Source organism: Nicotiana sylvestris, chromosome 6, assembly GCF_000393655.2.
Source record: "Nicotiana sylvestris chromosome 6, ASM39365v2, whole genome shotgun sequence".
Taxonomy (NCBI): Eukaryota; Viridiplantae; Streptophyta; class Magnoliopsida; order Solanales; family Solanaceae; genus Nicotiana; species Nicotiana sylvestris.
The window spans coordinates 166,718,942-166,863,120 of NC_091062.1; the positions used below are offsets into that span (position 1 = coordinate 166,718,942).

At 39.1% G+C, this 144,179-nt stretch overlaps 5 protein-coding genes across 11 annotated transcripts; 3 read left to right on the forward strand and 2 right to left on the reverse strand.

The window, feature by feature from the left end:
- Positions 1 to 28,488: 28,488 nt before the first annotated feature.
- Positions 28,489 to 31,792, forward strand: LOC138871630 (uncharacterized). Its single transcript, XM_070149522.1, has 5 exons — positions 28,489 to 29,412; positions 29,486 to 29,566; positions 29,975 to 30,187; positions 30,538 to 30,894; positions 31,364 to 31,792. Exons 1-5 carry the CDS (start codon positions 28,489 to 28,491, stop codon positions 31,790 to 31,792), a joined length of 2,004 nt encoding a protein of 667 aa, XP_070005623.1.
- Positions 31,793 to 45,002: 13,210 nt separating this feature from the next.
- LOC104242073 (uncharacterized) lies at positions 45,003 to 51,355 on the forward strand. 6 transcript variants are annotated; one of them, XM_009797047.2, is made up of 10 exons: positions 45,003 to 45,185; positions 45,367 to 45,471; positions 47,349 to 47,409; positions 47,506 to 47,557; positions 48,322 to 48,417; positions 49,437 to 49,490; positions 49,581 to 49,646; positions 50,641 to 50,719; positions 50,799 to 50,945; positions 51,046 to 51,355. In XM_009797047.2, the coding sequence occupies exons 1-9, from the start codon at positions 45,093 to 45,095 to the stop codon at positions 50,874 to 50,876; spliced, it is 684 nt and encodes a 227-aa protein (XP_009795349.1). In that variant the 5' UTR covers positions 45,003 to 45,092; the 3' UTR covers positions 50,877 to 50,945; positions 51,046 to 51,355. The 6 variants fall into 6 exon arrangements, with proteins under 6 accessions (XP_009795349.1, XP_009795350.1, XP_009795351.1 ...); XM_009797048.2 differs by having other exon boundaries at positions 47,515 to 47,557; XM_009797049.2 differs by having other exon boundaries at positions 47,349 to 47,394.
- A 1,997-nt stretch (positions 51,356 to 53,352) lies between these two features.
- Positions 53,353 to 56,521, reverse strand: LOC104242074 (uncharacterized). The gene is made up of 2 exons (XM_009797053.2): positions 55,913 to 56,521; positions 53,353 to 53,932 (listed from the first exon to the last, which is right to left on the reverse strand). Exons 1-2 carry the CDS (start codon positions 56,126 to 56,128, stop codon positions 53,696 to 53,698), a joined length of 453 nt encoding a protein of 150 aa, XP_009795355.1. The 5' UTR covers positions 56,129 to 56,521; the 3' UTR covers positions 53,353 to 53,695.
- Positions 56,522 to 88,832: 32,311 nt separating this feature from the next.
- LOC138871631 (uncharacterized) lies at positions 88,833 to 89,903 on the reverse strand. Its single transcript, XM_070149523.1, has 2 exons — positions 89,608 to 89,903; positions 88,833 to 89,472 (listed from the first exon to the last, which is right to left on the reverse strand). The coding sequence occupies exons 1-2, from the start codon at positions 89,901 to 89,903 to the stop codon at positions 88,833 to 88,835; spliced, it is 936 nt and encodes a 311-aa protein (XP_070005624.1).
- Positions 89,904 to 117,685: 27,782 nt separating this feature from the next.
- On the forward strand, positions 117,686 to 142,742 carry LOC104231043 (AP-2 complex subunit mu). Of its 2 annotated transcripts, none has more exons than XM_009783968.2 (13): positions 117,686 to 117,987; positions 130,730 to 130,907; positions 132,535 to 132,625; positions 135,091 to 135,185; positions 135,401 to 135,493; positions 135,583 to 135,631; positions 135,702 to 135,840; positions 137,668 to 137,784; positions 138,845 to 138,935; positions 139,036 to 139,178; positions 141,083 to 141,197; positions 142,266 to 142,310; positions 142,388 to 142,742. In XM_009783968.2, exons 1-13 carry the CDS (start codon positions 117,905 to 117,907, stop codon positions 142,466 to 142,468), a joined length of 1,320 nt encoding a protein of 439 aa, XP_009782270.1. In that variant the 5' UTR covers positions 117,686 to 117,904; the 3' UTR covers positions 142,469 to 142,742. The 2 variants fall into 2 exon arrangements, with proteins under 2 accessions (XP_009782270.1, XP_009782271.1); XM_009783969.2 differs by having other exon boundaries at positions 117,734 to 117,987; positions 135,404 to 135,493.
- The last annotated feature ends 1,437 nt before the right edge of the window (positions 142,743 to 144,179 follow it).

Sequence of the window (144,179 nt, forward strand, 5' to 3'; positions counted from 1 at the left end):
TAATTTAAGCATAATTAGAGCTCGCTTTGATGTGGTAATTTAAGCATAATTAGAGCTCGCTTTGATCGTTTATACGAACATTTAGCATTAGAACCTTTTTACAGCTGGCTTTGATCGTTTGTATGAAACACATGGATACTCTCTCGTTTGTCTTATCCCTCCAAGTTTTTGATTCAAATCCACTATTCAAAATTGCCTATTGCACTCTCTTTTTCCTTATTTGCAGTCAATTGAGCAGTATTTGATTGGTAGCGGTAATGGCAAATGCTAATTTGCCATTCATTTATTGGCCGGTGCATTCACTTGGTAACTGTTTCCTTGTTCCAATGTTGTTTCGAAAAGATCAAGGTTTTTTCTTCGGATGGCAGAAGATCAAGTTAAGAAAGTGGGGCTAGAGTTTGTGGTCCTTTGGATATAGGAGTTTGAGAATAATTCTTTCAAAAAACGATGGATATAACGACTATGAGTGTCTCTTATTTGATTATGGGATCTGATATAAATTAAGAGTCCACCAACTGTGGTTCTTTATCAGTTCTCGTAGAACACACAATAAAAATTGCACGGGGCGCCCTATTTTGGTCGCTTTCATTTAACATATACCTATTTTTTAATTTTTTTTTAACTTGTACCCATTTTTTAAATAACTTCAGCCCTCTTTCTCTTTCTCCTTCTTCTTCTTCTTCTTCTCCTCCTCCTCCTCATTCTTCTTCTTCTTCTTCTTCTTTCTTCTGCTGTTGTTGGTGTTGCTATGAAACTTCAGTTATGGGATGATTGCCATAAATATGTTTATCAGATTATTTAAAAATAAATTATAAATAATTACAAATGAACTAAATAACTAGCTGTAACTATATTAGATGAGTAGATTCTTGGTGTATATGTTTGTTTGGGATCTTGGTCATTTGTATTTTGACCCTTGTATTATCATTCCCTTTTTTCTTCTTTCAAAGCTATGTAATAGTAAATTTAGACTACGTTACTTGTTGATGTAACCAATTAGTTCAGAGGCACGTTAGTTTCAGTTGCAAGATTTTTGTTGAAATTGGTGACTTTACTGATCAGTGAATGATGATGAGTTATTAGACTTGTGCATACTCTCGTTTTCTTTTCTTGTTGCATAATTACAAACAAAATACAGATGACCAAGATCCCAAACAAACATAAATAGTGCTGAAGTTCTTACAAATGAACTAAATAACTTCAGCTCTAGAGCTGAAGTTCGACAGTTACAAAACAAAAACTCGCTAGTTACAAAACAAAAACTTCAGCTCTAGAGCTGAAGTTTGCCAGTTACAAAAACAAAAACATCAGCTCTAGAGCTGAAGTTCGCCAGTTACAAAACAAAAACTTCAGCACACTTGCTACTTCAGGCCCGTCTACTAGAATGCTGAAGTTTTGCGTGATTGCCTTTGCTACTTCAGCCCCGTATGCTGAAGTTATGCGAAAAAGCGTGTACGCGTGCAATTTTTTTTTGCAAAGCTGGCACAAGTTAAAATGTGACACAAAAAGCGGGTATAGATGCAAATGCCCCGAACACACAACAATATTTACGTGGAAAACTCCCAGCTTACGGGATTAAAAATCACGACTTACACTAGTAGGATTTCAACTTCACTAACTGAGCAACTTTAGATTACAACCTATTGTATTCTAGGAATTAAACTCTTAATCTCTCACCTACTTGCAATAACTATATTGCAAGCCTCTTTGTAATAACTATATCACAAAGCTAATCACTTAACTAACTCTAGTCAACACAATCACAGGTTTATAGTTTAAAAGGTGTCCTACGAGATGCTTCTAAATAAGCTGAGTAGGAGTTACAAGTGAATAACATAAACAAAGACACAACAATACTAAGGACACACGATGTATTAAATGTTGGAATATGGTCCTTTGTTATGTTGTTGTTTTGTTCTTCAATGCCTTTGAGAGAATGAAGGCGGCTGCATACTGGAGAGTAAAATATGTTTTAGGGTTTGTAAGTATTTGTAATCTCTTGCCTCATGTTGGTAATGTATAAGTGAGGTCATCAAAGATGATACATGAGAGTGTCCGGTACACAACATGCTTCAATAGTGTTGCTGCACTATTGCATGTGCAGTGCAACAACTTTAACAACTGTAAGAGTTGACTGTACTGTGACCGGAGGAACTGATATCTATATGTTCCCTCTGCTGTTCCTTTAACTAATTTCATTGGAACTTGTGCCAGTCATTTGACTTGTTGTTCTGAGCACGGAGAGGCTAGTTGTATCATGTTCCCTATCTGGTTTTCATGTGAAGTTTGTTAAATCATCAAAACACAAAGACACATAACTTATCAATTTCTCTTTTTTGATAATGACAAACTTAGAATTGATATTCCTCCTGAGAACCGGATCTCCATATTGCTCCCCCTGCAAAATAGCCATATAGCCATATTCCCCCTGAAAACCTGTTTTCCCCTTTCAATTTTCTTCCCTCTTTTGGCATCATAAAAAGAATTATACAAGTAAACGCAAAAAGAAGTCCAGCAAAGTTAACTCATGCCACTTGTGTGCACACAACATAGCTAAAAACAGGACACAAGAGTATAACATGCATTAGAAAAAGGACTAAGATACTTATTAATTTAAGAAGAAGAAAAATAAGTAGAAGTACCATCATTACAAAACGTTCACAAAATAAACATTACTAGAGTACAGCAACTATAGGAACAAAGAACAAAAAAGGACATTGTAGACTTGGCAGGGAATGACAAACGAGACACTGACAAGGGGACAATTTAGGGGGCACCAGAAGGGGAAGGGAAGGATGAAGGATCAAGAGCCTTGAGAAGACCATCCAAACGAGCATTAGCAGCCCTCTACTCATTGATTAGCTGCTCTTTCAGGTTTTCTACCCGTTTCCTCAGGTCTACATTATCAGCCGTCAAGCGGGAAACTTCTACACCCTGAGCACTATTAGAACTAGGTTCAGTGCTGGCTTGATTGAGCTTACTTTCAAGAATGGCATTTTGGGCCTTCAGCCTCCTGATCTCCTCATTAGCAGCACTCTGAGCATCGATAAGTTGAGAGATTGTAGAGCAGTTGCCAACTTCCCCTTTTTATCAATGCACTCGCATTCCTCCAAGGTATTCATTGAGAATATTTGCTTACGAGTTCCCACAGGTTCTCTCCCCAAGGGGACTTAAAAACGTTCAAAAACATTTGTGAGCAGGAACCCATATGGAAACCCATGGTTTCCATCCTTAAAATCTGTCACCTTCTTCATGTGCTCAATCAGAATCCCAAGCAAATTGATGGCAGTGTATCCGTTCAATGCCTCCAAAAGAACCAGGTCCGCTATAGATACAATGGATCCCCTTTCAGCTCATGGTAGCAAGACCTTGTTCACCAACTCGAACATGAGTTGGTATTCTGGAAGCAGTGCCTTCTTGTGCACTCGTTCCCCTTGCTGAACAGCTTGAGGTTTTAGAATAAGCTTCCTGAAACTTGGGGAACAGATCCCCTCAATTGTGGAGAGCCCTTCAGCAGGCGCTTCAAGAATATCTTCGAGCATAGATTCATCAATCACATAGTCCACCCCCATTGACCTTTAAGCAGATGGTGTCACCTTCTACAATGAACAAATCATCATAGAAACTGCGAACTTCCTCCTCATAAACTTTTGGACTCTGAACAGTAAAGAGATGTGTCCACTTTTGGAATTCGCAGATTTCAACCAACTGCATCATACCTAACTTGTCAAGAATATTAGTATCAAAGACTATGCTCCACATGACTTTTTGCTTCTTTAGCTTTGCTTTCCTTTCAATCTCAGACACGTCAACTCTGGCCTTCTTTGAGGAACCAGGTTCCTCACTATCACTTGGATTCCTCTTGAGAGACATCTTTTTCCTATCACCTTTCTCAACACTTTCTTCACCATTAGTTTCACCAACATTTGTAGATGATACATTCTTCTGTTAGACAGTTAAGTCTTCTTAGAAGATTTACGGACAAGGGAAGCACGTTCCTCAGTCATCTCTTCATCATCAACCTTCATAACGTTTGCTAGAGGTAGATCCTCCTCATCAACTAGTCCACTCTTCACAAGTCTTCTTCTCTTATTTTTCTCCTTATTCTCCTTTAAAGCATTGTCAAGGGCAACCTTTTTCTGCTGCCTAGTGGTGGGTCTTTTAAAAACAAACTTTTAAGTAGTTGTCCCATCACTCCTAGCAGCGATAAACTGGGCTATAGATAAATTGTCATAATCCTCTTTACTTTCATCTCCTTCTTCTTCTGACACAGACTTCATTTCAGGATACATAATGTCTAAAGGGGTTGCATCAAGGTGAGGGGAAGAGGTAGGGATAGGGTAAGTACTGTCTTAGTAGAGCATGGAGTTTCATCCCAAGTAGGAGCACAGAACTCCTCTTGGGAAGAGGGACCAGGTCCTTCTTTTAGCTTTCCTGTAGTACTGACTGTTGCCATGTCACCTTGAGGCACTAGGTCCCTATTCCCTTGTTCTTCCCCCTGAACCCCAACATTCACACAACTAGACACAGAATCCCCAATCAGACTCCCTTCAGTAGCAATAGACAATATATTTTCCATATCTTCTTTCTCGCCCACATTTACCAACAATGCAGAATCAGTAAGAGCAAGTGGAACATTAACTGATGATGTTAGAACATTCAGATCAAACCCTTGAACTGTGGGGGTGTCAGATATACCAGATGCTGACATAGCAGCCACACCATCTCTACACAGACCAGTGATATCCACTTTGTCCACACTTTCTTCCTCAACACGTTGTCTAGAAACCTCTGTGCCTTCTTCTCCTTTCACCAGTCCATCTACTTCCATTTTCTCCATGGTAGCAGAAGGGGAGGTCGAAGTAACAAACTTAGAGTTTGATTTTTTTGGCTACGATGGAAACCGAAACTTGATAGAGTGGGGAGGAGACGGTAGGTGGTGGTTGGTTGGACATGGGGGTTTTAGTAGGTGAAAGTTAGGGCTCCGGTCCTGATAGATGTGCTTCATGAGATGAAGACACAACAAGGATATCAACGGTGTCCTTTGGAGACTCATATTGCTGACATGGTGGATTTTAGAGAGTAAAGACACAGAAGAGAGGGTTTTCATAAAGATGGAGAGTTTGATGTCTTTTGATGTAGATAGTTATGAGGGAGACTTGTCTTTTGGGGGGTATTTAGAGGGAAAAGAGGGACATGTTATAAATAGACGCAATTGAACTAGTAGACGAGTAGGTTTGTAAAAAGGTCTGACGTTTGTGTTTAAGAGTTATGGGAAAGGGCGGAAAAATTAATGATGTGGCACAGTAGCAGTTCAAAATACATATGAGTGTAAGAGGAACTACTAGCCTCAGTCATGGGAACCAGGTTCCTTGACTAATTTTGCAAATATGAGCATCATCTTTCTAACAAATTGCAATGTCATGCTGCTTGTTTGTCTTATAGTTTCCATGCATATTTACCTATAATGGGATAGAATTGAGTTAGAAATTGCCAGAAAACACTTTTTAGCAATTCACCTTACCATTCTTTCATAGCCAGTTATTGAGGGATCAGGTTCTCAGTTCAATTTGATCAAACCCAACTCCAGTCGATTCTTTTCAAAATGTTCTATGCTCGGTACTTTGGTGAAGATATCAGCTACCTAGGCCTATGTCTTGTAGAACTTCATATAGATGAGTCCTTTTTCAACATTGTCCCTCAAGAAAATGAGTCGCACATCAATGTGCTTTGTCCTTTTATGCTGAACCGGGTTCTTTGCCATATTGAGAGAACTTGTGTTGTCATACAACAGTGGCACACAGTCAGAAACTACACTAAAATCTTCTAATTCTTGCTTGATCCATAGTAGTTAAGCGCAACATAAGGCAACTGCAACATATTCAGCTTCTACAGTAGATAGAGCCATAGAATTTTGTTTCTTTCTACCCCATGAAATCAAGCATTATCCCAAAAAATGATCCCTGCCCGATGTGCTCTTCCTATCCACCAGATAACTAACATAACCAGCATCAACATACCTAATTAAGTCGAAATTATCTCCTAAGGGATAATAGAGGACCAGATCCTACGTTCGTTTAAGATATCTCAGAATTCTTGTAGCGGTTTTCAAGTGAGATTCTTTAGGACTTGATTGGAATATAGCACACAAACTAACACCAAACACAATTCCAGTCATGCTAACTATAGATACTAGATAGATCCAATGATACCCTGATACATGGTTTCATTTATAGGGGAACCAAGTTTGTCCATACCTAAACTAGTGACAATAGAAATAGGGTATCAATGGTCTTTAATCTTTCCATCTCAAACCTTTTTAGAAGCTCCTTAATGTATTTCTACCGACCTATGATCGTTCCCTTAGAGGTGTGCTTAACTTGTAGTGCTAGGAAAAAATTCAGTTTTTCCATCATACTTATCTCAAACTCTCTTCCCATAAGCTTTGCAAACTCTTTACACAAAGAATCATTTGTTGTACCAAAGATGATGTCATCAACATAGACCTGCACAATTAGCAGGTTCCTCCCTCTTTTCTTTAGAAAAAAGAGTGCTGTCACTTTTTCCTCTAGTAAAGCCATTCTCTAGAAGGAACCTGGACAATCTTTCATACCATACACGAGGGGCCTATTTTAATCCATCTGAGGCCTTGTCAAGCTTGTAGACATGTTCAGGATGCTCATGGCATTCAAAATCATGTGGTTGTTTAAAAAAACTTCTTCCTTCAAATATCCATCCAGAAATGCACTTTAAACATCCATTTGGAACAATTTGAATTCTATATGAGATGCAAAAGCAATAAGAATTCTGATGGCTTTCATTCTTGCAACTGGAGCAAAAGTTTCATCATAATAAATTCCTTCCTCTCTATTATAGCCTTGAACCACCAACATGGTTTTATATTTTGTTGTAGTGCCAAACTCATCAAGCTTGTTTTTGAACACCTACCTAGTTCCAATGACTGTTCTATTTGAAGGTCAAGGAACCAGGTGCCACACACTGTTCCTCTCAAATTGATGGAGCTCTTCTTGCACAGCAACAATCTAGTCAACATCTTTCAATGCTTCCCTAATAATTTTTGGCTCAATTTGAGAGAGAAAAGCCGAGAAAGTAAACATGTTTCTTGTCTTTGATCTGGTCTGAATTGCTGAATCCAAATGAGTGATTACATTTTGGAGAGGATGTAAGCTTGTGTGTTTTCAGTTAGACACCTGAGTCTCAGGGTGTGAGGGACCAGGTTCCTCCATGTGAGACCATCATTGGCATCGATGGAAGTGTGAATACCACTTCTCTGCTCTGTATCAGGGTGCCTAGTACAACATTAACAACTCTATTTTTAGTTTCAGTTGATGTGATGGAGGGACCAGGTTCCTCCGAACCAGCTAGAGGTTCTACTGTATCTTCTTCACTAGACTCCTTAGCCTGAATCATCAGATTTGCCTTCTCTTTTGCCATATCAATGACATCTCCAAGGATCTTTAAATAATCTCCATCTTGATATTCTTATCATGTGAATCCTTCCCAGTTGAGTGGTGTGATTCATCAAAGATTACATGTACGCTTTCCTCTACACATTGAGTCATTTTGTTGTGCACCTTGTATGCTATACTTTGTGAAAAATAGCCAAGAAAAATTCCTTCAACACTTTTAGCATCAAATTTTTCCAATGCTTCCATACCATTATTGAGAACAAAACATTTGCATCTAAATGCTCTCAGGTAAGTCAGCTTTGGTTTTCTCCCATTTAGCATTTCACAAGGGGTCTTGTTGAGGAGGGACCTGATCATGCACCTGTTTATCAGATAACAGGCAATGTTCACTGCTTCAGCCCAAAAGCTCTTTGGTACACTACTGTCAATTAGTATTGTACTTGCCATATCTCCAAGAGTCCTATTTTTTCTCTCCACAACACCATTTTTTAGGGTGTTCTGGGAGCCGAAAAATTATGACTTATACCATTTTTAGCACAAAATTCATCAAATATTACATTTTAAAACTCGGTACCATGATCAGATCTTATGCTCACAACATTATAGCTTATCTTCACTTGAATCTGCTTAACAAAGGCAGCAAAGACTGGAAAGGTCTCATCTTTGGTTCTAAGAAACAAGGTCCATGTGAATCTGGAATAGTCATCAACAATAACGAAGATTTACTTCTTTCCTCATCTACTGGGCATCTTCATAGGTCCACACAGATCTATATGGAGAAGACCAAGCGGCCTTGAGGTGCTCACTTCCTTCTTTGGCTTGAATGAGGACCTGACTTGCTTCCCTTTCACACATGCATCATACACCTTGTAATCTTTGAACTTTAACTTCGGCAACCCACAAACTAGGTCCTTCTTGATTAGCTTGTTCAACATAGTAAAGCTGCAAGTCCTAATCTTCTGGGCCACAATTCAGCATCATCATCAACAACACTCAAACATGTAAGATCACCACTATTCAGAGGCTCAAAGTATGCGACGTAGATGTTTTTAAATCTTTTTGCCACCATAACTACTTCACCAGTCATAAGATTGGTGACAATGCAAGACTTTGATAAGAACTCCACTTTGTTTCCTTTGTCACAGATTTGAGAGACACTCAGCAGGTTGTATTTCAAGCCATTCATATAGTTTTAATTGAGTGAGTGAGTGTCTTCCCAATTTTTTCAACTCCCAGAATGTATCACTTTTTGCCATTTTCAAAGGACACACTCCCACCTTGCAGGGCTTTGAGTGAAAGGAAATCATTAGTACTTCCAATCATGTGTTTAGAACAACCAGTATCCATGTACTATTTTTGGCTGCTTCATTTCACTGTTGCCTGCACAAGGAAGTCAGAGATTAGACTTAGGAACCCAAACAAGTTTGGGTACCTTGTAATGAGGAAAGGGGCGGATTAGACTTCTTTTTTTCCAAGCTAGCATCACACATTTCTTTTTAAGAGAAACAAGTTCCTTAGCAGTAGATACATTTTCAACAAAAACTTTGTTTTTCTGTTGGGACTAAAACCTTGCTTTACAAGAATCTTTGTAATGACCAATATTACCACAGTGAGTGCAAAGCCAGTTATCAGGCACAATAACATACTTGCTATGTGGGGTGTAGTGGGGTGTAGGGAGTTGTTTTCTTTTGGAACTCGATTCCCTGATTGTTCCCCCCATTACTTTTATACATGAAAGTGATTATGTCAGAGAATCAGGTCCACTTCAGAGATTTATCTAGGTCATTTTTAACCTTTCTTAAATTTTCCTGAGGTTGTCTACTTCTTCCAAGCTCAGCACAAAGACTCAATTTTGCCTTTTTGAGTTTATTTTCAAACTTAAGGTGTGCCTCTAGAAGAGGAGGGTTAGGGGGTGGGTCGAGAGGCAAGGGAGGTAAAGGAAACATGGGCGTCTATAGGTTAAGAATCGGGTCATGGAACGTAGGTACATTGACAAGTAAGTCTATAAAGTTGGCGAAGATTCTCTAGAAGAGAAGGGTCAATATAGCGTGTGTCCAGGAGACTAGGTGGGTAGGGTAGAGGGAGAAGGATGCGGACGGGTATAAACTTTGGTAATCAGGAGTCCATAGAGGTAAGAATGGAGTGGGTATCCTGGTGGATAGGGAACTCAGAGAGTCCATAGTTGAGGTTAGACGAGTGAATGATAGATTGATGGTTATTAAGTTGGTGGTTGGAGAGTACACCCTGAATGTCGTTAGCGCCTATGCGCTACATGCGGGCCTAGATGAGGAGGTTAAATGACGCTTCTAGGAGGGGTTACATGAGATTGTGCGCCAGGTTTTGCTTGCTGAGAAGCTATTCATAGGAGGAGATTTCAATGGTCATATTGGGGCGACCGTAGGTGGCTATGGCGAGGTACATGAAGGCTTTGGTTTTGGGGAGAGGAACGGATGAGGTACCTCATTGTTGGACTTCGCTAAGGCTTTTGGGTTGGTGATTGCGAACTCTAACTTTCCGAAGAGGAAAGAGCATTTGGTTACTTTTCAAAATGCGGTAGCGAAGACTCAGATTGACTATCTCCTCCTTAGGAGGTGTGACAACGGGTTGTGCAAGGACTGCAAGGTGATTCCGAGTGAGACACTCGTGACGCAACATAGAATGTTGGTGCTAGATGTTGTTATTAGGTTTAAGAGGAGGAAAAGGTATGCTCAGGGAAAACCAAGAATCAGGTAGGGAGCCTTGACTAAGGATAAAACCCAAGAGTTAGAGTATCAGTTGTCAGCTATGGGAGCTTGGAAGAGTAGTGGGGATGCGAACATTATGTGGTCAGCGATAGCAACAGTATAAGGGAATCTACGAGAGAGGTGTTAGGGGTCCCAACCGGTGTCTCTAGTGGGCACAAAGGAGATTGGTGGTGAAATGAAGTGGTCTAAGGCAAAGTAGAAGCGAAGAAGGCGGCATACCTGAAGTTAGTGGAGAGCATAGGTAAGGAAGAGAGGCAAGCGTGCATGGAGAGATATGAGGTAGCTAGGAAGGAAGCTAAATTGTCAGTCACGGATATGGTCATATGTACGAGGAACTGGGGGAAAAAGGCAGGGAGAAGAAGTTATTCCGGCTAGCCAAGTTGAGAGAGAGGAAGGCTCGAGATTTGGACCAAGTGAGATGCATTAAGGACAAAGATGGTAGAGTATTGGTGGAAGATGCCCAGATTAAGAGGAGATAGCAGATTTACTTTTATAAACTTCTGAATGAAAAAGGGGATCGTGATATTGTGCTAGTCGAATTGGAGCATTCCGAGAGTCACCATGACTTCAGACATTGTAGGCGTATTGAGGTCGAGGAGGTCGTGGGGGATATTCATAAGATGAGTAGGGGCAGAGCAACCGGGCCAGATGAGATTTTGGTAGAATTTTGGAATTGTGTAGAGAGAGCAGGTGTGGAGTGGTTGACTGGGTTGTTTAATGTTATTAAGTCGGAGAGGATACCGGATGAGTGGAGGTGGAGTACGGTGGTTCCATTGTATAGGAACAAAGGTGATATCCAGAGTTGTAACAATTATAGGGGTATCAAATTACTGAGTCATACCATGAAAGTATGGGAGAGGGTGGTTGAAGCGGGGTGAGGATGACAGTTTCTGTATCCGACAACTAGTTCGGGTTCATGCCAAGTCGTTCCACCACAGAAGCTATACACCCATTTAGGAGGTTGGTGGAACTGTACAGAGAGAGAAAGAAGGATCTGCACATGGTGTTTATTGACCTAGATAAAGTGTATGACAAGGTTCCTAGAGAAGTTCTCCGGAGATGCTTAGAGGTAAAAGGTATGTCGGTTCCTTATGTTATGGCAATTAAGGACATGTATTATGGGGCTAAGACTTGGGTTAGGACAGTAGGAGGGGACTCTAAGCCTTTTCCGGTTGAAATGGGGTTACACCAAGGCTTTACGCTTAGCCCGTTCTTATTCACCCTGGTGCTGGATGCGATAACAAACCATATTCAAGGGGAGGTGCCATGGTGCATGCTATTCGCCGATGACATAGTTTTGAGTGATGAGTCACGAGCCGGTGTTAATGAGAGATTGAAAGTTTGGAGATAGACTCTTGAGTATAAGGGTTTCAAGCTAAGCAGAACGAAGACGGAATACCTCGAGTGTAAGTTTAGCGCTAGGCCGGGGGAAGTGGACGTGGATATGAGGCTTGAGTCATAGGTTATCCCAAGTAGAGGCACCTTCAAGAACCTTAGTTCGGTTACCCACGAGGGAGGGAAGATCGACGAGGATGTCATACACCGTATTAGGGTAGGATGGATGAAGTGGAGGTTAGCATCTAGAGTCTTGTGTGACAAGAGAGTGCCAACTATACTCAAAAGTAAGTTCTATAAAGCGGTGGTTAGACCGGCCATGATGTATGAGGCTGAGTGTTGGCCTGTTAAGAACTCACATATCCAAAATATAAAAGTAGCAGAAATGAGGATGTTGAGGTGGATGTGTGGGCACACTAGGATGGATAAGATTAGGAATGATGATATTTGGGAGAAGGTACACGTGGCTCCCATTGATGACAAGATGCGGGAAGCGAGGCTCAGATGGTTCGGGCATGTATAAAGAGAAGCCCAGATGCTCCAGTAAGGAGGTGTGAGCGGCTGGTTGTGGAAGGCATAAGAAGAGGTAGAGGGCGGCCTAAAAAGTATTGGGGAGAGGTGATTAGGCAGGATATGGCGAGGCTTCAGATTTCCGAGGACATGACACTTGATAGGAAGTTGTGGAGGTCGAGTATTACGGTTGTAGGCTAGGAGGTAGTTGAGTCTTGCATTACTTTGTACCTTTGTGAGCCTAGTCCAGTGGGGTTTTGTCTAAGATAGCTAGGGGCAATGTCGTGTCTTACTATTTTCTATTTTCGACGCAGGATCCATTTACTAGCCATCATTTTTGCTTTGCATTTTTCTTCCGCATTTTATGTTCCTTTTTCCCTATGATCTCCGTGGTGAATCTAATATTCTCTCCTTTTGTCTTTTTATTATCTTGAGCTGAGGGTCTTTGGAAACAGTCTTTCTACCCTTCAGGGTATGGGTAAGGTCTGCGTACACACTACCCTCCCCAGACCCCACTTGTGGGATTTTACTGGGTTGTTGTTATTGTTATTGTTGTTGTTGTTAAGGTATGCCTCACTCGCTGCTTCCTTTTCTTTTGAGGAGTTCATGCAATTTTCCATTGAAGTTTTTAAAGAATTATTATCTTTCTTTAACTCCTCTACTGTCTCCTTCAGATCCACAACTACTACCAGCAAATCATCTCTCTCTCATTGTAACGACCCGATCGGTTGCTTTGAGTGTTGTAGCCTCGTCTCCCCATTTACTGCTTATTATATGCTCAATTGTTGTTATATGACTTGCTGGGGTAGTTGGTTTGGTTCCAGGGATGTTTCGGAATGAATCGTGACACTTAGTCCCCGAGTTGGATGCTAAAGTTGAAAGGATTGACCGGATGTTGACTTATATTTAAATGGCTCTCGAATGAAATTTTAATGATTCCAATAGCTCTTTATGGTGATTTTGGACCTAGGAGTGTGTCCGGATATTTATTTGGAAGTCCATATGCGATTTTGGCTTGAAATGGCGAAAGTAAGAAAATTAGAAGTTTGGAAAGTCGAGAAGTTTGACCGAGAGTTGACTTTGTAGTTATCGGGCTCGGATTTTGTTTCCGAAAGTTGGAATAGGTTTGTTTTTTCAATTATGAATTGGGTGCATAATTTGAGGTTAATCGAAGTTGATTTGATAGGTTTCAGCATCAATTGTAAAAGTTGGAATTTATTAGTTTTTATTAGGCTTGAATTAGGGTGCGATTCGTATTTATGATAATGTTTGATGTGATTTGAGGCCTCGACTAAGTTCTTATCGTATTTTAGGACTTGTTGATATATTTGGTTGAGGTCCGGGTGACCTTGAGTAGATTCCAGATGGTTAACGGATCAAAAGTTGGACTTGAAACATTGCTGAGACTTTTGCCTTCTAGTGTGATCGCACCTGTGAGGGGATTAGCCGCAAGTGTGACTGAAGTGGCACAGAAGTGGAGCTAGGTACAACCTAGGGTGTGTCTCAGGTGTGAGGGATCTTACGCATCTCCAAGCTCGCAGATGCACACAAGGCTCCGCAGATGCGGAGAATGGGTAAGTTAAGCTAGCTTCGCAGAAGCGGACGACTGGGCGCAGAAGCACTTCCGTAGGTGCGGATCTTGGAGTGCGGGTGCGAACCTTGTAGACTTAAGTGAATTCCGCAGAAGTAGAGTTTTTATCGCAAAAGCAATTCTGCAGGTGCGGAGTTTGGGGCCGTAGAAGCGAAATGACCTGGGCAATGTAGAAATTCAAGGGTTCTAAGATTTTAATTATCTTTGGACTTTGCAAGCTCGGATTGAGGCAATTTTTGAGAGGGGTTTCGAGTGACTTCTTGAGGTAAGTGATCAGAGCCAACCCTACACCACTACAAAGTGGCGAGAGCGGTCGAAGCAACTTTTACCCGAGATGGTCAGGATCAAATCCACAGGGAGCTAGAAGTGGGAATTGGATTCCTATCTAAACTAGAAATGTGTAGTGCTCTTAATTACTCTTCCAATCATCTTTTGATTGGATATTACTTCTAATATTTATGCTAATGATAAGCTAAATTAAACTAAGAAAGATTACTTGTAGGGTTTTCTAATTAGTTAAAGAGGCACTAGGGAAGTGACTTTCTCCTAGGTGAATACTTGACGGGATCTAAAACCTAAGGCAAAGACGTCATGTTAGGGATTGTGATATAGCCAATGCACGAAATTACTCACTCTATACCTCTCGGTAGCTTGAGTGACTTTATCCTAATTGACTTTTTCAAGACCAATTGGGTGTCAAAATTGTGTAAGTATTATAGGCTCAAGTCGGGTATTACTATCTCTTGGTTTAACCCTTTAACTGGGGCTATCAATCTCTTGATTACACCCCAATTCCTTGTTGGACTTATTTTCCTAGACTCAAGCTCTTTTTCTAAAGAAGAGCCCAAGTCAAATAGGCACAAATTAGTGTTTGTAACCACTAATTCAACATGGAAAATACAAATCAGTCCAAATATCAACTACCAATAAACATCTAAGCCTTAAATCAAAAGACCCATCAAATACCAACACTAGGGTTGAGCCACAACCCTAGCTAATGGGTCTAGCTACTCATAATAATGAAAGAAAACTGATAAATAGATGAAGAATAACCCATAAGATTTAATTACAAGCTAATAATTGAAGATTCAATGATAAACCCACTATAAAATTATTCAAAATAGTCAATAACCACCGTTCACGTGCTCAACCAAAAATTAGATTACAAAAGATGCCCTAAAAATGTGAAAAGAAAGTATTTATACTAGGCCGAATTTTCTGGACAAAAATACCCCTGACGAGGTATTGTGGTTCGCACAAAATGTACCGCGGACCGCGCTAAGGCTTTTTGGCTTGATTCCACATTCTCTGAACCTGTCCAACGCGGGCCGCATAAAATGCACCGCGACTGCGATGGCTCTAATGCGGTCTGCACAAAATGGCTTGCGGACCGCGCTGGCTTCAATCTCTATTTTTCATAACTCTCTGAATCTCATCTCCGCGGACCGCACAAAATGAAGTGCGGCCGCGGTGAGGCTACTGCGGTCCGTACAAAATGGTTTGCGGCCGTAGTGCTTGAGTTACCAAAAACTGCACCTCTCTAAATCTCCTTACTGTGGACCGCACTAAATGGATTGCGGCCGCAGTGGATCTGTTTTAACTGTGCTTGGACTTGTTCTTGGTACTTGTGCATGTTTCACTCCTTTTTGAGTTGGTTTTGACTAATTGTCGCCCTTTTGACCAAATCCTGCAAACAAGTACAACATGTAAGCCTTTGGGACTATTTTGTATTCATTTTTAATCAAAACTCAAGTAAAAAGAAGTGTAAAATGAACTAGAATCCCTAGTTATCAACTCCCCCAAACTTAAGCTTTTGCTTATCCTCAAGCAAACAAAATAAGACCCACCTCCTTAAGAGTAAATCCAAGAAAATTCAGCTGACCTAAAGTGACCTCATCTAGCATCTATTGGGACTAACAATTGCCCTCAATTCAAATGAATCATTAACAACATTCGACCTTCGAAGCACCATGGTTTTAGTGCGACACAAGAGCATCAAGAGTTGACTTAACCTATCAAAGAAATTATTTCTACTACTTTGGTTATTGTGGAACCCAAACTCATACTCCTCAACTCTCCCTAAGCAAACCTCACTTTTAGATTGTAGCACTCAGAACTAGGATTGTGGAAAACACACTCATCTCTCTCAAAGAAAGGTTACAAGTCCAGCTCTAAGTATCATAAGCTTTCCCCTTATGTGAGTCACCACTAATGTAAGCTTCATTCAATTCAAGATCATATAGGGCTTTTGTGGAGATATGGTGAAGGCTTTTGGTTTAGGGTAGGAAATATTTGGTCTAGGTAGGTTCCATCTTCCCTTAAGCACTTCATTTGCTTCATTTTGGCAAACATTCTCTTGACTTTTTGAGTCATTAACTTCTTTTTTAGGGGTTAGAGAGACACACTGTCACTCTTTCTTGTTCAGTTCAAACCTTTTTCTCCTTTCTCAACTTTCCACACCTTTCATCTCTTTACTTTTATTAAATCCCTTCAATTTTTTTTTCTTTCACATTGATCATTCTTTTTGACTTTTTGATTTTCTTTCTTTTTCATTGCCTTTGCTTTTCTTTATTTTGTACCTTTTACCACTTTGTTGCATTCCTCGTCTCTCCCCCCAAACTTATGTTTTTGCCTTGTGCTAAGAAAAGATCGGATGCCAAGAGAGGGTATTTTTAGAATGGGTAAAGGCTTGTATCGTGGTTTTTGAAAGAAAAAGGTCTATGGCTCAAAAGGGTTGACTAGGGATATTAACATTGATAGGCTATGGAAGTTTTCAAGACATCATTTGGATAAAGGAGAGCCTATAATCACATCTCAAGTCAAACTACACTTAGAATTTCACCTAGACAAACATTCAGGGCAAGTTCTAGACTAATGGCTCGGGACTTGGACTTGCAATTCAAATTCTCACCACACAAGCTATAGGATTGTTTAAGAGACAGAGTCGGGGGCCCACAGCAACCTTAGCTAAGATTTGAGCAATACGAATGGTCCCAAAAAACCACTTGATGATTATCGGCCAACACAAGAGTCTCAAGGTCACAACTTTCACCATCCTATACACAACAATTTATTTTTGACCATAGGATCAAAGGCAAATGTGTTAGGCCCAAGTGAAGCTTTGCTTGAGGCACCCTTACTAACTAGCTACTATTTACACAAAAAGCAAACAAAAATAGACTCAAACCCTTAAGAAGGTTGTCATACCATCCATCATCGGGAAGAGCCACCCGGTTCACACAAATTCCACCTTTGGAAAGAATTGTGGCATTAAGAAAACCAAAGGCTTATTGAACGCAAAACTCAAAATAAGAAGCTATCAAAATAAAATAAGAAACTATGAAAGAGAAAATGCAGAAAGTAGAATGAATATGTACAAGAGGGGATTTAGATGAATATACATAAGGGGGAATGAATATATACATCAGAAAGTAACTTTATATATAGATCAAAGTTGCAAAGTACAAAAAATGAACTAGAATGATAAAATTATTTACATATCAAAAGTAAAAAGAAAGCATAATAAAAAGAAAGTAATGTTATATATACAACACAATGTCATCAAAATAGGGCCTACCCCCCTCAAATGAGAGCTAGCATTGTCCTCAATGCTAACTAACCAAAATAAGATCAATAAAAGATAGAGAGTAAAGAGAAACTCTTTATTGGTCCTCCGTCTGCATAGGATCATGAGTCTGGGTCCCTGGGTCCTCGGAATGCTCGGGAACCTGTGTCTCCACTGGGACTTGGGCCTATGCTGGGTTCTGGGCCTACAGTGGGGCCTGAGGCTGGCTAGAGGAACCTCCCTGCGGCTCCTCCAACTCTATCACAACATCATCAGCATGGGGAATCACCCTCTTCCTCTTTGTTGTCCTCTCTGTCTCCTACTCCGGCTCAGACTGGGCTGCTGGAGTCGGGTCATGCAATAAAACGTCCAAAGGCAAGTGATCATCCTTTTATTTCTCTACCTCTACCCTCAACTCCTTCACTGACTCCTTCGATGCCCGAGTCTTTCTCAATTTCTTTGTTTCTTTAGTCAACTCCTTCAATGCTTTTACATGAGAACCCACAACATCCAATATTAATTGCTGGCTCTCCAAGAGCTTCTTCTGGTTGTCTAGAAGCTCCTTGAGAGTGTCCTCCACTAACTGTGGCATGCGGCTGAGGGGGTACTGACTGGGCCGCCACCGAGGTAGAAAGTACAAACAGCTTAGAAGTAGCTGCCTGCATCCAGTTGTTGATACTGGCAAGGGTTTGGCTCAAGTGGTGGACAGTCAAAGGGTATGCTGCGGATGAGGGGTTATTTGGAACTGTAGAAGTGGAGGGTCCTAGGGCTATGTCTGGGGTAGGGCTTGACCCTGTGCCCATTAACTCTAAAAACCTACCTGGCTATCATAAATTTTGCCCAGGTAGTGCTTGACCTTGTGCCCATTAACTCTATAAACCTCCCTATTTTTATTCTTCAAGTCAAGTGCACCAAACGGAGTCCCAAACACCACTTCAAAAGGTCCGCTCCATTTCGACTTAAGCTTTCCCGGAAATAGACGTAACCGAGAATTGAACAAGAGAACTAGATCACCCACTTTGAACTCCTTACCACGAGCATACTTATCATGAAGGTACTTCATTTTGTCCTTATACAAGGACGAACTGGAGTAGGCATGTAATCGGAATTCATCAAGTTCATTAAGCTACTCCACACGAAGATTTGCTGCCATATCCCATTCAAGATTCATCTTCCTTAAAGCCTACATGGCCTTGTGCTCTAACTCAACCGGTAGATGGCAAGCTTTCCCAAACACCAACCGATATTGAGACATACCAATCGGAGTCTTGTAAGAAGTCATGTAAGCCCATAGAGCATTATCCAACTTTTTTGACCAATCGGTTTTATTTGCATTGACCGTCTTTGATAATATACTCTTGATTTCCCTGTTTGAGACTTCAACTTGGCCACTCGCCTAAGGATGATAAGGAGTAGAAACCTTGTGATTGACACCATACTTTGCAAGCAAAGTGTCAAAAGCTTGATTACAAAAATGAGACCCCCCGTCACTTATGATTGCACGAGGAGTGCCAAACCTAGTAAAAATGCTCTTCTTGAGAAACACGACAACACTTCGGACCTCATTGTTGGGTAAAGCCATGGCTTCAACCCACTTTGAAACATAGTCAACCGCCACAAGAATGTATGTGTTCCCATACGAGCTAACAAACGGGCCCATAAAATCAATGCCCCATACATCAAATATATCAACTTCAAGAATGGTATTGAGAGGCATCTCATCTTTCTTCGAAATTCCACTCGCTCTTTGACATTCGTTGCACCTCTTCACAAGTTCACTTGCATCTTTGTACAAAGTTGGCCAATAAAACCCATAACTAAGAATTTTTGAAGCCGTCCTCGCCCTGCCATGATGGCCACCATAAGGAGAGGAATGACAAGCCTCTAAGATACTCAATTGCTCCTCCTCCGGGACACACCTTCGGATCACACCATCTGTGCAGATCTTGAATAAGTTCGGCTCATCCTAATAGAAGTCAAAACTATCCCGTTTGAGCTTCTTCTTTTGGTTAGAAGAGAGCTCACACGGGATTATACCAGTCACTAGGAAATTAGCAACGTCCGCAAACCATGGCATACCATTCACCGACACAGAAAAGAGTTGCTCATCAGGAAATGAATCATTGATCTCTAGTCCATCACGAGGCCTCCCTGCCTCCTCCAAGCGGGACAAGTGGTCCGCCACTTGGTTTTCACTACCCTTCCGGCCCACAATCTCCAAATCAAACTCTTAAAGTAACAAGACCCATCTCATCAGTCTAGCTTTGGAATCCTTCTTCGTCATCAAGTACCGGAGTGCGGAATGATTGGTATGAACTATGACCTTGGCACCCATGAGATACGGCCGTAATTTCTCCATTGTGAACACAATAGCCAAAAGCTCTTTCTCAGTCATCGTGTAGTTCACTTGAGCATCATTCATTGTCTTGCTCGCATAGTACACCGGATGAAACATTTTGTTCACTCTTTGACCCAAGACCGCCCCAACCGTAACATCACTCATTTCACATATGAGCTCAAAAGACAAGCTCCAATTGGGTGCGGTAATAATAGGAGTGGTAGCCAACTTGTGCTTGAGAAGTTCAAAGGTTTGCATACATCTCTCATCGAACATGAACTTGGCATCTTTTTCCAATAACTTGCATAAGGGGTTCACTACCTTCGAATAGTCTTTGATAAATCTCCGGTAGAACCACATGCCCAAGAAAACTTCTAACTCCCTTAACAGAAGTAGGGGGGAGCCTTGAAATCACATCAATTTTTTCTTTGTCCACCTCTATACCATGCTTTGAAATTTTATGCCCAAGAAATATGACCTCCTCAACCATGAAGTGGTATTTCTCCCAACTAAGAACAAAATTGGTTTCTTGACAACGGGTCAACACTCTATCAAGATTTTTCAAACATTCATCAAACGAGTCACCCACAACACTAAAGTCATCCATGAACACCTCCAAAATATCTTCTACCATATCGGTGAAAATGGCTATCATGCACCGCTGAAATGTAGTCGGTGCACTACACAACCCAAAAGGCATCCTAGAAAAGGCAAAGGTGCCATATGGACAAGTGATGGTGGTATTCTCCTGATCTTCCGGAGCAATTAAGATTTGGTTGTACCCAGAATATACATCCAAGAAACAGTAGAAGGCACGCCCAACAAGTCGATCTAACATTTGATCAAAAAAAGGCAATGGAAAGTGATCCTTGCGGGTCACTTTATTCAACCTGCGGTAGTCCATGCATACCCTCTACCCGGTGACAGTCCTTGTTGGAATCAACTCATTCTGCAAATTTGTAACCACGGTCATACCACCCTTCTTCGGCACACATTGCACTGGCGAAGTCCAAGAGCTATCAGAGATGGGGTACACAATCCCAGCATCCAACCACTTGATCACCTCCTTTTTCACAACTTTTTGCATTTCCTCATTCAACCTCCTTTGATGTTCCAAGGAGGGTTTTGCATCATCTTCCAGAATAATCTTGTGCATACAGAATGCAGGGCTTATCCCCCGAATATCAGCTAAGGTCTATCCGATTGCCTTCTTCCGCTTTTGAAGCATCGCCAATGTGGCATCAACCTGCATGTTAGTAAGACAAGAGGAAAGAATAACTGGCAAAGTTGAACTAGGGCCTAAGAATTCATACCTGAGGTGTAGAGGCAAAGACTTCAACTCCAACACCGGAGGTTCCTCGATTGAAGGTTTTGTTGGTGGAGTCTTCCGATTCTCAAGATACAAAGAGAGTTTCCTAGGCTCATAAGAGTAAGAGCCCATTCCATGCAAAGCATTCACACACTCCACTCGGCCTTCATCCTCATTCATATCAAGATTCAACAATACTGCCTCTAGAGAGTCCTCCATATTGATCATTGTACTAGTATCATCAACTATCACTGTCGTGACAAGGTCCACATAAGAGCATAGTTTAGAACTATTGGGCTGCTTCATTGACTTGCACACATGAAAGACCACTTTCTCATTACCTACTCGGAAGGTGAGTTTCCCTGATTCCACATCAACTAAGGTCTTCCCAGTATCAAGGAAAGGTCTTCCCATTATGATTGGAACCTCATAATCTACCTCACAATCCAAGATCACAAAATTAGCGGGCAAGATAAATTTGTCCACCCGGACAAGGACATCATCAATAATACCCAATGGTCTCTTCATAGTTTTATCCGCCATTTGCAATCTCATGGAAGTCGGCCTTGGTTTCCCAATACCCAAAGTCTTAAAAACTAAGTATGGCATCAAGTTGATACTTGCCCCTAAATCACATAGAGCTTTTGCAAAGTCCGCACTCCCAATGGTGAAAGGAATGGTGAAAGCACCGGGATCTTCTAGCTTCGGGGCCATGGAGTGCACTATTGCACTAACTTGGTAGGTCATCTTGATAGTTTCACAATCCATGGATCTTTTCTTTGTCACCAAGTCCTTCATGAATTTAACATAACCCGATATTTGCTCTAGAGCCTCCACTAAAGGCACATTAATGGATAAGCTCTGCATCATGTCAATAAACTTCTTAAACCGATTCTTATTTTTCTGCTTCCCGAGCCTTTGAGGATAAGGTGGAGGTGGCCTTGGCAAAGGAGCCTTGGCTTTAGGCACAACCATTTTCGGTATGTCTATTACGTGTTTCCTAGACGGGTTCACGTCATTCTGAGTCTCCACCTCGGTATCTTGAATATCAATCCTCACTTCCTCATTCACGTTCTCATCAATCATATTTTCAACCACCAAAGGGACCTTATTCTCTTGCAACTCAACTTCATCACTCAAAATTTCTTTTTATTTGGAGGCATTCACATCACCGTCTCGTCCACTTCTTGTAGTTACCACCATAACATGATTGTTCCCACCTTTTGGTTTAACTACCGTATCACTTGGTAGAGCCTCCTTAGGATGAGTATTCAAGGATTGTAAGATTTGACCTATAAACCTTCAAGTTTCTGATTGAAGTATTGTGGGAAGCCAACTGAGCATCAGAGTCCGCATTCTTTTTCATCATTTGTTCAAACATCATTTCAATTCTCCCCATTTCATTGTTGGAAGAATTAGGACCTTGGGATGGAAATGGGGGTGGATTGTTCGGTTGTTGATAAATTGGGGGCCTTTGAAAGCCTTGCCCCCGATTTCCTTGATTGCCATTATTCCAACCACCCTGATTGTTGTTACCACCCCAATTGTTGTTGTTGCCATTCCAATTACCCTGATTGTCCTAATTGCCCCAATTGGAATTTTGGTTGTTGTTCCCCCAATTATTATTCCCTTGTTGTGTTGATTGCCCCAACTGCCTTGGGGTCTCCATTGTTGTTGGTTGGAAGAATTGCCCCTTTGGCCCTGATAATTGTTCACATATTGCACTTCTTCATTCTGCCCATCATAACCATCATCTTGGAATCCACCACAATCATTGTCACATTGATCCGAACTCCCTTGGTTCTGTTGACCTCTTTGTCTTCTTTTGTTCACTAGCATGTTGACACTCTCCATAACATTTACTTGGCGTGGATTTTGAACGTGTTGTAACTGTGCCTTTGCTAGCTGGTTCATTGTTATTGTCAGCTCTGCTATTGCCTGCCCATGATTATGTAGCTCTTTGTGCAAGTGAGTGACCGTGGGGTCACCCTGTGGCACATTGGCTCTACTTTGCCAAGTGGAGGACGTGTCAACCATCTTATCAAGAATGTCATAAGCCTCATCATAAGACAGCTTCATGAAATTACCCCCAGCAAGTTGGTTCACTATGCACTGATTTGTTGTGTTAATGCCCCGACAAAATGTCTGTTGTTTCATTGCCTCAGTCATATCATTGTTGGGACATTCCTTTACCATGGTTCTGTATCTCTCCCATATCTCATGTAATGGTTCGGTGGGCTCTTGCTTGAAAGCTAAGATCTCATATCTCGATGCTTCCATGTGCCCCGATGAGAAAAACTTTGCAATGAATTTATCTGCCAACTCATCCCAAGTAGTGATGGAATGGTTGGGAAGTCATTCAAGCCAATCCAATGCCTTCCCTCTAAGTGAGAAAGGGAATAATCTAAACCGAAGTGCATCCTTTGACACATTAGTTTGCTTGCTCCCCCAACAGGTATCGACGAAACCCTTGAGATGTTTGTAAGCATTCTGATGGAGAGCACCCGTGAAATGCCCTCGCTGCTCCAACAATGTCAGCATCACATTTGTAATTTGAAATTGCCCGCCCGGATCCGGGTGGGACAATTGCACTAGCATATCCTTGGTTGGGAAGCACTCGAGGAGCCTCCAAGGAGGCTCTGGAACATTATCATTGGCCTGACGGCCTCTCCTTTGTCCTTGAGGTACAATAGGAACCTCGTCATCAATATTGTCATCTACCTCCTTCCCCGGCATAAGATCTCCAAGAGGTGCGTTCTTTGCTGCCATTTTGTACCTGAAGTTGCGACCCACACAAATTAGTAACGCAGAAGGAAAGAACAACAATACACAAAACTATTTAGATAGATAGCCAAAACCGTTACCTCCCCGGCAACGACACCAAAAAGTGATCGGAGCCAACCCTACACCACTACGAATTGGCGAGAGCGGTCAAAACAGCTTTTACCCGAGATAGTCAGGATCGAATCCACATGGAGCTATAAGTGGGAATTGGATTTCTATCTAAACTAGAAATGCGCAGTGCTCTTAATTACTCTTCCAATCATCTTTTGGCTGGATATTACTTCTAATATTTATGCTAATGATAAGCTAAGTTAAACTAAGAAAGATTGCTTGTAGGGTTTTCTAATTAGTTAAAGAGGCACTAGGGAAGTGAATTTCTTCTAGCGAATACTTGACGGGATCTAAAACCTAAGGCAAGACGTCATTGGGGATTATGATATAGCCAATGCACGGAAGTACTCACTCTATACATCTCAGTAGCTTGAGTGACTTTGCCCTAATTAACTTTCTCAAGACCAATTGGGTGTCAAAATTGTGCAAGCATTATAGGCTCAAGTCGGGTATTACTATCTCTAGGTTTAACCCTTTAATTGGGGCTATCAATCTCTTGATTACACCCCAATTCCTTGTTGGACTGATTTTCCTAGACTCAAGCTCTCTTTCTCAAGAAGAGCGCAAGTCAAATAGGCACAAATTAGTGTTTGTAACCACTAATTCAACATGGAAAACACAAATCAGTCCAAATGTCAACTACCCATAAACAACTAAGCCTTAAATCAAAAGAACCATCAAATACCTACACTAGGGTTGAGCCACAACCCTAGCTAATGGATCTAGCTACTCATAATAATGAAAGAAAACTGATAAATAGATGAAGAATAACCCATAAGATTTAATTACAAGCTAATAATCTTAGATTCAATGATAAACCCACTATAAAATTACTCAAAATAGTCAATAACCACCGTTCACGTGCTCAACTAAAAGTTATATTACAAAAGATGTCTTAAAAATATGAAAAGAACGTATTTATGCTGGGCTGAATTTTCTGGACAAAAATACCCCTGACGAGGTATTGCGGTTCGCACAAAATGTACCGCGGACCGCGCTAAGGCTTTTTGGCTTGATTCCGCATTCTCGGAACCTGTCCAACGCGGGCCGCATAAAATGCACCGCGACCGCGATGGCTCTAATGCGGTCCGCACAAAATGTCTTGCGGACCGAGCTGGCTTTAATCTCTATTTTTCATAACTCTCTGAATCTCATCTCCGCGGACCGCACAAAATGAATTGCGGCCGCGGTGAGGCTACTGCGGTCCGTACAAAATTGTTTGCGGCCGTAGTGCTTGAGTTACAAAAAATTGCACCTCTCTAAATCTCCTTATTGTGGACCACACTAAATGGATTGCGGCCGCAGTTGATCTGTTTTAACTGTGCTTGGACTTGTTCTTGGTACTTGTGCATGTTTTACTCCTTTTTGAGCTGGTTTTGACTAATTGTCACCTTTTTTACCAAATCCTGCAAACAAGTACAACATGTAAGCCTTTGGGACTATTTTGTATTCATTTTTAATCAAAACTCAAGTAAAAAAGGAGTGTAAAATGAACTAGAATCCCTAGTTATCAGTAAACCACTTTTAATCATGTTTATTCAATAATATTGATTACCCAATGAATTTCCCACCTAGTTTATGTGTTTTAAGGTGGAATTTTGGACTAAGGATTGGAGAGTAAAATATGGGGATTTGAGTGAATATTTGGTGTCGAAATTTGGTAAATTTGATATGGTTGGACTTGTGGTTGAATAGGTGTTAGGATTTTGTAACTTTTATTGGATTCTGAGACGTGGGCCCAGTGTTCACTTTTTGAGTTGACTTTTTGACTTTTGATCAAGAACTTAATATTTTCATATGGAATTGATTCCTATAGCTTGTATTGATTGTATTGAGTTGTTTGTGACCAGATTCGAGGCGTTCGGAGGCAGATTCGCATGGCAGGGACTTATTGGAGTAGTGATTTGCGTGGTTTGAGGTAAGTAGCACTTCTAAACTTGGTCCTGAAGGTATGAATCCATGAATTTTGTGTTATGTTATTGGTGTTGAGTTGACGCACGTGCTAGATGACGGGCGTGTGGGTGTGCACCGTAAAAATTATGATCAGGTTGATTCTGTGGTACTATGTAGTCATCAGACCTTGTGGCCATTTATGTGACCTCTATGTGTTAGAGTAATTAAGTTGCAGATTCATGTTAGAAATCATGTTAGGCTATATGCTAATCCTATTGAGACCCACTGTGGTCATTTATGCTGTTGAATTATTTGCTTAGATGGCAATTTTGTACCCAGTCATATTCATCATTTGCATATCATACCTTAGTCTCTGTTAGTATTATTGTTGTGTTATATATAATTGTTTGGGCTAATTGGCATGAGATTTGTGAGCTGAGAGACTGGAGAGATTGAAGACTAAGATGGGGCCTGAAAGTCGTATTGTGAGTGAGATATATTGATCAGGTTTCACGTCGCAACAGGACTTATGGCCATATGTGGATTGGATTGCATACCGCAATAGGACTTAGGACTATATGTGGGTCGGGTTACATGTCGTTACAGGCCTTATGGCTATATGTGGATTGGGATGCACGCCGCAGCATGCCTTATGGCTATATGTGGATCGGGTTGCATGCCACATCATGCCTTACAGACTATAATATTATTGATGGGATCGAGTTGCATGACACAACAAGCACCGTACAATGCTGGGGTAATTGAGCGTGACGAGCGATAATTGAGACACTCATATTAAGTGCTTTAAGAGTGTGAGTACGTGGGGTTTTCATTGTGTTGCATCGCATACGGTATGCACATTGGCATATATATATAGAGAGAGATGTCATATTCCTCATATTAGTCATACTTAGCATATTTTATTAGTCACACTTGGCGTATTTTATCTGTGTTGAACTTAACTATTAAACCTGGAAGCAAGTCTACATTTCCTATATTGTGTACAAACAAATTGTGTGAAAATCCAAGTATTTCCGGGCGCGATGGTTGCTGATTTTGGAGTTTTTACCTATTCAGAGATTATAGAGGTAGCTGCTTTGGCGTCCACAGACCTTGACTCTCCTTCTCTATCTCTTAGTTTTACTTATAATGTTCTACCTTCCAAGACAGTTCTCTTAGTTTTACTTATAATGTTCTACCTTCCAAGACAGTATTTCAGACTATATTATTGTATAGATGCTCATGTACTCAGTGACACCCAGATTTTAAGAAAGTTTGTATTCGAGTCGCAGTGTTTCAACTCGTCTATTTACGAGAGTTATTACTGTTAAACTTATTTCATCTTATTTTTAATATTAAAATGCCTAGTTTTACTATGATTATCGTCTTGCCTAGTTCTGTGATAGGCACCATCACGACATGTTGAGTTTTGGGTCGTGACAAGTTAGTATAAGAGCCTAGGTTACATAGGTCTCATGAGTCATGAGCAGGTTTAATTGAGTCTTGCAGATCAGTACAAAAGCATTTGTACTTATCTTCGAGAGCCTACCAAACCCTTAGAAAAATTTCACATTCTTGTATTCTTGTCATGCGAATCTGTTGATTTTGTGAACTAAACTTCTGTTATTTTATATCTCACAGATGGCGAAGACACGTGCTACTGGATTGGGCGGACGACCACTAGTACCACTAGCTAGGGCCACGAGAGGCCAATGCAGCAGTATAGGCCGAGGTGCAACTCGTACAGTAGTTAGAGTAGCACTTATGGACCCACCAATTGCTCCAACTCAGGACCAGCTCAGGCACCAGTTGTGCCTCTTGTGATTCCAGAACTTTAGGAGGCTTTGGCCCAAATATTGACTGTTTGCTCTAACCTTTCTCGGGCGGTCTTTGTTCAAGTCGCATCAACCACTTCTCAGGCGGGGGGAGGTACTCAGACTCCCGCCACCCGTACTCCAGAGCAAGTAGTGTAGGGACTCCAAACACCGGGGGTATTACCATCCCAGCCAGTTGCAGTTGCTCATGCCCAGGTTAGTCCCGTTGTGATTGACAAGGAGAGGAAGATACAAGAGAGATTTGAGAGGCTCAAACCTCCATCATTCAGTGGGTAAGTCAGAGGATGACCAGGACATCTTGGATTGGTGCCAGTAGATTCTTTGTACGGTGGGTATTCTGGAGACTAGTGGGGTCTCATTCACTACTTTTAAGCTGACGGGGCAGCCTTTAGATGGTGGGAGGACTATGAGCGGAGAAGTCCAGCCGATGCTACACCAATTTCATGGGTATATTTGTGACTCAATATGAGATGAGTTTTTCATAGTTGGCTTGTCATGCGATGTGGTTGGTTCCCACTGAGAGGGAGAGGATTAGAAGGTCCATTGATGGCCTTAGCTATCAGTTGTATTTTGTTATAACTCGGGATAATACATCAGGTGCTAGGTTCGAAGAGGTGGTTGATATTGTTCGGCGGCTAGAGTTGGTCCGTAGTTAGGAGCATGAGGAGAGGGAGGCCAAGAAGCCTCATAGTTCAGGTGGTTTCACCGGTGTTTCTTTGGAGGGACAGTCCTACCATAGAAGGGGTCATCCTTATAGGCTTGCTTAGATGACTCATCTAGTTCATCATGGTGCATTAGCTAGCCATGGTTCATACATTGCTCTTCCGGGTCAGTCATCTCTCAGTGCTCTCCCAGCTTAGAGTTCATCTTGTTCTCCTTCAGTTCAGGGTTCATCTACACCAGGTTATTCTGGTTCTCAAGGTCCGATTCAGTCCCTACCACCATTGACGGATCATGGTTGCTACGAGTGTGGGGAGCTTGGACATATGAGGAGGTGTTGTCCCCGTCTCTTGGGAGGTCCAATTTAGCAGAGGGGTCAGGATATGACTTTTACACCAGTCACTTCACCACCCATACAGCCAACTCGAGGTGGGGTTCAAGCAGCTAGAGGTCGCCCTAGAGGGGGATGCCGATTAGGTGACGGTCATGCTCGATTCTATGATATTCCTGCCCGGCCAGAGACCGTTGCTTCAGACATAGTGATTACAGGTATTGCCTCAGTATGTCACAGGGACGCTTCTATATTATTTGACCCTGGTTCCATTTATTCGTATGTATTATCATATTTTGCTCGTTATTTGGAGATGATCCGTGAGTCCTTAGTCTCACATGTTCATGTAACTACACGGGTGGGCGATACTATTATTGTGGACCATATGTATCGGTGGTGTGTAGTGACTATTGGGGGACTTGAGACTAGAGTTGATCTCTTATTGCTTAGTATGGTTGATTTTGACATGATTTTGGGTGTGTATTGGTTGTCTCTGTGTCATGATATTATGGATTATCACTCTAAGATCATGACATTGGCGATGTCAGGGTCTCCAAGAATCGAGTGGAGAGGTTCTTTAGATTATGTTCCCAGCAAGGTAATTTCATACCAGAAGGCCCAACGGATGGTTGAGAAGGGGTGTCTGTCATATTTGGATTTTGTGAGAGATGTTAGTGCTAATACTCCTACTATTAATTCTGTCCCGGTGGTGCGAGAATTTCTAGATATGTTTCGTGTAGACCAGTCGGGCATGTCACCCGATAGGGATATTGATTTTGGTATTTACTTGGTGTCGGGCACTCAGTATATTTATATTCCTCAGTATCGTATGGCACCAACAGAGTTGAAGGAATTGAAACAGCAGCTTCAGGAGCTTATTGATAAGGGGTTTATTAGTCCTAGTGCTGCCTTGGGGTGCACCGATTCTGTTTGTGAAGAAGAGGGATGGTACTATGCGGATGTGCATCGACTATTGGTAATTGAACAAAGTTACAATAAAGAACAAGTATCCTTTGCTGCGCATTGATGATTTAATTGACCAACTTCAGGGAGCGAGGGTGTTCTCTAAGATTGATTTGAAGTTTGGGCATCACCAATTGAAGATTCGGGACTCAGATGTTCTAAAGACGGTATTCAGGACCCGCTATAGTCACTATGAGTTCATTGTGATGTCTTTTGGGCTGACCAACGCCCCAGCAGCATTCACACATCTAATAAATAGTGTATTCCAGCCATATCTTGATTCATTTGTCATAGTATTTATTCACGATATCCTGGTGTACTCACATAGCCAAGAGGAGCATGCACAACATTTGAGGATTGTACTACAGAGGTTGAGGGAGGAGAAGCTTTATGCCAAGTTTCCTAGGTATGAGTTTTGGCTCAGTTCGGTGCCATTCTTGGGGCATATGGTTTCCAGTGAGGGAATTAAGGTAGATCCAAAGAAGATAGAGGCAACTTAGAGTTGGCCCAGACCGTCAGCTACTGAGATTCAGAGTTTTCTCAGCTTGGCTAGATATTATCATCGCTTCGTGAAGGGTTTATCGTCCATTACAGTTCCTTTGACCAGGTTGACCCAGAAGAGTTCTCCATTCAGGTGGTCAGATGAGTGTAAAGAGAGCTTTCAGAAGCTCAAGACTGCTTTGACTACAGCTTCAGTTCTAGTTTTGCCTTCAGCATCAGGATCTTATATAGTGTATTGTGATGCTTCTTGGATTGGTATTGGGTATGTCTTGATGCATCAGGGCAGAGTGATTTCTTATACTTCATTCCAGCTGAATCCCCATGAGAAGAACTACCATGTTCATGATTTGGAGTTTGCAACCATCGTTCATGCATTTAAGATTTGGAGGAATTATCTCTACGGTGTGTCTTGTGAGGTATTTATGGATCATCGGAGTCTCCAACACTTGTTCAAACAAAAGGATCTAATTTGAGGCAACGGAGATGGTTGGAGTTCCTAAAGAACTATGATATTACAATTCTGTATCATCCCGGGAAGGCCAATATAGTGGCCGATGCCTTGAGTGGGAAGGCGGTGAGTATGGGTAGCCTTACTTTTATTCCTGTTGTTGAGACACCGCTTTCATAAGATATTCAGGTCCTGGACAATCAGTTCGTAAGATTAGGTGTTTTAGAGACCAGTCGGTTTCTAGCTTATGTTGTTTCTCGGTCTTCCTTATATGATCACATCAAAGAGTGTCAATATGATGATCCCCATTTGCTTGTCCTTAAGGAAACAGTTAAGCATGGTGATGCCAAGGAGGTTACTATTAGGGATGATGTGGTGTTGAGGATGCATGGTCGGATTTGTGTGCCCAATATGGATGAGCTATGTGAGTTGATTCTTGAGAATGACCACCGTTCATGGTATTCCATTCATCTGGGTACCGCAAAGATGTATCAGTACTTGAGGCAGCACTATTGGTGGAGGAGGATGAAGAAAGATATAGTGGGGGTTTGTAGCTCGGTGCCTAAATTGTCAGCAGGTGAAGTACGACCATTAGAAACCGGGCAGATTGCTTCAGAGGCTTGAGATTCCGGAGTGAAAATTGGAGCGTATCACCATGGATTTTGTATTTGGGCTCCAACGGACTTCGTGGAAGTTTGATGCTATTTGGGTGATTGTGGATCGGTTGACCAAGTCTGCATACTTCATTCCAATTAAAACTACTTATTCTACGGAGCGGTTGGCTGAGATCTACATCCGCAAGATTTTTTGCCTTCACAGTGTGCAGGTGTCCATCATTTCAGATGGGGGCAAGCAATTTACATTGCAATTTTGGAGAGCAGTACAACGAGAGTTAGGCACACAGGTTGATTTGAGTACAACATTCCACCCTCAGACGAATGGACAGTCCAAGTGCACTATTCAGATATTCGAGGATATGCTATGCACTTGTGTCATAGATTTTGGGGGTTCTTAGGATCAGTTCTCGCCGTTTGTAGAGTTTGCCTACAACAACAGCTACCAATCGAGCATTCAGATGGATCCATATGAGGCTTTGTATGGGAGACGGTGTCGGTTTCCGATGGGATGGTTTGAGCCTGGTGAGACTAGGCTATTGGGTATTGACTTGGTTCAGGATGCTTTGGACAAGGCTAAGTTGATTCAGGATTGGCTTCGTATGGCGCAGTCTAGACAGACAAGCTACGATGATCGAAAGGTTTGTGATGTTGCCTACATGATGGGAAAGAAGGTATTACTCAGAGTTTCACCCATGAAGGGTGATATGAGGTTCGGGAAGAAGGGCAAGTTGAGCCCTCGGTTCATTGGCCCGTTTGAGGTGCTTGAGAGGATAGAGAGATTGCTTATAGGCTGGCATTTCCGCTTAGTCTATCGAGTGTTCATCTAGGATTTCATGTTTCCATGCTCCAAAAGTATGTCGGCAATCCGTCTCATGTTTTGGACTTCAGCACAGTTTAGTTAGATGGTTATTTGATTTATAATATGAAGCTGGTGGCCATTTTGGATCAGCAGGTTCGAAAATTAAGGTCAAAGGACATAACTTCAGTGAAGGTGAGGTGAAGAGGTCTGCCAGTCGAGGAGGCTACTTGGGAGATCGAGCAGGAGATGCGGAGCAAATATCCACGCCTATTTGAAACTCCGCGTATGATTCTAAGCTCATTCGAGGACAAACATTTGTTTAAGAGGGGGATGATGTAACGACCCGGCCAGTCATTTTGAGTATTGTAGCCTCATTCCTCCATTTACTGCTTATTCTATGCTCAATTGTTTCTATGTGACTTGTCAAGGCAGTTGATTTGGTTCCAGGGATATTTTTGAATGAATCGGGACATTTAGTCCCAAGGTTAGTTGCTTAAGTTGAAAGAGTTAATCGAATATTAACTTGTATGTAAATGGCTCTAGAATGGAATTTTGATGGTTTCGACAGCTCCGTATAGTTTTTGGACTTAGGAGTGTGTCTGGATATTGATTTGGAGGCCCGTAGGTGATTTTGGCTTGAAATGGAGAAAGTTGGAAAATTAGAAGTTTGGAAAGTTGAGAAGTTTGACCGAGAGATGACTTTGAGGTTACCAGACTCAGATTTTGGTTCCAAAAGTTTGAATAGGTTCTTTGTGTCAATTATGACTTGAGTGAAAAATTTGAGGTTAATCGGAGTTGATTTGGTAGGTTTCAGCATCGATTGTAGAAGTTGGAATTCATTAGTTTTTATTAGGCTTGAATTGGAGTGTGATTCATGTTTTTGATGTTGTTTGATGTGATTTGAGGCCTCTACTACGTTCGTATCATGTTTTAGGACTTGTTGATATGTTTGGTTGAGGTCCCAGGGGCCTCGGGTGGATTCTGGATGGTTAACGGATCAAAAGTTGGACTTGAAGCATTGCTGAGATTTTTGCCTTATGGTGTGATCGCACCTGCGAGGGGATTGGTCGCAGGTGCAATGTCGCAGGTGCGGCTGAAGTGGCACAGAAGCGAAGCTGGGTCTGGCTTGGGGTGTGTCACAGGTGCGAGAAATCTTCTGTATCTGCGACCCCGCAGATGCGGAGAATGGGTAAGTGAAGATGGCTTCGCAGAAGCGGACGGCTGGGCATAAAAGAGCTTTTGCAGGTGCGGATCTTGGAGCGCAGGTGCTAACCTTGTGGACTTAACTGAATTCTGCAGAAGCGGAATTTTTATCGCAAAAACAATTCCGAAGGTGCGGAGTTTGGGGCTGCAGAATCTAAAGGACCTGGCCAGTGTTTAAATTCAAGGGTTTCGAGATTTTGATCATTTTTGGACTTTGCAAGCTCGGATTGAGGCGATCTTTGAGAGGGGTTTTGAGTGATTTCTTGAGATAAGCCACTTTTGATTATTTTTATTCATTAATATTGATTACTCATTGAATTTTTCACCTAGTTTATGTGTTTTTAAGGTGGAATTTCGGGAGTTTTGGACTAGGAATTGGAGAGTAAAAATTGGGGGTTTGAGTGATGATTTGGTGTAGGAATTTGGTAAATTTGGTATAGTTGGACTCGTGGTTGAATGAGTATTCGGATTTCATAACTTTTTATTGGATTCCGAGACGTCCGAGATTGACTTTTTGACTTTTGATTAAGAACTTAGTATTTTTATATGGAATTGATTCCTATAGCTTGTGTTGATTGTATCGAGTTGTTTGTGGCTAGATTCGAGATGTTCAGAGGCCGATTCGCAATGCAATGGCTTATTGGAGTAGATATTTGCGCGGTTTGTGGTAAGTAGCACTTCTAAACTTGGTTCTGAGGGTATGAATCCCTAAATTTCATGTTATGTTGTTGGTGTTGAGGTGACGCACGTGCTACGTGACGGGCGTGTGGGTGTGCACCATAGAAATTATGATTCGGTTGATTTTGTGGTACTGTGTAGTCATCAGACCTTGTAGCCATTCATGTGACCTCTATGTGTTAGAGTAATTAAACTGCAGATTCATGTTAGAAATCATGTTAGGCTATATGCTAATCCTATTGAGACCCACTGTGGTCATTTCTGTTAATGAATTATTTGCTTAGAGCAATTTGTACTCAGTCACATCCATCATTTGCATATCATACCTTAGTATCTGTTACTATTATTGTTGTGTTATATATCATTATTTAGGCTAATTTGCATGAGATTTGTGAGCCGAGAGACTGGAGAGATTGATGACTGAGTTGGGGCCCAAATGTCGTGTTGTGAGTGAGATATGTGGATTGGTTGCACGCCGCAATAGGCCTTATGGATATATGTGGATCGGGATGCATGCCGCAACAGGCCTTATGTCTATATGTGGTCAGGTTGCACGACGCAACACGCCTTATGGCTATATGTGGATCGGGCTGCATGACGTAACAAGCCTAATAGATATATGTGGATCGGGATGCTCGCCGCAGTAGGCCTTATAGGCTTTATTATTATTGATGTGATCAGGCTGCACGACGCAGCAGGCACCATACAGTGCTGAGTGACTTAAAGTGACGAGCGAGAATTGAGACAGTCAGATTGAGTGCTCTGGAGTGTGAATACGTGAGGTTTTCATTGTGCTGCATCACATAAGGTATGCATATTGGCATATAGATATAGAGATCTCATATTACTCATATTAGTCACACTTGGCATATTTTATTTGTGTTGACTTAACTATTAAACCTGGAAGCATGTCTACATTTCATGTATTGTGTACGAACAGATTATGAGTTTTCTTGGAGATATTATTGTCCTATTTCCTGTCATTTTTGTATTGTTAAACTCTGTATTTGTACTGTATTGGTTGAGCTCGTCACTGCTTTCAGCCCAAAGGTTAGTCTTGTTACTTATTGAGTTGGTTGTACTCACACTACACTCTGCACTTCGTGTGCAGATCCAGGTATTTCCGGGCACGGTGGTTGCTGATTTTGGAGTTTTACCTGTTCGGAGATTATCGAGGTAGCTGCTTTGGCGTCCGCAGACCTTGACTATCCTCCTATGTCTCTTAGTTTTACTTATATTGATCATCCTTCCTAGACAGTGTTTGAGACTATGTTATTATATAGATGCTCATGTACTCAGTGATACTCGAAATTTGGGAAAGTTTGTATTCGATATCGGCTATTTATGGGAGTTATTACTGTTAAACTTGCTTCATCTTATTTTTAATATAAAAATACCTAGTTTTACTGTGATTGTCGGCTTGCCTAGTTCTATAATAGGCGCCATCATGACATGTTGAGTTTTGGGTCGTGACACTCATGTTCTATCTCACAAATTTCTCAATTAAAACATTTTTTTCTTTCTTTAACTTTTCTATTGTTTCCTTCAAATCAACAACTACGACAAGTAAATCATCTCTCTCATATTTTATCTCTCTTATTTCCTCAGCTAAAGCATTTTTATCATTAATGAGATTGTGGTGAGCATCAATTAAGACATTAGCTAAAGATAACAACTTCTTTTGAGAGTAAGACTTCAAATTTCTTTAAATGTCTAGAAAGTTTACCTCATCGTCATCTTCATCTTCATCCTCATCAGATTTTGCCATCAAGGAAAATATGAAATCATATCCCGCAGCTTCGCTTTCAACGGCCATCATTGAGGTGTCGCCTTGTTCATCATCACCCTCAGATTCACTAGAGGAATCTCCCCATGTAGCAAGAGCTTGTTTTATAACATTATCAGTGACGTCTCTTCTCTTGAATTTCCTGAGGGGGACCGGGTTCCTCTTAGCCGTCTTGTCTGTATTGTGCTTGTAATGGTCCTGATTATGGAGAGGGCAATCTTTGATGAAATGTCCAGGCTTCACGCATTGTGACAGCAATCACAACCTTTTGTGTTTCTGCTAGAGCTGCCTTTCTTAGGAATACATCTATTTCGACGAACCATTTTTCGAAATCTCCATGTGAGATAGGCCATGTCAGCATCATCACCACTTAAGTCATTGCTGTCTGCCTTGAGAACCATGTTCTTAACCTTTTTGGGCTCTCTTCTTTCATGATCCTCATCCTCCTCCTTATTCTTCTTCTTCTTCTTCTTCTTCTTCTTCTTCTTGTAGGTTTTCAGATTTCCAATGAGTTCGTCAATCGTCAGCTTTTGTAGATATTTTGCTTCAATGATAGCATTGACATTGCTCTCCCAGGAACCATGTAACACACTGAGTATTTTTCTGACTAGTTTGTTCATTGGGATAATCTCTCCAAGAAAATGAAGCTCATTGATGATGGAAGTAAAGCGAGTATGCATGTTCTGAATGGACTCATCCTCCTTCATCATGAAGACTTCATACTCAGTAGTGAGTATGTTGATTTATGACTACTTGACATGAGTGGACTTTCATGTGCAGTTTGAAGAGCTTACTAGATCTCCTTGGCAGATTGATAGGCTGAGATTCGGTTGTACTCGTCTGGTCCAATACCAAAGACGAGGATCTTCTTTGCTCGAAAGTTTTTCTCGATGGCTTTATGATCGGCATCATTATACTCCTTCCTTGTCTTTGGAACTGTGAGTCTGTGACTGTTGTCTCACCAATGGTCTTCATAGGGACAAAGTGTCCATCACAGTTCAGCCATGATAAAATCATGCATTCTTATCTTCCACCAGTCATAGTATTGTCAATTGAATCTTGGTGGTCTGTAGGTTGATTGACCTTCTTTAAAATTTGGTGGAGCAACCATGTAGATCATTTCTAGGTGTTAGCCTTATAAAAAGAACCTGCTCTGATACTAATTGATTTAAACTAAGAGTCCACTAAACTTTATAGAGAACCTAGTTATCTATCAATTCTCACAGAACACATAACAGTAAGTAAATAACACAACAATATTTACGTGAAAAACTTCCAAATCACGGGATTAAAAACCACGACCTACACTAGTCGAATTTCAACTTCACTAATTAGGCAACTTTAGATTACAACCTATTGTAACCTAGGAATTAAAATCATTCACCTACTTGCAATAACTATATTTCAAGCCTCTTTGTAATAACTCTATTACAAAGCTAACTACTTGACTAACTCTAGTCAACACAAACACAAGATTTATGATTTACAAAGTGTCCTACAAGATGCTTCTAAATAAGCTGAGTGGGAGTTACAAGGGAATAGCATAAACAAAGACACAACAATATTAAGGACACGCGATGTATTAAATGCTGAAATATAGTCTTTTGTTATGTTATTTTTTTTGTTCTTCAATGCATTTGAGAGAATGAAGGTAGTTGCACAATTAAGAGTAAAATATATTTTAGGTTTTGCAAATGTTTATAATCTCTTGCCTCATGTTGGTAATATATAAGTGAGGTCATCAAAGATGATGCAATGGAGTGTCCGGTACACAGCATGCTTCAACAGTGTTGTTGCACTGTTGCGTGTGCAATGCAACAGCTTTAACAGTTGTAAGAGTTGACTTGTACTGTGATCGAAGGAACTGATATCTATATGTTCCCTCTACTGTTCCCTTAACTGATTACATTGGAACTTGTGCTAGTCATTTGATTTGTTGTTCTAAGAACGGAGAGGCTAGTTGTATTAGGTCTCTATCTGATTCTCATATGAAGTTTATTATATCATCAAACACAAAAACACATAACTTATCAGGATTATTTTAAAATGGAGTTTGACATGATACGACGCTAATAAGTTTTGCTAGTATTAACAAAGTAACCATTTGCATCATTTTCGTTAGGTATGCCTGGTTTTAAATAGTGAACAACATAGTTCCATATCATCCTTTGTAGAGGACCAAGAGAATAGGAACGGAAAATGAGAATTGAATTTACTTCTATTGTATGGAAAATTTCATTAATGTCATTAGGCAATAAGCTTTGTAAGTGTTGGTCTCCATATCTTAGATACGTTGAGAAACTTTTTCTTTTTTTTTCTCTTTCTCGTATATTCATGGCCAAGCCAATTCAAAATTAACAAGAAAAAGAATTAAATAGGTTAAGCGAATTTTATGAACGATCAAAGATTATAGTCAGATGATATTAATGGGAATTTTTCACATAACCAAGTTAGCTCAATTCCCAGAGTCATTCCGTTCTCCCTTTGTCATGAACATTTTTTTTCTTCAAATGTAAGGGAAAGATCCAAATTTACCCCTCTACTTTGTTATATTGTTCATATTTACCCTCCATAATACCATCAACCACATCTACCCAAATACCCTCAACCAAACTTAAAGTCACCAGATTAAAAAAAAGATTTGTTTTTAAGAGAGAGAAAATATTGACAATATTGACCCATAACCCATTAAACCATAAAAATCCTTTTATTTACCGCACTTCTTTTTTCTCAAATTAGTCATCTCCTCTGTGTGTGCTCCATTAGAAAAGAAAAAAATCCACCGCTCATCAAATGGGTTCTTCAAAATAGATTGATAGCTCAATAAATTTGCTCATCATTAAAGCGACAATTCACTTCATCATCAATGCCGCAACGAATCCAACAAAAAGAGCCCATGAAATCAAAAGAAAAATTCTCATTTCCGTCAACTTGTCTTCAAATGTTACAACTTTGTTCATATCCAACATGTTAATAGCTTCCAACGCCGCAACTCTTTCATTCAAATTGTCGCGTTCAATCTTAATGGTATCCAACGACAATTTTAAATTTCTTGTTACAATTAAAACTTTATCGAGGTACATCGTCTTCCCATTTTCAATAGACACATGAAATAAATTACTGAGTACAATCCAAATAACTTACTGCTAGTTATGAGTTGAGGGTCAATAATTTTTTCATAAAAATTGGTCTTTTTTGAATTTGGTGGCTTTTCGTTTGAAAAGGTTTGGTAAGGATGAAGGTGGATGTGACCCATGAGGGTACATATGAACTACATACCAAAATAGTGAGGTAAATTTGGATCTTGTTATAAAATAAAGACTATAAAGTAAAGACAAGTATAGAGAGAAACTGATATATTATTCGAATTCAAACTGATGTACATAATGAATTGAAATCTCTTCTATTTATAGAAGAAAGGAAGCTGCTGTGTAAGCTGCTACGCAAGCTGCTGTGTAAGCTGCTACTGCAAGTTGCTGTGTAAGCTGCTACTGCAAGTTGCTGTGTAAGCTGCTACTGCAAGCTGCTGTGTAAGCTGCTACTATACCAGATATGGATAATCTTCTACTGAGAGCAATGTTTATCCATAACGGAGTACTGAATGGATAAGCTTATTATACCCGGTATGGATAATCTTCTACCTAGGGTAATGTTTATCCATAACCGGGTACCGAAGTGATAAGCTTCTTCAGGAAGCTTATTTCCAATAGAGTACTAAATGGATAAACATATTTACAGTGGAGTCCCATATGGATAAGCTTCTTCAGGAAGATTATTTACAACGGAGTACTAAATGAACATCCATAATATAATATATTTATAACACTCCCCTTGGATGTTCATTAAAAGATAATGTGTCTCATTAAAACCTCACTAGGAAAAACCACGTGGGAAAAAATCCCAGTGAAGGAAAAAGAGTACACATATTTAGTAAGACGCATTGCTAGGTGCCTCATTAAAAACCTTATAAGGAAAACCCCATGGGAAAAAACCTTAGTAAGGGAAAAAGAGTGCATCGCGTATTTTACTCCCCCTGATGAAAACCTTGTTTCAAATATTTGAGTCTCCGCATTCCAATCTTGTATACCATCTTCTCAAAAGTTGAAGTTGGCAAAGATTTAGTGAATAAATCTGCTGGATTATCACTTGAACGGATTTGTTGCACATCAATGTCACCACTTTTCTGAAGATCATGTATGTAGAATAATTCTGGTGAAATGTTCTTCGTTCTATCTCCTTTTATAAATCCTCCCTTTAATAGTGCTATGCATGAAACATTGTCTCCGTATAATATTGTGGGTCTTTTATCACATTCCAACCCACATGTTTCTCGAATGAATCACTGATCTCAATCATATGCACTCCCTGCTTGCCGGTTTGAAATCGAGCTTTATGGGTATCGGATAAATAACCTGCATCTGCATTACCAATACGATCTGCACCACTTTTGTTAGCATTAGCAAGATAAATAAGTGCACCATCTACACCGAGATAGAGTATTTCAGGACCAAGGAGCTCCTCATCCTCTTCTAGAGGTTGGAACGGATCCTTATTCACTTCAAGTGATTGAATATTCATTGGTGTACTTAATGGGTACACTTTGTCCATGTAAAAGTATTTTTAAGACCCTCTTGGAGCTCTTCCGGAGTTCCAATAAGATTTATGTCACCAACATAAACAGCAAGTGTAACAAATTTTGATGACATTTTCTTTATAAAAATACATGGACAAATAACATAATTTATGTAACTTTCTTTCAGCAAATATTTACTGAGGCGATTATACCACACGCGCACAGATTGCTTTAAACCGTACAAAGATCTTTATAATTTGATCGAGTACATTTCTCAAGACTTTGAATTATATGCTTCGGGCATTTTCAATCCTTCAAGGATCTTCATATAGATTTAGCCAAATAAGTCATATAGGTTAAGACTTGTATCTAAATGGTATGACATCTTCAAGTGTCTGGACTGCTAGTCCGATCCTCACAATCTTTTACAATATTGTGCACTATATTGTATTAAATATATCGTCGACGATCATTTTGTGTCAGTTCCGAAGCGACATAACTTGTGGAGATCTCATCACTTTCTTTATTTTCAGGTACCTGAACTTTTTCGGGAGTTTCATGAAATGTTATGTCGTGGGCTCTTCTAGAGCTTATTTCCTCCTCATTTTGATCATTAGCTCCTACTATTTTTCAAGGATTGTTACCTTTGGAACCGATTGGTCTACCACGCTTCATGCGTACAGTAAACTCTATCCTTCAGGGACTTTAATTTTAATAGGAGCATTTGCAGCTGAAATATGATATTTAATTTTGGATCAGCAAATGCTTCTGGCATTCGACTTGAATTATCTTCTAAGTGAGGATCATGATAATTCGATTCATATAACATATTTTTCAACTGTTTATTCCATCCCCCAAATGTTAGAAAAACTAACATATATCCCCAATCATCTTTGGGAAACATATCTTTGTGTATTATGGTAGAGAAATTAATCATATACCACACAACAAAAGATAGTAAAAATATTTGGTTTCTGATCCTAAACCAATTGTGAAGGGAGGACTTATCATATATTGTTGATCTGATGCATACAAGTGCTGCTATATGCAATTTAGAAAATCTTAGACCAACACATGAAGCTTTGTTCTCATAAGCAATGGTTTAGCCATTAATAGGAGGTATTCAATGCTAAACCAGCTTGGATATAAACCAGCATTATCAAGATGAACTGTCTTGATTTCATAATCTGAAAATTATGCTCTTAATCGAGAAAAGCAATTCCAAATGCCAAACTGCAGGTTGACAATAATTACACATGTAACCATCTCATATATGCACCTATAAGTGGTTCACATGATAGGTGAACGGGCCCATATTCACCTTTTATATATTTCAGAATCAGGGGTCTTAGTCCCAACTTTAGCTGGTATAATCAATTCATTATGAGAACAAGCAACACATGAGAATTCCTGAAGAATCTTCTAGTTCTTTAGTATATGCTTATCTGAATTCTCAAATAGCTCATTTAAAAATGGCAAATGAAAACTTCAAGTTTATCATGTCATGTGCTATCTCTTAGTAAACTTCTGGTTTACTATGGCATAAACTTTTGCTTTAGTAAACTTCTGGTTTACTGTGACTGCTTTTGCATTAGTAAACTTCTGGTTTACTCTGATACATGATATAGTACAAAATTGAAGAATAAGGCGGGTAACTTCGCACATACATATTATTTTACCCTCTATGATTGTGGAAACATGAAGATTTTTAATCTTCCAATCATTTGTAGTCTCAATATGATAGTCATTTGTATTAGTAAACTTCAGGTTTACTACAACATATGTTTTGACCATAATCATATAATATGAATGACATATTTGTATATAAACTCTTCGAGAGCCTTCATTTATTATCCACAATATAATATTTATCAGACACTACTGGTGTCATAGGTCTTCTAGACAAACAGTTAGCTCTTCAGGAGTTGTTGATATATTTTGTACTATCAAATATTGCTCAGACACTTCTGGTATCATGAGAGAAATTCTTAATAAAATGAACATTATAAAGACATTATAAATTTATAAATGTAAGAAATTAAAAATTTCAATATTTTTACCACCAACTTTGTGACAAATATCTCCTTCAGGGAGAAACGCTATTAACATCTGAATATTTTATATCAAAGCGACAACCACATAATCATTACATCCTTCAGGGAAAGATACATGAGTTGTTATTTCCTTCGGGGAACTCGATAACTAACCATAAAATATTAATGTGGTTGTAGTACAAAATATTCTACAAGAATGCTTTTTGCTTTAGAATGATATTTAATAAAATTATTCAAGATATTTTACGTACAACGGGTACGTGCGGTAATGATCTTTATGCCACAAAAACAAAATTTATATCCTTTGTTATTCTACCTCTTCAGGAGGTGAGTTGTGGTATTTCTTCATTCACTCCAGGGAATAAAAATGTGCTTCAAAAATAACTTTGAATAGCTTATTATTTTGTTTAAGCACAGAAAGACACAGTTTCATAATATTTTCCTGCTTCAGGAGAAAAATTCAATTGTGTTACTTCTTCAGGAGCAAATTTAAAATACGAAATATTGAGTATATATTCTCTCAATTATATTAACTCTTCTGGAGGTGAATTGTAATGTATTCACATCAAGAGCGCGTTCATATTTACCCGACTTATTAGTATTGTCACATTCACTTCAGGGAATGGATTAATATTATCAAAAGTTCTCATCCTTCAGGAAATCGAACATAATTATCTGAATGCGCATTAATCACATCAAATTGTGATGCCTCAACCTCTTTTAAAATATTTACTACTTCAGGAGCAAATCGAGACGTGCATTTAATATAGAGAATATTTATGTAGCTTATCACTTCTGGTGATCATAGGCATATACCACTTCTGGTAGTTAACAAAATATAATTACAATGAGATATACGAAATATAACCACTTCTTGTGGTTGTATATTTCTTGCAAACTCTGCTAGAGTTTAAGTTGATCTAATAATGTTATCCATATTCTTCAAAATGACATAAACAAGATATATTATAGTAATCATCATTATCAAATCATAATTTTTCTTTATGTACAACTATTACATAACCATACTATCTATTACAAATAACAAAAATTAAAATATTTACATTTCTACAGATTCACCACCGATTACATGACTTGTTTCTCCTTCTGGGAGTGCAAGGTAATCAGTTACATCCAAATGCATGAAGTCTAAATTATCTTCAGAAATAAAATTTGCTTCAGCATTTTTCTCTGTCTTCTTTAGGGAGGCTTGATAAAGCTCAACCAGGTGCTTTGGCGTACGACAGGTACGTGACCAGTGCCCTTTTTCTCCACATCTATAGCATGCATTTTCTGCATTTGGTGCTTGCACCGCTTCATGCTTTTGTTCCTTCCTTTTCCACTGCTGGTGGTGAGGAGTGTTCTTTGGTGCATTATTATTACCATGATTAGAGTTTCTTTCCCGACCACGACCATGACCACGACTGGGGCCACGACCTTTTCCACGTTTAGCCTGGTGGAAGTTCGTCTCATTCACTTCAGGGAATGGACAAGAACCAGTAGGTCGGCTTTCATGATTTTTCATTAATAGCCCATTATGTTGCTCTGCTATAAGAAGATGTGAGATAAGTTCAGAATACTTTTTAAATCTCATCTCTCGATATTGCTGCTGCAGGAGCATATTCGAGGCATGAAAAGTGGTGAAAGTTTTCTCCAACATATCATGATCAGTAATATTATCACCACATAACGTCAATTGGGAAATAATTCTGAACATAGCAGAATTATACTCACTGATAGATTTAAAATCTTGTAGTCTTAGATGAGTCCAATCATATCGTGCCTGTGGAAGAACGACCATCTTCAGGTGGTCATATCTATCTTTCAAATTATTCCACAATATGACTGGATCTTTAATAGTAATATATTCCATTTTCAGGCCCTCATCAAGGTGATGGCGTATGAATATCATTGCTTTGGCACGGTCTTGGTTTGATGCCTGATTTTTGTCTTTGATGGTGTCTGCCAGACCCATCGCATCAAGATGAATTTCAGCATCAAGCACCCAAGACATGTAGCTTTTGCCCGATATATCCAGGGCTACAAATTCAAGTTTGGAAAGATTTGACATTATTTAGGAAAAGAAAGTTCTTACCTCAGATACTTTCAAAATATTTGCTCGAGATGGCAGAGTCTCGTGCTGATAACATGTTATAAAATAAAGACTATAAAGTAAAGACAAGTATAGAGAGAAACTGATATATTATTCGAATTCAAACTTATGTACATAATGAACTGAAATCTCTTCTATTTATAGAAGAAAGGAAGTTGATGTGTAAGCTACTACGCAAACTGTTGTGTAAGCTGCTGTGTAAGCTGCTATTACAAGCTGCTGTGTAAGATGCTACGCAAGCTGTTGTGTAAGCTGCTACTACAAGCTGCTGTGTAAGCTGCTATTACAAACTGCTGTGTAAGCTGCTACGCAAGCTGCTGTGTAAGCTGCTATTACAAGCTGCTGTGTAAGCTGCTACGCAAGCTGTTGTGTAAGCTGCTACTATACCAGATATAGATAATCTTCTACTGAGAGCAATGTTTATCCATAACGGAGTACTGAATGGATAAGCTTATTATACCCGGTATGGATAATCTTCTACCTAGGGTAATGTTTATCCATAACCGGGTACCGAAGTGATAAGCTTCTTCAGGAAGCTTATTTCCAATAGAGTACTAAATAGATAAACATATTTACGGTGGAGTCCCATATGGATAAGCTTCTTCAGGAAGATAATTTACAATGGAGTACTAAATGAACATCCATAATATAATATATTTATAAGAGATCTTTCCCAAATTAAAAGTAACAGAATAAAAAACAAAAAGGAAAATTAAAAGACTTCTACCTGTATTCCTTTAACAAGTTCCCCGCTTTTGCTGTTTACACCAAAGGAAAGTTGGTTTGTTGTAAACATCCCAATTATTTTCCCTCTTTAACCATCTTGAAACGAGAAGTCGCTATCTTCTTTTCAATCCTCTTTGGCATCGTAATAGAGTAGCGGTTTATAATTTGCTCCCTTTGTTTTCTAAATTCCCATTCATGTCTTCTTCCTCTCTTACCATTACACTCTCTTCATCCCTTCGCTCTTCATCTTCATTACCTCTCCTTCTCCATCGCCTTCTCCATCGCCATGTAAGCCCTTTTTGTTCTCAATTCTTCATTCAAGAATTACCCAATTTTTTTTTTTTTTGGGTAAAGTATAGTGGTTCTCCTACCTGAATAAAAAATTAATTTGAATTTGAAAATTTTAGATTAAGACGTACTAGTTGATAAATGACAAGATTGTTTTGTTTAATTTCATATATATTTGAAGGTTAGCATTTCCAGCGTGCTGTGCACTCGTCACTTGTACCTACCGCAAAAGCAGTTAACTTCGAGGCATCTGCTGCGTCGCTGTTCTGTTAATGGAGATAATAGTGTAACTGCCTCTTCTCGTTTCCTTTTGTTTTTTGTTAATTTATTCGCTGACTTCATCTTGTATCTTAAAGTATTGCTGCATTGCCTTCTTTCGATTTAGGATTTAAACCCGTGGGTGCTAAGTATCACATACTGTACTAAATTTGTACATTTTGAAAAAAGTTCAATTGGTAATTCCTTCTCTTTTATACAATCATTTTCATGTAGTTGTTAGTTCAATTGTTAGCTGGTCTTTTTCAGAGCAGAGAGATACAGCAGATCTATTTTCTACTACATTGTTGTGCCCAACTAATGAGGTAATGTATTAGTGAAGAGGAAGTAGTAATCTCTCGGTAGAGATGAGTTCTAACGTGATTCATTTTACAGCAATGCTATTACCTGAATAGACTGGAATGGATATAGAGGATCTATATAACCAACCCTAACTGACTTGGGTTTAAGCGTAGTTGATTGATCGTTCACACATCATACTATTGAAGTTGAGGAGTCTATTCTTGATTGACTGATTGGATTAGTGTTTTTTCGAATTCCTTGGACTAGAGTGCCTACTCTTGAGATTAGATTATTTACTGTTATTTGGTTTCACTAATTTGGAGGATTGCTGAATGAGCACAGAAGCAGAACCTAAGGATAAAAGGGATATATGGGAACTAACTAAAGGATGAAATTATGCACAAACCAAGCATTGTTGGCAGCCTTGCCCTGTTAATACAAATAATCAACACCCACGAGCAATCGAGCATTAGGCTGAAGAAATCCAATTCTTAAACTTAATCTCAAACACAATCTTAAATAGGACCTAAATCCTTGTTTGATGACAAGCAATTAAGTTAGATTATAAGAAAATAAACAAGGGGGAGAAGATAACGGAACTTTTACTTAGACAGTCATCTCAAGTAGTCCAAGTTATGGCTCAAAAGGGAGAGATAGAGGGCAACACCCAATGTCACAAGAGGTTTTTTCAAGCTTAACTTGGGAACTCTTCAATTCATCAAAAGTTGATTAATTAAAATGAAATCTAACTCTATATTGTAGTGTTAAGGTGTTAGGCCCATTAAGAACTAATACAAAGCATTGAGTCTCTAAAACTAGGTTCAAAATACAACCTTGTCCATGTTTCAGCTTTGGAGAAGAGATGCTAACGCATCTAAGGGAGTTGCATTCACTCTCTATACATTTGGTTCCGGAAGCCACTGGATCATTATGGCTCTGTCATGCAACTGCACATAATAATTTGGCGCAGGCGCAAATTAACTCACTAGCTTCATGTTATCCCGGAAATATTGCTGATGCAATTGCAGTAGAGATGGCGTACATTCGCATTTCCAATGGCTTTGATCCCTCTTGCTTGCTTCATTCTTCGATCCAGGACAAGCTTGACTCTTCAAGCCCCCTTCCCAGCTCTGTTCATGAGTTGCATAGGTCTTTTAGTACTTCAAGCACCAATCTCCGTTGTAGCTAGAACTCCCCTATTTGGATCTATTGATCTCACTGGATTCATATGAAAATTGGTATGTTTCCTAAAAACAGCTATTGAGTAGTCGACGGAACCGAGCCAAAAAGAGGTGGAATAGATATAGAGGATTCATGTAGCAGAGTTAAACTAGTTTTGGATTCTGGTGTAGTTTTTGTTATTGGTTGTCATATTAAGGGTGCATGCAAACTAATAATACATGGTATTGGGGACGATCATATCATGCATTCTATGTGTCAAACTTACAGGGTACCCCTGTTTGGTATTATCAAATATGTCTTCGTTGGTCTTCCTTTAATGTTTCCCAAATCTTATCCATATTTCCTAAGTTTGGTACTACTTCTATGTTTCATGATGTGGTGATTTATCTCGTAGCTAACCTCTCTACTGTTGTGCAAGGCAAGGTTTACAAGTCACCAGAGTTTCAAAATAGTCCTCTAGATCAGAAAGGTATTTTCCAAAAAGGTAAAGTGTGTATTTGATGTCTTTGTAACAGTTAATATATAATGTTCTCCATACCACCCAAACCTTATGTTTGGGTATACTTTTATGTCTTGCTAGGGACTGCAGAAAACCATGAAAATAGTCAAACAGAATCACTCACATCAAACAAGTAAGTCCCACTTCTTGCACTGCTTTGACCAATAGTGTATGGAAAATCTGAGACACGCTTGATATTGCTATCTATACAGCTTTCCATGTTCGACTCTTCTTTATTTTGACTTTTGAGTTGTATGATCAAGTTCAATATGTGTAAGAATTGTGCCATTTGGTATTTTCTCCTCCCTTAGTTGGCAGAAATATTGTGTGCTATGGTACATAAAAAATTACCACCTCCTTCACATATTGAACAAATATATTTAGTGGAATGTCATACTAAATCATAGGTTCAACTGGAGGATACCATCACTTGTGACAATATAATTCTGGTGGAACAATGGTTCTAGAGTTCTCCTAAATCTCCACTTTTGAAATTCATGACACCAAACAAACATTGTTTCTAAAAAGAACAAGAAGAAGAAGCAGAAGAAAGAAAATGAAACCACCAAAAAAGCTACACAACCTTTCACTTATGCTCTATACTGTATCAAACTATGTCAGAAGTGCTATTTCTCCTGGTAACGTCTTTCATGACCTATTAGTTAATGTGTTTTTAAATTGATGATAGGGGGCCAGATTTTCAAGTTTTCTTAATATCTTCTGCCTCTTCTCTTTCTCTTTATTGACATAAAATTCTAGTATGGTCTTGGTATATGTTTTTATATCTTGTGGAACTTTCTCTTCACATTTTTCTATGCTGAGGTGAACACTCGCAATATCCAGTTTGGCGGAACACCCAATGTTAAGATCTAATTCTTTTTCCTTGCTGCATTTCAGTGTTCTGACAAGATTGAGAAAATATGGCGTTGCAGGAGTATTATCATATGGACTACTAAATACTGCATACTATCTTACTACCTTTCTTATTGTGTGGTATGTGATGTGATGTGAACAACAGGACCATTTGTACTTCTACTTCCAATATTTAGTAGCATATTGGACCAGTGATACACTATTTCCATCAGCTATTCGGTCTTTAGAAAACTTATAAGCCCTAGTTTGTAGATTCTTACACACCTCAATTTTACCCTGTGGAGAAATTCATTTTTCAATTTCATAGGTAAACAACATTAAAATAGAATAAAAAAGATTTTTCTTGTGGAAAAAACATGAACATTTTTGTCTATTGATTTTTTAGTGAGTTCTTGTGGATGTGGCTGGAGAGGAAAAGTAGTTCTATCAATAAAGATTGCGCATGAGGAATATTGAATCCTTACTAGAGAAGTTTCAGCTTTTCTTCCTCTTATGAAAAGATCTCATTGTACTTTCAAAGGAAGCTTATGTTCATTTTTCGTCAACTCATATCGTGGAATGATAATATACAAAGAGGTCATTTCACCTCTAAGAGAAATCTCTGATTCTTTTTAAAATCTCAGTTAATTGATCCTTTGGATTCCTATGCAAATTTATGCATGTAAAACTAGCTCATTGATTTGTTTGTATATACATACACACAAAGACATGACACACACCGGGAAAAAAAAGGTTGCTGGTTGCCTTTTGCATGCAAGGCCTAAGGTAAACATTTGAAAATGGTGACAGACAAGATTTCAGTGATCAAATATCAGGGTATCAATAAAAACTTTGCCCTGTCGTATTCCTTCGAGCTGCCATAGTTTACATATCAAATGCACAACGCCTGCTGCTATCCAATGTGAAAACCAGTTTGTGTCTAGAGGCAATACTCCAACCAAGTTTCAGGGATAGGCATAAGAGTAATATTACCAAGCAGTGGTGAGGGGAGAAAATATACATTGTTTTACTGCTATCCACAGCTAGTCTCTCATGATAATAAAATGTGTTTGAAAGACCAGAATCACATCTATCTGTTCTGTTACACGATATCATATGGTTTATCCATTTCATTCTCATTAATTTTTGTTTGTTTCTAGGTTTTATGTTGCTCCATCACCTGGAAGAATGGGTTACCTTGCTGCAGTTGAACGGTAACTGTAACTTTATGAGTTCTTTTCCTTTCCAGTTGATCTATGATTGGCTTCTTTGGAGAAACTTAAGTAGTTCCAGTTCATCTGCAGGTTTCTCAAAGTAATGGCCATGGTATGGGCTGGTAGCCAAGTTACGAAGCTTGTCCGAGCAGGAGGGTGAGAATCCAACGATGTACATGTTAGCCACAGAATTGTGTACTATGAGTCCTTGGTCCCTTGCCTATGTTTGGGAGTTAGTGTGGGAGCCTTCAAATTGCAAAAGTTTCTGTTGTAATTGTCTATTTCATTATTTCTTGTTCAGATAAAACAAATCTGTTTTCTGTCTTTTAGTTGGACTAATTGAATATGTTTCCATCCTATGTACTTCTTTGGAGACAAAGGAAACCAGCATTTCATATTAGAAGTGAACGTGCATATAAAAGGAAGTGACGGAGTGTAGATAAAGAAGAGGTCGATTTGGTGTATGATCCTACATTTAGCTCAGCCTCTTAAGCTGACATTTTGCATCTAATAAAAGCACCAATAGGATAACAGCATATATATGATAGGTTCCTGTTCATGTAGAATTCATTCAACGGACATAACAACAGAATGAGATGAGTATTTCTCTCTTATAATGTCACCAATGATTTTCTTTCATGAGAGAACTCTTTGATTTCTACAGCTTATTTAATATGAGAAAAATTGGTATTATGAGCTGTGAGTCAACCCTTATCATCTATGTTTCTAGGAGTCAATAATGTGTCTGATTCATATACTTTACATACATTTTGCATTTCTGAACATGCTTAGGTTATATATCTTTCTTCTATCTATATTTTCCCCATGGAACGAGAATAAAGGAGGAAATTGTGGATCACATTTCAGATAGAACTGATCTAGTTGTATTTTGCCAGAGTGATTAAACTAGTTTCTGTCAAGCACGCATGCATGCACACACGTATACCATGCGTCCGGGTTGTTTTTTAAAATGGGGTTTCCTGAAATTGTATTATAATTTTTGTGCTTTTACAGAATTTATTTTGTTAGATTCTTTTCAGTATGAGGTTCAGTCTTAAAAAGTTAGCTCTTCAAAAACATTTTAGCTCTTCTGCATGGGTATCTTATCTGTGAGAATTTGAAATCTAGAGCACATGCTGATTCTCCGCAGGGCTTTAGCTCTCGCTCCTTTTGTGGACAGAGGATTATCATGGTTTACAACCAAGATGAATTTTGAATCACAAGGGAAAGTAAGTGAAATTGTGATTTTTTCCAGCATCATCAATGTAACAAGCTTTTTGCAATTAACCATGTAACTTTGTAATGCAGGCTTTCATGGTTATCGCTGGGTTCTGCTTTGGTTTGGCTTTTATGATGTTTCTCATAGTTACCCTACTCTGGGCATGACCTTCTGTTGTTCATTTGTCCAATCGAGGGATTTCCCGAGCTCTTGTGCTGAAGGTAGTGCTTGTCCAGGTGAGCAAATGCTTTAATCACCATGATTTTTGCCATTGTTTCTTTCTTTATTTGCTTGTGTAGAACTCATTGGCTGATTTTTCTTGTATTTCATCTTCAGTCACAAAGTTATCACTATCTAGGCGAATTTTGAACATGGCCTAGGAGGATCTAACAAAAGATGCTGCATAAGATTCTTACTTTTATCAGGATAGGATATTGAAAATACTTGTAGATCGTTCCCTAAACATCTGATATCACTTGTAATGCGCCGTGTGTATGCCCTTCGTCTTGTTGCATCTGATATTACTTGTAAAGCGTCGTGTGTATGTTCAAAATAGCCCCTTCGTCTTGTAATCTGCCTGTCATATAATCATGCTTTGATAATGTTCAAGTAATTAGCTTTTCAGTGAGAAATTTTTCATCTAAAATACTGAATTCATGCTTTGCTATTGGTTATCATAATCTGCAAACTGATAAAATACTCTGTTTAAGTGTTCATTTCTACTGGTGGGGATTATACTTAGGTTATTTTTTTCTTTCTCTCATCTGTTTTTTCTTAAAACTTTCCAAGTGCTATAGTGTAATGAGAAGCAAAATTGAGTTTCCTATTTAACACATCCCCTATTTCCTTAACCGATGGTATATTTTCCTGAGTTCAGTTTTCACTCACAAAAGCAAGTCTAACCAAGAAGCATTGAGTAGATATTTACCTTAGCATCTGCAAATCATTGTAGCACAGAGTAGATATTGACCTTCTTAGGTGTGTCTTAATGTGCACTCCAGAAAATAGTCCATAACTCAACAATCTTTTAGTTCCCCTCAGAGTAGGGGTGCTTATCGGGCGGATAACTACGCTTAACGGTTCGGTTTATTGGTTATTGGATTATAAATGTAGTAATCCGCTAGCCATCCAATAAGACAACGGGCGGATTGGTATCGGATTAACGATTATCGGGCGGTTTATCGTTTAAACCAAGTAAAAAAAAAATTTAACAATCATTCAATTAATGCCAAACGGTTTCAAATCATAGATCGCTTTCTCTAGTTCTATCTTGAGATGTTGTGTGATGTTTTCTTTGGTTCTATCTTGGAATTGTATTTGTACTGTCTCAATTTTCATGCATATTTTCTGAAAAGTATTGATTAAACAATTGTATTATATATATATAGCTGGTAAATTCTATTATGAAAAAAATACTACTGCACAAAATACAGATGCATTTCTAACTTCTTATTAGTTTCCACTTATTTTTCATTTGGTTATTATAAAGGCATCTAAGTTACTTGGTTCAAATGTCATCTAAGGCAACATAGTCCAATCTGCGGCAAGTACGTAGTCTGAATTTGTTGGAGCGTGTAAATAGAAAAATTCTTATCGGGTTAACGGTTTACCCGATAAGAAAATTGAGTAATCCGTCCCCAAACCGTTAAGTTATTAATTATAAAATCTTAATCCGTTCATCATTCATTATCCCGATAATCCGATATCAATAAGCCAATTTGATTCGATTAACGGTTTCGGTTCGGTTTTGAACAGCCTTACCTCATAGATGCTAACTCTCGATTAGACACTTCCATTTATATTTTGAAAAAAAGATTCTTGATAATGTGTACTTTTAAATGTAATCGCCAGCGCCCAGTGAGCCGTAGACGGTGAATTCCTTCCAGGGTCTTGTACACAACAGTACTAAACTTTCAAAATAAGAGAAGAGAGATGAGATCAAGCCCATAGGCGATGAACTGTTTCCGACTTCTTCATTATGCGAGTATTCACAAAGATTCACAAGCATACTGACGTGTTTTTTCTTGAAAGTATGTTACTTCATGAAATAACTATTTATTTAAAATCTGAATCACATTATTAAAACCCCAACAATGCTAACCGCTTTCAGAAGTTTTTGGAAAAATGAAAATCTAAGTTAGAATTTTATTTAATATGACAAGAGAAGTCAATGCTTTACTCCACAATGGATTGAAATCTTTGTTAATATGAAAGTATACACTTGCTAAAGTTTATATATATATATAAACACTAGTATTTTTTGCTGCAATTTTCAGTAACTCAACGCGCAAAACGGTGCAAATAATATGCTTCAAACAACGTTTTCTCTGATGGAATTTATCATCACGCCCTTCAAACGAGTTCTGGTTGCTTTAGAACAGTACACTTGGAATTTTTCCTAGAGCACTCGTGAAACCAAGGTGAAGGTACTAGTATAAGGGTGTATTTGCAAATTTAGTAATCTATGTGCATATAGCTGGCTCTAACAGTACCAAAAAGATAAAAAGGAAACGAAGAATGGTGTACTGTCGCAACCTACTAATAAAGCTCGGAAAAAACTGTTTTGCGCGTTGAGTTACTGAAAATTGCAGCAAAAAATCCTAGTGATTTTATAGATATATATAAATGGTTAGAAAAGGAAAATGGAACTCTGCAAAAGTGCTTGTTGGATGTGGTAATTTATGCTCACTAATATTTCTCAACACATACAATGATACAGTAGCTAAAAAGACATGATATTCTTGACAGTTCAATAGTATGTGTATACTGCAAATTTTAAGAGTACAGTTGTGCTATTCCACGTTTCATCACTTCCTGGAACCAGCTTCCCACAAATCAGAGCCAACAGGAAAATGAATCCCCAATCAATACCACCCCATGTAAACACACTGTTAGTCCTTGAGAAAAACAAAAATATCAAGCTACGTAGCTGCAGTCATTTTAGTGAAACCCCATCTCAATTTCAATAACTACCAAGAGTAAGTTTTCACATCCACTCCAATCTGCCTACATATTCCACACGATGTTTAATTGTTCCAGAAGCTGAGAGTGCCTGGCTTGTTACCTTCGCAGGCTTTGTACTGTACTTCAATTCAAACCTAGGGAATTTTCTGTGGTTCTCTTCTGTACTAGAAGGTATATCCAGCTGGATCTCATTTAGGAACTCGTCTGCCACATCTCCATCTTCATCTATCCTAAGACGCTTGGCATACCATCTCAATCCCTAAGCACGGATAAAAATGTGAACTAATGAACATGTGCCTCGCAAACTAACAAGTTATTCTAAATTTAAGACAATGAAAGCACAAAACAGGATGCACTCAGCGTCAATCAAGAAATCATAGTTATATAAACAAGTTGATCATGATACGGACTGTCAAACATAGTTGTCATTCTCTCTTCACCATCCAAGAACATGCACCTTTACTCATATGATTCTAATTGAATCAAGAAACTTAAATACTCATGCTATTTGTAACATTATGAGCTTAACTTTAGGATTTTGAAACGCAAGGAGAAGAAAATGCACAAACACCAAAATTTCCAGCAAAGAAGCACAGACGGGCATTAACAAAACTGCAGCAGGACCCACGGTCTCAAGAAGTTAATTGACTACACCTCAAGTGAAGAAGCCTAAAAAAATGTGAATCCTCCTTCAAACAATTTCCCATGTCCTCTGTAACCTAGAAAATCATTTTTTTTACCAGATACCCTTTTCCTATTTCTCAAGTACGTTTTAGAGGGAGAAGAAGGTTGGCTATATAGGAATTTTGAGTATGATAGAGAGCACTAAGAAGTACTAGAAGCTAAAAGAATATGAGGAATAACAAATTAATGAATGAACTCTTCTTTCCGGCTTTCAAATGCTTATCAGATGGGCCACGTAACATCAGAGCTCATACCACAGAAGGTTAATGGAAAGACACCTGTTTTTTTTAATGTCCGAGAAATCAATTTCCGACCTTTGGGCCAACCGCAGCCTTCATAACTCGGGATGATGCCCCCCCCCCCCTAATTGAAAGACACCTTATCTCCAGAGTCATTCAATAACAAGCTAGAAGTGAGATCTCCAGAGGACTTCCCCTCCTTATCTCAACAAGTCCCTGGAACTTAGAAACATAGCCACAAACAATACTAGGTCCCGAGAAGAGCGTGTAAGCATATTACAGTATTCAGTGGTACTCTCTGAGTCTGAGTCTAGTGGTTTATGGCTCTATGCACTTCCAATTGCTACAGGACATGCATTACAAAAGCTTAAAAGAGCATAGAAGCCTTTTAGGTGGCCAGATGCACTCATTTAACATACATTTAGTTGGTAAATCCCCAAAATTGGCCTGCAAGTGCATCCTCCCCAACACCAAATACTAATTTTCTTAAAGAGGTGGCCACTAGCCATCATAGGTTTTTAGAACTAAAGAATAGTTACATGAGCTATTAAAAGAAAGGAAATGGCAAGAAGATCAACACATCAGATGTAGGGGTATTTAATGAGAGAGAATACTTATATGGTTGACGCAAAATAGCTTTGAAGGGATTTCATCTTCCTTTTTACCGATAATTGTGGTGTCTGAGCCAGTTTGCGCGTATCTCAACTAATTCCAAGGGGTACCTACATGCTACCTTCCACCAGCACAGGTAGTGGGTGGATTTCACCTTCTTTCTTATCACATCCTCTCCTTTTTACTTCTAAGTAATCCTCTTATCCAGAGAAATTGATTGTTAGCTCTATAATAGAATATCTAATTTGAACTTCCACTCGTTCATTCAGAATTTATAAGATAATGTTTTCAACCACCAAATCATCGCGGTTGAAACGCCATTTCATCTAGATAGTATTGTGGAAGGCAGAAACCATAGAAAAGCACCAAGTTGCGATGGCTTTTAGCACAATGCACAATTAAAGCATGGATTTCAGTTAAGAAGAGGCAAATGGAGGAAATATATCCATGTGCATATAATTGTATATAATGCAAGAAAAATACTTTTACACCAAAAAAAAAAACATTTATTTGGAGAAAATTGAAAGAAAAACGCCATGAAGTGAAATATAAGAAGTAAAATTATGTCAATCAAATTCAACCAATTTTAAGATTCTGATTTAGATGCAACGATGCCTTTGAAGTGTCAAATTTAATGACCAGCTTTCGTCAACTACATTCTAATTTCATATCTTATCACTTTTTCCCCTTCTCCAGTTAATTACCTGAACGCCGCCATGGCCAGTAGTACAGGGAATAAGGATAGGACCAGGTAGATCTCTGGGAACAGCAACTTGAACAGGGACACTGAATCCTTTGCGAAGAGGTACATTATTACTATTTTGAGCTCCTTCACCTACGTTGTCCTCTTCTTCTCTCACCTCTTGCCCTTCGTCCTTTGAAAACCCTAGAAACCCAGCTAATCTCCTAAATATACCCATTCACTTTCTAGTTCTAACTTCTAAGTAGATACACATGCATTTCAAGTACCAGTAAATGAAGGCAACAGCAAATGGCTCACAAATCCACAATCGGCGGCAGATCTTAAGTCTTACGTCTTCGACCTGACTGGTGATCGGCGAATCGCTAAGTACAGATGACGATTATGATGATGACTAGTTTAGAGGTGCCACGAGCTGGAAAAAAATGCCTTCTTTTTTCACTACCTCAATTAACCACAAAAGATCGGAGAAGGTCATAGACTCATTGTCAATAATTTAGGGACGGAAGACCGAAATCGAGGGCAACGATCACATTTGTTACCGGAGAGAAATAAATATCTGCCACCAGGTGGCAGTCAATGAGTACAGCATTAATATACGACCCGTTACAAGGAATATATCATTCAATGTGTGTCGTTATACATTCTTCAATGGCCCTCATAATCTATATATATATTAAAGCAAGAAAGTTATCATATATAATTGACATTAAGGTTAAGACAAGTGGCAAACTAATAAATGTCAATAGTATATTGTGACTTTATTATATATTTGACTATTTTAGTTAAATACAAATATAATATATATATATATTTGAATTAAAAAATAATTTTGAATTTATATATAAAGTTCTAAAATTCGAATTTAAATTAAATATAAAATTTATCTTTTTTATCATGTTATCATATGCAATCATGTTAGGAACTTTTGTTATTTTTTCTAATTATTTAAATACTACTTCGCCTCTAGCAAAAAAACTACTCCATATAACTATAAAACTCTTTCACATTTAAAATCCTATAAGTATAGTACTTTGAAACACTGTAGCTAGATTTGAATAAAACGAAATTCTTTTAAAATAAATTTAATATATAGGGTACACGTCTATGTTTATCCAAATAAAGAGTTTACAAAACCAAATAAAAGTTTACTTACATATATAATAAAGTAAACATACATGCTGGAGAAAGAAACATCACAAAATCAGTCAACATTAAAAAAAGTTATTTCTTTTTTCTTCTTGAAGAATATTTGTTTGAAGAGTCAATTTGCATAAACGGACATCAAACAAATAACAAAACTTTGGCTATACTGACGAGGCCAATGTGTATAGGATTTTCCTGCTCGTGCTTTGTCAAAATCTAGTATAGTTTATTATATCGTCCCACAGAGATTGAAACATCTATGCTACAGGCTTTTAATATTTCAACTACTGATTGAGAGAATCAGATTGATGAAAAGTTTGTGAAATTAAAACTTGTTAAATACTTAACAAAATTAAACAACTTTCGAAAGATTTGTGATTTAAAAGAGTTGAGAATCGTTGAATTCACTTGATAATATATTATAATAAAATCTCACTTTCTACATGTATTTCTCTAAAGTATAATTGCTTATTGCTAATACAATTATATCTTATCTCACCAAGAATTAATCAACTAATAACACTCCGTGAGGTTATGTAATTAATTGAGTTAAAACTGGTGACGGTTAAATCGAAATATCTTCTGGTCTGAATTGTGCTAAAGATAGTAAAAACTTCGTGAGAATATTTTTACTAAATCAATACTCCTGCGACTACAATTCCTCCGTGAGAATTAAAATTGAGGTAAACAAGATTACAGACTTTTAATAATAGCTTACTAATAATTAATCTCACTTTACTATTTTATCCAATAGTTACTATATATTAATTTTGCTCTGTGAGAATTACAAAATTAATATAAGAGTAACTTAAAGATAAAATATATAGAAGTGCTAACAATGATTAGTTAAAAACTATTATTATAGCACAATATAAAATATAAATAGAAAGTTCCAAACCAAGAATGTATTAAAACTGAGATGGTATTATAATATATATACAAGCTTCATCAACTATCCCAACAAAAAAAAAGATTACTCCATTATGAAGTAAGAAAAAGAACCTAGTTTAGAAATACGAAGAATTGTCAGCAAAGATATTATTTTTCACAAAAGAATAACTGCTAGGACTTAGGAATATTAAAGACAAAATAGAGACCAAGAATAGTTCTTCTCTTCTCAAGACTCGATGTCTTCTCTTCAAAATTCACACTCTATTTATAGAGTTTTCTTGCCTAAGGTTCTCCATAGTTGCAACTATGGAAATTGTAATTGCAACTATGGAAATTGTAATTACAACTATGAAAATTGTAGGTGCAACTATAACTTTGTCAAATGAGTTTCATTATGCAGAGGAAGAACCATAGTTTCAACTATACTTTGCTAGTTGCAACTATGTAATTTGCTTCATGAATTCCAATTGTCATTGTCGCAACTATGGTGCTATTTTTGCTTCTTCATTCCCAGTTGACTACTCAATTCTCACTCTTTTTTGCTTCTTTTCTTTAATTTTCATACGCTCTTCCTCCTGCGAAGTATGTTAGAAAATATGGGTGAACATGGTATATTTATTCATGTTTTATTTAAAATCTTTAATATTTGACATATAAAAATATATGAATAAATTATACCCATCAAATTCCCCCACACTTGAATCTTTGCTCGTCCTCGAGGAAAAACATTTCTACTAATAATTTTTTTTTTGGTAACATTTTCTTCAAAACGTTGGTCTTTGTAGGATAGAAAATTTATTCAAAATAACTTCCTTCATCATGCCAAATGATTAATCTTTTAAGTTTCACCAAATCTTTTACCTTGCTTCTGATTTTACTTTTGAAAAAACAAAATTTGCATTCTTTTCCTCTTGAATCTTTCAGAATTGATAACTTTATGATCACAAGTCTTGAATATCACAATTGTTCGTCCATAGGCTTGCTCTTCATGTTAATCTCCATTAATATATATTCAACACTGATTTTTGAAATCTATTTAGGACTTTTCCTTGGCTTATAATGTCAGGCTTCAGGCTGGTAGGATAAAGATATTTTTGTAGTGACTTTTCTTCTTCCAGCTTGGAGCAAATGTTCCTTGATATTAATTATTCCATCTTTTTTTCTCCAGTATTTTTGCATTTTCTTTTTTTTTCTTTTTTCTTTTATTTTTATAAAGAGTTATAAGAATATACACATACTTATATATTATATCTCTCTCTTTTTCCTTTTCTTTTTCTTTTTCTTTTTTCTTTTCTGTTTCATGCCTTGCACAGTCTTTCTTCTCTTTTTCTATCAAACATTACTTATCATGGCTGGAAGAAGTAATAACTGTAGTAGTAATATATATCTCCTTTTTTCTTTATTTTGGGGGTTATAGACCATGGTGTTTTTAAAAAAAATAGGATAATGGCTCAAAGATAGGTTCTAAAAGATAAAAGCTTCATTTTTTTTCTTGGAGAGAATAAACTAAAAGAGGCTGAAAGGTGTATCAAAGAAAGTCTAATTTCATCTTTCAAGAATCAGTGTCATCCATTATTTCGCCTCGAAGAACATTTAGAGCAAGTTCTAGAAAAATTATTGAGTATACCTTCTTGTGATAATAACTTTTCTCAATTCCTTTGATCTTGCGAGTTGGAAACGCTAGTTTTTGCCTTCACAAAATTAAAGTCATGGGCATGGAATTGATATGATAATAAAAAAAGACTTAATATTTGAGCACAATAGAAAGAATTTATTTTACTAATTAAAAACCTACAGCGACACAATCATTTAAAAAGAAAAAAAATTATTATAACATTACACAAAATATATATATATAATTTAAAAATACATAAAGTACTAAAGAAATTTTGAGAAAATAAATTAAAAATCTTTTTAGCTTTCAAATTTACAGTCACAGAAGAAAGCTTGAAAGAAACTATGACCACACATATTCTATGTGTAATAGACTGGATTAATTTAACACCTTAACAGTCATAGGGTCCGGGAATTCGCAGCGCTTGATCCACGAGCTCTTTCTTGCTTCTTGTTATAACTTCTGGTGTCTTTTCTGAGTTATGAAGACCCCTGTTTATATTTGTGGAAGGGAAGAGTTGTGATAAGAACAAACTCTTTCCGACCAATCAAATTGAAGTTTGACATGGCCGCATTTGATTGGGCAGAACATGTTACTTGCACACGTGGCGCGATTTCATTGGCATTTTAGTGTGACTGGACATGCCTTGTCATTTTGACACGTGGCATGGTCCTATTGAAACTCAAAGGCCCTTTTGTAACAAACATAGATTCAAGATCAAGCTCAAAGACCCTTGAATTTATTTACTATTGAAAAGTAGAATCAGAGGATTCATAGAGATTGTAACACTCAAATATTCGAAATAAAATACTACGATTGTTGCAATATTTTTCGGTCTTGATTTTATTTTCTCGACGCAATTTATTGTCTACGGCCAGAATTTGTAGACAATAAATTTGGTTCGAGAAAATAAAATCAAGACCGAAAATATCGCAACAATCGTAGTATTTTATTTCAAATATTTGAGTGTTACAATCTCTATGATTCCTCTGATTCTACTTTTCTAGTATAAATTCAAGGACCTTTGAGCTTGATCTTGAATATGTATTTGTTGCACTGGTAAGCATTAAAATTTTATCGAATTTAAATCGATAAAATAATATGGACTATATTTTAATATGCTAGTCCAAATAAATATTATGGGCTAATATAATTGAATTAATTATATAAGTCCAATATATATGGATTAAATAAATAAGTCTTAATCCATTGGGCTGACCCATTTAATTGGGCTAAAAGTGATGAGCCCACTTCATTAAGCCCAAGATGCCATCTTCCTAGAGGCCCAATTTGGTGCCACGTGTCAAATGATGTGGCACGCCAAGTGAAGCGGAAGAGCCAATAGGATCATGCCATGTGTCAAAATGACAAGGCATGCCCAGTCACACTGAAAGGCCAATGAAATCGTGCCACGTATGCAAGTGACATGTTCTGGCCAATCAAATGCGGCCATGTCACACTTCAATTTGATTGGTCGGAAAGAGTTTGTTCTTATCATGACTGCTCCCTTCCACAACTATAAATAGGGGTCTTCATAACTCAGAAAAGATACCATAAGTTATAACAAGAAGCAAGAAAGAGCTCGTGGATCAAACGCTGCAAATTCCTCCACAAGTTTCAGGCTTCAAGTTCAAGAACGAAGAACAAATCAAGTTCAAGTTCAAGAACGAAGAACAAATCAAGGTCAAATTCAAGCAATCAAGCTCAAGCTCAAGAACAAGATCATCGTTCGTGGCAACAAACATAGATTCAAGATCAAGCTCAATGGCCCTTGAATTTATTTACTATTGAAAAGTAGAATCAGAGGATTCATAGAGATTGTAACACTCAAATATTCGAAATAAAATACTACGATTGTTGCGATATTTTTCGGTCTTGATTTTATTTTCTCGAACCAAATTTATTGTCTACAAATTCTGGCACGCCCAGTGGGACAATCTCTACCTCTCATCTCAACTTTTCAATCACCAAAGTTCAAGAACATTGAAATGGCTTCGAAGAAAATCAACTCCAGATCAACATCCACCAAGGTTGCTAACTCCAGGTTCTATGCTGATGTGGAAAGCATCCTCGATGTCACCTTTGGAAGCTTCGGACCGGTTATGAGGAGCAAAGCAAGCTCTTTAGGACAACAATCACCCCAAGTACCGTCCGCATCAACCCCTATTTTCGGATCTTCATCCTCAAAAGGAGCAAGATCTTCCACAAACGCATCTGAAGGAGGAAGCGATGTTACTGAAAAGATCAAGAAAACTCTTGCTCTGCTTGACCTCTCCGGTTCCAAGCACTGCTGTGAAGGAAGATGATGATGCTTCAAGCGATGGATCCTCCCCACTTACACCACATAGCGTGATCCAGTCAAGGATCAATCTGTGTGAAAATCCATGCTACTCTCCATCATCCACGACAATCATGCAAACCATGGTGACAAACACTTCATCTATGGAGGAGCAGTTGGCAAACTTGACGGAAGCAATCGCTAGCTTGACCAAATGCATGCAAAATCAACAGGCTAGAATTGACAAGCTAATAGACAGGGTGGGAATCTTGATGGAAGAAGAATCTACCCATGCACCCGGCAAGCTCCCAGAAGTTCTAGAGAGTGACTCTCCCCCAAGACAAGCAGCATCCACTAAGGCTATCCCTGTCTCATCTGAAGGGATGATTCCAATCGATCAACTGAAGGAGTTCATCGAAGGAACCATTAAGAACAAATATGAAGTTGCTGCCAAATCCTCCCTTACATATGCAAAGCCGTACACTGCAAGGATCGATATGTTGAAGATGCCTGCTGGCTATCAACCTTCGAAGTTTCAATAGTTTGATGGTAAAGGTAACCCAAAGCAACATATTGCGAACTTCGTGGAGACGTGCAACAATGTTGGGACTTATGAAGATTACCTCATCAAGCAGTTTGTCCGCTCGCTAAAAGGAAATGCTTTTGACTAGTATACGGACCTCGAGGTTGGATCTATCGACAACTAGGATCAAATAAAGCAAGAGTTCCTCAATCGCTTTTATAGCACAAGACGCATGGTGAGTATGATAGAGCTTACAAATACTCGTCAACGAAAGGGGGAACCAGTTATCGACTTTATCAATCGTTGGAGGAATGCAAGCCTCAACTGCAAAGACAGTCTTAGTGAAGCTTCAGGCACAGAGATATGCATCCAAGGCATGCATTGGGGATTGCGCTACATCTTGCAAGGTATCAAGCCTAGCACATTTAAAGAACTTGCAACTCGTGCCCATAACATGGAATTGAGCATGGCCTCCGCTGGAAATGAAAGGCTACTCATCTATGAACCTTGCAAAGTGAGTGACAAGCAAGAAGTCAGGAAGTGGGCCAAGTTCGTAGCCAAGTCTAAAAGCAAAAAAACTATGAATGTCAATACGTTACATATGAAGTTCACGACGAAGGTAAGTAAGAAGCAGAGTATGAAATCCACTTCCTTTCAAGACAAGCCAAGTGGAAAGTTGACTCTAAAAGAAATGCAGGAAAAAGAGTACCCATTCCTGGATTCTGATGTGCCAGCCATTTTCGAAGAGCTCCTCGAGTTAAATCCATTGAGCTTCCGGAGATGAAGCAACCAAATGAAGCTGGGAAAACAAATGACCCGAACTACTGCAAATATCACCGACTTGTAAGCCACCCTCTGGAGAAGTGCTTTGTCCTCAAGGATAAATTCATGGATTTGGCTCGCGAAAAGAAGATCATGCTTGAAGATGAGAAAGCAAGCGCAAACTAAGTCTTTATCACCTTTGGCTCATTCAGTCAGGATGACTTAGGTGGTTCTGGAGAAAGTAAAGATGAAGAATTACTGGAGAGCGACAAAGCTGAAGTCAATCAACCTGATGATGATGAAGGTTGGACATTGGTGACTCGTCGTAGGCACCACAAAAGGAGCCCACGAAAAGAATCAATAGAACAACCAACAAGGAAGATGATGGTAAAAAGACCAACGAAAAAGAATCCAGTTAGGCATTTGAAGAAAGCAAAAGTGGAGATGCACCATTCTCAAAAGCCACGACATCCAATGACCTTGGAGAAGTTTTTACCAAGTTGGTTCCACACGAAGATTTCCCATGAGGGCATTGATGCCTCATGTTGCCATGCTGACAAAGCGGAAGAAAAGAGTGATGACCTACCGTTGGCACCATCTTCGGAAAAGCCCATCGAGTCCACTCCTCAAGAAGTTAATGTTTGTGAGGAAAAGGTCACGTTCACAAATGACGATCTTTTGCTAGGTGACACTCCTCATAACCGCCCATTGTACATGGTTGGCTATATGCGCGATGAAAGGGTAAATCGGATTTTGGTTGATGGAGGATCCTCAGTGAACATTTTACCAATCCACACTGTGAAAGAACTTGGTATTCCCATGAAAGAACTCTCAGAAAGTCGTGTGATGATCCAAGGATTCAACCAAGGGGGGCAAAGAGCCATAGGCGCGATCAGGCTGGGAATCACTATTGAAGATATGCAATCAAGTGCATGGCTACATGTGAACGATGCGAAGACTTCATACAATGTTTTGCTTGGGAGGCCTTGGATACATGAGAATAAAGTAGTTCCATCTACCTACCATCAATGTTTAAAATACTACGAGGGTAAAGTCGAGAAGACGGTAGTTGCTGATGATGAGCCATTCACCGAGGTTGAGTCACACTTTGCCGATGCAAAGTTCTACTTGAAGAACCACATTGTGAAGGAGCTGAAAGTTGATGATGGTACGAAAAGCAAGAATGACGAACCCATAGCTAAAAGAGCTTATGTGACTATTGGTAAAGCCAAAACTGTTACTGAGGAGGTACCCGCCCACGTGAATAAATCTCATAAAGGGGGTATTGCATCTTATGGAAAGAAAGTAAGTCCCACGCTCCAATATGTCCCTAAAAGGAAGAAAGAGGAGGGCGGATCACATAATCTCCAAACCAAGACGCTAAGGGAGTTAACTCTTTCGGTAAAACGAATTGAGGCAGTAAAGTTGTCCTCAAAGCCGCTTGCAGGGATTGTAGCCCAAAATCGTTTGCAGAATGTGGCACTCCCTACAAAGCGAACAAATGAAGGTTTCGATCCTAACGCTTACAAGCTATTTGCAAAAGCTGGATACAATCCCAATGAGCCGTCAAAGTTAGGGAAGCTCCCATCAGAAGCTGCAATGAGGCAACCACATGAAGGTCTAGGATACAAGCAACCGTCGCCAGTGCGCATCTCAATAAGAAGGGCGAGTAGCAATTATATCAGTGTAGAAGACGAATCTGCCGCTTCTAACAGGTCTTCTGTCTTTGATCGGCTTGGAAAATCAACTGTGAGAACTTCTGTATTTGAGAGATTGGGTCCATTAAAGAAGGGGAATAAGTTCCAGAGAAATCATCGAAATACAAGAACACCCGCTTCACCCAAAATTCAGGAGATCTCTAAGGATTTCCAAAGTTTGGTTTATTCCAGAATGAGGCGACAAACAAAACTGGTGGTTTCATGTGAAGAAGTACTGAAGGTAAAGCCATATACTATGGTCTACACTAAGGAACGTAACGAAGATGAAGAAAGTGTAGGTTCTTCGTATTATGTCACTGTACAAGGCGAGAATGGTGTTTCGTCTTCGATGGAAGATAATGCGGAATTGGAGGATGTTTTGCCGTGTTATCACATATTCTTTAATGATGGGGACCCTTAAGAAGATGAAGATGCGAAAGATGCTCCACCTGAATTTGAAGAAGGAGTGAAAACGACAGTTGATGCCTTAAAAGAAGTTAACCTTGGCACCGATGAGGAACCAAGACCCACCTACCTAAGTGTTTTACTAGAAGTTGATAAAGAGAGCACTTATATTGAGTTACTCAAAGAATTCAGGGATGTCTTTGCTTGGAGTTACAAAGAGATGCCTGGCTTGGACCCGAAAGTAGCAGTTCATCACCTTGCAGTAAAAAATGGTACTCGCCCTGTTAAACAAGCTCAAAGGCATTTTAGTCCGGACTTGGTTCCCCTGATTGAAACTGAAGTTAACAAACTCATTGAAGCTGGATTTATTCGGGAAGTTAAATACCCAACATGGGTTTCAAGTATTGTCCCTGTAAGGAAGAAGAATGGGCAGATTCGAGTATGCGTTGACTTCAGGGACCTCAATAATGCATGTCCCAAAGATGAATTCTCGGTTCCTATTCTAGAGCTGATGATCGATGCTACTACTGGTTACGAGGCAATGTCTTTCATGGACAATTCGTCGGGCTATAACCAAATTCGCATGGCACCAAAAGATGAAGAGCTTACTACATTTCGCACCCCCAAGGGTATTTATTGCTACAAGGTAATGCCTTTTGGCTTGAAATATGCTGGTGCTACTTACCAAAGGGCTATGCAGAATATTTTCGACGATCTTCTCCATAAGAATGTCAAATGCTATATTGACAACTTGGTGGTGAAATCAAGAGAGAAGGGAGACCACATGAAAGACTTGAGGATGGTATTTGAATTGTTCCGGAGGTACCAACTTAGGATGAATCCATTGAAATGTGCCTTTGGAGTTACTTCTAGAAAGTTCCTTGGTTTAATTGTCCTACATTGAGGGATCGAAATTGATCAAGCCAAAGTGGATGCCATTTTGAAAATGCCTGAGCCTCGAGATATCCATAAATTGAAAAGTCTGCAAGGAAAGCTAGCATACCTTAGAAGATTCATATCAAACCTGGCTGGGAGGTGCCAACCATTTAGTCACCTCATAAAGAAAGGCGTTCCTTTCAAGTGGGATCAAGCTTGTAGCAATGCCTTCGAAAGTATCAAAACCTACTTGATGAAGCCTCCAGATTTAGCAGCTCCTATACCAGGAAAGCCATTGATACTATACATTGCGGCGCAAGAAAGGTCTGTTGGAGCACTGTTGGCCCAAGAAAATAGTGAGGGGAAAGAAAACTCTCTTTACTACTTGAGCAGGATGATGACACCTAACGAGTTGAACTATTCGCCAATTGAAAAGTTGTGTTTGGCGCTAGTCTTCTCAATTCAAAAGTTGAAGCACTACTTTCAAGCTCATGTTGTCCATCTTGTTTCTAAAGCAAATCCCATCAAGTTCGTGATGTCAAAACCTGTTCTTAGTGATCGACTAGCGAGATGGTACCTCCAATTTCAACAATTCGAGATTTTGTACATCCCTCAAAAGGCTGTAAAAGGACAAGCATAGGCAGACTTCTTGGCAGATCATCCGATACCTGATGACTAAGAGCTAACTGATGAACTACCTGATGAGGATGCAATGGTCATTGAAGTTCAACCTCCATGGAAGATGTACTTTGATGGTGCTGCGCATCGTGGGGGAGCCGGGGCTGGCGTAGTATTTGTCACTCCTCAAGGTGAAGTCTTGCCCTACTCCTTTACCTTGACACAACTCTGTTCCAACAATGTTGCTGAATATCAAACATTAATACTTGGGCTTGAAATGGCCGTTAATATGAAGAAATTGCAATTGCAAGTCTTTGGTGACTCCCAGTTAGTGGTCAATCAGCTTTTGGGTAGTTACGAGGTCAAGAAGACTGAACTACACCCATATCATGATTACGCAAAAAGGTTGATGGGGTGGCTCAGCGATGTGACTATTCAGTATGTACCAAGGAAAGAAAATAAGAAGGCTGATGCTTTAGCTATGCTAGCTTCATCATTAGCCCTACCTGACCAAGCGCAAGTTACCGTCTGCCAAAAATAGGTAGTACCACCGCCAAATGAGGTCGAAGGTGAAGATAATGAACTCAAGCATCTTGTTGCTGTTTCTGAAGTTGAGAAAGAAGAATGGCGACAACCCATTATCGACTACTTATGCTATGGGATACTTCCAGAAAATCCGAGGAGAAGGACTGAAATCCGTCGTCTTGCACCTCGCTTCCTTTACTATAAGGATACTTTATATAGAAGGTCGTTCGAGGGAGTACTCTTGCGATGCCTAGGAGAAGAAAAAGCTCTCCAAGCTTTGCAAGAGGCACATTCTGGGGTATGTGGGTCACACCAGTCCGGACCAAAGCTCCACTTCCATATAAAAAGGATGGGATATTATTGGCCAACAATGGTAAAAAATTGCTTGGACTATGCTCGAAGATGCAAGGCTTGTCAATTCCATGCAAATTTTATTCATCAACCTCCTAAAATATTGCACCCGACTGTTGCATCCTGGGCATTTGACGCTTGGGGATTGGATGTTGTTGGACCACTGCCAAAGTCCTCAGGTGGGCACCTATACATCTTGGCTGCAACTGACTACTTCTCAAAATGGGCTGAAGCTATTGCTCTTAAGGAAGTAAAAAAGGAAAATGTTGCAAGTTTCATCCGAGTAAACATTATTTATTGCTTTGGCATTCCTCATTACATAACAACGGATAATGAAAAGCCATTCGATAATAGGTTGATGAACAGGATTTGTGATATCTTTGGCTTCAAGCAATGTAACTCTTCGATGTACAATGTTGCCGCCAATGGTCTAGCTGAGGCATTCAACAAGACTCTATGCAACTTGTTAAAGAAAGTTGTCTCCAAATCCAAACGAGATTGGAATGACCGTATGGAAGAAGCTCTATGGGCATATAGAATGACTTATCGCATGCCAACACAGGCTACTCCTTATTCGCTCGTTTATGGAGTCGAAGTTGTCTTGACACTTGAGCGTCAAATACCTTTGTTACGACTGGCTATTCAAGAAGGGATCACTGATGAAGAAAATGCTCCACTTTGATTAGCAGAGTTGGAAGCTCTTGATGAAAAGAGATTGGAAGCTCAACAGAGTCTTGAATGTTATCAAGCTCGATTGTCTCACGCCTTCAATAAAAGAGTTCGTTCGAGATCCTTTCAAGTAGGAGATCAAGTCCTTGCCGTACGAAAACCCATAATTACTTCCCATAAACTTGTAGGGAAGTTCACTTCAAAATGGGATGGGCCATATGTCATACAAGAAGTTTATTCAAGTGGGGCTTACAAGCTGGTTGATGCAGATGGTATGAGAATCGGCTCTATAAACGGCAAGTTTTTGAAGAAGTATTATCCATGAAGTTGCAAGTCATAATGCTCCTCGATGTACGAGCCTAAACTGCAAGTCATGATGCTCCTCGACGTACGAGCCTAAACTGCAAGTCATGATGCTCCTTGATGCACGAGCCTAAACTGTATGTTGCTATACTCCTAGCCCGCATGAGTCTAAACTGTGTATGCCCCCCTCCAAAATCCGCTAGGTTGAAAATCTCAAAAGAGGCGGCCTAGGCAAAAGTCAAGACATAAAAAAAATCTACCCAGTCTGAACTACGGTATGACTTGATCCTCTTCACCGAGGTACGTAGGCAGCTTAAAGTTTCATTCTAAGTTCAGTCACATAAGTTCAAAGATACATATTGCCCCAATTGTTGTTCGAATGAAGTATGAAGGAATGTAAGATCAAGCTGAAATGCCATCCTCCTACTGAACTTTGACCTCATTTGATTTAAAGGGGGCGACCATCCATGGTAAATTGATATCTTCGATGGGCCGATTTTAGGAGGATGTCAAGTATTTGCATTGAAGTCCAGGGATTCTCTATGTCTTCAGGTTCGCCAAACCTTCAAGTTTGTTGGTCTCCAAGTTCTCCCTCTACCTTAAAAAAAAGGGGAAGAGAAGAGAGACATCAAAAGGAAACACAAGTCTAAGGAAAGGATTGCTTGGCACAACGTTTCAAATTCAGTGAGATTTAAGTCTAGTTTTCTTGAAATCAACAAAGTTGAAGTCTTCAAATCCGCTGATCTTCAAGTTGAAATATTTAGGCCCTCCAAGTCTCAAAGTTGAAGTCTTCAAGTCCGTCGGTCTTCAAGTTGAAGTCTTCAAATTCGCTGATCTTCAAGTTGAAATATTTAGGCCTTCCAAGTCTCAAAGTTGAAGTCTTCAAGTTCGTCGGTCTTCAAGTTTCAACCTTCAAATTCGTCGGTCTTAAAGTTGAATTGTTCAAGCCCTCCGAATCTTCGAGTTGAAGTCTGCAAAATACGCCAAATCTTCAAATTTTTCCAAGTGTTCAAGTCGATGTCATCTTCGAGTTGAAGCTTTATAACTTTCCAATCTTAAGGTGGACATATAAATCGCTTTCTACCTTACGTTGGCCTCGCCGATAGTCGAGCCACATTGAGAGTAATATCTTCGGTAGTCAGACCACTTTGAGAGTAATATCTCCAAGAATCGGGCCACATTGAGAGTAATCTCTCCAAGAATCGGGCCATTTTGAGAGTAATCTCTCCAAGAATTGGGCCACATTGAGAGTAATCTCTCCGGTAGTCGTGCCACTTTGAGAGTAATCTCTCCAAGAATTGGGCCACATTGAGAGTAATCTCTCCAAGAATCGGGCCATTTTGAGAGTAATCTCTCCAAGAATTGGGCCACATTGAGAGTAATCTTTCCGGTAGTCGGGCCACTTTAAGAGTAATCTCTCCAAGAATTGGGCCACATTGAGAGTAATCTCTCCAAGAATTGGGCCACATTGAGAGTAATCTCTCCAAGAATTGGGCCACATTGAGAGTAATCTCTCCAAGAATCGGGCCATTTTGAGAGTAATCTCTCCAAGAATCGGGCCATTTTAAGAGTAATCTCTCCAAGAATTGGGCCACATTGAGAGTAATCTCTCCAAGAATCGGGTCATTTTGAGAGTAATCTCTCCAAGAATCGGGCTATTTTGAGAGTAATCTCTCCGGCAGTCGGGCCATGAAAGTAATCCCTCCGATATTTGGGCAGGGATGAGTAACCATCCCCTCACACCCCAAGATTGTCTTCTTCATGTGTGGATCATCTTGTTGAACAAGAACAAAACGACAAGAACAAATCCTTCTCGTTTGACCTACAAAAAAAGGAGGAAAAAGGACAACAAAACAAGGAAAGCACAAGAAAAGAAGAAGAAATTACCTTCGCGTCAATGCTTCCGAGTCCACAAAACTAGACTCAAATAGATTGCAAATATGCAAATTGATACTGAACAAATATGAGTGCATGGGATTTATATAGAATTCTCAAAGTGGCTGTTGGAAATTAATTCCCGATGTGGGACGTTGCAACAATATGTCTTCGAAAAGGACTCGGATAGGTGTAAAGGCGGCAGAAATAAGTTGTCGTGGACAAGGACTCGAAGTGTAGTCTTATATTCATAGTTTTTCTCCTAAAAAGATTTGGATAGTGATGGTGCAGTGATACAGGAGGTTTGGGATTAAGTTACGTGGCAAACTCATGCACTGGACGAATACTACATATGACAATATAGTGATTCACAATTAAAAGAGAGATTTGTTTTATCAAACTCAAAATAGAACATTAGCAAGCAATTACTATGTTCAACGTGACTGGAATCTGAAAGTTTGGTTTTTCAAGCTTTGGAGTTATCATTATTACTTTTAAAGTAAATTGGCCAAATCTTACGTGAAAAAGAAAGAGAAGAAAGGATGATGCTTCATAATACTTCAAGCCTAGTCTTAAAGCTTATGTCTAGACAAGTCTTGAAGTAGGGGGCATTTGTAAGCATTAGAATTTTATCGAATTTAAATCGATAAAACAATATGGACTATATTTTAATATGCTAGTCCAAATAAATATTATGGGCTAATATAATTGAATTAATATATAAGTCCAATATATATGGATTAAATAAATAAGTCTTAATCCATTGGGCTGACCCATTTAATTGGGCTAAAAGTGATGAGTTCACTTCATTAAGCCCAAGATGCCATCTTCTTAGAGGCCTAATTTGGTGCCACGTGTCAAATGACGTGGCACGCCAAGTCAAGCGGAAGAGCCAATAAGATCATGTCACGTGTCAAAATGACAAGGCATGCCCAGTCACACTGAAAGGCAAATGAAATCGTGCCACATGTGCAAGTGACATGTTCTGGCCAATCAAATGCGGCCATGTCACACTTCAATTTGATTGGTTGGAAAGAATTTGTTCTTATCATGACTCGTCCCTTCCACAACTATAAATAGGGGTCTTCATAACTCAGAAAAGACACCAAAAGTTATAACAAGAAGCAAGAAAGAGCTCATGGATCAAACACTGCAAATTCCTCCACAAATTTCAAGCTTCAAGTTCAAGAACGAAGAACAAATCAAGTTCAAGTTCAAGAAAGAAGAACAAATCAAGGTCAAATTCAAGCAATCAAGCTCAAGCTCAAGAACAAGATCATCGTTTGTGGCAACAAACATAGATTCAAGATCAAACTCAAAGGCCCTTGAATTTATTTACTATTGAAAAGTAGAATCAGAGGATTCATAGAGATTGTAACACTCAAATATTCGAAATAAAATACTACGATTGTTGCGATATTTTTCGGTCTTGATTTTATTTTCTCGACGCAATTTATTGTCTACAATAGGGTCCGGGTTTTGATATGAACTAGAAAATTTACCTAAGCCAATAATTAATTTACATAATTAGATGGTTAACCAACCATTAACTTAGGCATACCGACCACCATGGAATTACTCCTATATACATGGATCTGTTTTTGTAGAGGCCTTCATGGGATGTCCTGGTTGTACAATAATCTGGATATTAACCATATCAATTGGTTAAGCATTTATTCATACAAATTATATTGGGCTTATGAGGCTCCATTGTTTCACCCTCAATGGCTACGGGTAAGGAAATTATAGTTCTGAGTTTAATGTCGTCAGCTAGACTTATTAACAGCGGAATGTATTAGGCTATCAAGGTTACCGATGGTTGTTGCTCAAAATGTTTTCCAAAATACAACTTTAACCTGTGACCATTTACCTTAAATTTGTCTCCTCTATTGATCTGTTGAATTTCAATTGCCCCATATGGAGTAACATCTGTAACATTATAAGGACCTATCCACCTGGATTTTAATTTCCCTGGAAATAGCCTCAGCCTATTATTATAAAGAAGTACTTGATCTCCAATTTTGAAACTTTTTTGTCGGATCAAATTGTCATGCCATATTTTTGTTTTTTCTTTGAATATTTTGGCATTTTCATAAGTTTCCAACCTCAGTTCTTCCAATTCATTAACCTGAAAAAATCTCTTTTTACCAGCAGAGGTTAATTCAAAGTTTAATACTTTCAGTGCCCAAAAAGCTTTGTGTTCTAATTTAACTGGAAAATGGCAAGCCTTTCCAAAGACTAATTTATATGGGGATGTTCCAATTGGCGTTTTGAACGCCGTTCGATATGCCCATAATGCATCATCTAATTTTAAAGACTAGTCTTTTCTTGAAATTCCAACCGTCTTTTCAAGAATTCTTTTTAGCTCACGGTTTGAAACTTCAACTTGCCCCTGTGTTTGAGCATGATATGGTGTTCCAGTTTTATGAGTCACCCCATATTTCGACAAAGCAGAAAATTGCCTATTCATGAAATGAGTTCCTTGATCACAAATGATGACTCGAGGTGTGCCAAATCTAGTAAAAATATTTTTTCTAAGAAAATTACACACTGTATGAGCATCATTCTTCCTTGTGGGGATGGCTTCAACCCATCTTGATACATAATCCATAGCCACAAGGATATATTCAAATGAATGAGAAGAAGGAAAAGGACCCATGAAATCTATTCCCCAAACATCAAATATTTCACATACTTGTATTGATTGTAATGACATCTCATCTCTCTTAGTGATATTACTTGTTTTCTGACACCTATCACATTGTGCAACATATGCTGGGCATCTTTGAAGAGTGTTGGCCAGAAAAATCCGGCCTCCAATACTTTAAATGGCGTACGGTTTGCAGCATAATGACCTCCAATTGCTCCATCATGGCATTGATACAAAATTTTGGTCATCTCTTCTTCAGGTCCACACCTCCTGATGATATTATCTGCACAAATTTTGAACAAGTAAGGTTCATTCCACAAATAATACTTAGCATTAGAAATAAGTTTTTTTCTTTGCTGGTAAGAGAGATATTGGGGTGTCCATCTTCCAACCAAGTAGTTAGCAATATCTGCGAACCAGGGTGGTTGAGTTACAATAGAATTGACTGAAAAAATGTGTTCATCAGGAAATTCTTCTTTTATCTCGCTGAACTCAAGGGGAGGGTCTTCTAGTCTAGACAAATGGTCAGCTACCTGATTCTCTGTTCCTTTTTTTATCATTTATCTCAAGGTCAATTCTTGCAGAAGTAAAATCCATCTTAACAATCTAGGTCGAGCATCTTTTTTTGCTAAGAGGTATTTTAAAGCTGCATGGTCAGTAAAAATAGTGACCTTTGTTCCTATTAAATAAGAACGAAATTTATCAAATGCAACTACTACTGTCAGTAACTCTTTTTCTGTTGTGGCATAATTCAGTTGAGCCTCATTTAGTATTCTACTGGCATAGTAAATGGGATGAAAAAACTTATCCTTTCTTTGGCCTAAAACAGCTCCAATTGTTGTATCACTAGCATCACACATAACCTCAAAAGGTTGACTCCAATTAGGGGACACAACTATAGGGCCAGTTGATAATTTCTCCTTAAGGGTGTGAAAAGCTATCAAACAATCACCTGAAAAATCAAACTTAACACCTTTCATCAAGAGGTTAGTCAGAGGTTTTGAAATCTTTGAAAAATCCTTTATGAACCGTTTGTAAAAACCTGCATGACCTAGAAAGCTTATAATGCCTTTAACAGTTGTGGGAGGGGGTAATCCTGCTATAAGATTAATTTTAGCCTTATCAACTTCTATCCCATTAGCAGTGATTTTATGTCCTAAAACAATTCCCTCTGTAACCATAAAATGATATTTTCCCAATTTAGAATTGTGACGACCCAAAGGGTCATCACCTATTTTCTCATCCATTCTGTGTTTCCGTGGCCTTGAAAACCTCATTTAGAGTCGCCTCGTGATTTGTGTGCGTAGTCCGGGCGCATAGCCGGAAAGCTTAAATATGAAATTCTGTGAAAAATACTAAGTTTTGAGTTTAAAATGAATAAATTTGACTTCGGTCAACATTTTGGGTAAACGGACCCAGACCCGTGATTTGATGGTCTCGGAAGGTCCGTAGGAAAATATGGGACTTACGTGTATGCCCGGAATTGAATTCCGAGGTCCCAAGCCCGAGAAATGAATTTTTTAGTAAAATTATTTTTTTGAAATTGTTAATGAAATTTGATTAGAATGTGTTGGTATCGGTCCCGTATTTTGGTTCCGGTGCCCAGTACATGTATTATATGTGATTTAAGATGTTTCTGTAAAGTTTGGTTAAAATCAGACGTCGTTTGACGTGTTTCGGACTTGAAATCTTAAATTTGAACTTGATGAAGTTTTTGGAAATATTCTTGATTTTTGAGGTTTGATTCATTATTTTTGGAGGTTAGTTTGGCGATTTGATCGCACGGATAAGTTCGTATGATGTTGTTGAGTTAGTACGTGTATTTGGTTAGGAGCCCTGAGGGCTCGGGAGTGTTAACGGAGGTGTTTCAGGATGGTTTTTGGCTTATGAATGTTGTAGGTTTTTAGCTGTTGGGTTTCTGATGTTTCCTTCTTCGCGTTCGCGGGAGTACCCACGTGAACGTAATGTGTAAATTTCGACGAAGGGAAATCCTTCTACGTGAACGTGTAGCCCAGGACGCGAACGCGAGGCAATGGGGGTTTATACCTTCGCGAACACGGATCTGGCTACGCGAACGCGAAGGCCAAGTGGCCTGGGCAGGGGGTGGGGCAATTACCCTACGCGAACGCGACCGGTTGAACGCGAACACGAGGGCTCGAGGGGATCCTTCTCCGCGAATGCGAGCCCGTTCACGCGAACGTGAAGGCTTATCCAGCCTGACCCATCGTGAACGCGAAGGGTCTATCGCAAACGCGAAGGGCATTTTCGCCTAGTGATTTAAAAGACCAGAAACAAAACCATTACGGGATTTTCACAAAACTTCACAAACCCTTTCTTCTCCAAAATTCTAGGGCAACTTTTGAAGCATCTTTTCACTATTAACTCATGGGTTAGTAATCTTTAACTCGTTTTCTTCATTTTCCATCACCATCTATTGAAATTCTAGGCCTAAAACATGTGATTAAGGGTAGAAGTTAGGAAATTAGGTAGGGTTAGGGATTTTTTTTATTTTTCTTGATTTAGACCTCGTTTTGGGGTAGAATTTGAAAATAAATTATATATGTGGGCTCGTGGATGAATGGGTGATTTGATTTTGGTCCGAACCTCGTGTTTTGACCAAGCGGGCCTGGGGTCGATTTTTGGGATTTTGGGAAGAATGCTTGGAAAGCTATAATTAAGCATTGGGTTCGCATTGTTTAGCATTTATTGATGTATTGAAGTCATTATTGTATAGATACAATCGATTTGGAGCCAAATTCGAGAGGAAAAGTGGTAATTGAGGATTGATTTGACCGTGAAAGTTGGAGGTAAGTGTTTGGTCTAACCCTAGTTTGAGGGATTAGGAGTTGAGTCATATTTGCTACTTGCTTCTTGTTGAAGTAAAACGTATAGGCATATACGTTGGTGTCAAGCATGACCGTGGGTCTTAAATTGAAAATGTTGTGTTCTTGAATGATACTTTGTATGCTTAATTAATGATCTTCTATGATTGAGCATTTCCATTAATTGAACTGAGTGCCAGCTAAGTGAGATTGGTTATAGCTGATTCTCCCTTGCCGGAATGACTATTTCGATATTGTTGTTCCCTTGCCGGGAAATTATTATATTGCTTTTGTTCCCTTGCCGGGAAGTTATCATATCCTTTATGTCCCTTGCCGGGATTTCTTGTGATTGTGTGATGAAATGAAAAAGGGAGCGGGTGGTACGCCTACTACAAGATACAATGAAATGGGAGCGGGTGGTACGCCTACCACAAGATATAATGAAATGGGAGCAGGTGGTACGCCTACCACAAGATATGATGAAATGGGAGCGGGTGGTACGCCTACGACAAGATATAATGAAATGGGAGCGGGTGGTACGTCTACCACACGATATGATGAAATGGGAGCGGGTGGTACGCCTACCACAAGATATAATGAAATAGGAGCGGGTGGTACGCCTACCGCAAGATACAATGAAATGGGAGTGGGTGGTATGCCTACCATAAGATATGAGAAATAGGATCAGGTCGCACGCCTGCAACAAGATGAAACAGAAAGTGAAAGTTGCCTTATTTCTCGTTATTCGTGTTAGAAGTTAAATTGTAGTTTCCTTATTATTCTTTGATATTCTGTTTTATCTGCTACCCCCGGAGCATGTTCCCCTTCCCCAGCCTTGATTGCTTATTACCTGTTTACTTTTTCCGCCATATAGTATATAACTGCACAGGTTTATCTGGAGTCTGGTCCTAGCCTCGTCACTACCTCGCCGGGGTTAGGCCAGACATTTACCAGCATATGGGGTCAGTTGTGTTGATGCTACACTCTGTGCTCTTTTGCACAGATCCAGGTCTTGGTCAGCAGCAGTAGCGCGGGAGCCAGCCTTCAGTACAATGAGACACCGAGGTAGCCTTGCAGGCATCCGCAGGCCCGGCGTCTCCTCTATCTTTATTTCAGTCTGTTATCTCATATATTCGAGACAAACAGTTTATATTTTTCTTTCAAATGGTTGTATTTTGTACTCTTAGAAGTTCGTGAGTAATGTGACACCAGTTTTTGGGTAGAGGCATATGTTGATTTCCGCATTATTGTTCAGTTTCTTTAATTTAAGTCTTCTGTATATTTATTTAATTCCGTTGTTTTCATGCTATCACTGATAATTGTTAAAAGAAGTGATTTGTTAATGAAGTAAGCAGTTGAGGATTGGCTTGCCTAGCTCACATTAGTAGGCGTCATCACGACTCCTGAGGGTAAAAAATCTGGGTTGTGACAAGTTGGTATCAGAGCTCTAGGTTACATAGGTCTCACAACTCACGGACAAGCTCAGTAGAGTCTGAGGGATCGGTACAGAGATGTCTGTATTTATCCCCCAGAGGCTACAGAATTATGAAAAATCTCACATTTGTTCTTTCTTGTCGTGCGGATTTGTTCCTCAAATGCTAATTGGATTTCTACTCTGTTCTTTCACAGATGGCGAGAACACGTGCTTCCTCATCTACTACTCAGTAGCCTGAGCCCCCAGCAGTAGCTCCCACAAGGGGCAGAGGGTGAGGTCGAGGCCGTGCTAGAGGCCGAGGTTGGGGCAGAGCTCAGCCCTGAGTAGCAACACCAGTGGCGGAGCCTCAAGTTGATTTTGAGGAGGAGGTTCCGTCCCCAACAGTTTCGATGGGCCCAGCTCAGGTCCCAAAGGGGTTCATTGCCACCCTAGTTCTTCAAGATGCTCTGGTCCGATTGGTGGGCCTCATGGAGAGTGTCACCCGAGTAGGTTTGCTTCTTGCAGCACCAGCTACTTCTCAGGCTGGAGGAGGGGCTCAAACTCCTGCTACGCGCACTCGGAGTAGGTAGCTCCTCAGATTCAGACTCCAGCGGTTCAGCCAATTGGAGCAGTTCAGCCGGGTGTAGTAGCTCAGACCGGTGATGGAGCAGCTATGTCTGCCGATGCTTTGTGGAGGCTGGATAGGTTCACCAATCTCTTCACTACTACTTTCAGTGGTGCTTCTTCTGAGGATCTCCAGGATTTTCTATACAGTTGCCATGAGGTTCTCAGGAACATAGGTATTGTTGAGACCAATGGGGTCAATTTTGCTATATTTTGCTTGCCTGGATCCACCAAGACTTGGTGGAGGGATTATTGCTTAGCTAGACCAGCCGGTTCGCCAGCCTTGACTTGGGAGCAGTTTTCAGTGTTGTTTCTGGAGAAGTTTCTCCCCGTTACTCAGAGAGAGGCCTATCGGAGGTAGTTTGAGCGCCTCCAGTAGGGTTCTATGACGGTCACCCAGTATGAGACCAAGTTCATCGATCTAGCTCGTCATGCTCTTATCATACTTCCCACCGAGAGAGAGAGGGTGAAGAGGTTTATTGATGGTCTTATTCAGCTGATTCGTCTTCAGATGGCCAAGGAGGTCGGGAGTGAGATCACTTTTAGGAGGCGGCCAATATGGCCCACAGAGTTGAGGTGGTTCCGTCGCAGGGAGGTGGTCATGGGTCGGATAAGAGGCCCCGTCATTCAGGCAGATTCAGTGGTACCTCTTCTGGAGGTAGAGATTCATATGGTAGAGGCCACCTCTTAGGCTCTTTCAATCAGTTCTTCAAGTTTCTCACGGTGTTTCAGGTAGTCGTGGTCCTCCGATGCAGTATTTTGATCAGTAGTCCTTCAGTGCACCACCAGCACCTATCAGTGCACCACCGCTTCAGAGTTTCCAGGTTGTCAGCCCCAGTAGCCGAGGGCTTGTTTTACTTATGGCGACACGAGGCACATTGCTAGATATTTCCCTCGAGCTTCGAGTAGTTCTCCGCATCAGGGTTCTTGTGCTATGGTTCAGGCTCCAGGTGTTCCACAGGCCACCCAGCCAGCTAGGGGTAGGGGTAGAGGTGCTAGAGGTGGAGGTAGAGGTCCTAGAGGTGGCACTCAGGCTGCCAGAGGTGGAGGCCACAGCAGCATGCCATCCTAGAGAGGTAGTTCAGGGTGGTGGGGCCCAACCCCGATGTTGCGCCCTTCCATCTAGGCCCGAGGCTGAGGCTTCAGATGCAGTCATTACAGGTACTATTCTGGTTTGTGATAGAGATGCTTCAGTGCTATTTGATCCAGGGTCTACGTATTCGTATGTGTCATATTATTTTGCACCGTACTTGGTTATGCCTAGTGATTCGTTGAGTATTCCTATTTATGTGACTACCCCGGTGGGTGATTCTATTGTGGTCAATCGAGTTCATCATTCTTGTATTGTGGTGATTGGGGGTCTTGATACCTGTGTTGATTTATTGCTTTTAGACATGGTCGACTTCGATGTTATATTGGGGATGGACTGGTTATCACCTTACCACACTATCTTGGACTGTCATGCCAAGATTGTGACCTTAGCTTTACCGGGTATGCCTCGTTTAGAGTGGAGAGGGGATCCTAGTCATTCTACCCGTAGTGTTATCTCGTATGTGAAGGCTCGGCATATGGTCGAGAAGGGGTGTTTGGCCTATTTGGTGTATGTTCGCGATTCTAGTGCCGAGGTTCCCTCTATTGATTCTGTGCCTATTGTTCGCGAGTTTCCTGAGGTTTTCCCTTCAGACTTGCCGGGTATGCCACCCGATAGGGATATTGACTTCTGCATTGATTTGGCTCCGGGCACTCAGCCCATTTTTATTTCGCCGTATCGCATGGCCCTGCCTGAGTTGAAAGAGTTGAAGGAGCAGTTGTAGGACTTGTTGAGAAGGGTTTCATTAGACCCATTGTTTTGTCTTGGGGTGCGCTGGTGTTGTTTGTTAAGAAAAAGGATGGTTCGATGAGAATGTGCATTGATTACCAACAGTTGAACAAGGTCACCATCAAGAATAAGTATCCACCACCGATGATCGATGATTTGTTCGATCAGCTTCAGGGTGCCAAGGTATTTTCAAAGATTGACTTGAGATCCGGCTACCATCAGTTGAGAATTAAGGCATCCGATGTCCCTAAGACAGCATTTCGCACTCGGTACGGGCATTATGAGTTCTTGGTTATGTCATTTGGGTTGACAAATGCCCCAGTAGCTTTCATGGATTTGATGAACCGGGTGTTCAGGACTTATTTGGACTCGTTCGTGATAGTCTTCATTGATGATATTATGATATATTCCCATAGCCGGGAGGAGCACGAGAAGCATCTTAGAGTGGTTCTTCAAACTCTGAAGGATAGTCAGCTATATGCAAAGTTCTCGAAGGTGAGTTCTGGTTGAGTTCAGTTGCATTCCTGGGTCATGTCGTATCAGCAGAGGGTATTCAGGGTGACCTGAAGAAGATTGAGGCAGTCAAGAACTGGCCTAGACCCGATCAGCTATAGAGATTCAGAGTTTCTTGGGATTGGCAAGCTACTATCGTCGGTTTGTGGAGGGGTTCTCATCTATTGCAGCCTCGATGACCAGGTTGACCCAGAAGGGTGCCCAGTTCAGATGGTCGGATGAGTGTGGGGCGAGCTTTCAGAAGCTCAAAACAGCTCTGACTACGGCATCGGTGTTAGTATTGCCCACAGGTTCAGGGCCTTACACAGTCTATTGTGATGCTTCCCGTATTGGGCTTGGTGCAGTGTTGATGCAAGATGGCAAGGTCATTGCCTATGCTTCGAGGCAGTTGAAGATTCATGAGAAGAACTATCCAGTACATGATTTAGAGTTGGCAGCCATTATTCACGCATTGAAGATTTGGAGGCATTATCTATATGGCGTGGCATGTGAGGTGTTCACTGATCACAAGAGTCTTCAGTATTTGTTCAAGCAAAAGGAGTTGAATTTGAGGCATAGGAGGTGGTTGGAGTTGTTGAAAGATTATGATATCACTATCTTATATCACCCGGGAAAGGCCAATGTGATGGCCGATGCTTTGAGTAGAAAGTCAGCCAGTATGGGCAGTCTTGCTTATATTTTGGTCGGTGAGATGCCGCTTGCTTTGGATGTTCAGGCTTAAGCCAATCGATTTGTGAGGTTGGATATTTCTGAGCCTAGTCAAGTATTAGCTTGCACGGTCGCTCGTTCTTCGTTATTGGAGCGCATCCGTGATCGGCAGATTGATGATCCCCATTTTTGTGTCCTTAGAGACACGGTGCAGCATGGAGGTGCCAAGTAGGTTACCTTAGATGCTGATGGAGTTTTGAGATTGCAGGGTCGAGTTTGTGTGGCTAATGTGGATGGGCTTCGGGAGTTGATTTTAGAGGAGGCTCATAGTTCCCGGTACTCTATTCATCCGGGCGCCGCGAAGATGTGTCAGAATTTGCGGCAACATTATTGGTGGCCTAGGATGAAGAAGGATATTGTGGCATATGTGGCACGGTGTTTGAATTGTCAGCAAGTTAAGTATGAGCATCAGAGGCCTGGTGGATTGTTTTAGAGGATTGAGCTTCCCGAGTGGAAGTAGGAGCGGATCACTATGGATTTCGTTGTTGGGCTCCCGTAGTCTCGGAGGAAGTTCGACGCAGTATGGGTCATTGGGATAGGCTGACCAAGTTAACACATTTCATTCCTATGGCAGTCTCCTATTCATCCAAGAGGTTAGCTGAGATCTATATCCGGGAGATTGTTCGCCTTCATGGTGTGCCTGTGTCTATCATTTCAAACCGAGGTACGCAGTTTACCTCGCGTTTCTAGAGAGTAGTTCAGCGAGAGTTGGGCAGTCAGGTGGAGTTGAGTACATCATTTCATCCCCAGACGAAAGGTCAGTCCGAGCGAACTATTCAGATTCTAGAGGATATGCTTCGAGCTTGTGTCATTGATTTTGGAGGTTCGTGGGATTAGTTTTTGCCTTTAGCAGAGTTTGCCTACAACAACAGCTACCAGTCGAGTATCTAGATGGTTCCTTATGAGGCTTTATATGGTAGGCAGTGTCGATCTCCGGTTGGATGGTTTGAGCCAGGAGAGGCTCGGTTGTTGGGTACGGATCTGGTTCAGGAGGCCTTGGACAAGGTCAGGATCATTAAGGATAGGCTTCGTACAGCTCAGTCCATGCAAAAGAGATATACAGATCGTAAGGTTCGGGATGTGGCTTTTATGGTTGGTGAGCGGGTATTGCTCCGAGTGTCGCCTATGAAGGGTGTGATGAGATTTGGGAAGAAGGGCAAGCTTAGCCCTAGGTTCATTGGTCCGTTTGAGATTCTTGATCGAGTGGGAGAGGTGGTTTATAGACTTGCATTGCCGCCGAGCTTATCAGTCGTGCATCCAATGTTCCATGTGTCCATGCTTCGGAGGTATCACGGCGATCCATCCCACGTGTTAGATTTCAGCACTGTCCAGTTGGACAAGGACTTATCCTATGAGGAGGAGCCGGTAGCTATTCTAGACCGGCAGGTTCGTCAGTTGAGATCCAAGAGTTTCCCTTTTGTTCGTGTTCAGTGGAGAGGTCAGCCTCCTGAGGCATCGACCTGGGAGTCCGAGTCTGATATACGGAGCCGTTATCCTCATCTTTTCCCCGACTCAGGTACTTCCTTCTTCTGTCCGTTCTTCTGTCCGTTCGAGCCGTTTTGACGAAGGGAAATCCTTCTATGCGAACGCGTAACCCAGGACGCGAACGCGAGGCAATGGGGGGTTTATACCTTCGCGAATGCGGACCTGGCCACGTGAAGGCCAAGTGGCCTGGGCAGGGGAGTGGGCAATTACCCTACTCGAACGCGACCGGTTGGACGCGAACGCGAGGGCTCGAGGGGATCCTTCTCCGTGAACGCGAGCCCGTCCATGCGAACGCGAAGGCTTATCCAACCTGACCCATCGCGAACGCGAAGGGTCTATCGCGAACGCGAAGGGCATTTTTGTCCAGTGATTTAAAAGACCAGAAATAGAACCATTACGGGATTTTCACAAAACTTCACAAACTTTTTCTTCTCCAAAATTCTAGGGCGACTTTTGAAGCATCTTTTCACCATTAACTCATGTGTTAGTAATCTTTAACTCGTTTTCTTCATTTTCCATCAACATTTATTGAAATTCTAGGCCTAAAACATGTGATTAAGGGTAGAAGTTAGGAAATTGGGTATAGTTAGGGCTTTTTTGATTTTTCTTGATTAAGACCTCGTTTTGGGGTCGAATTTGAAAACTAATTATATATATGCGGGCTCGTGGGTGAATAGGTGATTTGATTTTGGTCCAAACCTCGTGTTTTGACCAAGCGGGCCCGGGGTCGATTTTTGGGATTTTGGGAAAAATGCTTGGAAAGCTATAATTAGGCATTGGGTTCGCATTGTTTAGCATTTATTGATGTATTGAAGTCATTATTGTATATTTACAATCGATTTGGAGCCAAATTCGAGAGGAAAAGCGGTAATTGAGGATTGATTTGACCGTGGAAGTTGGAGGTAAGTGTTTGGTCTAACCCTAGCTTGAGGGATTAGGAGTTGAGTCGTATTTGCTACTTGCTTCTTATTGAAGTACGACGTATAGGCATGGTGACGAGTATCTATACGTTGGTGTCAAGCATGACCGTGGGTCTTAAATTGAAAGTTGTTGTTTTCTTGAATGATACTTTGTATGCTTAATTAATGATCTTCTATGATTGAGCATTTCCATTAATTGAACTGAGTGCTAGCTAAGTGAGATTGGTTATAGTTGATTCTCCCTTGCCGGGATGACTATTTCGATATTGTTGTTCCCTTGTCGGGAAATTATTATATTGCTTTTGTTCCCTTGCCAGGAAGTTATCATATCATTTATGTTCCCTTGCCGGGATTTCTTGTGATTGTGTGATGAAATGAAAAAGGGAGCGGGTGGTACGCCTACCACAAGATACAATGAAATGGGAACGGGTGGTACGCCTACCACAAGATATAATGAAATGGGAGCGGGTGGTACGCCTACCACAATATATGATGAAATGGGAGCGGGTGGTACGCCTACTACAAGATATAATGAAATGGGAGCGGGTGGTACGCCTACCACGAGATATAATGAAATGGGAGAGGGTGGTACGCCTACCACGAGATACAATGAAATGGGAGCGGGTGGTACGCCTACCACAAGATATGAGAATTGGGATCGGGTTGCACGTCTGCAACAAGATGAAACAGAAAGTGAAAGTTGCCTTATTTCTCTTTATCCGTGTTAGAAGTTAAATTGTAGTTTCCTTATTATTCTTTGATATTCTGTTTTATCTGCTACCCCCGGAGCATGTTCCCCTTCCCGAGCCTTGGTTGCTTATTATCTGTTTACTTTTTCCGCCATATAGTATATAACTGCACAGGTTTATCTGGAGTCTGGTCCTAGCCTCGTCACTACCTCGTCGGGGTTAGGCCAGACACTTACCAGCACATGGGGTTGATTGTACTGATCTTACACTCTGTGCTCTTTTGCATAGATCCAGGTCTTGGTCAGCAGTAGTAGCGCGGGAGCCAGCCTTCAGTCCAGTGAGACACCGAGGTAGCCTTGCAGGCGTCCGGCGTCTCCTCTATCTTTATTCCAGTCTGTTATCTCATATATTCGAGACAAACGGTTTATATTTTTCTTTCAAATGGTTGTATTTAGTACTCTTAGAAGTTCGTGAGTAATGTGACACCAGTTCTTGGGTAGAGGCATATGTTGATTTCCGCATTATTGCCAATTTATTTAATTTATGTTTTCCGTATAATTATTTAATTCTGTTGTTTTCATTCTATCACTGATAATTGTTAAAAGAAGTGATTTGTTAATGAAGTAAGCAGTTAAGGGTTGGCTTGCCTAGCTCACATTAGTAGGAGCCATCGTGACTCCCGAGGGTGGAAAATCCGGGTCGTGACAAGAATCAAGTTTGTCTTTTCACATCTCTTAATAACTAAAGTCAAGTGGTAAAGACAATCTTCAAATGATTTGCCAAAGAGTGTGAAATCATCCAGAAAAATTTCAAGAAATTTTTCAGCCATGTCAGAAAAAATTGCTGACATGCAACGCTAAAATGTAGCAGGGGCATTGCACAGACCAAATGGCATTCTCTTGTATGCATATGTTCCATGAGGACATGTGAAAGTTGTCTTATATGATCTTCGGGTGCAATTGATATTTGGTTATACCCTGAATAGCCATCAAGAAAATAGTAAAAACCATATCCTGCATTTCTTTGTAACATTTGATCAATAATTGGTAAAGGAAAATGATCTTTTCTGGTAGCATCATTGAGACGTCTATAATCAATACAGACTCTCCATCCTATAACAGTCCTCCTAGGTATGATTTCATTATATTCATTCTTTATAACTGTCATACCTCCTTTCTTTGGTACTACCTGAACTGGACTTACCCAAGGGCTATCTAAAATTGGGTAAATAATACCTGCCGCTAGAAGCTTGACAATCTCCTTTTTCACCACTTTCTACATTGCAGGATTCAATCTCCTTTGGGGTTGGATTATTGGCTTGTAGCTATCTTCCATGAGGATTCTATGCGTACAAATTGCTGGACTAATCCCTTTGATATCCTTTACAGTCCACCCTAAAGCTCCTTTGTGTGCTTTTAAGACTTGAATAAGTCATTTTTCTTGTTCTGCAGTCAAAAAAGATGAAATAATTACTGTGACGACCCGGCCCGTCGTCTCATGAGTTACCTCCCCGTTTTCCCCATTTTATGTTTCTTCATGCTTTGTTATCCGTATCTTGTATGATCAAGTTAATTTGGAGTGGTTTTGGTAGGAAATGAGACACTTAGTCTCTTTTAAGAAGGCTTAAGTTGGAAAAGTCAACCAGACGTTGACTTATGAGTTAGAGGGCTCGGATGTGAATTCCGATGGTTCGGTTAGCTCCGGGAGGTAATTTGTGACTTAGGAGTGTGATCGGAAGTGGTTTTGGAGGTCCGATGTAGAATTTGGCTGGAATTGGCGAAGTTAGTATTTTGGCGATTTCCGGTTGATAGGCAAGATTTTGATCCGGGAGTCGGAATGGAATTTCGAGAGTTGTTGCAGCTTAGTTAGGTGATTTGGGATGTGTGTGCAAAATTTTAGGTAATTCGGACGTGGTTGGGTTGGGTTTCTGATCGAATGCGTGTTTTGGAAGTTTTAGAAGAACTTAGGCTTGAATTCGATGTAATTTGATGGTTTTGGTGTTAATTGAGGTGTTTTGATGATTGGAACAAGTTTGGATGATGTTTTAGGATGTGTTGGTGCTTTTGGTTGAGGTCCCAGTGGCCTCGGGTGAGTTTCGGGTGGTTAAACGGATTATTTCATCTTTGGAAAAGTTGTAGATTTTTGTTTAGCTTCAGCTGTGCACCAGAAAATTTCTGGTGCGAGGAGTCCTGTTTCGAAGCTCATATCTTGAAATATATAAGGAATTCGAAAAGGTGCAAAACACGAAAGTTGTAGCTCTTGAATTCTAGTTTCCAGAAAGTTAAATCATTCATGATTTAGATATTATATCAGAAAGTTATGGTGAATCGAATATGGCTGGTGGATCAGTTTTGACAGAATTTTCTGATGCACTTTAGAAGCTCATATCTCGGAATATATAAAGATTTATATGGTGTACAACCTATCAAATTAAATATCTTTGAGTCTAGTTTTTAAATATTTAAACCGTTTGTCATTTGAATATTTCCACAAGGAGTTATAGGCATTTTAACATAAGGTGTACAACAGGGAAAATGGTAAGAGGATGTACAACTTGCACAACGCAAGGTACACCTCGGTGAAGCCTGGGCAGAATGTTTTTAAGTGCTCTTGTCCGCGATTTGGGTCCATTTTTCAGCCATAGTTAATCATTTTGAGAGCTTTTTGAAGGATATTGAAGAGGGATTCAAGGAGAAATGTTTGGAGGTAAGAATTTCGGACCTAAAACTCATTTATATTATGAAATCCACCTAGAAAATCATTGAATTCTTGCTAAAAATGGAAGAAATAGGGCTTGGGATTTTGAGATTTTGATTGGGGATTTGGAAGACCATTTGAGGTAGGATTTGAGATCTTTTGGTATGTATGAACTCAAGGGGAGATAAGGAACCCGTTGATGTAAAAATTTCTGAATTTCGAGAAGTGGGTCCGGGGCTCGGGTTTTGCCAATTTCGAGAGTTTTGATATTTTTCGATTGTTTTCGATTGGGTATTGTTTCTTTAGCATAATGTGACATGTTTGATTTTGGTCAGATTCGACGTGCGAGGAGGCCAATTTGAGAGGCAAGGGCATAGCGAGCTAGAGCTTTGGCCAGTTTGAGGTGAGTAATAATTTTAAATGATGTCATGAGGGTTTGAAACCCTGGATTTTGCACAGCGTAGTGCTATACTGAGATGAGACACACGTTGCGTGATGAGCGTGGGGTTCATTGCTACTGGGGATTGTGACTTGGTCCATCCCAACTGATATTTTCACTACATTTTGACTGAGACTTATGCATTGTCATCCTGACTTGGGCTAGTTGCCATGTTTGGGGCCTTGTGTCGACCTGTAGAACCCTTATGGGATTTTTGACTGGTTTTCCTCACTTATTTGCTAAAAATCATATCCTCAGTCATGTTTCTAATTGTTTAAAAATGATATGAACCGGGTTATGAAATGTTAACCATAAATGAGAGAAATATGTGGGCTGAGATCCCTACCTTATATTATTGTGCCCAAGAGGCTGTGATTATAATGACTGAGAGGGGTTGAGGACCCAATAGTGAGGATATTATATATGATATTGGATCGGGCTGCACGCCGCAGCAAATACATATATTGGATCGGGCTGCACGCCGCAACAAATACTTATATGGACCGGGCTGCGCGCCGCAACAAATATGCAAATACATATATTGGATCGGGCTGCACGCCGCATCAAATACTTATATGGACCGGGCTACGCGCCACGACGAATATGTAAATATATATATATGGATTGGGCTGCACGCTACAGCAATATAGCGCTTGGGCTGTAGGAGCCCCTCCGGAGTCTACACACCCCCAGTGAGCATAGTTAACTATTATTATTATGAATCGGACTGTGCACCATAGCGATATACAGATCAGGCTATACGCCGCAGCGATATATATATATGTTTCGATTTCGGTTATTGTGAGAAGTATATGAATTGAGTATTGAGGGTAAGAAGTAAGTAAATGAACAGAAATGCTCGAGGAGCAAATTTATACTGGATTAATGCCTGTCAAATTACCTGTTTTCACCTGGTTCAAAGAGTTTCAATCAATTTTCTTTACTACTTGCTCTTTAAATGGTTTTACTGCTTTGATATAGAACTGCTTAGTGCCTTTACGTGATTTCATATCGTCAGCCATTATTTATTGTTATTACTCACTGGATTGGAGTACTCACATTACTCCCTGCACCGTGTGTGCAGGTACAGGTGTCCCTGAGGTGTAGAGCGAGCTTTCCTGCCGTTCAGTTTTTCATCGGAGTTATCGAGGTAGCTGCATGGCGTCCGCATACCCGATTTCTCCCTCTATCTTTCTTTACTATTCCGTATTTTAGACATATTTCTGCATTAGGCTGTTGAAACCTTGTATTAGAGGCTCAGACTTGTGACACCAGATCATTGGGCATTTGTAGAGATTTCATTATGGCCTTCCACATATTTCAATCTTTTATTTCAGACTTCTACTTATATTAAATTGGTATCTATTTCTGAAAATTGGTAATGAATTCTAATAAGAAGGGATTGTGAGTGGTAATTGGTCGGGCTTGCCTAGCATCGTGTTGGGCGCCATCACGACCGGGATTGGGGTCGTGACAATTACTAGAAATAATTCTTGCTCAAGATAAACATATTTTAAATGAGAGGGAAGAACTTTGAGTTCAATTTTTGGTTGAACTTCTTCTGACTGCATCTCCTTATCCTCAGAATCTTTTTCCAGTATTTCAGCTTCTCACTTAATTATGGGATCATCATCTTGTGTGGTGCCTGATTTGGTCAAACATCTTTTTATTGAGTCTGAAATTAATTGATCATCTTTGAATTCATCTGCAAGATCACTAATCATGTCAATAGAAAAGCATGAAGATGATGCCTCATTTCCTGAAAATCTTAGTATCTTTTGCATATAAAAAATGACTCTTTCTTCATCTACTCTCAAGATTAGTTGTCCTTGATGAACATCTATGATTGCTCTTCCTGTAGCAAGAAATTGTCTACCCAAAATTATCGGTTCATCAGGACATTCTTTCATTTCAAGTACTATAAAATCTACAGGGAAAACAAACTTATCTACTCTAACAAGCACATTTTCAATTATTCCCTTAGGTTTCTTAGTACTTTGATCTGCAAAATGAAGAGAAACACGTATGTCCTTCATTTTACCAAGATCCAATTTTCTAAAGATAGAAAATGGCATCAAATTTATTGAAGCTCCAGAATCGCAAAGTGCCTTTTCAAAATATACACCTCCCAAAGTGCATGGAATGATAAAACTGCCAGGATCACCAAGTTTTTGTGGTAGCTTATTTTGAAGTATAGCACTGCATTTTTCAGTAAGTATTACCACAGAAACTTCTTCCAATTTCTTTTTACTTGAACAAATTTATTTTAAAAATTTAGCATATGAAGACATTTGCAACAAAGCATCAGTAAAAGGAATATTAATATGAATTTTTTTTAAGATTTTCAAAAATTTGTGGAAAAGGAATTGTCACTGGTGGGGCAACCATTTTTCAGAAATTTTTTCTTCCTTATTCTTTATTTCTTTTTCCTTTGATGGTTCAGATGGTTTTTCAAAATTATTACTCTTGTCTACCTGTTGTTTTGTCTGGTTCTTTTCTTGTCTGTCTGCATAAGGTTCATCAAGTTCCTTACCTGACCATAAAGTGATGGCCTTAAGGTGCCCCTTTGGATTTTTCTCTATATTGCTTGGTAAGGGACCCTGAATTTTTTCTGACACAAGAGCTGCCAATTGGCTTAACTGAATTTTCAGATTTTTGAGGGATGAGTTTTGGGTTTCCATCTTTTCATCAGTGACCTTAATATACTTGTACAAAAGGTCATCAAGACTTGGATGATCTTGTTGGGGCCTCTGCTGGTATGACCCTGTTTGTTGATATGGTCCTGCTTGCTAATAAGGTCCGTAACTCGGCTGCCCACGATTTTGACTTTGGTATCCCGGCGGACCCTGTACCTGTTGTTTCTGGAAGCTTTAAGAGTTTTCTGCACCATTTAGGTTACTCCACTGAAATCCTGGATGCTTCTGTGCCATTGGACTCCCAAAAAGATGTGACTTGTAACTGATGAAATTAACTTGTTCATCCGTTTGATTGGTTGCTTGACATTCATGGTTCTGGTGGTTTCCTCCACTCATGTCACAAGCCTCAGATTGGTTTGATTGTTGTGTATTCACCTGAAAAGATTCAAACTTTTGTGCCAAAGAAACAACCTGTTGTGTTAGTGTATTAAAAGCATCAACCTGATTTACCGTAGCAACCTTTTTAATGATTACACACTCAGATGTCCATTGGATAGCATTCTCTGAAATTTCATTCAACAGTTGCGACGCTTCCTCTGTGGTTTTTCCCATTACAGAACCTCCTGCAGCTGCATCTATCACATTTCTAGTAGAAGATTTTAACCCGTGATAGAAAATGTACAATTGCATATGTTCAGGAATATCATGGTGTGAGAATTTTCTTAACATTGCTTTTAATATTTCCCAAGCTTGATAAACTGACTCAGTGTCAGTCTGCAAGAAATTAGATATGTCTTGTCTTAACTTTGTTGTTTTAGCAGGGAAAAAATATTTGTTTAAAAACTTTTGAGTCATTTGGTCCCATGTCGTAATGGACCCTTGAGGCAAACTTTGCAACCAAGTCTTGGCATCACCTTTTAAAGAAAAAGGAAATAGCCTTAACTTGATAGCTTCAAGAGGTACTCCATTATATATAGCAGTTTTTACAAGTTCTAGAAAATCAATTAAATGATTATGCGGGTCTTCACTTGTATCACCAGTGAAGATACAAGATTGGTGAATTGTCTGAATCAGGTCGGTCCTAATTTCAAAGTTGTTGGCTGCCACTGGGGGCTTCCTGACACTAGATTCACAGTTGAAGCGATCAGGTCTAGCATACTCCCTAAGGATTCTGTTTGTTGGCCTTGGCGCCACTTCATCAAATTGCTCATCTACATGAACTGGTGGTAGGATCCCAAGTGGGTTAATGTCCTCAGCTTCTTGGTTTTCCATTTATTTACAAGATGCTCCTTGAGAAGACGATGTTTGTTCTTTTTTGCACAATCGAATAAATCTTTCAATTTCAGGATCGTAACTGATCAACTCTTTTGTAGAAGAGCGGGTCATAAACTACTTAAAATTCTTAAGTAAAGAAAGTACAAGGAAAAAAATTAAGTATATAAAAATTACAAAAATGATAAAAATAGTAGGTGTTTAGCAAAAATAATTGTACAATAATTTTATTATCTATAGAGAATAATAATATTTTACTCAAACTTATAACAAGATAGTTATAAAGAAAAACAAAACGATGCAACAGTGAACTATGACAAGAAACAATACTATAATACTATTATATATGGAAAAGGTAATTAGTGATAGTACATATAGTTGGAATGGTCATAAGAATATTTTTCAGCAGTAAAAAAAACTTCAATATGAAAGAACTAACAATAGTATAACAGTTATAAATATACACGTTATAAAAACAGTAAATAATGGTTATAACACTATTATTATGATAAAGGAGAGAGTACTAATAGCAATATGTATAATTTGCTAAAAACAGTTAATGATGGAACTAGAAGGAAGAAATAAAGAAAAAACTTTTACAATACCATTATGAACATAAACATTACATTAGGATTAATATCACAATAGTAGTTATAGCACTTGATTAGTGAAAATATTAACTGAAACAAAAATAACAGTAATAAATTCTCAAATTAGTAACAAAATATTTAATCTGAAGTAGATATATGCCAATCCCCGACAACGGCGCCAAAAATTTGACGAGGCCAATGTGTATAGGATTTTCCTGCTCGTGCTTTGTTAAATTATAGTATAGTTTATGATATCGTCCCACCGAAATTGGAACATCTATGCTACATACTTTTAATATTTCAACTACTATTTGAGAGAATCAGATTGATGAAAAGTTTGTGAAATTAAAACTTGTTAAATACTTAACAAAATTAAATAACTTTCGAAAGATTTGTGATTTAAAAGAGTTGGGAATCGTTGAATTCACTTGATAATATATTATAATAAAATCTCACTTTCTAAATGTATTTCTCTAAAGGATAATTGCTTATTGCTAATACAATTATATCTTATCTCACCAAGAATTAATCAACTAATAACACTCTGTGAGGTTATGTAATTAATTGAGTTAAAATTGGTGACGGTTAAATCGAAATATATTCTGGTCTGAATTGTGCTAAAGATATAAAAACTTCGTGAGAATATTTTCACTAAATCAATACTCCTGCGACTACAATTCCTCCCTGAGAATTAAAATTGAGGTAAGTAAGATTACAGACTTTTAATAATATCTTACTAATAATTACTCTCACTTTACTATTTTATTCAATAGTTACTATATATTAATTTTGCTCCGTGAGAATTACAAAAATAATATAAGTGTAACCTAAAGATAAAATATATAGAAGTGCTAACAATGATTAGTTAAAAACTATTATTATAGCACAATATAAAATAGAAATAGAAAGTTCCAAACCAAGAATGTATTAAAACTGAGATAGTATTATAATATATATATATATATATATCAATATATATATATATATCAAGTTTCATCAACTATCCCAACAAAAAAAGATTATTCCATTATGAAGTAAGAAAAAGAACCTAGTTTAGAAATACGAAGAATTGGTACAAAGATATTATTTTTCACAAAAGGATAACTACTAGGACTTAGGAATATTAAAGACAAAATAGAGACCAAGAATAGTTATTCTCTGCTCAAGACTCGATGTCTTCTATTCAAAATTCACACTCTATTTATAGAGTTTTCTTGCCTAAGGTTCTCCATAGTTGCAACTATGGAAATTGTAATTGCAACTATGAAAATTGTAATTGCAACTATGAAAATTATAGGTGCAACTATAACTTTGCCAAATGAGTTTCATTATGCAGAGGAAGAACCATAGTTTCAACTATACTTTGCTAGTTGCAACTATGTAATTTGCTTCATGAATTCCAATTGCCATTGTCGCAACTATGGTGCTATTTTTGCTTCTTCATTCCCAGTTGACTACTCAATTCTCACTATTTTTTGCTTTTTTTCTTTAATTTTCATACGCTCTTCCTCCGGCGAAGTATGTTAGAAAATATGGGAGAACATGGTATATTTATTCATGTTTTATTTAAAATCTTTAATATTTAACATATAAAAATATATGAATAAATTATACCCATCATATACAATTGCTATCATTAATTTCAATTTAGCACATTCAATGAATTGAAGGGTAGAAGCTGAAACCCCTTCATTTAGCTGTAGTCAGGCCAATATTGCAAGGATATAATATTTTTTTCATTAAAGAATATTAGTTTTGAATCATTATATTATGTGAAAGGTTTTTTTTCTCAAAATCAACAAGAGAGAAATTGATTTCTAATTGATAGTTTCTATAGTAACTTTTAAGTGTAACAAAGAGTATATATAAAGAAAAAATTGGTATGACATGAATTTTTTTTTAAATGTAAACAAATTATTTCGAAAAAACTCTTTAATTTTTTTAATTCAAAGACAATAAAAAGATAAGATATTTTTGAACATTAGTAGAGAGTTTTATAATTATTTATAATAGAAGTTATATCATGGATAAACTCAAAAAACCGAAATCTTATGGAATATTTACATAATATCCGGTCATATTTATTGTTTACTTTTTATAGCTAATATAAATAGATATATACTGATAACACACGATTATACACATATTATATATGAATTATATATAAATTACACATCATTCAATTTTTAATTTAAGTGATCGGGTGAGCACCTATTTAGGGTGATTAGATAAAGCCAAAAGAAAAATATGAAATAATTTCAACCAAAGAATAAAAATATAATTAAAGTTCAGACGTAGATAATATTTTATTAAAACGCATCCTTTTATAGTGAAATAAATTAATTTTTTATAACAAAAAATATAATGACATAAAAATAAGATAAAAGAAAATAAATATTGAAAAAAAATGTTAGAAAGATCTAAAAATGAGAAATAAAATATGACAACAAATTTCTTCTTATGTTTCATCTTTGTTGAATATAAAAAATTTGAAAGTTAATCTCATCGATTTCAAATATATATTTTTTTCCAACTCAAATACATAGATTATAAGATAAGGATATCTTAGAATATTTTTTAAATTTACATTATATATTGTTTTTAAAAAATCACTATTACTAACAAACTGATATGATATTCGAATTTGAATTGGAATGCAATTTGAGTAGTTTGCATTGAGGTTAAGCCAAGTATGGTATAGAAAAATAAACTACTTAACAATTTTAAGATAATATATGGAATGTTTTATAATAATAATCAACTAATTTAACATTTAATGATTCAAAGATTTTTTTTTTGTATATATAGGGTATTAAAAATTCAAATTCTGGGGCTATAGATATCGAAACTTAAAGTGGAGTCATACTGAAATAAATCCGGCCAAAGAATCATTTAAATTTTAGATAGCTGATTAAAGAAAATTTTAAACTAATGATAATATCTTCACTTGCATCATTGTAAAGATAATCATTATTATAATATATATAAAGTTTTAGAAATTGAAATTTCAAAATAGAAATATTTTTGAAAGATAAAATCATACCAAATAAGAGTTCAAATCGTAGTATAAGAGTCACGACATAATCAAAGAATTGTTTATATCGTGTCAACCTTTGTGCTTTGTCATAAATATGTGTTATTATTTTACTTTGTGGTTATTTTTAAGTTCCAATGACACCTATGAGAATAGTGCAAAAATAAAATTATCACTACGAGAATTGAGAAAATGTTAGTCTTTTTTCATGTAGTTTTTCTTAATTAATATCTGACGATTATCTATAATTATTTAGAAGGTTTAAATGTTAAGGTTATTTACATATAATTCAAATAACTCAGATATTTAACATGGTTAATGTCAAATATCAAAATGGAGTTAAACAAATTCACTAACTAAAGAATTTTTTATATTTTTAGATAACCAACTAAAACGAGTTTTGAATTAAGAATAATATTTTCAATTACATTATTATAAAAATAATTATTATTGAAAAATAATATTTTAGTAACTGAAATTTTAAGAAAGAAATATTTTTTAAGAGATATCAACACACCAAATAAGAGTTCAAGTAGTAGTAATATAGTTAAGTCTTATCCAAAGAGTCATTCATTGTCTCAACATTTGATTGTTTTGCCATAAATATGAATTATTATTTTGCTTCCTCACTATTTTTAGGATCCAATGACACCGACAAGAATGATATCAAAAAAGAAAAATAGAAGAAATGGTTAATTTTTTTTATGTAGTTAATATCCAATGATTATCTATATTTACTTAGAAAGTGTAAATTTTAAGATTACTAAAATGCAATCCAAATAACTTAAATATTTGACATGATTAATGTTCGCGCATCCGCTCGGGTACTAATACTAGTTGGCATTAAAGAGGAGCTTGAACCTAGGACCCTGTTCCTTGGGTGCAACTATAAATAGTAGGCTCTATTATAATTGTAAAGGCCACGAATTTTCTGACAAACATATGATACTTTTTATTCAAAGCTCAATATAATCTTACCTTCTTGTTTAATAATGTCATCGCTATTGTGCCCGGAAGCCCTGCTCCCGAAATTATCATTTTTGCTATTTTATCTCAATGCCAAGCTAAGTATCATTTTTTTTATCTAATTCATCTATTATTTTAGGATCAAATTAATTCACTTGTCTATAAACTACGTATAAATTTAATTGTACCGTTTTACGGGTAAACATTTTGGCACCTATCGTGGGGCTTAGACAGTTGTATAATTAAGTTGGTCCTTGCCTCTTTTATTAACGTATTTGATTATTTGTTTTTAGCAAACAAATATAGAAAATGGGAGATAATGGTGCTAACAACACACACAACCTTGAGGCTAAAGGAAATCAGCCTCGGCGTGAGGATTCGCTCAGTGATACCCGTAGTGAGGGGAACGAGGTCACTCCGGTCCACGACAGGTGGTACCCGCTACATGTTCGAGAGGCGACACCTGATGATGTTGAAGAAGAACACGTCGTCGAAGCGGTAAAGGTGTTGCAGGAGCAACATAAGGCCATCTTAGGTCATCTCACATGGCAGGATAAGGTTATGATGGAACTCAAACAGGCATTATCGGGTGCTTCCAATAACGTGAATGAACGAGGTACAGTTCCTCTCGATGCTCCCACAAATCAAATAATGAAAAGGATCGACAACAATACCCTCAAGGGTGAAGTAGGATTCGATAGGGCCGGGGGAAACAGTTTCGGTCATAACAACGAGAGTGATCCCTTCAAAAACGAACTCTTACGGTTTATGAGGGAAGTGAACGCCCGCATGGACCAAATTCCGGGCGTACCACTAGTGCTGAAAGGGCCAGACTCAAAGAAGTACACTCAGTTGTCGTACAAACCAAGCTTGGCACTAGAATTGATCCCGAAGTGGTTTAAAATGCTGGACGTACTGAAATATGATGGGACTTCAGATCCTTATGAGCATATTATCACTTATACAACGGCGGTGAAGGGGGAACGATTTAGCTCCCCACGAGATTGAATCAGTGTTGCTGAAGAAATTCAGAGAGACTCTCATGAAGGGAACCTTGACGTGGTGTTCGCTTTTGCCCGAGCATTCCATAGACTCCTTCGAGATGCTTGCGGATTCTTTCATTAAGGCCCATGCTGGAGCCAAAAAAGTGCATGCCCGAAAGGCCGATATATTTAGGATTGCACAAGGAGAGTCCGAGTTGCTTCTGGAATTTGTAACCCGGTTCCAAAAGGAAAGGAAGTTGCTCCCGGCCATTCCGGATAAATGGGCAGCTTAAGCATTCACCAAAAGTTTGAATCCGAGAAGTTTTGATGCTTCCCGGAAGTTGAATGAAAGCTTGATTGAGTTCCAAGCAACAACTTATGCGGATGTTCACAACCAGTACGAGTCAAAGATAAGGATCGAAGATGATCAGTTCGGTTTCCCGACGTCAGTTAAGGGTCGGGAGAAGAATAAAGAGAAATCAAAAAACGATTTCGACATAGATAGACGGTCTTTGAGGAGCCGATTTTTGCCATATGAATGAGATGAAGGACGCAACAGAGGCTTCCGGGCGGTAGATAGGTTCGATAGAAGAACTGATCGCGGCCGAAGTAAAAGGTCATTACAGGAAAAGGAAATGTCATGTTCTCGAGATCCTTCCTACCCAGACTTTCATAATACAACTTCAACATTAGTGTAGTAGAGTTGGTATTGGATATGAGGAACATTAAAGAATCACGATTCATGAAGCCGATGAGATTCGATCCCAACTAAAGGGATCCTAATTTATGGTGCGAATGATTATTGGACTGGGGACTGCCGACAACTGCGCAAAGAGGTTGCAATACTGCTGAAAGATGGCTATCTTGGGGAATTTTTAGGTGACCGGGCTAAAAACAATTACGGCCGCAATTGTGACAACATAGAGCCCTCAAAAGCAAGAAAAGATCCCTCGCGCCCGACATTCAACATGATTTTTTTCAGGGGGGAGGGGCGAGATTAACAGGGTTACCTTCTTGGCGGCAAAAAAGACAAAGGTATCAGTAACCCACAACAAGAGACTCCGGGAAGTAGCTGAAGACGACATGACTTTCATAGACGAACACGGGTGGATTATTGCTACTGCACAATGATCCATTAGTAATTTCTTTAAATGTATTAGATTTTAAAATCAAATGTGTTCTGGTGGATCCAGGGAGTTCGGCCAATATTATACAATTGAGGGTATTGGAGCAAGCCAAACTCACCGGCAACATCATTCCAGCCACAAAATTCTTCGCTAGGTTTAACCTAGCAAGCGTGACAACCCGATGAGAGATCCTACTGCCAACGAATGTCGAAGGGGTGATGAAGACGACCCTTTTTGAGGTGATGGGCTGTAATATTATCCTAGGAAGACCATGGTTGCAAGAGATGAAGGTTGTCACATCAACATATCACCAGTTGCTGAAATTCCTGACTCCCAAGGGAATTAAACAAATAAGATATGACCAACCGGCGGCAAGGGAGATGAATGAGATTTTGGCCTCCAGTAACAAAGGGAAATAGCATGTAGCATAGCAATTATAGAAACCGGTGCCTGCTCCCAAGTCAAGCGAAGTCAACTAGAGGGAAGAGGCATCAGAATCTTATTAGGTTCCAAGGTATTTCTAGGTACCAGAAGAGATGGACTCAACAAAGTCCACAGTGGAAGAGCTTGAGCAAGTCGCATTATTCGAAGAGTTCCCGGAAAGGTAATTCCACTTGGGGGCAGGACTGCACCCCGAACTAAGGTCTGAATTTATTGAATTTCTTAAATTTAACATTGATTGTTTTGCGTGGTCACATATGGATATGACAGGTATCCCCCCGGAAGTGGTCGTACACAAGCTGAGCTTGGGTCCTAGCATCCCTCCAGTAAGACAGAAAAAATGGCCTATTGCCGAGGCTAGAAACGAATTCGTCAAAAAAGAGGTAACTTGCCTACTTGATATCGGTTCAATCCGAAAGGTAAAGTATCCGGAATGGCTAGCTAACGTAGTAGTATTCCGAAGAAAACTAATAAATTTCGCATGTGAGTAGACTATAAGGACTTGAATAAGGCATGTCCAAAGGACTCGTTCCCACTGCCGAATACTGATCAAATGATTGATGTAACGATCGGCATGAGTTAATGAGTTTTCTCGATGCTTACTCCGGGTATAACCAAATTAAGATGAACCTGGAGGACCAAGAAAAAACTTCATTCATAATGAACTTCGGCACATATTACTATAATGTGATGCCCTTCGGGTTAAAGAATGTCGGAGCCACTTATCAGCAGCTCGTAAACAAAATGTTTGAAAAACATATAGGGAAAACCATGGAAGTAGACGATATGCTTGTTAAGTCTTTGAAAGTAGGCGATCATCTTAAACACCTACAAGAAACTTTTGACATTCTAAAGAAGCATAACATAAAGCTTAACTTGGAGAAGTGTGCGTTCTGGGTCAGCTACAGCAAGTTCCTGGGATTCCTGGTGTCACAAAAGGGGATTGAGGTCAACCCCAATAAAATCAAAGTCATCGAAGACATCCCGGATCAACTATCAAGCGTAAAAGAGGTTCAAAGGCTCACATGGAGATTGGCCACTTTGAGCAGGTTCATTTCCTGGTCTTTAGAAAAATGCATCACTTCTTTTCGTTACTCAAAAAGAAAACAACTTCGATGGACCCCGAAATGTCAACATGATTTGAGGGATTTGAAAAGATACTTGTTAAGTCCTCCGCTGTTATCGAAGTCGAAGGAAGGTGAAAATTTGTTAATCTATCTAGCAGTCTCGGAGATAGTAATAAGCGTCGTTTTAGTCTGTGAGGATGAAGGTATGCAATATCCCATTTATTATGTTAGTAGAATTTTAACGGGAGTAGAAACTCGCTACCCACATTTGGAAAAGTTAGTCTTCGCCCTCGTAGTCGCCGCTCTGAAGCTAAGGCCTTATTTTCAGAATCACCCGATAGCTATGGTGACCACATTCCCCCTACAGAATATCCTTCATAAACCCAAACTTTTGGGTGGATTGGCCAAATAGGCCATCGAAATGAGTGAATTTAACATAGAATATAAACCTAGGACTGCGATTAAGTCATAAGTTTTGGCCGACTTTGTGGCCGATTTCAGTCTGGGATTGTGACCTTTGGCTACTAAAGAAGCAGTGATGATGTCAGAATCGACATCCGAAATTTGCACCCTATATATGGACGGAGCCTCAAACTAAAAAGATCTGGGCTCGGTATAGTATTAACCACGCCTTCGGGAGAAACCTTAAGGCATGCCATAAGAACAGTTTCACTGACTAACAATGAAGCGGTGTATGAAGCTTCGATTGTAGGGCTCAAATTGGCCCGGGGTATAGATTCTAAGGTCATAGAAATCAAATGTGACTCCCAGTTGGTGATAAATCAGGTCTACAGGATCTTCGAAGCCAAAAAGGAACGTATGCAGCAATATGTAGTGAAGGTTTAGGCTTTGCTCGCTCGGTTCCGAGAGTGGTCTATCACGCATATCCCGGGGGAAGAAAATGCAGAAGCGGACGTATTATCTAACCTTGGCATGTCAACAGAGATGAGGGGTTCGGACTCCGATACGGTCGTACAACTTATGCGCTCGGTTCTAGACACAAATAGCTACTACGAAGTAAACACAACTAATTTGGTTTGGACTGGAGGAATGAGATCATTGATTACCTCGAGCACGGAAAGTTTCCTAAAGATCCAAAAGCATCCTGGGCGTTGCGCACTAAAGCAGCACAATATAGTTTCAAATGAGGCCAATTATACAGAAAATCTTTCCAAGGCCCGCTGGCCCGATGCTTAGGAGCCTTCGAAGATAATTATGTTCTGCGAGAAGTCCATGAAGAGATCTGTGGAAGTCATTTGGGTGCAGATTCCTTAGTTCCAAAAACTAATAAGGGCAGGCTACTATTGCCCCCGAATGGAAGACGACGCCAAAGCTTTTGTTAAAAAATGCGATAAGTGTCAGCCTATGCACCATTGGTATATCAGCCAGCAGAACCATTGCACTCAATTTTGTCTCCATGGCCATTCATAAAGTAGGGAATGGATATCGTCGGACCATTGCCACCAGCCCCTGGTAAGGTAAGATTTCTTTTAATTTTAACTAACTATTTTTCTAAGTGGGTTGAAGCAGGTCCTTATCAGAAGATCGGCGAGCGCGAAGTGGTGGATTTCTTGTGGGAGAACATAATTTGAAGATTTGGGATACCAAAAGAGATAGCCTGTGACAACATGCCACAATTTATAGGAGCAAAGGTCACAAAGTTCCTTGAACACTTGAAGATTAAAAGGATCACATCTTCGCCCTATCATACGAGCACAAATGGTCAAGTAGAATTAACGAACAAAGTAATTATATAAAACCTCAAAAAGATATTGGAAGCAACTAAAGGAAAATGGCCAGAGGAACTGCTTGGAGTACTATGGGCGCACCGAACAACGGCCAAATCAAGCATATGAGAGACTCTTTTCTCCCTTGTGTACGGAGTAGAGGCCCTGATCTTGGTGGAAGTAGGGTAACCTACCCTGAGATACTTCCAGGCAAATGAACAAGCAAATAATGAAATAATATTGGTCAATTTGGAGTTGCTCGGTGAGCACAAGGACTTGGCGCATATAAGGATGGCATCTCAAAAGCAGAGAATAGAAAGATATTATAATCGAAGAGCCAACCTCCGTAATTTATAAGTGGGAGATTTGGTTTTAAAGAAAGTAACTCAAAATACCCGGGAACTCAATGCAGGGAAGCTAGGTCCAACATGGGAAGGCCCGTACCGGGTTTCAACTATCGCTGGGAAAAGGGTCATACGAGTTGGAGAATCAGGATGGTGAAAAGTTTCCAAGCAACTGGAATGTGGCACATCTCAAGAGATACTATTGCTTATGAACATCACCTATACTGAAAGTATGTACTGCACTATTTTTCTCTTCGTTCAATTTTTGTCCCAATTGGGTTTTTCTGGCAATGTTTTTAATTAGGCAGCAATAGAAAGCATACTACGAAAAAAGTTTCAATATCAGCAATAAGACCTTCTAATAATAAGGTACACAAGTGAAGAACCGCTTGGACGGTTAGATAATCTTTTACTCGGTAGCAAAGTTCCTACTGGGAATTTAAGTTTGCTATCGAACAAAGATTATCCGACCATTCACAAGTGCAAGCCACTAGGGATCGTTAGATAATATTTAGCTCGATAGCATAAATTCCTAAGTGAAAGTGAAGTTTGTTACCAAACTATAGATTATCTAGCAATTCATTAGTGGAATCCTCAAAGGTGTACAACTTCCAGTGTTGGAACATTCATTCTTCTCATTCGAACATTGGGGGAGGGGGATGATATGAGGATACGGCAACAACAACTGCCGCTTTGACAGAAATACGAAACCCGAAAATATAGTTGTATCATTAGGATCGGGGACTGCGCAGCCAGCCTCGTAGAAACAAGTTGTACAAATTAGCCACAAAAAAATGGCAATGTCTTTTTAGCACAACGAATGCTTATGTACTTTTAAAAATGGAAGGAATAAAGTAAAGTCCTTTTATTTCTATCTTGTTTCTTCTCCGAACGATGAATTGATTTTGTCATTTGAAAGTTAAACAAGCACTTCAAATACTAGTGGCGTAATGAACAAGAGACGTCCTCTTTAAGAGCACCGTAAATATAAGAGGGTCCTCTCTTATGAAAACCCTCACGTTAAAGTGTTGATTTCGGAAGAACTTATGCCCCTAGTCTAAATGTTTCTGGCGCAAAATACACCCTAAGCCTTGGCAAGAAGCAAACTTGTGCAAATACTTAAACAAAAAAAATACGCAAAGATTAAACTTGCATAATATTTAAACGAAAGTGAGCAAAAAGGAAAATTCACGCAATGATTAAGCAAAAAGTGTTTTTATTTACAACGAATGTGCCAAACAGCACAAGTACAAAAGTTAGAAAAAGAAATCAAAAGCTAAGTTGCTACATCTCCGGAACCCGGAGGAAGAGAAGCATCTGCACCCTTAGGATAAGGAGATAGATCCGCTGCCGGTTCAATATCTTGGCCTTCGTCACTTTGGCCCTCAGCATCATCACCTTACAGTTCCTCTTTAGTTCCCGAGAACTAATAACCGGAACCAGAAGAATCGGTAGCATCAGGCCTGGCCGGAAGACCTCATTTTGCAGCTAACTCCAACTCAAGGGCCTTAGCAATTTTGGTGTCGAAGTCTAAACACCCGTTTTGGCCTCCTCCAAGGTTTTTTTCCCCATTCTATACATGGAATGCATTTTCTCAACATGAGGGAAGCTGCTCGACGCTGAAGTTCTTCTTTAAGTTGGTCAACCTCGGCATAAAGATTTTCTAGCGTGGATCTAACGGCCTGGAGGCTGACATCGAGGTCACGGATCGTAGAGCTAAAAAGTCTATTATGCTCAATGATCTTATTATACTTTTCCTCCAAATGGGCATACTTCACCCCGGCAGCAACAAGCTCTTCAGTTTTGGAGTTCAAGGCTGCTTCCAAATTATTTAATCTTTCAGTGGAGGCAGCCTCACGATCGGATGCAGCAAGAACAACATTATGGACTTCAGCCCGTTTAGCCCTAGCCTCTTCATATTGAACGCTCAACGGGGCGATCTCTTGGCTAAGGGTCTCTACTTCTTGCTCACTTTGCTGCAACCGAGCCTCCAATGTAATAGCCTAAGCAGCTTTAGTTTCCAGTTCTGAAAGGCGAGCAGCAGTCTGGTCTCGCTCGGCCAAAAGTTGATCCCACTCAGACGTAAGTTCCTTTTTATCTCGAATCAACCTTTGGAGGCCCTCGCAAGCAAGAAAATTAGCATGTGGAATAAAAAAATGCAAACTCAGAATATTACTATATCAAAGATATAAGTAATAACGAAGGAAATAAAAAATATATCGCTGCGGCATTGTGCATAGAGTTGTTTAACAAGCATTCTCCCGAGAGAGCTTGTATATTTTTTTCGAAGATAAAGGCTTCATATTATTAGCAAGATCCACTAGCTAGGATAGTAGATTGCATCCGATAGAGACCGAGAGAGTAACGTTCCTCCTCCTTTGTAGATCTTCTGAGGGGGCGGCATAATTTTTCCCTAAATTCCCATGAACTGGGGGAGGGGAACATCCTCTTCTCGGAAGATGCAAACGATGGAGATGATGTAGTGGTTGTTGGTTGAAGAGTTGGCGAAGAAGGAGCTGAAGATGATGGTGTTGAAGGGTGAGAAGCAGCCGCGACAAGCGCAGTGCTAGTTGTTGGTTGCTTGTCAACCAAAGACGGTAAAGGCCCGGTACTTAGCCTCACCGTACCGAACGCGTCGATTGGGATTGGGCAACGGGAGTTGGCATTTCTACCATCTCAAACTCCCTAGAGCATTGAGGCATCATCCTCAATCGGTGTAACTCACTTAACAAATTGAGCATTCTGTTGAGTTGAAGAAGGTTGTCGTCTTCCATGTAGAGAAGCCCCCTCATCACTAGCATCTCCATCTTCATCAATAACTATTGTATCTATGGTTGACTTGGGCGCATAGCTCGACACCACATCATTTGAAGATGATTCGGGCACGACACTCCTTGCCCTTTTATTTTTTTTCCCGGTTGCGGAGGAACGTCTCTTTTTTGGTTGCTTGCTCTCCGACCGGGGACTCTGAAAAGAAACACTTACACCCGAAGTAGGCCTGGATACGCATATTCGAGTAAACTCCTTCTAAGCAGCCTCGCCGCATCAACAGGATTAGCCACAACATCCTCCTCGGGGACAATAACCGAGCCTAGGGATAGACCTGAATTCGGCAAAAAGAGAAAGGATTAGTCCACTTCCTTACACGAAAAGAAAAGACACGATGAGTCCAAGTTACTATGATTTTTGGCCTTCCACCCGTATTTAAGGGCCAACTCTTTTCATATGCGGGTCTCGGGCGTAGTGACGTCCAAGATTTTTTGGACCTACCGGTCCAAGCCTTCAACCCTAGGTGGTACCCATCGAGTTGCTAAAACAGGCAAAAGAAAAATGGCCAATAATGATATGAGATGATCTTTAATGAAAGAAAGGTTAAACAAGGAACTTACGAGAGTGATTCCATGATTCCATAAAGGATGAAGATGTTTCCAGAATAGTATCATTAGTGGCAACTGCAAGGAATCGTTCCATCCACCATGGTCGTTGTCATCATCCATGCTAGATAACATAGCATGGTGGTCATGTTTCCTGAAATTTATCATTCCTCCGCAGAAGATCTTGGGAGAATAGAGGTTCATCACTTGAGCTAGGGATAGCTCCTCTCTAGTTTCCTAACACAGGCGCCGGAGACAAGCAATTGTCCTCCAAACGGAAGGGCTTACTTGCGCCAAATACACCTAGTAGAGGAGGCAGAACTCCATAATGACGGAGTCAAGCTCTCCATTCAAAGAAAACGCTCCCAAAGTGAAGGGATACATATAAAAGTATGTAAAACCCTTCTTCGGTAAGGTTACCTGCTCCGTCGAATCAAGAGCGATAATGTTTAGATCTTGGCAACGGTAGTCTTCCTTTACAACATGAATACTGGAAGGACAGATGGAAGAAAGGTATATGTCAACAACCCATGTACGAGGGTTAGTAGAAGGAAATTTCTCTTCAAAGTCTTTAGTTGTGACAAGACTTTTGGGGGTGATGGTGCTTACTGTATGAGGAGAATCCTCATCCGCTTTGCCTTTGTTCTTTAAGGAACTAGGGTTTTTAGAAGAAGAAGCTATTTTGTATTAGAAAAGAAGGAAAAGCTTTTATCTTAATAAGAAAGTTAAAGTAAGGTTGAAGACAGAGTAAGAGTTGAATGAAGAGAGTTTGAGAAAGTTCGAAGAATTATGAAGTGTGAATGAAGAAGTTTGATGCATATAAGTGAAGGAATAGACTGCTAGAATTGTGGCTATAATTACCTCGATAACCGACAAAAATGATGCTAAATCATGGAATGACGCGTATTTGGGGTATTAAATGCTGAGAGATGTGCGTCTAATCAACCATCAGAAAAATTTTCCGCCAAAAAAGGTGTTTCTACCAACTTCCCGGTGATACAAAGTTATGCCACCGGAAAGCAGGGGGACTATCTGTATAGGGTAAAATATGTTTATATAAAATGATCACACGAGGAAGTGACACATGGAGCTGAAGACGGAAGATAGTTAAAACCAAAAGCAACAATCCCATCTGTCACCGGAGAGAACGATATTCATAAAGATGAAGTAAATGCCTCCACCCGGTGGCATTCAATGAGGATTATTCTACAATATTAAGTACACGACTCGTTTTAAGGAGTATGGCATTCACTGGCTGTTGTTACACATTCTTCAATGGTTCTCATAATTAACATTAAAGAGGAGCTTAATCCTAGGACCTTGTTCCCTATGTGCAGCTATAAATAGTGAGCTCTATTATCATTGTAAAGGACACGAATTTTCTGGCAAACATGTTGTAACGACCCGACCGATCGTTTTGAGCTTTTGCACTTCGCTCGCTAGTTCTCGGGTATGACTTGCCCTGTGTGGTGTGTTATGTCTTATGTAAATAGTTGGTGTTGGATTTCAGGTTAATCAGAATGAATTTGGAAGAACAGCCTCAGTTGATAGCTTAAAATTTGAAAGGTTTGACCAAGATTTAACTTGTTTGTATTTGATCTCGGATTGGAATTTTTATGGTTTGGTTAGCCTTTTTAGGTGATTTGGGACTTAGGAGCGTGATCGGAATGCATTTTGGAAGACCCTGGGAAGGTTTAGGCTTGAATTGGCGAAATTGAGATTTCGGCGTTTTCCGGTTGATAGGTGAGATTTTGATATCAAGGTCGGAATGGAATTTCGGAAATGGGAGTAGGTCTATTGTGTCATTTGTGATATGTGTGCAAAATTTCAAGTCATTCGAACGAGATTTGATAGACTTTTTGATCGAAAGCATAATTTAAGAGTTCTTGGAGTTTAGGCTTGAATCCTATGTTAAATTTGTGATTTGATGTTGTTGTGAGCGTTCCAAAGTTTTGAACAAGTTTGAATGATGTCATGGGATGTGTTGGTATAATTGGTTTGATGTTCCGGGGCTTCCGGGATATTTCAGGCCGAAAATCATAGTTGTAGCAGGTTCAGAAGGGGTGCAGACCTCGGAACCCACCAGCGCGGTCCGCACAAAATGAAGTGCGTCCGCGGTATGTGTTGTGTGGACCGCACAAAAAGAAGTGCATCTGCGGTAGGTTTTTGTGCGGACAACACTGGTTTTGTGTGGACCGCGGTCGTTTTTTGCAGTCCGCAGAGGTGGAAATCTGCGGGGTACTCTATAAATACGAGGTTTTGGGTTTTATTTAACATTTTGACCTAGAGATCTCGGATTTTGGCAATTTTTCGAAGGGTTTTCAAGAAATTCATCAGGGTAAGTGATTCTAACTCAGATTTGGCTAGAGTACGTGAATCTATCATTGAATTCATCATTTAATTCGTGATTTGGGATGGAATTTGGGAAGAAAATTGTGAAATCTTTAAAAAAATGTAAAATGATGATTTGAAGAACCAAATAGTATCAAAATTGGATAATTTTTGTATGGTTAGACTCGTGAGAGTATAAGGATTCTAGTTTTGTGAATGTTGTCAAATTCCGAGATGTGGGCCCGGAGGTCGGGTTTGACCAATTTCAGGAATTTTGTGGTAATTTGATTATTTTCGAGTGGGCTTTGTTCCCTTAGCACATTTTGATGGTTTGGTACTTATTTCGGCTAGATTTGGAGCATCCGGAGGCTGATTCGAGAGGAAAAGGCATCGCGGGCTAGAGTTCAGATCGGATAGAGGTGAGTAATGATTGTAAATGATGTTCTGAGGGTTTGAAACCCCGGATCGCACATTGTAGTGCTATATTGAGGTGAGGCACATGCTTGATGACGAGCGTGGGTCGTGCACTATTGGGGATTGTGACTTGGTCCGTCCCGATTGATAGTTTTACCGCATATTTGATTTAAAACTATTTGCTATCATCATTTATTGGGTTGAATGCCATATTTGGGCTTCGTGCCAACTATTTGAACCCTTTGGGGCTTTTATTTGATATTTCCTCACTGTTTTGGTTTGTTACTTGAACTCAGTCATGTTATTTTCCACTGTTTTACTACTCATCAATTTTTACTTAGATTTTGAGACTTAAATGATATTTTAAATTATGTTTTGGGCTGAGAAATACTATTTTACTAATACCCCAGGGGTTATGATGATTTTCGAACTGAGTAAGGCTGAGGGCCTAGTTGTGAGAATACACTGGCACTGATATGAGGTCGAGGGCCTGAGATACATATATACACCACGAGGTGACTTGATTGATATAAGGTCGAGGGCTTAGATGTGATGCCACGAGATGGCTTGTTATTGCACTTGGGTCGTAAGTGGCCCCTCCCGGAGTCTGTACACCCCAGTGAGCGCGGCTACCTATTGTGATGTGATATATAGCTCGAGGGGCTAATATTGTACTATGTGACAGCCCGAGGGGCTGGTATTGTTCTGAGATATTGCCCGAGGGGCGGAGTTGTTGACATTGTGCCCGGGGGCGAACCTTTATATGTTTATCTTTCATATTTACTTGTCATTTTACCTGTTAAACTATGGTATTTGTGCCCTTGAGGCGGATTTCTGTGCTTATCTGCACTAACTATTTTTGGCATTCATTTGCGTAACTGTTGGAAAAGTCATTTTCAAAGAAGTTTAAACTGAGTCAAAAATATTCTAAAGAGATTTTATAGCTTCACTGCTTTCTTACTGGTTTGAACTGCTTCTATACAGCATCTTGGTATGTTTTACGTGATTTCTTGCCTTCAGTCTTTATTTAAATTTGTTACTCACTAAGATGGAGTACTCACTTTACTCCCTGCACCTTGTATGCAGATTCAGGTATTTATACACTCGGTAGCGGGTTTTGGCTGATCGGAGGCAGAGTCATCGGAGTTTAGCAAGGTAGCTGCCGGCGTTCGCAGCACTTCCTCTCTCTCTCTCTCTCTCCATTTCATTAGTCTGTATTTGTATACTTCAGACTTTCAGTTGTATTTATACCCTAGTAGATGCTCGTGACTTGTGACACCCCGGTTAGGGCTATGTGGGTGTACTTCCGCATTGTTATGGATATTTTCCGTAGTTTAGTATTTTTAATCATGTTTAGACTATTTTTATGTTGAATAACTATTTTGAAAAGTTAACTGGGTATAATTAGCTGGCCTTGTCTTCACGAGAGGCGCCATCAAGACTGGGTTCTGGGTTAGGGTCTTGTCAAGTTGGTATCAGAGCCTAAGTTACATAGGTTTCACGAGTCATGAGCAGGTTTAGTAGAGTCTCGCGGATCGGTACAGAGACTCTGTATTATTCCTTGAGAGGCTATAGAACCTTTAGGAAAACTTCACATTCTTGAATTTTTATCGTGTATCATTTGATTTAGCTTGAAATGTAACTCTTTGAATTCCTTCCACGGGTTCGTGTGCGCGCATGAGTACTTAGTGTCAGATGTGCATCGATGGATTGTGATTCCCCGATCGAGGGGCGAGACGTGATCTCTGTGAGTTGATGTTGGGCCAGCTTGGAGGACTTGAGGCCGGGTTTTGCCTGTAGCTTGAGCACCGAGGTGCTAATTGTGTGAGCATGTGTTTTCGAACTTGTATGTTCGGTAGTGTCCCTATTAAGGGAAGTGATGACTGGTTGACTACGTGATGAGTGTGATGTGATTGCGATATGTGTCCATATGATTCGAACGAGACGAGAAGGGTCTGCTTAAGGATAGAAGAACTATTTAGTGCTTGATTTTCATCTTGATTTAATGTGTAGCCCCGAGTGTGGGTATGTTGAATGATCTTTTCCTGTTGTCTAGTTGGGAAGTGAAGTAAATTTCATGTCGTGATATGGGTTCAGACCCAGGAATATTAAGTAATTGTGTAATAGTTATGATTATGGAAGAGTATAAAGAGATACCAGTTTGAGGCGAAGCAAGTGGGTTATCTCCTACAGATTATTCTGAAGTTTGTGTGATCCTTATGTTGTTTATTGAGAGATCTCTGTTACCAGTGAAAGATATGTGTTACAATTGAGTTTAAGTTACTTAAGAGAGTGGCATGTCTGTTATGAGGATGAATGAGAGATATGCAGAAAATTTAAAGTACTAGATGGGTGTGTTGTATAAGCTTATGAAAGGATTTAGTTAAATCTCCCTATGGTATTATGGCAGTAATAGAGTATATGCATTATGAGTTATGGTGTGTTTTGATCTATGGCTTTGAGCCAAGTGGGGGAGTTTGCTATTGATTAAGCGATTGCACGGTTATGTGCTATGTTGGTTCCAGTTTGAGACGTTCGGGTGAATTAGTTATGGCCTATGGAGGTTGAGACCGAGGATGGCTCGGGTGAAAGAAAATTTTGACGAAAGTTATATTACGCTTCATAGGTATGTGAGAATCACGGGATGTCTTGAGTTGTTGTTGGAAAGAATGCTTGGTGCATAGAGCAGGAAGTTGTTTGGTTGTATTGGGATGAGGTTACATTCTGCGGTGTCGAAGTGCCAATGAGGCACGGGTTGTTCGGTTCATTTGATTAGACTAATTGCAGTTTGAATAGAGTGAATGACTCTCGAGAATGGTTCTAATGTGTTCAAGATTCTACATGTAATAATTGGGTATTTTAAAGTTGTATATGTGGTTAGGAACTGAGTTTTCATTTGGAAGATGTCAAGACTTGTGGTACTTTCTACATTAACTATGGGATTCTATATATCAGTATTAGGAAGGTAATGGTTCTAGATTCGTAGAAAGTTCCTTCGGGGTATATATTTTGAACGTGGTGCTTTTGGAAACATTTAAGAGAGTACTCAGCGGCTTATAAGCCTTACACAGTGTGGTTTTATGCTTGGGTCTCATGTGGTAAGTCTGGGTTGAGGAATTGTGGTGCTACAACAAGAGGGGATATCAAGTTGAAGGTAAATCAGAAGGAAACTCGGATAGATAGGATAGCTGGGTAGTAGGCCGGATCGGTATGGTAAGGATATGATTAGTTCCTTGGGTGTGTACAGGGTAATGAGTTCCTACAGGTATTTCGCGACAATGCTCTTAGGTTTTGATGGCTTGCGTAGCTTGGTCAAGTTAGAAGGATTCAGTCCTAGCAGGTCTGGTTTGTGCAAGGGGAACTCGGAGAGTTCTTGATGGTTTCTACTCGGTTGGAGATATATATTTTCTATGGGCATAAGGAGCATGAGATGCATAGTGATTTTCTTCTAGATGGGATCAATGAAAAGTTCTTGACTAGTTGAGTACGTAGATGTTTGTGGCTCGGAAGGGAGATGAAGTTCTCATGTTATCCTAGGATGGTATGGTATATGCGGTATGTTGTAGAGGATTGAGATTTGCGTGTGTAAGGTTACGATTCAGTTTTGAACGAAAAGTCATAAAATTCTTAGGCAGCACAGGCAGTTTCAGATGATTAGAGAAATGAGATTCAGATGATTAGGGGGATGATTTCCAGATGATTAAAGAAATGGTATTACTAAATGGGAGTGATTTGACGAGGGTATATGTTTCAGAAAAGGCAATGTGATTAAGTTGATGGTACTTTGGTAGAATTGCGGCACTTTCTTGTTAGATCGGCTGCTGATATTCAAGTTTGCTTAGTGACATATGGGAACTTTAGAGTATCTTTCGTGGAATGATTGGGTATTTGAGGTGCGGTATGCATTCGGACGGCGGAATTGGGATCAAGTATGTTGATTCATGTGCCATATAGATTTGGAGACAGCGAAGTTCTCACATTCACGCTAGGTTGTGGTTGTGAGTCGTGTGTATCGACACTATTTAGTGACTATCGAGGTTTGAAGACCCGAGCAGATCTTTTGTGATTGGCATGTTAGATTTTGGATGGGATATTGGGTTCAGACTGGTTGTCTTCGTGTTGTGTCAGTCTGGGCTATTGCGCTAAGGCAACACTGTTGGCTATGCCGAAAATGCCACAGATTGAGTGGCGAGGTCCGTAGGATTATGCCCTAGTGGAGTGGTTTTATATTTCGAAGACCCAGCGGACGACTGAGAAGGATTGTCTTTCTTATTTGGGCTTTCGTGATGGATGTCAGTGTAGAGGCTTCTACCATTGATTCAGTTCCGGTGGTGAGGGACTTTTTAGATGTGTTTCTTATGGCCGGTCAAGGTTATTGATTTCAGTATTAATTTGATATCGGGCACCGTATCGTATGGCACCGACAGAGTTAGAGGAATTGAAGGAACAACCTCAGGATTTCCTTGATAAGGAGTTCGTTGGCACGCCAATGTGGATGCGTGTCCTAACTTGAGTCGGCTTTGTTGGCACCAAATTGTATTGTATTGTTGAGGGATGTGTTGATTCGATTGTTATTGAGCTTATTGGTAATCTGGGGAGATCTATGAGTTACCTTTTTGTGTTGCAAGATGTTAAGGATTTGTTGGTTATGGGCACGTATGGTGCGGTTCTATTGGGATTTCACAGTGGAAGTCAAGCAGGAAGAGTAGTTGGGTATTGCTCGGTGAATGGCGTATCGGTTATATCCTTTCAGGTTTGTGTGGTGTATGTTATTTGCTTCACCATGGGTATGATGATTTGCTTTGGCTCCAAATATCAAATTGCGCATGGTTGTCGATTTTGAGCATAGTGACTTGAGGTGTTTCATGTGGAGCAGTGTTTGGATATGTGGAGATATGATCTTGCGGGTTAGATTTGTATGTTCTGTTCCTATGATGTGAGACGGGTTCTCAGCCTTGTGTTATGGTGGTACTGGTGAGCTTGAGGTACAGCTCTTTCATCTGAATCATTTTCATGATTTGAGTATGTTCGAACTGTTGCGTATTGGTGCGTGTATTGTGCAAGTTGTAGCTTAGGTCTGTATTGATGTGTCATGTCACCCGAGTAATGTGTTGGATTAGGGGAGATCGTTGGTATCATTAATAAATATGAACGAATTCGGTTTCAACATGTTGGAAGGATAATATCGAGGTTCGACTTGCAAATTTGCTATGGTATTTGCCAAATGAGAAGTGGCTTCATGAATGGTTGATATGAAAAATGGTTATGGTTTATTGCATGTTTCATTTATCGTTGGCAGTATATGAAAGTGTTGGAATGAGACTTTAGTTGATAAGAGGTTTTCTACCAGTATTCGGTTGTTGTGGGCAGCTGCTGAGAATAGAAGTTATCGCTACGCGTTTGAGTTACGTAGTTTATCATGTAATTGCACCTGAGGTTGCATGTATGGGTTATTACAGCTGGTTCGGGCTTATTTTGAATATAGATGTGAGATTCTGATCTTGTGGATGATTTCGGAAGTGGAAATGGGGTTCTAAGGTTTATGGGCTAGGTTGGATTGTGAAATTTTAGTTGCATTGTGTTATCAGACCTATATAAGATAGGGTGACGCGGGATCACCCCCGAGTATATGCATGGTAAGGTTATTCAGCGATTGGTTGGCTTTTGGAACAACTCTGGGCACGTTCGAGGACGAACGTATGTTTAAGTGGGGGAGGATGTAACGACCCGACCGGTCGTTTTGAGCTTTTGCACTTCGCTCGCCAATTCTCGGGCATGACTTGCCCCGTGTGGTGTATTATTACTTATGTAAATCGTTGGTGTTGGATTTCAGGTTAATCAGAATGTATTTGGAAGAACAGTCTCAGTTGAAAGCTTAAAATTTGAAAGGTTTGACCAAGATTTGACTTGTTTGTATTTGATCTCGGATTGGAATTTTTATAATTTGGTTAGCTCCTTTAGGTGATTTGGGACTTAGGAGCGTGATCGAAATGCATTTTGGAAGTCCGTGGAAGGTTTAGGCTTGAATTGGCAAAATTGTCCGGTTGATAGGTGAGATTTTGATATTAGGGTCGGAATGGAATTCCGGAAATGGAAGTAGGTCCGTTGTGTCATTTGTGAGGTGTGTGCAAAATTTCAGGTCATTCGGACGAGATTTGATAGACTTTTTGATCGAAAGCATAATTTAAGAGTTCTTGAAGTTCTTAGGCTTGAATCATATGTTAAATTGGTGATTTGATGTTGTTGTGGGCGTTCCGAAGTTTTGAACAAGTTTGAACGATGTCATGGGATATGTTGGTACAATTGGTTTGAAGTTTCGGGGGTTTCGGGATGTTTTAGGCCGAAAATCATAGCTGTAGCAGGTTCAGAAGGGGTGCAGGCCTCGGAACCCACCAGCGCGGTCCATACAAAATGAAGTGCATCCGCGGTAGGTGCTGTGCGGCCGCAATGGGGAACATTTCACTGGTCCTACTTCAGAAGTTCATATCTTTTGATCTACAAAGAATTTTGAGATAATTTAAAAACACAAGTTGTATCCCTTCGTGTCTAATTTCCAGAAAGGTAAAGATATTGCAATTTGGACATTTGTAGCGAAAGTTAAGGCCAAAATACTAAAGCCTGTCACTGCAGAGGAAAACATGTGCGACCGCAGTCGTTTTTATGCGTACCGCACTGGTTTTGTGCGGATCGCGTTCATTTTTGTGCGGTCCACAGAGGTGGAAATCTGTGGGGTACTCGATAAATACGAGGTTTTGGGTTTTATTTAACATTTTGACCTAGAGAGCTCCGATTTTGGCGATTTTTCGAAGGTTTTTCAAGAAATTCATTGGGGTAAGTGATTCTAACTCAGATTTGGCTAGAGTACATGAATCTATCATTGAATTCATCATTTAATTCGTGATTTGGGATGAAATTAGAGGAGAAAATTGTGAAATCTTTCAAAAAATGTAAAATAATGATTTGAAGGACCAAATGGTATCAGAATTGGATAATTTTCGTATGATTAGACTCGTGAGAGTATAAGGATTCTAGTTTTGTGAATTTTGTCAAATTCCAAGATGGGGGACCGGGGGTCGGGTTTGACCAATTTCGGGAATTTTGTGGTAATTTGATTATTTTCGAGTGGGCTGTGTTCCCTTAGCATATTTTGATGGTTTGGTACTGATTTCGGCTAGATTTGGAGCATAGAGAGGCCGATTCGAGAGGCAAAGGCATCGCGGGCTAGAGTTCGGACCGGATAGAGGTGAGTAATGATTGTAAATGATGTTATGAGGGTTTGAAACCCCGGATCACACATCGTAGTGCTATATTGAGGTGAGACACACGCTTGATGACGAGCATGGGGTCGTGCACTATTGGGGATTGTGACTTGGTTCATCCCGATTGATGGTTTTACCGCGTATTTGATTTAAAACTATTTGCTGTCATCATTTATTGGGCTGAATGCCATATTTGGGCTTCGTGCCAACTATTTGAACCCTTTGGGCTTTTATTTGATATTTCCTCATTGTTTTGGTTTATTACTTGAACTCAGTCATGTTATTTTTTACTATTTTACTACTCATCCATTTTTACTCAGATTTTAAGACTTAAATGATATTTTAAATGATGTTTTGGGCTGAGAAATACTATTTTACTAATGCCGGAGGGGCTTGTGATGATTTTCGGACTGAGTAAGGCCGATGGCCTAATTGTGAGGATACACTGGCACTGATATGAGGCCGAGGGCTTGAGATACATATATACGCCACGAGGTGGCTTGATTGATATAAGGCAGAGGGCCTATATGTGATGCCACGAGATGGCTTGTTATTGCGCTTGGGCCGTAAGGGGCCCCTCCCGGAGTCCGTACATCCCCAGTGAGCGCGGGTACCCATTGTGATGTGATATATAGCCCGAAGAGCTGATATTGTACTATGTGATAGCCCGAGGGACTGGTATTGTTCTGAGATATTGCCCGAGGGGCGGAGTTGTTGACATTGTGCCCGAGAGACGAACTTTTATATGTTTATCTTTCATATTTACTTGTCATTTTACCTATTAAACTATGATATTTGTGCCCGAGAGGCGGATTTCTGTGCTTATCTGCACTAACTGTTTTTGGCATTCATTTGCGTAACTGTTGGAAAAGTCATTTTCAAAGAAGTTTAAACTGAGCCAAAAATATTCTAAAGAGATTTTACAGCTTCACTGCTTTCTTACTGGTTTGAATTGCTTCTATACAACATCTTGGTATGCTTTACGTGATTTCTTGCCTTCAATCTTTATTTACATTTGTTACTCACTGAGTTGGAGTACTCACTTTACTCGTGCACCTTGTGTGCAGATTTAGGTATTTATACACCTGGTAGCGGGTTTTGGCTGATCGGAGGCAGAGTCATCGGAGTTTAGCAAGGTAGCTGCCGACGTTCACAACACTGCTTCTCTCTCTCTCTCTCTCTCTCCATTTCATTAGTCTGTATTTGTATACTTCAGACTTTTAGTTGTATTTATACCCTAGTAGATGCTCGTGACTTGTGACACCCCGATTAGGGCTATGTCGGGTGTACTTCCGCATTGTTATGGATATTTTCAGCAGTTTAGTATTTTTAATCATGTTTAAACTATCTTTATGTTGAATAACTGTTTTGAAAAGTGAATTGGGTATAATTGGCTAGCTTTGTCTTCATGAGAGGCGCCATCACGACCGGGTTCAGGGTTAGGGTCATGTCACATGCGCTACTTTCTATTCAAAGCTCAATATAATCTTACCTTCTTGTTTAATAATATCATCTCTATTGTGCCCGGAAACCCTGCTTTCGAAATTACCATTTATGATATTTTATCTCAATCTCAAGGCTAAATATCATATTTTTATCTAATTCATCTATTATCTCAAGATCAATTAATTCACTTATCTATAAATCACGTATAAATTCAACTGTACCATTTTACGGATAAACACGAACAAAACCTAAAACCAAATAAAACCAATACAAAAAATTTGATAATATTTTGTTTGATTTAATTTTAGTAGTGAATTTTAAAAATTGACTAAATGTTATCATCACACACACACACACACACACATATATATATATATATATATTTTAAAATTTTTATGGTAGATATTTAATCGTTTGCACTCTTAGTTGGTAGTTTAGTTCTTTGCTATTATAATAATCAAATTTTGCCTTTACATTTTAGTTTGATGGTAGTTTTATTTTGCTAAGTCCGATAATTTATTTTTTGTTAAAAATAACTTGTCTTTGATTGAGGTTCAAATTACTCATCACTATTTAATTCAATTATATATTATCAATATATCTTGATAAATGCTATTTTTTTTTTAAAACTTGGTTTGATAGTGTTGCGTTGGAATATAGTCGGCAGAATATGTGCATGGCAAATGTCTCATATTTAAGGGGGGAAAACCCGACAAAAAAAATCGAAATAACCGAAAAATTAACTAAAACGACATAAACCGAACCTATAAAAAACGAGTTAACTAGTTTGGTTTAATTTTACTATTTGAAAATTCGACTTAATTGGTTTGATTTTTTTAGAGGAAAATTGATCCAAACCGAATCATGAACACCCCTAATCAATAACACCATTGCACTAAAGTATAAAATAACGTACTAGTGTATGTTTAGAAGAAACTAAATACTATTACCGTTCAAAATATTAGTGCTTTTGACTCACAAAGAAAAATGTAACAATAGCTACTAATTTATTTTTTTAAGAATAAAACTACACTTACAAATTCATTAATGGGAACGTGTAAAAAGCGGTGAAGAATAGTCTAATTAAAAATTCTTTTAATTAAGGATGTTAATAAATTGTAAGCTTTATGGTGAAAATTCTAAAAAGTTGTTAAAAATACTACTAGTTGGGAATTTCTTTTTCTATTATAAGATATACAGTAAAGTATATAAAATTAAACAGAACTAATATCAAGTAGTGGAATTTCTTAAAGGAAAAAGGTCAAAAGTTATTCTTATACTATTTGAAATTGCTCAAATTTACAACTCACTATACTTTGGTTCTTTTTATACGATTACATTAGCAAAATGTTTATGTTTGCCCTTGTCATTTCCGGAGCTCCACCTAAAATGAATTGCTCAATTTCGAATAGTGATTTGATAAATTTGACCTTTTACCTCTCCTAATAAATTAATTTTAAACCAGGTCAGACGAAAAGCACGTGCCGTCGTCTTCATTTCGTTGAAATTAGAAAATACCGAAGGCGGCGATTTAAGCTGGTCCAACTGGCGACATTTCTCTCCTACCTAAGCATTTCAATAGTAATATCTAATTGTTCTTCCTACATTTTTATTCAGAAGAATTAGATCTGAGTTGGTCGAAGCTTCTAGATCCCTTTTGGTGTAGCAGCCATGCCTGTGGCAGCTTCAGCTGTATACTTCCTTAATCTCCGCGGCGATGTCCTTATCAACCGCCTCTACCGTGACGATGTCGGGTATGTCCCCCCAGTTTCCCACGAATCAGTGTATTGGATAATTCTATATATAATTCTGATATCATTTACTGATTTTCTGAACTTGGAGAAGCAGTTACTGATTTCTGTGTTGTATTGTAAAAAATTGATGTCTGAACTTAGAGATCGATGTTGGATCTTAGTAAAAAAAATAAAATACCATTACACCACCACTACTTTGTAGCAATGTATTGAGATTTTGTGTGAATATCTATTTACATGTGCATGTGTTTGGAACTTTCTAAAATGGTACTCCAGTTGTACTAATTTATGTGATAGTATTTGACTGGCACAAAGTTTTAGAAGGAAAAAAGACTTGAAAGTTATAGTCCAAAGCAAGTCATAGACATTTATGTGACTGAATCATCTCATTAGAGGTTAATGAGAAATTTAAAGTTACATTGGTTCTAGATATAGCGATGTGTATGTATATATATTGCGGAAGCCTAATATATAGGGAGTGACTAAATCACAACTACTATAACTAAAGGTAACAACAACAACAATAACAACAAGAAGAAACCCACTTTAATCCCATAAGTGAGGTCTGGGAAGGGTAGTGTGCACGCAGACCTTACCCCTACCCTATAAAGGTAGAGAGGCTATTTCCGATAGACCCTCGACTCAAGGAACAGTAAAAACAAAAGCAACAAGCAATAGCAGCAGCATTGTAATAGAGTAGCGGAAGCGAATGACATAGCAAGTAATAAAGAATCAGGAATAAGAGAATACAAGAATAGTACTAGTACTACTGGTAAGCCTAAGAGAAACTCACAACTACCTATCAAACTACCACCTTAATCCCGACCTCCACACCTTCACAGAGGTCACTCCCACCTTATCCCTAATAACTTTATTCCAAATCTTGTCTTTTATGGTTTGTCCGAACATCCATTTCAACATACAACAACAAGAACGACAACCCAGTAAAATCCCACCAGTGGGGTCTGGGGAGGGTAGAATGTACGCAGACCTTACCCCTACCCCGGAGGGGATAGAGAGGCTGTTTCCGGGAGACCCTCGGCTCAGAGACAATAGATCTGTGACAATAAAACCCGAAAAATAATATCAGCAATGTGAGAGACAACAAATAAATGGAAAAACAGTAACACAAATATTATGCAAAAGTGTGAAACACAACATAAATCGCTAGCAGGGCTAGACAAAACACTATCATACTCGTCGGTATAAAGAGGGAAACCGTGACAAAGGGGAAAACCGCTCGACTACCCTTAACCTACAACCTTAATGCTCGACCTCCACACCTTCCTATCAAGAGCCATGTCCTCGGAAATCTGGAGCCACGCCATGTCCTGTCTGATCACCTCGGCCCAATACTTCTTAGGCCGCCCTCTGTCTTTTCTCGTACCAGCCAAAGCCAACCGCTCACACCTCCTAACCGGGGCATCTATGCTTCTCCTCTGCACGTGTCCGAACCATCTAAGCCGCGCTTCCCGCATCTTGTCGTCCACCGGAGCTACGCCCACCGGAGCTACGCCCACCCTCTCCCGAATATCTTTATTCCTAATCTTATCCAGCCTAGTGTGCCCACACATCTATCTCAACATACTCATTTCTGCTCCTTTCATTTTCTAGATATGTGAATTCTTGACTGGCCAACACTCAACCCCATACAACATGGTCGGTCTAACCACCGCTCTATAGAACTTACCTATGAGTTTCGGTGGCACATTCTTGTCAGACAGAACTCTAGATGCTAACCTCCATTTCATCCACCCCACCCCAATACGGTGCGTAACATCCCCGTCGATCTCCCCATCACTCTGGATAATTGACCCTAAGTACTTAAGACTTTCTCTCTTGAGGATGACCTGTGACTCAAGCCTGACTTCCGCATCCGCCTCCCCCGTCACGTCGCTGAACTTACATTCCACATATTCCGTCTTAGTCCTACTCAACTTGAAACCTTTAGACTCCAGGGGCCTGCCTCCATACCTCCAGTCTCCCATTAATGCCGCATCGCGTCTCCTTTTAATCAGAACTATATCATCAGCGAACAACATACACCATGGATATGGTGTGTCAGTGCATCCAGCGCCAAGGCAAATAAGAACGGGTTGAGCGCAGATCCTTGGTGTAACCACATAACCACCGGAAAAGGCTCTCATCTCGGGTTAGGACTGTGGGAGGTGACTCAGAGCCTTTTCCGGTTGTTATGTGGTTACACCAAGGATCTGCGCTCAGCCCGTTCTTATTTGCCCTGGCGCTGGATGCACTAACACACCATATCCAAGGAGAGGTGCCATGGTGTATGTTGTTCGCTGATAATATAATTCTGATTGATGAGACGCGATGTGGCGTTAATGGGAGACTGGAGGTATGGAAGCAGGCCCCTGGAGTCTAAAGGTTTCAAGTTGAGTAGGACTAAGACGGAATATGTGGAATGTAAGTTCAGCGACGTGACGGGGGAGGCGGATGCGGAAGTCAGGCTTGAGTCACAGGTCATCCTCAAGAGAGAAAGTTTTAAGTACTTAAGGTCAATTATCCAATGTGATGGGGAGATCGACGCGTATTGGGGTGGGGTGGATGAAATGGATCCATCTAAACATTTTAAGCTATTTTCATCTTCTGGAAATGGGACTTCTTGATGGGCCAACAATGAGCTCCATACAATATAGTTGGTCTAACCACCACTCTATAGAACTTGCCCTTAAGTCTATGTGACACATTCTTATCACACAAACCCCCTAGTGTTATCAAAGGAGCGCATAAAGTGCACTTAAGCCCTGAAGCGAGACTCAAAATATGTTGAGCGCTTCACCTCGCTTAGCGGGCACTTCGGTGTTATCATCAAGGCTCTAAGGTATATTTTTCCTTACCAATGAGCACAATCACGAAGAGGCGACCCTAAACGATTGATATTTCACTTTAGCGTAAATTTTCTTCAATTTATATGTCCATGGTAAAGGGCACAATCACTACAGTCTTTCTTTCTTGGTAAAGGGCGGGAGTCGGGTCAAGGGGTAAGGCAACAAAATTTAGGGGATGTAGTGGTGTACCAGAGAAGGGGCCGGGTGAGCGACATGGAGGAAGGGAGTTCGGCGAGGGGGGCCGAGGGAAAGGGGGACATCGTTGCTTATGGAAGTTAAGATCCTTTCATGGAATGTGAGGGGCATGAATGACCCAAACAAAAGGGCCATCCTCAAAGTGGGAGTTAGAGAGTGGGGTGCCAATCTAGTTTGTTTCCAGGAGATGAAAATATAAGTTTTGTCAGATGCGATTGTGAGGAGTGTCTGGGGAGGTAGTTGGGTAAAATATGATTGAGTTCCAGCAGTGGGAAGTGCAGAGGGCATTATTCTTATGTGGGATGATAGAAGTTTTGAGGTAAAGGAGGTTAAGAAGGGTTTTTTTCTCTAGCAACCCTAGTTAAAGATGGGGCGAGTGGAGTGGAGTGGGGGTTTGGGGGAGCGTACGGTCCGGTGGGAGAAGGGACCAAGGCGCCTTTCTGGGAGGAATTGGCGAATGTCATGGGGGATTGGGACATTCCATGGGTCCTAGGGGGAGATTTCAACACTATTAGATTTCCGGAGGAGAGATTAGGATGTAATCTGATCTCGAGGGTCATGGAGGAGTTTTCTGACTTTATTAATGATCACTTTCTCATTGATCTTCCTATGTTAGGGGAAAGATTCACTTGGGCCAGGGCGGAGGAGTCAAATTCAAGGTCTAGACTTGATAGATTTATGATTTCGACATCCTGGGACGAGCTGGTTCCACATGCACTTCAGTTTCCTTTACCAAGGCTGACTTCGGATCATATGCCAATTATGCTAGATGGTTGCAGAGGGAGAGGGGTGCGTGCTCTTTTCCGGTTCGAAAACTTGTGGTTGAAAGTGCCAGGTTTTTGCGACAAAGTGAGAGAGTGGTGGACAAGCTACATCGTAATAGGAACACCTTCATTCCGTCTTTGTAAGAAACTAAAGCTGCTCAAAGAAGACATCATTAGGTGGAATAAGGAGGTCTTTGGGAGGGTAGAGGTTAGAATGAGGGAGCTCATGCATGAATAGGGGGAATTAGAGAGAGGGGAAGGGGCGAGGGTGTTAGAAGATGCCGAGAAAGTGAGATTGGGGGAGGTCAAGAGGTTAATAGTCGATTTAGCAATAGCTCAGGAGACTAGTTGGCAGCAAAAATCGAGGGTACTCTGGTTAAAGGAGGGGGATTCAAACACTAAGTTTTTCCATAGGGTTGCGGTCTCAAATCGAAGGAGAAACTACATTACTTCTTTAGATGTGGATGGGGTGAGGGTTGAGGGAGATCAGGAGGTAAAAGAGGCGATAGTGGGGTTTCATGAGAATTTGTACAAAGAAGAAGAAAGCTGGAGGCCTACCCTGGGCGGGCTAGATTTCAGTCACATAGGGGAGGGAGACAGTGAATGGCTAGAGATGGGTTTCGATGAGGAGGAGGTTCACAATGCTGTATCAAGTTGTGCTGGTGATAAGGCACCCGGGCCTGATGGTTTCTCGATGGCTTTCTTCTAGATATGTTGGGATACCATTAAGGGGGAGTTGTTGGAAACTATTGAATACTTCCACGAGAATGGTGTTTTCGAGCGAAGTATCAATGCTTCTTTTATTACCATTGTGCCTAAAAAAGAAGGCTCATCCTCTATCAGAGATTACAAGCCTATTAGTCTTGTAGGGAACATTTACAAGATTATATCTAAAGTGCTATCCAACAGACTAAAGAAGGTCCTTGATGTGACTGTCTTGTCATCCCAGAACGCGTTTGTGGAAGGTAGGCAGATCCTGGATGCCGCTTTGGTGGCGAATGAAGTTGTGGACTCCAGAAGGAAAAATAGAGAACCTAGAGTACTATGCAAGCTGGATCTTGAGAAGGCATTTGACCATGTCAATTGGGATTTTTTGGATTTCATCATGATGCGGATGAGTTTTGGGGCAAGATGGAGGGGATGAATCAAGTTCTGCATTTCCTCAGTCAGATTCTCAGTCCTGGTAAATGGTAGCCCGTACGGTTTCTTTGGCAGCTCCAGGGGACTCAGACAAGGCGATCCCCTATCCCCAATGCTATTCATTCTAGTGATGGATGCTCTGAGCAGAATGATGGATCGTGCAACGGCAGGTGGTTTTTTGATAGGATTCTCAGCTCCAATTGGAGCTATCAGCGACCGAAGAGTATCTCATTTGCTTTTTGCCGATGACACTCTGGTTTTCTGTGATGCCAATATGGATCAATTGACAAACTTGAAGCAGATACTACAGTGGTTCCAGATTGTATCGGACTCAAAATCAACCTCGGCAAGTGCGAGATTTTCCTGGTGGGTGAGGTTGCTAATATCGATGCTCTGTCCTATGTTCTCGGTTGCAAGGTGGGCTCCCTTCCCACTACTTACCTGGGACTTCCCTTAGGATCCTCGTACAAAGATACTGCAGTTTGGACTCTAGTAATCGAAAGAGTGGAGAAAAGATTAGCAGGCTGGCGGAAAAGGTACTTGTCAAAAGGAGGTAAGGAAGTGCTCATTAAGAGCACTTTATCGAGTATCCCCACCTACTACTTGTCGTTGTTGCAAGCCCCTGCAAACATCATAGAAAAACTGGAGCGACTACAAAGGAACTTTCTCTGGGACGCGGCAGATGGCACTAGAAAGTTTCATCTAGTGAATTGGGAGACAGTAACCACCCCAAAGAAGTGGGGTGGACTTGGAGTAAAAGACCTCAGGATATTTAACAGAGCATTGCTAGGAAAGTGGATGTGGAGATTCGGGGTAGAAGAAAACGCTCTATGGAGAGAGGTAGTAGTAGAAAAGTACGATTCCACAGTAGGGGGTTGGAGGACCAAGGCAATCACAGCGCCTTTCTGATGCGGCATGTGGAGGAGCATTATGAAGAATTGGGAAGCATTCAATGCAAACATAACTTGCAGGACGGGCGATGGAAGGAGAATAAGCTTTTGGAATCAAAGGTGGTGCGGAGAGAATACTCTGAGGGCCTCTTTCCCTAACGTCTTCAGTGTCTCAAACCAGAAGGAAATGACAGTTCAACAGATTTGCAAGGAGCATGAAGGGGTGGTAGTGTGGGACCTATCTTTTAGAAGGAACATGCAAGATTGGGAGATCGAGGAACTCCAAGACCTGTTGGCACTACTATACTGGCAAGGCACGTACCACCAATCTAGTGATTCTTGGAGATGGGGGTTGCGTGCCGATGGTTTGTTCACCGTCAAGTCTTTCTACCAGAGTTTGCTGGTGAGGAGGGAGGCCACTTTTCCTTACTCATCGATATGGATCCCTAAAGAGCCCACAAAGGTATGTTTTTTTGCATGGTTAGCAACGACGGGTGTGATCTTGACAGCAGAAAATCTCCGCAAGCGAGGAATTACACTTGTGAGTTGGTGCTACATGTGCAAAAACGCAGGGGAAGAAGTGGATCATCTTTTGTTGCACTGCCGTGTCTCCTCGGCCTTGTGGAGGGTTATATTACATCTTTTTGGTGTCCAATGGGTGATGCCAAGCACTGTTAAGGAAATGCTACAGAGCTGGGCAGGTCTACGCAGGCGAAGAAAACAAAAGGCGTGGAAGTTCGCACCGCTAGCTCTCATGTGGATAGTTTGGAGGGAGCGAAATAGGAGAGTTTTTGAAGGAATAGAATCACCTTTTTCAAATATTAATAATAGTCTTTTATCTTTCCTTGCTTATTGGTGTACTCATATAGCCCCCACTTGTGTGGATCTTTGGGCGTCTTTTGTAGAGAATCATGTTCTGACGTAAATTCTCTACTTTTCTGTATAACTCTGTTAAAAGGGAATTTTCCCTTTCTATTGGATTAATACAATTTACCTTATCAAAAAAAAACATGTCCATATATTTGGTATTCATGCTTATAGATATTAGTCTTGGACTACACATACAGATTTGTTGGTTTTCTCCATTTGCGCCCTTCTTCATTAATGCCCATGCTTTATTTTCGCCTTACGCTTAAAGCACCAACAGATCTTAGAGTTTTTTTGAGCTTTCCGCCTTTGATAACACTGAAGTCCCCAAAGCTAGCCTCCATTTCATCTTTCCCGCTCCAATGCAATGAGTAACATTGTCGTCAATCTCCCCGTTGCCTTGGATTATAGACCCAAGATACTTGAAACTATCTAGTTTGGGATGAGTATATCTAAAGTTAGCTATAAATAGTAAATGAGACAATAATAAAAAGAATATCAGAAATTTACGAGGTTCGGCAAAATTTAATTTTCTGCTGTATCCTCAGACACAATCAACTCAAACTTTATTTCACTCCAAAAATACAAGAGAGAAAGAAGACTCCAATGCCTTAGAAGAAGAGAAGGCAAGTGAGAGGTATTTTCTCAAGTAAACTAAACCCTTGCTATTTATAGAATGGAAATTGCCTCAATAATGTCATACATGACATCACATAGAGTGTGATTATGTAATCTAAATGCATGAAAAATGCATCTACCAATTTCTTTCTAAAAAAAAAACTTCTGAATGTTCACACTAGTTCACATGGAATCTTGTCAAATTTGACAAATCAAGATTTCACATTTTCATTTTTCCCTACATGACAAATTTTCATTGTTTCTTCAACTTCAATCTTCAAAGTTTAACAATGTTGATCAAGTTCAAACAATGTTGAAATTTGATCATAGTACTACTTTCATTAGCATATCGGTAGGATTGTTTGTAGTCCAAATTTTATGCACCATGACTCCACCTTCTTTTATAATGTCTCGTACAAAGTGATACTGAACATCATTGTGCTTCGTCCTTGCATGATAAACTTGGTTCTTTGCTAATTAGATAACTCTTTGACTATTACAAAATATTATTTTAATACTTTCTTGTCCAATACCAAGCTCTCTAAGCAACCCTTGAAGTCAAATTGCCTCCTTCACAGCCTCTGTAGTTGCCATGTACTTTGCTTCAGTGGTAGACAAAGCAACGGTTGACTACAAAATAGATTTCCAACTAACTAGTGTATTTGCAAATGTAAAACATAACCAATAGTTGATCCATGTTTGTCCACATCACCCGCATAATTTGAATCACAATATCCAACAAGATACTGACTATCTTCCTACTAAAAATCCAACATCTACAATATTAAGTATTACGAATATAGCGTAGAATCCATTTCAGAGCTTGCCAATGCTCCTCTCCTGGATTACGTATATACCTACTTACAACTCTGACAACATGTGAAATATCAGATCTTGTGCAAACCATTGCATACATCAAACTACCAACAACATTCACATATGATACTCTTGACATATACTCTCGTTCAACTTTATTCTCCGGTGACATAGCGGCACTAAGCTTAAAGTGAGGAGCTAGTGGAGTTCTAAACGACTTTATGTTCTCATTCATGCCAAAATGATCTATTACCCTCTTCAAATATTCTTTCGAGATAAACAGAGTTACTTTGAATGTCTATCTCTTTTTATGTCCATGCCAAGAATTTTTTTTGCCTCACCCAAATCCATCATCTCAAACTCCACTCTTAGTTGAATCTTCAACTTCTCAATTTCCTCGTGACTTTTGGAAGCTATCAACATGACATCAACGTATAGGAGAAGATATATGAATGATCCGTCTTCAAGCTTGCGCAGATATACACAATGATCATATTTTCTTCTTTTGTGCCTCTGCCGCAACATAAACTTGTCAAATCATTTGTACCATTATCTAGAAGATTGTTTCAAATCGTACAACGATTTTTCAAGTTTGCACACCATATTTTCCTTACCAGTAAATTCGAATTCTTCTAGCTGAGTCATATAGATTTCCTCTTCCGTGTCTCTATGTAAAAATGCAGTTTTTACATCCAACTGAACTAGTTCCAAATTCAACTGTGCTACCAAAGCCAACAAAACTCTAATGGAGAAGTATTTCACGACCGGAGAAAATACCTCATTATAATCTATTCTCTCCTTTTGAGCGTATATTTTGGTCACCAATCTTGCTTTGTAACAAACATCTTCTTGGTTAGGAAATCTTTCTCTTTGCAAATACGCATTTGCACCCAATTGCTTTCTTGTCCTTCGGGAGATTGCCAATTTTCATGTGTGATTCTGATGAAGGGACCACATTTCTTAATTTATGCCAATCCTCCACTTAACTTCTTCTGAACTTTGGACTGCATCTTTTTAAGTGGTAGGAATACCATCAGCTACAATTGAGGCTACACAAGCCACCATATCCATGAGTCGAGCAGGTTTTCTTATTGTTCTTTTTGGCTTGTTGGTTGCTATTGATTCAAGTTGTTGTTGAGGTTCCTGAGTTGGAATCTCCTGCTCAACTAGCTATTCTTCCATTGGAAAATCTTCTGTTGTTTCCTCGTTTTCTCCATATGTTGGGAAAATTAGATTTCCCTCGAACTCCATCTGCTTTGAAGCACCATCAGTTTGTTTGACATCTTCAACTGTTACCTTATTTGTTATGGCAGATCCATCAAAAGTAACATCTCTACTTAATATAATTTTTCTTGTCTTTAGACACCATAAGTGGTATCCTTTGACTCTAGAAGTAATCCCTATAAATATAGCTTTCTTTGCTCTCAGATCCAATTTTGACTCTTTCACATGATAATATGCAATTAAATCAATTACATACAAAAAACTATAATCTTAAGCTGGTTTTCCATACCGTTTTTTAAATGGTGTCTTGCCACCAATAGCTGCAGATGGTAGACGATTAATGAGGTGGCATGTATATGTTATTGCTTAAGCTTAGAATTCTTTGCCCAAGCCAACATTGGACGACATACACCGAACCTTCTCTAGTAAGGTCCGGTTCATGTGTTCTGCCACTCCATTCTGTTGTGGTGTATTTCTGACGGTGAAGTTCTCGACAAAACCATCATCTTCACAAATCTTATTGAAAAGATCATTTTTGTGTTCTCCACCATGTCTGGGCAAAGATACCTGATCTTTCTACCTATTTGAGACTTTGAGTCTCTATCATTGCCTTCCATTTGAGAAAAATTTCTAATACCTCATCTTTAGTTTCACTCTATACATCCACACTCTCTGGGAAAAGTCGTCAATAAAGGTTATAAAATAGTGTTCCCAAACATCATAGCGAACATAATCCAAATACCTTTAGTAATATGGCTAGTTGTTTCAAATTTAACCCTTGTGTTAAATTTGACAAGATTCCATATGAACTAGAGTGAACATTTGGAAGCCTTTTTTTTAGAAAGAAATTGGTAGACGCATTTTTCATGCATTACATTGCATGATCACACTCTATGTGATGTCATGCATGACATTATTGAGGTCATTTCCCTTCTATAAATAGCAAGAGTTTTGTTCATTTGAGAAAATACCTCTCACTTGCCTTATCATCTTCTAAGGCATTTGAGTCTTCTTTCTCTCTTGTTGTATTTCACTTGTATTTTTGGAGTGAAATAAAGTTTGAGTTGATTGTGTCCCGAGGACTAGGCGGAAAATTAAATTTTGTCGAACCTCATAAATTTCTGGAGACAAGAAAAATGAATAGTCCATATCGGGTGTCAGTAATACGTCGTTAACATCTTCACACATGACAAGAATTATATCAAATGCGAAATTTGCAGTAGGATTTTTTGACGGGGCAGGACATTTTGGTGTGTGACAAGCTGAGGTTCTTGATGTCCTTTTCCAACAAGGGCTAGATATTGCCATAGAAGAAAACAAACCAGCCAATATATGAGAAGAATATTGGAAGATTATCAACCATGTTGTGTGTGGTACCAGTCGATCTTACCTTGCAAGAGAACAGAAGTATCCATACACGAAGAAAATTTCTGCAAGTAAATTGTGGAATACATGGAAAGAAGACTATTACACTTCACATATGTTTCTGGTACTACAATGAATGATATTACCAACTTTAACAAGTTGGCGACAAATTTGCAGAACATGGGTTTTAGTGATGGAGATATGGCCTTCATGTTGTTAAGTTCGATGAGTACGAGTGCCTCGAAACTATTCTACTTTATGGGAATGATGAAATCTCTCAAAAAAGTTTGTTCTGCCTTGTACAACTATGGACAAAGAAAGAGAGAAAATAAAAATGTGGAGAAGGAGAAGCATTGGCCGAGAGAGGTCGTTCTCAAAACCAGATGAGAACGAAGAAAGGAAGATCTAAGTCAAGATCCAAATCCAGCAAAGATGAATGCGCCTTTTGCCAAGGAAAGGGGCACCGGAAGAAAGACTGTCCAAAGTTGAAAACAAGGCCAAACCTAACAATGGGAAGATGGTCATGGATTCAAATGTAGCTGATTGTGACGATTCTGATTTCTCTCTAGTTAGAACATAGCCAACCAAACCATTATGGCTGATGGACTCAACTTGTAGCTATCATATGTGTTCCAAATAGGACTGGTTCGTTGATTTTCAAGAAGGAGAACGTGGAGTTATTTACACCACAAATAATAATTCTCTTACCGAATATGGTATTGGTTCAATCCGATTAAAAGATCATGATGGCTTGATCAGAACATTAACAAATGTTCGATTCGTACTGGATTTGAAGAAAATTCTCATTTCTTGAAGAGTCAAATAGGTTTAAAGCTGTTGCAAAAAATGGGATGATGAGAATATGCTCCGGTGCACTAGTGGTAATGAAGGGAATTTGGAGAAACAATAACATGTACCAGTATCACGATAGTACAATTATTGGGACAACGACAATGACATCAGTGATGACAATAAGGCAGAAGCAACCAGGCTATGGCACATGCACTAGGGATATGTTGGAGGAAAATCCTAGAAAATTTTATCAGATCAAGGATTGCTAAAAAGAGTAAAGACTTACAATTTGGAGTTTTATGAGCATTGTGTCAAGGAGAAACATACAAGGTGTTGCGGAAGCCATATCTTAAGATAGCTAATAAATAGTAAATGAGAAAATAATAAAAAGAACACCAGAAATTTACGAGGCTCTGCAAAATTTAATTTTCTGCCTACTTCTTGGACATAATCAACTCAAACATTATTTCACTTCAAAAATACAAGAGAGAATGAAGATTCAAATGCTTTAAAAGATGAGAAGGCACGTGAAAAGTATTGTTAGAAGGGAAATTGCCTCAATAATCTAACATTACATAGAGTGTGATCATGCAATGTAAATGCATGAAAAATGCATCTACCAATTTCTTTCTAAAAAAGAGGCTACTTGTCAAATTTAACAGTAAATATTTATTTATATACACACACACATACTATATTTGAACTCATCGCCTCAAAGTAGTAGTTCCGCATTGATAAATAACTTTTACTTGCTCCATCTTTCTCGTTACCATTTTAATTACTGATAATTATGTTTGTGCAATAACCATAGTATCTTGTCTTTACTTCTACCATAGTATCTTTTCTTCAGCTTTGATACCATAGTGAAATGTGTGATCATCTCATCTAAAAGCTTACGTTGTGAGAGAACACACTTTTATTTACTTAATTATGCTTTCAACATGCTCCCTCACGTGTGGGCTTAATTCTTTATTACGAGCCAAGCACTTGAAAATTCTTTTTTTGTGGGTGACGGTGAGACTCGAACACAGGACCTTTGCCTGCTCTGATACCATGTTGAAGTGTGTGACCATCTCATCTAAAAGCTTACACTATTAGCAAGACACTTTTATTTACTTAATTATATATTCAACATGTCCATCATGATCCTGTCAAAAATAAAGAAGTCAACTGCAATATAAGCATGATGTTCTCATTAAACTGTGAGCTTTGATTTAAGCAGGGGTAATATGGTAGATGCCTTCCGGATGCATATAATGCAGACAAAAGAGCTTGGGACATGTCCTGTCAGGCAGATTGGAGGCTGCTCTTTCTTCTATATGAGAATCAACAATGTATATATTGTGATTGTAGTTAGCAGCAATGCAAATGTCGCATGTGCATTCAAGTTTGTTGTTGAGGTAACCTCACCCTCTAAATAATTATGCTTTGTAAGATATTAGGTACTTGCATAGTTTTTGAAGATTTGATCTCTGGAATTGATGTTTTACTTCTTTTCATATAAGCTTTCAAAATCATTTTGCGTAAATGCAGGGGTACATTTTTGCTATGTGAACATCAGGATGTTTATATTTGATAGCAGCATTTTGTTGGATAAATATCTGGAGTAATTTTTTCCTTGACTACTTGCTTTATTTCTGTAGGCTTGTACTACCTTTCTTTCCACATTCTATTGTAGCAGTAAATAAGAGCTTATAATAGCCTCTAATTGTATTAAAAGAAACCATTTGCATTATTGGGCCGAGGGTCTTCCGGAAATCTCTCTACCTTTACAAGGTAGAGGTAAGATCTGCGTACATACTACCCTCCCCAAACTCCACTTGTGGGACTACACCGGGTATGTTGTTGTTAAACTATTTGCACATTATAAATTTTTCTATTTATATAAATAGAATTAGGCCCATCGTCCCAACTTTCCTGAAATATATACATTTTCAACCAAAGAGTGGCCATACAGTTAATGAAGTGTGTGAAAATTATGAGAAACTAGGTTCAAATCCCAACAGGAACAAAACACACTAGTTGATATCTTCTTATCTGCTTAAGCCAAGTGTAGGTCGGGAGAGTTACCTGGTACCTACAATAGTGAGAAGTAACCGGTATTCTTGAATGATGGTGAGCACAAGCTGGCCCTAATACCACCATTATAAAAAATATCATACATTTTCAACTCTCAAGAGAATCATGCATCTAATTTCATATGAAATAGAGAAGGGGAGCATAATGTTATAAGGGGTCGTTTGGTAGGATGCATAAGAATAATGCTGAATAGGGTGTATTAGTAATGCTGGTATTAGTTATGCTGACATATTTCTTATCTATTGTTTGGTTTGATGTATTAAAGCATTGCACAATTTCTATAAGAATTGTTTGTTTACAAAAATGCCCTCAAAACCAGTCCACCACTCTAACTTTTTAAAAGAAACATATGTTGAAAATGTTTTTATATGAAAAAGTTTTAAAAAAATTATTTGATTTGTTTACCTATATTGTAATATAGAACTAAATATTTATTTATAAAAAAGAAAATATGCTAAAGTATTTATTTATTTACTAGGGAATAATTTTATTTTTCACAATTTGGATTATTTAAACTTGCATTAATATAATAACAAGCATATTTTAATAAAGCATAAATTTTGAAGGACAATTTTGTCTTTAACTAAGCTAATGCATGCATTAAAATCCATTGCATTGCTAATACCATGGTTTTCTATGCATTAGTTATGCATATGATAATACCAAATAGAATGTATAACTAATGCTTGCATAGCTAATGTCTACCAAACAAGGTATTATTAATACACAAAGCTAATGCATGCATTATTTTATCTAATGCATCCTACCAAATGACCCCTAAATGATTTAATAGCCTAAATATGTGTTGTTCTTGTCATTGTTACAACTCTTTCTTTTTTATAAGTGGTATAATGAATGTGCTATAGTTTGTAGGTACTGGAATTGAATTCCGGTGTATTCTAGTTGTCTTTACTCCTTTTGACAACTTTCTCTTTGATTCTCATGTAGGCTGTTGCACTATTCAAATCTTATTTCGGTGGTGCTTTTGATGAAGATGCCATTCGTAATAACTTTGTTTTAATCTATGAGCTTTTGGATGGTAAGCCATCTGGATATTAATTAATTTTTTATATTTTATCTAAAAGTTTGATCAAGGAAAGCCTTTCCGTATTACTTATCACTTATGAGGAAAAGAATCCTCTGTAATAATTGTGATATACATATTTTTTATTTTCTGTTAGCTAATTGCAAGTGATGTTGATTTCTCATGTGGGATTGTTCCCCCCCTTTACCCACTTCGTTATGTTTGAGAGGAAAGGCTGTATTATTACTGGATAGAGTTCTGCTATGAGGATACATGGAAAGCAAATTAAAGGTGAGGCCAATTTGGATACCTAGCCCTCCTCTTCAAGTAAATGCTGGCTACTTGGTGGTTTTTAACACAAATTAAAGGTGAGGATAAGTGGATTACATACACTCTAGCAAGGAGCTATTGTTTTAATGGTTACCATTTGTTTGCTTGAACATGGGGTTTGTATGTTTATACTGCTACAAAGGAGAGATACCGAAGAGAAAGCAGTGGTTTAGGGGGCATGTGTTTGATCGGGTGCTTGACCGTTGGGAGAAAAGAAGAGAAAAGGGAAGAAGAAAATCTACCCAAAGAAGGTCAAAAAGGGTATGTGCTGGAGGACGCCCGGGCAGAGGGTCTTGATATTGTTGGTAGTCGATAGGAGGAGGAGGAAGAAGAAGATGATGAAGAGATGTAAAAACGAAGAACCTTTCCCTACTAAGACAGCATGGAACTAGAACCTTCACAGCAATGCCCCTAAGCCCAGTTGTTACTCCTCTTTTTATAGGGGAGTGACAATTTAGGGTGTGTTTGGTACGAAGGAAAACATTTTCCGGAAAATATTTTTTAATTTTCCCATGTTTGGTTGGATTAAATGTTTTGGAAAATATTCTACTTATCAACTCATTTTCCTCCAATGTTTTTCCAAACTCTTTTTCAACCTTCTCCACCTTATTCCTCATGCCCACCAACCCACCCTCACCCACCCCACCACCAAACCAACCCCTATCCCTTCCCCCGACCACACCCCACCCACCCCAACCTCGCCCACCACCCACCCTAAATAGAACTATTATTAAGAGCACTTTCTTTTCATGTTATAGATAGAGTACTTTTTTTTATTTCAACAAAATGAGTATATTCTTTTCATGTAGTAAAAGTAAATTTTTTCATTTCAACAAAATGAGTACTTTTTTTTCATGATGTAGAAAAAGTAGTTTCTTTCATTTTAACAAAACGAGTACTTTCTTTTTATGATGTACAAAAAGTAGTTTCTTTCATTTCAACAAACTAAGTTTTTCCAACAAAGCGAAATTCTTTTATTTCAACAAACTAAGTATTTTCTTTTCCTGAAATTGAAAGACTATTTTTTTTTTCCAACAAAGCGAATTTCTTTTATTTCAACAAACTAAGTATTTTCTTTTCCTGAAATTGAAAGACTATTTTTTTTCCAACAAAATGAGTGCCTTCTTTTCATGATGTCGAAAAAGTATTTTCTTTCATTTCAACAAAAAGAGTACTTTCTTTTCGTGTTGTAGTAAAAGTTGTCTTTCATTTCAACAAACTAAGTATTTTCTTTCCTGATGTAGCAAACTGAGTATTTTCTTTTCATAATGTAGAAAAAGTATTTTCTTTCCTTCAACAAAATGAGTAATTTCCTTTCATGTTGTAGAAAGATACTTTCTTTTTCAACAAAATAAAGTACTTTCGTTTAGTTATCAAGCTCAAATTTTAACGTTGTTCTTGTGTGAAAAAATAAAGTAGCACATTAGTTCCTTGGGTTTGTGCGAATTTTAAAAAGAATAATTAAATTCTTGAAGAAAATAGAGTTCGGGAAAGGGGGGGGGGGTACAGGAAACATGGAGATTTTGGGAAAGATGGGTTAAGGAGAGTAGCATAAAAAATTATTATCCTAAAAATAGGTTATACTCTCTAATCAAACACTAGAAAATATTTCCGGAAATTTTTTTCCTCTCACCATTCAAACAAAGGAAAATAAGTGATAAAACCACTCATTTTCCGGGAAAACATTTTCTAGGAAAACATTTTCCTTCATACCAAACACACCCTTAGTCTTTTGCCTCAAATCTGGCAGGCAGATTGCAATCCCAACTCAGATGACAATGCACAAATCTGGATCTTTATAAGAAGAAAACAAATTCAGATAGAATTATCCAATTTGGTCTAATTTCGAATGGTACCCAAGGGCGGATTAATTCTGTCTTTGCCTAACCAGAGGCTAATCTGGTATAAGAAATGAGCCCTTACCATTCTTATTTGTTCCACTCATGCACATCTTAAGACTTCTTTTATCTGTTCTTTGTTTATTTGGAGTCTGACAACAAATGCCAACCGTCTATGGAAAGCTAATTACTTATATCTGCATAAATCTGATAATCATTTGTCATAAGCCACAAAGTTTAATGTTCAGATACTTTCATATACCTATCTAATGTGTTTATAAATTGATTTTCCTTAATTTGTATATATTACAGAGATAATGGACTTTGGTTACCCTCAAAATCTTTCACCTGAAATCTTGAAGCTCTATATTACTCAGGAAGGGGTTCGCTCACCCTTTTCATCTAAGGTTAGTTGTCTTTCTACTTGCTGTCGTAGCATCAGTATAACAGTTTAGAGTATTTTATCTCTTTGATTTTGCTAAAAAAAAAATACATTGATGAGATACCCCCCCCCCCCCCCCAAAAAAAAAAAGGGTACATGAGAGAATGATACAGCAAAGAGAAATTTTTATTATTATACAGATAGCTCTATTGATTTCTTCTTCTCATGCACAAAACACAGCAGCCTTTAGATAAGCCAGTTCCAAATGCAACATTACAAGTCACGGGTGCTGTTGGTTGGCGCAGGGAGGGTCTTGTTTATAAGAAGAATGAGGTTGTTTTCTCTGTTTGCTTCTTGAGTATTTTCTTTTGTTCTCTTGTCTGCTCGATTTCTGAAATTAATTAGGTTTATATGTTTGACAGGTGTTTCTGGATATCGTGGAAAGTGTTAATCTGCTTATGTCTTCAAAAGGTATAAAGGTCTTGTGTGTCTTGTTGGATGATTTTTTGTTTTCAGTTTTACACTAACATGACAATTATAGGTAGTGTGCTCCGTTGTGATGTAACTGGGAAAGTTCTCATGAAATGCTTCCTTTCTGGAATGCCTGATTTGAAGTTGGGGCTAAATGATAAAATTGGCCTTGAGAAAGAGTCACAGCTTAAATCCCGTCCAACTAAGAGGTAGCTTCTGAATACTTGTGTCTCACTCACAGAAATTATGTCTGCGGAATTTGCTTCTTGAGCTACTTGTTTCAGTAGGGTTCACTTAAGTAGTTTTCAAATTAGGTTACTGTGTACACTTTCCATTGGTTTTGTGAAGAAAGTTGAAGATTTTAATTCGTCAGAAACTAGATTTCCTCAAAAAGGAAATAACAAATTGACGTATTTTTTTCTCATTGAATCTAATTGGAACATCAATATTATGCTCAATAAGGAAACAGGGATGGGTTGTTCAAGAGAATTAAAATGAATTTTCTGGATGTGGAAGGTTCATGAAACTTTCCCACTGACGCTAGTTTTTTTTTGGGCTAAAGGTTAAGATTTTATTAATTAATTACCAAGAAGTACATATAAGAGTACGTCAGAAGAGAGGTCTTCCTTCGATATATTGAGGAATTCAACCGATCCAACAAAGAGGCTATGTTAGATACAACATTCTTCTTACACCAATAAAGACTCTTGGAACATCTAGATTTTACATGTGCAATGTCATCGATCTTATTATTACAAAATCTATTTTTCGTTTCTAGCCAAGTATTCCAGAAAATGCAAGTAGCTGCATTCCGATAGTGCTTGCTTCCCCAAGCAAATGGCTGTGCATACCAGCTGCATAAAGTAAGTTTTATACTTCCTGAAGAAGCCCATTGGACGCCAGAAATGCTCAGGAACACCGACCAAATTTTCCTGGTAAAACTGCAGTGGAGAAGTAGATGATTCATTGATTCATTAGCCTCTTCATCTAGAAAGCATCTATTGCACAGATTACATCATTAAAACAAAGCATCTATTGCACATAGGGAGACCCCTTTTCTGTAGATTATCCTAGGTTAAACAAGCTTCATGAGTGACTTCCAGATTATTTTCCCATGCATCATGAGTGACTTCCAAATTATCTTCCATGGCCAACAAGTTCATGGATTCTAGCCATTTTTCTTCAACGGGCTTTATGACATGCCTTGACAGTAAATTTGCCATCTTACTTAACCTTCCACAACAAAGAATCACCGCCTGATCATCAAGAGAAACAGGTTCCAGCTTTTGAATTAAGTCATTTAAGCAATCAAACTCCTAGTCATACAAGTTCCTTCCTAAATGAATGTTGCATCCCCCTATGGAATAGCAATCATCCATAGAAATGATTGCATAAAGATCTGGAAATTTCTCCACTAGAGGAGTGTCGTCCAGCCACCTATCTGACCCTGTTTAACATTGCGTCTGATGATAAATGTTAATTGTGAGACCAAAAGACGGATCTTTAGGTGATGTATACATTATGTGGCCTATACTGGATGTTATGGGATGATCTGGAATATCTAAAGAAAAATCATACATGCTTCTTATACCATTAATGAAATGTAAAGTTTTAATATATTTATTTCACCATGCCTAAGGTACAAAACATACAGATGGTAATAGTAATTGCCTAAGAAGTTGGCCAGGGACCATAAATAAGATTTACCTGATGACATAATCTGAAAGTAACAGAACATCGGTTTCTAGTGCTTCCAAGCATGTTTTCGTACTTTCAAAATGTTTATCTTCGATGTGCCATATCAGTTACCTCTGTAACTAAAACAGTAAAATATGCCCTTAAATGTTGGACAAAAGAGCACAACGTAGTACTTCAGTTCTTCCATTTTCTGCAGAGTTCAAGGCTTACTTTCTAGTCTCTTCAAACATGTTAGTATGTAGCTTTCTCAGTTTGGCCTTCATGTTAGTTTCAGCCGCTATATGGTACCATTTTGTGTTGCTTACCAGCATGATGCATTACTCTGCTTCTCTGTGCAGTGGAAAAAGTATTGAGCTCGATGATGTTACTTTCCACCAATGTGTAAATTTGACAAGATTCAATTCAGAAAAGACTGTCAGCTTCGTACCACCAGATGGTGAATTTGAACTGATGAAGTAAGTTCATACTTATTTCTGTACATGGTTGTTTTTAGGCTCTGTTTTTATTATCTTCTCAAGATGGAAGGCGGAGTCTGTGGCTCTTCATTTATCCTTGTAGAACAATGCTAAATATCCTTGGATATTTTGCTGATGTCACAGTGAGTGATGATTTACCTTTAACATCTTAATATCAAGTTTGAGTAAGCATTAGAAATTATCGACTTTTGAGTATTTGTCCTTTGAATTTTTATGCAATAGCGGGGTTGGAAGTTTACTACAATCAGGTGGAATCACAGAGTATTCTGATCATGCTTCCGAGATATCGAGTTTCTGCTTCCTCGTTCCATCTGCGCATTCTATTTCCCTTCTCCAGACATCTCGATCTTTATTTTAATTCTACCAAAGATGATCATTTGTACACCATTATTCACAAGTTTTTACAATTTTAAATCTAAACTACGTTGTGCTCTTTTGTCCGTGAAATACTTTACATAAAGAATTGAACATAACCATTACCAAATTAATAGGAAAGCAAAACTAATATGTACATATAATATTTAATTGCCCCTGTAATCGGTTTTCTAAATTTTCGTAAATTGGAATTTGTACATCTTATTCTATATAAAGATAATTGTGATGCTTCCTATTTTGTTGAACAGAATGTCCCAATAAATCAAAAGTATCTAGTTTCACCTCCTTTTATTGATGAAATTTTTATATGTTTCCACTTATAAGTGATAATGTGTATGTTCCACACTCTAAAGGAAATTTAATAGTTTATATATTGAAAGCTTGAATAGTCTTAAGGTTACTCCGCCTGAAACTATTGAACGAATTCGGAAATCTAAATTTTCTAGTGTCATCTGTAATGTAATGGAGCAAGTCCTAATGTTTGTGAAATATATATATGTGTGTGTGTGTTTCATTGCTCGGATGTGTTGAAGTTTTGTAGCCCAAATATTGGCCACTTGGTTTAATAAAAATGGCAGTTAATTTTATACACATATACAGGCATACCTTTCCATGCGAGTGCCTGGATATGTAATTTTACAAATTCTTTTTTTTTTCTCCACAGGTACCGGATTACTGAAGGAGTAAATCTTCCTTTCCGTGTATTGCCAACAATCAAGGAATTAGGTCGTACACGAATGGAAGTGAATGTTAAGGTTTGTCGCTCTTGTTTCAATATAGAATGGAATTCAATTTGAAACATTGTGTCATGTTGATATTATTTATAATTTGCTAATAGGATTTATGTTTTTTCAGGTTAAGAGTGTGTTTGGTGCGAAAATGTTTGCTCTTGGAGTTGTCATTAAAATTCCGGTGCCAAAGCAAACTGCAAAAGCAAGCTTCCAGGTGACATCAGGGAGAGCAAAGTACAATCCATCCATTGACAGTTTGGTCTGGAAGTGAGTACGCTAGTGATTTTATCTTGTTTGGCATAATCCTAAAGCTCTATTGGACATTATTCTTAAAGACAATGATACACTTTATGCATTAGGACCTCAGCTGCATGTGAATTGAACTTCTAATATCTACTCATTGGCTTAGCAAATCCTTATATATTATTTGGATTTGATTTAGTAATTAAGTATTTGATTGAAATGCAGCCTTGCTTGATTGGGATTTGATGATACCCTGCCTCTTTATCAGTTACAAAAAATTAAAACGTAGAATAAATGGAGGGTATATTGAAGTGCCTTATGGCCCTTATATCCATAATCCAATGTCAGGATAAGACATCTGCTTGCTTTCTACCATATACAACAATAACGTACCCAGTGTAATCTCACAAGTGGAGTCTGTGGAGGGTAGTGTGTACGCAGACCTTACCCCTACCTTGTGCAGGTAGAGAGGCTGTTTCATATAGACCCTCGTCTCGGCATTATAAATGAGGGACGACTCCTTTTACCATACATCAGATGTTATAGATGGACACCTGCTTGCTTAAATGCTTGAATGAGTGGACTAAATTTTAGCACTTCCTTCGGTTCCTATAGATGATCTATAGATGCCTTAGCCTTAACTTTTACTAATTGAGCTGGTGCTTACGTAGTCGCAGCCAATTTCACTATCTGAATCGTACTCAACAGCCAGCAGATTTGTAATCCCATCAGTAAATCTCTCATAGACCAAGGCAGAGATTCGGACTCAGCTATCATGTGGTCCATTATCAAGATGATGTATAAAATGCAATTTTTAAAATCTCTTTCATCCCTTCACTTGCGAGCCCTTTCTTTTCTCTATTTTTTTTTTACTATGACATTTGCTGTCATTAGTCAATGAACAAAGATATTTTCTGTCCAATTTTATAAATGTTTTTCTCAAAAAATCTGTTGAAATTTTTTCACCATATTGTTGTTACAAGAGGGGTTGCCCTGATGGTAAGCAACCTCCACTTCCAACCAAGAGGTTGTGAGTTCGAGTCTCCCCAAGAGCAAGGTGGGAAGTTCTTGGAGGGAAGGATGCCGGGGGTCTATTTGGAAACAGCTTCTCTAACCCAAGGTAGGGGTAAGGTCTGCATATACACTACCCTCCCCAACACCCCACTAAGTGGGATTATACTGGGTTGTTGTTGTTGTTGTTGTTGTTGTTGTTGTTGTTGTTGTTGTTGTATTCTTGTTACTAAACTGACAGCGTTATAAAAGAGAAGAATGCGTGCTTCAGAGTGATCCATTTTGTTCAAACTGGAGACAATTGAAATCTTTTGTCCGTGGATGGAAATGTTTAGCTTAGAGTGTGCCGTGCAGTATGTCGTGCAGTTATGTGTTATTTATGTCTGCAAGTGCATGATTGCTCGCTCGAAGATTCTTTCCTTTCAACAAGTAGAATTGCATACACTTCATCTAAGCAAATTTATTTATGCTTGAAAGTAAAAAAACAGATTTTCTCTACCTTGTGTCTTCTAAACGGAATATTGTCCCTAGTTCTTCAAGGTATCATAATCCAGTAAAAGGTGGATTGTTGATCAGTTCTTGCGTTTATATAGTAGCGAGTAGCTTAATTGCTCATTTTGTGTGACAAATTTGTTTTTCTTTTTCCTTTTCCCTTTCAGTTTCTCCCTTTTATCGTTTGTATTGTAATGTATACCTAATTTCAGTTTCTCGATCGTACAATGGCAGAGATATGGAGTACATGCAAATGTTCTCTTCCATTTTGCCACTGATCCAAGATATTATTGTGAACACTATTTACTTGTGCGTTGACTGTTTTATGTATTCTTTAAAAGGATACCAACTATACTTTCTACCTTCATCTGCAATAAATTTAGTTTCTAGTGGATCGAATCTTCAATATGGGTTTCTTGTTGCAGGATCAGAAAATTTCCTGGTCAAACTGAGTCAACATTGAGTGCTGAAGTGGAATTGATTTCAACAATAGCAGAGAAGAAGTCCTGGACTAGGCCACCAATTCAGATGGAATTCCAGGTGCCTGATGTTTTCTTTATGGTGGGGGGTTGGGGGGGGGGATTCACTTGGTTGATGATGGGATGTATTCCTCGCATCAATGGTTGTCGTTTTTGGAGAGCAGGGGGCCTGAAAGTATAAGAATTTTGGAATTAGATGCAAATGGCCTTGCCTAATGCTTTAAAAACATTTTCATAGAACAATTAAGAGTATAAGACTGCTATTAAATGTTGTACATTATCATAGTCACTATAATTGCTACTGGATACTTTCTTGTGACAAAAGTTGGAGGATTTTGGGTATCTAGCCTTGTGGAAATGTTATACTAGCCAAGCTTACTGGCTGATTGGAGGAGAGTACCTTCACTTGGTAAGAAGGGAAGGGAAAATAAATGAAGGAAATGGTGAGCTAATTTCATTTTATTTCTTTGTTTGGATTGAAAAGATAGTGGGAGGGAAGAAAAATGTAGAAGCTTTTCGTCTCATTAACCAAGTTGGACAAAGAGAAATTTGACATTGTTCTACATTTAATTTTCTTCTAGTTGCTCTTTGCTAGAAAGATAAATGTTGTACCTTACTTTTTCTTTCCGTTTTTTTCATCTTCCAATCGAGGGTGAGTAAATTATTACGAATAGAAGTGGTAGTGCAGTTTGATTCATTATTAAGAGGTAGCTTTATGGGCACTCATGTCTTTTCTGACCAAAATCAGCATAACAATAAGAAAATGTAGCCCTCAGGGCCTAGCTCAAGTGGCAAAGGGTGGTGGATTTGTGTCTTAGGTCACAGGTTCAAGCCTCCACACCATGCAAAGCAAAGCCTGGTATTTAAGTGGAGAAGGGTAGAGGGGCGGGCCCATTATCCACCGAGTTTCGAAGGCTGCGGTTGGTCCAAAGGATCGGCCCCAGACGGATTTCTCAGTTATCAAAAAAAATAAATAAGAAAATGTAGGTTTGTATAGCAGGATCTGATTCACAGTCAGTTGTGGCACTGATTAGGATTATTTAACCTCTGAAATTTGTTGGGTTTCTATATTTCTGCCATGGTTAAACTATTGGTTGCAGATGAATGACTCATTCCTTATTCATTGCAGGTTCCCATGTTTACAGCGTCTGGATTGCGAGTACGTTTCCTCAAGGTATGCTTGCCAAACTTGCAATTAACTTGGGATTTTTTTTGGGTTGAGATGCCGCTTCACCTGGTGACTGTCTGCAGGTATGGGAAAAGAGTGGTTACAACACAGTTGAATGGGTTCGCTATATCACAAAAGCTGGCTCTTACGAGATTAGGTGCTGAATAAAATAGGTAAGCTGATCTAGTTTATCGGATCAGAATTATGGAAGTCCAAGGCATAGTGGCACCGTTTTGCTATGCTGGAAATGCAACTTATGCATCTATTATGAGGGCTTTTAAACACGGTTTGTCTATAGTATATTTGGTGTTTGAAATTTATTATTTTGTTGTACAGGTTAGTACTTTACGAGGACTAAGAAAAGGTTTCGTTTCCATTCTATTTGTATATTTGACATATGCTCCCTTAAGAAAATATTTCTTTTCCTCTTTTGATCAATGGAGCGATGAAAACCATAGGAGATGAGTAAAAATATAAAAATACTAGGTAATTTCTTGATGTGCCTAAAACTTGGCGGGCAGAGTTGTCTAGTACCTATGATGGTGGAAGATAGTAGTTACTCAACATTCAAGTGCGTGCAAGCGGGACTGAACATCATAGTTATAAAGAAAGTACCTTTTTCTTCTGTACGGAAAAGATGAATTGCTTGAATGGATTTGAATCTGGTGTTTGTTACCTGGTATTCACCACAATTTCGTTCAAACAATTCAAATTCAATGGTTTTTGGCGTCAATGAGATACGGGATGATTGATGGGAGTATATTTACTTGTAGAAAGCATGACCTACACATTCTGTATATATAAAAGCAATACGCTAGTCACTCAAGAAAAAAAAAAGAATAGGAAAGTAAAGATCTTATTACGGGTCACCCATATGATTCTGAGTTTTTGACTATTAGAAAATCCTCATGTTCTAAATTTTGGTTAACCCACGTCATTTTCCTTCTTCCTACGTCATCTTACCAACTTGACTCGACTAATAAACTTCTGAAAGAAAAAGAATCAAAGAAAAATCCCTCAAATGTCAAAGGATTGTATACTAGAATCAACTTTAGTGCCTGTGTTTAGTTCAACAACTACTCAAGTTATCCGCGCTTTGCTCGGGCAGTAAAAAAAAAGCAATAGATTATTGTATGATCTTGTTATAAACTTAACTGAGATTGAAGATATACGATTTTCATATACTGACTCATAATATTTTCCCCAGTTAACTCCAAAACTCACAATACCATCAATTTCAAAATTTATTTGCGCATTTCACTCACTGCCAGATAGATTAAAAATCACTTACCAAAATACACTAAAAGAAAAATAATCAAAACTCATTGTCACAATCCTGAAAATATTATCATCTAATCTACATCTTAACATAAAAGACTAAACATGCGAAGATAAACCAATATTGTAAAGCATAACCTCAATTTCTTCAAGAGGAGAAGCTTTATGCTCAAAAGGCGTGGTAATAGAAGTACATCCCTTCTTAAACCAAATTGTTGCTTTCAAATTTCAGTGGCTTCCTCCCTCTTAACTTTTCACGAAAATATTATTAATTCTCATTGGCACAAACTCTTTTTGTGCTCATCAGTATTTTTACTATATGTAAAGTTTAGAGATGAACTCAAAACATATAATTCAATAGATAGCAGAATGCATAATTATTCTAAATGAAGCAGACTTTCTATAAACAATAAAAAGTACATATTGCTTTGGAATAAAAAGTGTATTTTGCTAAGTGGTTTTCAGTGTATTCTGCTGAACGATCTCAAGGAAGTCTTAAACTCATTTGAACTTCTCTTCCTTGGTTTAGGGGAGAAATTCAAAAATAGCCAGATTTATAACTGGTCGTTCAAAAATAGCTCAGTTTCAAAAGTAATC

Excerpts from the sequence above, each read along its gene's own strand:
- LOC138871630 (XM_070149522.1), top strand. The coding sequence starts at position 28,489 with ATGACTTTTACACCAGTCACTTCACCACCCATACAGCCAACTCGAGGT. Across the intron at positions 29,567-29,974 it reads ACTCAGATGTTCTAAAGACG|GGTTTATCGTCCATTACAGT; the intron begins GTATTCAGGACC and ends CGCTTCGTGAAG. Across the intron at positions 30,188-30,537 it reads TCTTGATGCATCAGGGCAGA|GTCCTGGACAATCAGTTCGT; the intron begins GTGATTTCTTAT and ends TAAGATATTCAG.
- LOC104242073 (XM_009797047.2), top strand. The coding sequence starts at position 45,093 with ATGTCTTCTTCCTCTCTTACCATTACACTCTCTTCATCCCTTCGCTCT. Across the intron at positions 45,472-47,348 it reads CTGTTAATGGAGATAATAGT|GTTTACAAGTCACCAGAGTT; the intron begins GTAACTGCCTCT and ends GTGCAAGGCAAG. Across the intron at positions 47,410-47,505 it reads GAAAGGTATTTTCCAAAAAG|GGACTGCAGAAAACCATGAA; the intron begins GTAAAGTGTGTA and ends ATGTCTTGCTAG.
- LOC104242074 (XM_009797053.2), bottom strand. The coding sequence starts at position 56,128 with ATGGGTATATTTAGGAGATTAGCTGGGTTTCTAGGGTTTTCAAAGGAC. Across the intron at positions 53,933-55,912 it reads CTGGCCATGGCGGCGTTCAG|GGATTGAGATGGTATGCCAA; the intron begins GTAATTAACTGG and ends ATCCGTGCTTAG.
- LOC138871631 (XM_070149523.1), bottom strand. The coding sequence starts at position 89,903 with ATGGAAACCCAAAACTCATCCCTCAAAAATCTGAAAATTCAGTTAAGC. Across the intron at positions 89,473-89,607 it reads GAAAAAATTTCTGAAAAATG|TAAAAAGAAATTGGAAGAAG; the intron begins GTTGCCCCACCA and ends AATTTGTTCAAG.
- LOC104231043 (XM_009783968.2), top strand. The coding sequence starts at position 117,905 with ATGCCTGTGGCAGCTTCAGCTGTATACTTCCTTAATCTCCGCGGCGAT. Across the intron at positions 130,908-132,534 it reads CATTCAAGTTTGTTGTTGAG|GCTGTTGCACTATTCAAATC; the intron begins GTAACCTCACCC and ends ATTCTCATGTAG. Across the intron at positions 135,632-135,701 it reads TCTGCTTATGTCTTCAAAAG|GTAGTGTGCTCCGTTGTGAT; the intron begins GTATAAAGGTCT and ends TGACAATTATAG.